This window comes from Dipteris shenzhenensis, chromosome 6, assembly GCF_047967505.1.
Source record: "Dipteris shenzhenensis isolate YYH24624 ecotype China chromosome 6, Dip_SZ_1.0, whole genome shotgun sequence".
Taxonomy (NCBI): Eukaryota; Viridiplantae; Streptophyta; class Polypodiopsida; order Gleicheniales; family Dipteridaceae; genus Dipteris; species Dipteris shenzhenensis.
In genome coordinates, this window is record NC_141601.1 from 47334882 (window position 1) to 47479060 (window position 144179).

Sequence of the window (144179 nt, forward strand, 5' to 3'; positions counted from 1 at the left end):
ATACATGAGGTCAGCCATTAAATGGGTGTGTCCCTTTCATATAGTAGCTGTGAAATCAAACTCTACAAGAATAAGCATTTACCAAGTGATGCACCCAGTCATGTAGGGTTTATTAACTAGATATAGGAGGGCTGGTGGTCTACAATGAATACAAAATTATTTGCCAACAAGTAGTGCCTGAACTTCATTACATCATATAGCTTAACAAGACCCTCCCTCTCCGTCATGGTAGAGTTCATTTTTGCATCATTCAGTTTTGGCGACTTGCAAAATATATTGGATATTCTGGATTATACTCACCTGGTTGTGCCAACACACACCCTATTGCAAACTTAGAGGCATCAACATGAACATGTAATAAATCCCAGTTTGTTGCTCGCAAGATCAGGGCCAAAGCCAGAACAAGTTTTGCAATCCTCCGTCCATTGGAAAACGATCAACATCTCATACAAAGGGTGAGAAATGTTAGCATAGTTGTAGATAAATCTATGAAAAATGAGTATATGACCAATAAATCTTTGTACACCCTTTGCATTAGTGGGGGGAGATAGCTCTAGGTCTCCATAAAAGGCATGAGGTGGGAGTGGTGGATCCACCTGGGGTGGGTGGAGGCAGGGGTGGAGGCAAGGGTGGTGGAGCGAGAAGGCACGGGGCCAGTACTAAGCAATATCTCATCGTGGTGGGGGGGGCAAGAATGTGCAAGCTCATCTATGTCTTCAGTCCCCCTACATCTGTTTGTGTGGTAGATGCATGTGCACACATGCACATGCACAACACACACCCACCCACCCACACACACACACACACACACACACAGATGGGACACAGGCACATGTACACATATATATGCAATAGCAATAGACCATATGGGCCCACATAAGAAGGATAAATTAATCTTATGAGACTACAAGCAACTATTTTTTAACAAGCATAAGAAAATAGAAAAAGCTAACCTTGGACAAAACAAGACACAAAAGCAACCAAAAAAAAAATCTTTTTTACCATGCATTTTCCCATTGCTGAAATCGCTCACCCCCTCTCTTCTCGTTCTTTTTTAGATTTGCAAGACATATTTCTACTAGCTAAAGCTATTATCTCTTAAAAAGTTTCATTTTATCTTGGTTTTCTAAGATCTTATTTTGTTCTTACATGAATCCCACTATTTATAAAATCCCGAGATGCACAGTACCCCTTGACGGGTGCCAGCGTCCCATCATCGGCTATGCACCAGCTAGGGCGACATATGGAGGATTCCGCTCCGCTCCAGTCCTTTTCTTTTCTTTTCATTGTTACATCCAGATGTATTTGATTATGCATGATCAGACTTAGGGTTCACATTGGTGATGATGGTCGTTTCAGTAGCTCCACCCTTACTGTGATTTGTATCAGGTTTTCTTTTGGTCTCATAGACCCATCGGTCTTCCAAAGACTCTGATAAAATTTCTTTCTTTCTTTCTTTCTCTCTCCCTCTGTGGGTGCAAAGTATCAAAAAATTGTTGGTATATGTGTCGGTAAATGAGCCTCGGTATTAGTGTTTGTATATACCAATACTAATAAGCATTGGTATATATCAACACTTTACAAAATCTTTTAAAAACATTATGGGGTAGAATAGGTCCTTTTTCAACCCCATTCACCCCCCACTATTATATGTATATTATGAAAAGATAAGAGTTACAACATGCCCTGCAAAATTGTCTAACTCTCAAATCATCATGTCTTATACAAAATGTCCATTTTGAAGAGTGTACTAGAAAATTTTAAGATAAGGTACAAAATGTTGGAGACATATGCTCATGCGATAATTCATATAATTAGAGATCTTTGAGGATAAGAAGGGGAAAAAGTTCATTGCTCATATGAGGTGCCTGATGTTAATATATTTTCCCAAGAATATGTTCAAAGATTGGTGCAATCGGAGTGAGACAACAAAGGATGCTATCATGCAAGAGCTCAAGAGGGACTTTCCAACCCTCTAGATCACGAGTTTAATTCTAAGCTCCTCCTCCTTTGTGTTTCCTTGGGTATCCACAGTGCCACCCTAAGAATGAAAGAGTGTAAAAAATAAGACTACAACTTAATTGTAAAATGAATGTACAATCAAACATGCTTGACAATAATGATAATTAGAGAGTAGACATGCATGCCAAGCAGCCATCGCAGCCGAATTAATCATATACCCCTGACACTTTAGCTCTTTGAAAAATTGCCTCGCCCCTACTTTCCATGTGTACTTGTACTCCTCATCTCTATGGGTAATTAAATAAATAGAACAATAAATAATAAGAGAAATAGACTTACCACCCATGCCTCGTTGCTTGCCCTTCCATCTTTCCCAGTGACACCTATCAGCAGGTAGGCAATGCTAATGATGTAACTAGGAAAACTTGATGGCAAAGGAGACGCTAGGTGAGGTGATTCGAGAATGAATAATACTCTAGTATCTCTCCAAGTCGATAGGACTCATGAAGGCTATGAAGTCCTCAAGAATTATGAGGCCATGTCCTCCCCTAGAGCTCCTAGACTGCTTTGAGGTGAAAGACGTGCATTGTGAATCCGTACTAAAAGAATAAAACACAAACCCAAACAAAAAAAGAAAGCTACGTAAATAAATTTGCAAAAGGAGAGAAAGATAATTAATGCAAAATAAGAAGAGAAAAATGGAGAAGAGAGGGGAGATGAGAAACGAGGAGAGAAAACGAAAAGAATGCAGAAAAGAGTAGTGGTGGAGAGGAGAAGAAAAAGAGAGAAAAGAATACGAGAATGCAAAAAAGAATGCGGAAAGACTATGAAAATACAAAAAGAATGCAAAAATGTGAAAATGCGATAAGAATGTGAAATTGTAGAAAAAAATGTGGAATACGGAAGAGAGTGCGAAAATGCGAAAATAATGTAGGAATATAGAAAAGAATTCAAAAATGCATAAAAGAATGCAGAAATGTAAAAACAGTGTGGAAATGCAGGAAAGAGTGCGGAAATGCAAAAAAGATTGCAATGTGGAAAGAAAACAAAAAAGCAGAAAAGAATGCATATGTGAAAAAGAAAGTGATAATGCAAAAAAGAGTGCAGGAAAGTGGAAATTCAAAAATGCATGCGGAAATGCGGAAAAGAATAGGAAAGAGAGGAAGAGAGAAAAGATTAGAAAGAGAGTAGGCAAGATTAGGAAGAGAGTAGGAAAGATTAGGAAGAGAGTAGGAAAGAGAGGAAGAGAGTAGGAAAGAGAGGGACAAAGAAAATAGAGAAAGAGAGAAAAGAGAGAAAGAGAGGAAAAAGAGAGACGAGTAGGAGAAAGAGAGAAAAGAGAGGAAAAGAGTAGGAGAAATACAAAAAAAAGAGAGGAAGAAAGGAAGAGAGAAAAGAGTAGGAAGAGAGGGAGAGATTGAGAAAAGAGTAGGAAAGAGAGGACAAGAGAAAAGAGAGGAAGAGAGGAGGAGAAAGAGAGGTAAAGAGAAGGAGAACAAGAGAAAAAGAGAGACGTATAGGAGAACGAGAGGAAAAGAGAGGAAGCCATGCAGGAGGAAGAGAGAGAAAAGAGAGGAAGAGAGTAGGAGAAAGAGAGGAAAAGAGTAGGAGAAGGAGAGGAAAAGAGAGGGAAAGTGTAGGAGAAAGAGAGAGAAAAATAGATGCTTAGAAGAAAGAAGAAAAGAGAGGAAAAGAGTAGGAAGAGAGGAAGAGACAAAAGAGTAGGAAAAGAGGAAGAGATAAAAGAGTAGGAAAGAGAGGAAGAGAGTAGGAGAAAGAGAGGAAAAGAGTAGGAGAATGAAAGGAAAAGAGAGACGAGTAGGAGAAAAGAGAGAAAAGAGAGAAAGAGAGGAAAAGAGTAGGACAAGGAGAGGAAAAGAGAGAGAAAGAGAGAAAAAAGAGAGGAAGAGAGGAATGGAGAAAAGAGTATAAAGAGAGGAAAAGAGAAGATAGGAAAAGAGTAGGAGAAAGAGAGGAAAAGAGAGAGAAAGACTAGGAGAAAGAGAGAAAAAAGAGAGGAAGAAAGAAAAAAGAGAGGAAGAGAGGAAAGAGAGAAGAGAGTAGGAAGAGAGGAAGAGAGTAAGAGAAAAAGAGGAAAAGAGTAGGAGAAAGAGAGAAAAAAGAGAGGAAGAGAGGAAGAGAGTATTGAATGGGAAGAGAGGAAGGAAGAAAATAGTAGTACAAGGAGAGGAAGAAAAAGAGAGACAAGTAGGAGAAGAGAGGAAAAGGGAGGTAAAGAGCAGGAGAAAGAGCTAGAACATCAACTATTTTTGGGAACATGCAGTTAATTGTAGTACACTGTCTCTTTCTTGGATAGTCAAGGATGTAGCTTGGGATCATAGTATCTGGCATAGCCTGCCTTCAACAAGCACATCAACTCTTGAGTATATTTTACTGGTTTTGATTTTTCCCACTACCAGATAGTGGTTTTCTTATATGCAGTTATTCCTCTCTAGAGGAGAACATTTTGTCAAAGTTTTGACACCATTGTACAAATCATATGATTAGAATATAATCAAATTTTCTTTGCCCAAAAAAAGAAAGAAAGGGGGTTTCTGCTATACCAATAGAAATAGGTCCGATGTTGGTATATACCAATGGAACAGGGAACTTTCCTAAAATTGAAGGATTCTTGGGTAATTTTTGACTTTTTTGGGTCTTGACTTGGTTTAGAGTTGTTTGGAGGTGTGTAGATGGTGAGGGTGAGTGGAAGATCTTCGGATGAAGGTCCAAGGCCAAGAGCATGGAGTTTCTTAGGGAGAGGTTGCCTTGTCCTTGCACATGTTGCAAGCAAGAGGTTCGACATCATTGCCATATTGTCATATGACACGTGCAAGTGTATGGGGAGTCAAAAGAAGTACCGCCACCACCAGTTGTGGTGGCACTAGTGGTTCATCGGGGTAAGTCAATGGTATTTGAGTCTGTGATCAATGGTATTTGAGTTTGGGATCACACTAATCATGTATTTACTATTTATGCAAAACCATTATACTAGATGAGGAGGGCAATGAGGGAGCACGTGCACCTACACAGTTGGAGCCTGAAGATAGTCTCAATGCAAAACTTTGTTCTTTTGGGAGCTTGAGGATAGTCTCCTTGATTGTTAATGGAATACAAAACTCTGTTCTTTTGGGGTTGAAAATAGAGAAATGAACTAACTATGCATTGCTGAAGGAAAGAACTAAGATCTACAAGATAGCTGAGATATTGTCACTACAAAATAGAATACACTTCTCTCTCATTGCTCAAAGGAAAAGAAGGAAATAGATACAACATTGCACTCAAAAAATTAGTAATGGAAACATAATGCACAGGATAGATAACAATCGCAATTGCATTCATCAGATAAGCTACTACAAGAACATCACATTCTGTATTCCACTCGTCAATCTGTCTCTTACATTCTTGCTATATCCGACTTCATGGTTGGTATTTCAATTACAACTTCTAACTGTTAAGACTCTTTACCATTCTGATACTAAAGTTGGGTTACTTATTTTACCCCTTAACACCTGGCACTTCTGGTGGATAGGAATTTGGACTAAATTCATGACTTGAACCAACCTCAAAATTTTAGATTTTACTTTCAGAAAGTAGTTAACTCTTGTATTTGACATAACATCCCATTAGACCAAGACTATGAGATTCCATGCTAGCATAGTTTTGCGTAGTACCAAGATACTAATAGATCATGTACACAGCTGTTTATTGCTTTCTTAATTTAAACCGAAATTTTTCAAACACAAAAAGGTGCCAATGGTTTACAAAATACTAAGACTCTGTATTTATTTTGGCATTTGTACTATAAACTATGGACCGACTGGAAAACTAACAAAATGAAATACTAACAATGAATTCAGAAATTTCTCAAAGAGTAGTAGTTGTTTTTGTAGTCTATGCTGCCTTTAAATCATCATCCTGGGTAATTTCATTTTCTTGTTCAATTTCATCACCTTTCAGATCAGAGTCTGCGTTGTCCACGAGTTTGAAAGCTGGTGTCAACAGATTTATGTCAGTAGGGTGTCCGTCATCCATAGTCCAATTGTCATTTGTAAGTGATGAAATTTTTTGAATTAAGATGCCAAGGTATTTATCCACTCCTGTGAGATTAAACTCTATGTTATCATCTTCAATATCATGAACATCCACATCCTTGTCTTTCATGGTCTCTATTTTTGTCATCAATAAAGTATTAGTTGTGCTTCACTATCTGTTAAACATTATGCTTTTGTCTTTTGTTTTATTGGAGCCACTGGTTCTTCAAAATCAATTGTTGTAAAGGCAAGAAAAGGCTTATCAGGGGATAGAAATTGTATTGATGAAGTCTGAGGTCCCTCTCTTACCAATTGTTCTGAAACTTCTTGAGCTAAGGAACCTATTGGTTGTGACTCCTCTGTCTTAGCCATCTTAATCTTCAATGCATAAACTTCCTTTTTTAACTCCTACACCTCTTTGTTCAGTAAGAATTTAGACAAATTTTGAATGTGATCATCCAAACGTTGAACTACTTGTGGTTGCAAGTGAAGCAATCTGTTTCCCATTTATGCCCATACTAATGATAGTGGAAGTGAGAGAGGGAGAGAGATAGGAGTGCACATGATATAGCTACCTGTACACTAAGTTGTATTGAACATGAACATGAAGATATACATGTGAACCCCTTGGTATTGGGGTTAGGAATAGGGTTAGGGTTAGGGTTAGGGTTAGGGCTTGCCCCTAATGCCCTAGAGGATGGTGCAATTTACACCATCCTCAACATCCCCTCTTAAATTGCACTGGATAAGTAGAGGGTGCATGTACAAGACCTTTTTGTGTATATTGTTCGGTGCATATGATAGCATCCAAAACTAAAAAGAAAACTAAAGAGAAATCAGAGTAGTATGTGCATATGTGAGCACAATGACTATGCAACTAAAGCATGTACAATGACATGTTCAACTTTGACATGCTCAGCATGCAGCCATACACATAGTCATTCATGCAGTCATCTTTCGATCAACCAGTCCAGGTGGACTTTACTTTTTGCACATTTCCTTTCTCTTCCCTTCGGCCTATCTTCTAGGTTTATTCCCAAAGGCGAAGGATGACCCACAACTTAAGAGTGAGAAATCTACGATGTATACAGGATCTAGTAAGTTGTACTCATTGTCCATGCTTCTGCTACATAGTCATTGTGCTCACGTACGCACATACTACTTTGATTTCTCTTTAATTTTCTTTTCAGTTTTGGATGAAATGAGAGAGAGAGAGAGAGAGAGAGAGAGAGAGAGGAGTGCACATGATATAGCTACTTGTACACTCCTCTCTTTCTCTCCCTCTCTCACTTCCGCTATCAATTAAACCATATATTGTGTCAACTTGTCTTGCCTTTCAAACAATGTTATAGGAGGCATAAAGGTACCTACAACTTCCAATCCTCTTCATCTTGCCTACTCTTCAATTGGTCTTCCACTAGGGCAACTCCTATGATTTTTTCTTTTAACAATAAGTTTTTAGAAAATTATTTATTGTATTCTTCTATTAAATTTCCCATTTCTCTAAGCAATCCCTATTGGATCTAAACTAACCATTATCTTACTACCTCTGCAATTTATCTTACTACCTCTGCAGTTTGTTGATTCTCAATCAATTTGGCTTTAAGCTGATCTACATCCTATTGTAGTTGCATTTTGTCTTTTTGATACTGTTCTACTAACAGTTTCTTCTCTTCAACATTATACTATAGATCCTTTTTTAAACATTGACTCTGTTCAAGCAAGATATCATTGTCTTCTTTAAATTGTTGCATTCCAAATAAAATTCTGCATTTGTTGGAGCTGAAATCTCTATAAAAGATTAATGGATTTGTCTGCATCAGTAAATGTAATTTGCTCTTCATCAATATCCTCAAGACTTTGCTCTCTATTCTCTAGATTCTCCTGTGCCATTGGTGACTGTGGTGGTGACTGCCTTTGCTGTGGTGAGTCCAGATGCCCTTCTTGTACTAGGGGTGTTCCCTCGTTACTCTCCCACCTCTAATTTTACATATTCTCCTAAGTGGCTTTTTCGGCATAGTGTCTTGGACATGCTGCTCTTCCTGTCTCTTAATTACCTGCTGCTTATCTTTGTTGCAGTGTCTCCTGTGGTTAGTCTTGCATCTAATTTTAAGCTTGGGCTTTTTAGCTCATTCTGGGTTGCTTGGTTGGTGAGTGATTTCCAATGGGGATTGAAGATCCTTCTGGACTCCCATTGCTACCTCAATTTCTGACTACTCATATCTAGCCTCCTTCAATAGTTTGACTATCTCCTACCTTTGAATTTCTTCCCCGATGTGCTGGTTATCTGGTTTGTTTTCCTCATTCAAAAATGGTAAACATCGGCGTGGCTTGGGACCCTCCAGAATCTGAATAAACAATCTGAATAAATAGGGCATACAATATCTATCAGAGCTTACTGTGAGCAGTACTCCTCTGATTATCCTTGCCACTGATCTCTCCCATGATTCTTTCATGCATGAAGGCAGCCCAATTTATTGGATTTCCCAGCTCAACAAAATGCATCAATGAGTAATTATCCTTTCAAATATATTCATATTTGGTTAGCCGTAATACTCTTTCCAGAAACCACTTGCACTGATCATGACGTTGACCCTTCAAATTGTTCTTAACATAAAAATAACCCTTTGAATGCACCTGCTCTCCTAACTCCTTTACCATGACTTCGATCGAACACTATCTTGGAGCTTTGGTTGGTGCATTTGGAATACTAATACTGCAATTCTAGTGGTGTTAGCATTCCTTTCATATCTATTAGATGGTCAAATTGGTTTTGGGCCTCCATATTCATTGCCCATTCCCACCATGGAAGATGATAGTATTCATGAAATCCCATTTTATGCAGCCGTGCAATGTTTTGGGGGCTACTTGTATCCAAATCATGTTTGAACAAGAGTGCTATGTGATGAGCTACTACTCCTCCCTAACCCTTGCTACCCCCTCTCCCTCAGCCCCTCCCTCGCCCTCTCTCCGTCTCCCTCTCAGCCTGCCCCCTCCCCTCTCAGCTTGCCCCCCTTCCCCGCCCTCTCAGCCGACCGCTCCCCCTCCCCTCCCCCTCCTCTCCCTCGCTCCCTACCCCCTGCATCAACCCTCTCCTCTACCCCGCTCCCTACCCCTCGCCTCAGCCCTCTACTCTCCTTCGCTCCCTACCACCCGCCTCAGCCCTCTCCTCTACACCCCTCTCCTTTCCCCTGCTCCCTACCCCCCGCCTCAGCCCTCTCCTCTACCCCCCTCCTCTACCCCTTCTTTCCGCTCCCTGCCCCTCCTCCCTCCCCCTCTACTCCTCCTCCTCATCCTCATCCTCCCCTTCCTCCCTTTCCTCCTCAGCCCCTCCTCCTCCTCCTACTCAGCTCACCTTCCTCCTCCTTCTCTCCCGGGCAGCTTAGTGTGAAGGAACCTTGTTCGTCTTCGAGTCGGCCTCACCCACCTTGATTGGCAATGGCTATGCCTTCAGCCAATCTCCATCCACTCCCATCGGTTGCGAAAATAATTGTTTTCTCAAAAGACGAGTTGCAGCAGCTCAAAAAAGGTATTGAGCAAGAGAGCTCGACATCGTCTTTGCTCGCATCCATGGGTCCCATCCTTCCAAGCCAGGGACTCTAGATGCTCGCCACTCTACCTGGAGACCTCATAGGGCACCTTACAGATGTTTTTTTGCTTGGGCGAGGTTTCTTCCAGATTGTTTTTGACTCCTCAGAGGTAGCTCATATAGTGCTATAGGCTAGCCTGTTAGCACTGAGCTCCAAGAGGATTTCTTTGACCCCTTTTTTTGTAGGGTTTGATCCTATCGAGGAAGAAAGCTGGACAACATCACTCCATCAAATTTTTGGGCCTTCCTCAGGTGTACCATTGACTGCTACATTCCATTGGAGCCACCTTTGGAGTGGTTACTGAGATCCCCCCTCTCCCTGAGATGCCTACTTCAGCAATAGAGGCAATCAGGTCTGATGGGGTACCATGTGTTAGGGTCATTGTCTTTGACCCTAACATCTCGAATGACCACATAATGCTTCAACATCCAGATGACTCCTTCTTCCAATAGAGAGTCGAGATTGCAGGGAGACAGGATCAGTGTAGGATTTGCAAGACCTTTGGTCACTTTGCTAGAGATTGCCTAAGGAAAAAGAAAAGACCAACAAGATCCACGGGTGCGCCTCATAACTTCACCCAACTTGAACCTTCTTTGCAACTAGTTCTTACTGCCTCACGCACTGCTAACCTTTGACTTCACATCTAGGACCATCAGCCTCTCGTTCTGGTACTTCTACAGTGCATACAAGACAGTCAGCACGTCCTACTCCAGTTGTCACCCATTGGGTGCCTGTCAGAGTTGGTGAGCGAGTACCTCAGGCTATCACTGACAGGGTCGTGGACACATCTCTTTAGGCAAGAGACATCGTTGTCCTAGTTCCATGTGCAAATGAGGCTGCTTCTGACCCTACTCAGTTGCAGGAGCGCTCATCTAAGGAGAACCTTTCTGTAGAGGCCCGTCCTTTACTTGAGGAGGATGACAGAGTTGTGGCTGAGGTCAGGCAGATGTTGCCATGTCTGCCTACACCTAATAGAGGTAAGGGGGTTATTGGTTCCACTCCTCCTTCCATAAGGCTTCTTTGCACTCCAGCGCCAGAGGTACTTCACAAGAATTCATTTTCAATTCTGGCAAACTTGGCTCAATTTGAGGTAGAGGAGTAGTTTGTACCCTCCACGCTTGGGGAGCATATCCTCCAAGACAGTTTCCCCCTCAGCAGGGGGGGTGTGCTTTCCCCAGTTGACTTCCCTCCTCTTGATGGAGGAATTTTTTGCACAAGAGGGCTTTCTCCGCTACCAGGTCGGGTAGGATCTTCCATCCGGCCTCCTCGCCCCGTAGATGAGGATTGTCAGTTGGAATGTTCAGGGCCTCGGGGGTGTACCTCACCACTGCCGCAGGCAACTGATTCATAACCAACTTCATCTGATGATTCAAGAACACAAATTGGATGCGAGGGATTGTTCCAAGTCATGTAAGCTTCTTTTAGGCCACACTTTTTGGTCACCGGCCTTGGGCACCAGGGGAGGTACTTGCATTTATGTTTCTTCTTCTATACTCCCATTGGTGATTGGACACGAGATCAGGACACGGGATCATAGTCCCTTCCAAAGCTTAGTGGATTATATTTTTGATTGATGGGCATAAGGTTGGTCTCTTATACCTTTATGCACCCAATTCTAGAGGGGACCGTTTTCTTTTTAGAAGGAACTGCTTTCTTGGTCACATATTGCAGATGCTTGGATTATAAGGGTGATTTCAACATGGTTGAAATGCCCTCAAACAAAAGGGGTGGTCGGGAAGGTGGCCTTCACTCCCTAGAGAGAGTAGCATGGGATGCCTTCCTTTTTCAGTACAGTGGTAAGGATGCTTGGCATGATGATGCCTTTTACTCAGCCACATTTTGTCATGTTTTCTTGGTTAAACAGGAGATTGCAGATGCCTATACATGCATGAATTGACATATTTTATGTGGATGATTGGGCTCTTGACTAAGGTGGTATTGTTTACATTGCAGCTGGGGTGTCCACTTCAAATCATTTTCCAATGGTTTTGATGGTCTCAGATCCCCATGTGAGGCGCCGCTCTCCCAGTATCAGGATTCCAAATTCTTTCTATGCAGAAAATGGCCCAACAGAGATAGTGTTGAGGACCTGGGTATCTCATTTGCGGGATGGATAGCTTTCTCCTTTAGACTTAGCTGCAGTCCTCTCTGATATCATTGACTTTTATCTTTCAATTGCTCATATCATAAGGGTGAGATCCTGAGGTGTGAGATAGGTATCTGCCAACAATTGGCTGCCCTCCAAAGGGAGGAGCAAAAGAGGCCTACAGATGCTTGGATTCAAGAGTGCCTTACTGCAGCAGCAAGGGCCCAGCAGTAGTCACTTTTAGATCAGAGAGCAGAGTATGCCTTTCACGCCAAAGAGTTATTTTGGAGACAAAAGAGAGGTAGGGTCAACAAGTAGTTCTTCTCTACTCTTGGCCCCAGACATAGTAGGGAGAGCATCTCACAGCTTGTTGACTCAAGCGGAGTTCTTCAAACACATCCAGAGGCCCCGTCTTGCAAGTTGCCACCAATTTCTATGCCTCCCTTCTTACAGCAGCAGATCTAAACACTCAAGCCACAAATGATGCTAGAGTGGTTATTTGTTGGCGACACTTACTTGGGTTGGTGACAGGGGATATGACTATTTCACTTAATGCACCCTTCACCAATGTAGAGTTCAAGACTGCTCTCTCTGCCCTTCACAAGTGCAAGTGTCCTGGTTTAGATGGACTTAACCCCTTATTTTTTATTACTTTTTGGGATCAAATTGGGGATCATATTACCTTAGCCCTGCAGGGTGTATGGGACTCAAGTGAGATGCTAGACTCACTTATAGAGGGCCTCATTCATTTGATTCCGAAAGGGGGTTGTAGGAATTTAGTGTCTCAGTGGATACCAATTACCTTGCTGGGTACCTTGTACAAAATCCTAGCTAAAGCTATCATCCTTCGTCTGCAGCCCTTTCTACCAGATCTTATCCATGATACACAAATGGGTTTTGTGCATGGCGGGAGCATCTTTGATAACATCTTCTCATTTTGGGAGGCTTCAAAGTGGGCCATGCATAATGGCCACAGGCTGGCCATGCTACTCTTGGACTTTGAGAAAGCTTATGACAGGGTAGACTTGGGCTTTCTGGAGGGCACACTTACTCGCTTTGGCTTCTCAAAGGCATGGATCAGAGGGATGTCAGCCCTCTATAGATCAGCCCACAGCCAGGTTCTTATTGGTGGAGTTAGGGGAGACAGATTTGAGATTACCAAATCAGTCCATCGGGGTTGCCCCCTAGCCCCCTTTTTATTCCTTTTTGTGGCTAAGGCTATGAGCTATTACATTAGAGCTCAAGCTGGAATTGTAGGGCTTAGGCTTCCTTTGAGGTAGGAGGATGAGCTCTTAGACAGTGAGTTGGCAAATGACATGGCTATATTTTTGGATGCCACTCCATAGACACTGAATTCATTCAGGATAGCATTGGATTTGTTTTGCATTACGGTAGGTGCACACATTAATTGGAACAAATCCAATGGCTTTTGGATCAGTGAGATGAGGACACTCTAGTCTAGGGGATTGACATAGGGTTCACTTGGATTCAAAGGGGAGTCTCTGTCAAATATCTGGGATGCCAAGTTAGGTTGGGCATCTCTACGGCATAGTAGTTCGCTCTCGTGTTGGAAAGTATCAGGAGGAAACTCATCTTTTGGAGTTCAGCCAGACTTGACCTTGCATCTAGAGTTGTGGTTGTGAACCAAGTATCGTTGGCCACAGCTTGGTTTGTTTGATCATGGTGCAGATCTAGAGATTGTATCATTTAGCTCATGAGACCTATCAGGAACTTCCTATGGAGTAGTTTAGATGGCACCTCAGATGTTGTATCCAAGGTGGCTTGGGAGACCCTCATTCTCCCCACAAGAGAGGGGGCCTCAATATTATTGACCCGAGCTTGCAATGTATGGCCTTGCTCTGCAAGTTTGTAATACATGGATTGATGCCTAGACAGGAGCCCTGGAAGGACTTTTTCTCATGCAGCATTCAGTCTTGCACCCCTTCTCATGGGGGAGATGCTGCTATTCTGAAAGCTTGGGGTTGCTTCAGAAACACACTTCATAGAGTTTCACCCACTTCTCGTGAAGAGATTCAAAGGCAGCCAGTCATGTGGAATGACTCGATTTAGTATCATGATGGCAGGCCAGTAGGAGTGTCACATTATATGCAGTCGTCTAGATGGGAGAGGGGATCTGCCTCTACTATAGGCACTTGGCAAGCCTTTATGAGACTTCTAGAGGATCAGAGACTTTTAGCAGCTGGCCACCTCAGAGGAGTGCACTCAAGATATAGCAAATACAGGCAGCCATTTCGCTAGAGTGGATTGACATAGATGACATGCCGCTTACAAAGTCCACTTGGTGGGGAGTGTTCTCAAGGATGGGCATTCCGTTATAGGTCATTGCATTGTAGGATGCACATGAGGATACCCTTGTCTTTGATGTTTCGTAGGGAGGCAGACTTATCAAATCTTCTGATGATATTCTTTTGGAGGTTGCATTTCAGCTTGTCAAGATTGCAAGATTCAAGAAGTGGGGTAGGGATTCACAATGGTATCTTGACCATGATCCTATTCTCGTTGCGCTGGGGTCTTGGAGACTCTGGTTGTATGGTGGTTTCCCTATTAGGTTCTTGCAATGGGACCCAGGGGAGTGGGAATGGACTGATGAAGGGCACCGAGAGAAGAGCTTTCCCTTCTTTCGATATACAATTAGAGATGCCCAAAGATTTCAGCTCAGTGGTAGAGGTTGGAGGCCCTCCAGAGTACCACACTGGGATAGTTTTTAGATTTTCACAGCTGTGCAAAAGAACTTTTGGTGTAGGCTCTAGAAATCCCTCAGGAATAGAAAGGTCACTCTTTTCTTTTGGCTTTCTATTCATGGAGGGATTGCAATGAACCTGTGGAGATCCACAGGTTCGGGGCTTGACCCTACTTGTCCTCATTGTTGTCACATGGTAGTTGAGTTAGTATAGCATTGCCTTTGGGAGTGCAGATAGGCGAGGATGATCTAGAAAGGTGTTGCTAGGATTTTCAATATCTTTCATACAGCACCTTTCTATATGACCTGGGGTTCAGTGGCTTAGTTATCTCCTACTAGCCCATAGGTGTTTTTTAAGAGACATGATCCAAATCTAGCTTTCATTGTACGACAATGCTTAGTGGAGTCTTGTTCCCTCCAAGATGTTCCCCACACTCCTTTTAGAGCTGCTCGTGCCTCAGTAGACACGTCTTGGGAGATTTTGGCTAGCATTGTAGCTTGGCATATTTAGAGAGCTAGGTGTACAGAGGCAATGGAGGGTATCCAGGTTCACCCTTCCCAAACTATGGCTAGTATTTGGAGTGACACAATACACACTCTGATGGCCATTTGGGTGAGCATGCAGGGATCCTCCAGAGCAGCCACTGCCAGGAGAGTTACTTTTTTTAGAGTTTGGAGGGGATCTCCTTTCTTCTCTGAGTTTCCTTCAGGGTTGAGATGGCATTTTCAGCCTTTGCCTTCGTTCTTTATTAGCTCACTTTGAGCTATTTTTTCCTCATGCATTGTAGGATGTACTCCCACATTTGACCTTGCTCTAGCAGTTTTTCTTAATTTCCCACTGCAGACTTGGCATGCCACACTCAAACTCGATTCTCTCTCTCTCAGCACATGAAGGAAATTTCATGGGCTTTTCCGACTAGCTAAGGCTCATGTGGCAATCGCAAGCTCAATCAGTGCAAACCTTGTGCATAGTCAAATCAAGCCAGCAAGTCATCCATTATCCAATCACATAGCTTCTACTCGCCCCATCCCGCACTACAATGAATTGCTTACTTGTCGGATTCCATGAGCCCATAATTTCACTAAGTTCTGACCAAGCTCTGGTAGCCATGTGCAAGTAAGTTCAATAGCATCAAATAGGTAGCCTAGCTAATAGAATGCTATCTTCCAACGAGCATTTGCCTGATCTATTTGCATCGGGGTGACTCCACTGCTTTGTTGTCCACATTAGCACTCACTTGACTGTGCAAGGACCATCGTGATGCTTGTGTCCCTTTTTGCTTGCGTTTAGACAAAATGTATGCCATTGCCATCACTTGTAAACTAGATGAACTGCTTGTAACTCCCTCTCCTTCTGTGTACTCTTTAGCAATGGGTTTGAGGTTGGTCCACATGTTGGGAAACCGATGGGAATAAGAAGGTTGATTTGCTGATAGTTGAAGCAGGTGTAGAATGATGGGAAATTTGGAGTGACTATTGTGAACAAAGTGAAATGCTAATCTTTGCATGTGTTGAATCGCCTATGTATGTCTTCATGTCCCTGTCGCCACTCCCTTGCATGATTTCTCTTTTGTAGGCCCAACGTACCCAATTGTTAGATCTCCAAAAGTCCAATGTTTGACCAATTGATTCAAAGTCAGACCGTACTTGCTCCTCAATCCGACAAAGGGCTTCAGTCAAAATCCATTGACTACTTTCATTGATATATTACCATGCATATCAGCCAGTCGGAATGTACCTTGGCCTAAATCCTTCACAATTTTGAACAGTCCATCATATCTCAATTTCAATTTTCCAAGGAACTTTTCCAATTTTGTATTAAAAATCAATACCCAATCTCCTTCCCTGAGCAGTGTAAATTTGATATTTCTATTAACCCATGCTTTTCTTCGCTCTTGGATGAATTGTGTAGAATGTCAAATTTCCAATTGATTCAATTGTTGTTGTCAAAATTCCATCAACTCCTCTGGACATAGTTTCTCCGCTAAAACCCATAAACTAGAAGTCACAAATTCCATGGGCACTACCACCTCAACTCCATAAACCAACTTGAAGGGTGTCATTCTCGTGCTCACCTTGAATGTTGTTCAAAATGCCCACAATGCTGAATGTTCAAAATGCCCACAATGCTGAATCTAGCTTTGTGTCACAATCCATTCTATTTTTCAAAACTATCAATTTTTGAATCTGTTTCATGCTTTTGTTGGAGCTTTCTGCCTATCCGACTACTTGTGGATTGTATGTTGATACAATTTTGTGAACAATCATGTGAACTTTTGTCAATTTTTTAATGATTTTGTTTAGGAAGTGACCTCCTTGGTCTGATACTAACTCTATCAGGGGACATCCAAACCATGTAATAATATTGTGGTACAGAAAATTTATATCACTATTTGATGAATTGTCATGCAGAGTTTGTGCTTCCACCCAGTTAGTGAAATAATAAGTGCTGGCTACCCAAATGTATTTGTTCCTAGTGTGTTTTGCAGCTGGTTTGTATGGTCCCACAAAATCTAGACCCCATTTTTGAAATGGCTCCAATAGTGAAGTTGGATTTAGTGGAAATCTGTTGGCATCTGATGGTTGCCCATCCCTTTGGCAGTACCAGCATTTCCTTGGGCACTACCACCTCAACTCCATAAACCAACTTGAAGGGTGTCATTCCCGTGCTCACCTTGAATGTTGTTCAAAATGCCCACAATGCTGAATCTAGCTTTGTGTCCCAGTCCAATCTATTTTTCAAAACTATCAATTTTTGAATCTGTTTCATGCTTTTGTTGGAGCTTTCTGCCTATCCGACTGCTTGTGGATGGTATGTTGATACAATTTTAAGAACAATCATGTGGACTTTTGTCAAATTTTTAATGATTTTGTTTAGGAAGTGACCTCCTTGGTCTGATACTAACTCTATCAGGGGACATCCAAACCATGTAATAATATTGTGGTACATAAAATTTATATCACTATTTGATGAATTGTCATGCAGAGTTTGTGCTTCCACCCACTTAGTGAAATAATAAGTGCTGGCTACCCAAATGAATTTGTTCCTAGTGTGTTTTGCAGCTGGTTTGAACGGTCCCACAAAATCTAGACCCCATTTTTGAAATGGCTCCAATAGTGAAGTTGGATATAATGGCAATCTGTTGGCATCTGATGGTTGCCCATCTCTTTGGCAGTACCAGCATTTCCTTGGGCACTACCACCTCAACTCCATAAACCAACTTGAAGGGTGTCATTCCTGTGCTCACCTTGAATGTTATTCAAAATGCCCACAATGTTGAATCTAGCTTTGTCTCCCAGTCCATTCTATTTTTCAAAACTATCAATTTTTGAATCTGTTTCATGCTTTTGTTGGAGCTTTCTGCCTATCCGACTGCTTGTGGATGGTATGTTGATACAATTTTGTGAACAATCATGTGAACTTTTGTCTATTTCTTAATGATTTTGTTTAGGAAGTGACCTCCTTGGTCTAATACTAACTCTATCAGGGGACATCCTGTTGAGAGTTGTGGTGCCATGAGCACTTGTAGAGCAAAGGTATGAGCAAAGGGTAAGCTGCCACATGGCATGGAGGAGATATCCCACATGTGAGCAAGCAAATGGATGTAAGTACCCTCACCTATAAAAGGGAGGTTCATTTGAAGTAATATCAATCAAGCACTTTGCACTATCTCAAGATTCTCTTTATGAGTCCAAGCTAATCTATCTTGGAACCTAATTGACACATGTCATGAGCACTCTCTTCATCATGTTTCCACATAGGTTCCATCCACCTTAGAGCGCTCCATAGATCCTGAGGCACACATGTTTTGTCATGGTATCAGAGCTTAGGTCCCAACTCTCCTGGATTAGATGTAGATTTTAGGTTGAGATATTTCCGTCCATAGTTCTTTAGTTGAGTGCTCCTTGAGAGTTTCTTTTTGTTCATTTGAGAGATTTCAAGAGAAAGATAGGGAGAGTTCCTTAGATTTCCGAAATCTGTCTTTGAGAGAGAGGTTTTTTTTGAGTCCTAGTTTGAGGAAACTCTTTTCTTAACTGAGTTTCCTCGACTTCCTCCATGGTTCTCATACAGAGATCTCCCATTACAACGACCAGTTGAAGAAGCTCCAACTGCCTGCAGCGCAAGTCCTCCAATAAGCTTCTAACCTCCTCCACTTCCCGCATTGTGGATCAAAAGCTTGCCAGTCTGACTGCCCGCTTGCAACCATGCACACCCATTGAAGGCACCGGCTCCTTCAACGACCCGCTCAGCCTCACGACCCTGTCCAATGACAGGTTCCATAACCCACATCAAGCTTACACCTACGCAGCGCCCACAACCACAAAGCCTCATAGCTCTACAATGGACAGCCCACGACTCCGCAGCTCTTCCATTTGGTAGTTGCCAGTCAAGAGTACCTTCTTGAGCAGCTCCACGGACAGCACGCGCACTCAACACAGCAACAATGAGCAGCCTACACTGTGGAACAGACAACCAACGACTTCAACTACGGCCAATGCGCAACGAACCATCCAAAGCCTACAGACCAGCGACCTCTCCAACGGTGAAGCATCCTTGAAGGCAAGAAAGCTCATCAGCCTCTGCACGGTATCAAACCTTCCTCTTCAACAACGCGACAACTCTCCAGCCTCCCGCAGCGCCATCGTCGTCACAGCGCAGAGAAGCTTCAAGCTTCCTCTTTCTTCTCCAAGGTCTCCCTACAAAAAGACACATGGCAGTAGATGGAGAAGACACGTGGCAAGATAAGATGTAGCTATGGTTAAATGTAACTTAGTTTGGTTTGGTTAAGTAAACCCAAGTCTGGTCCACTCAACCCACACTAAACCATGGTTAGATTTAGGTTATAGGGTTAGTTAAAGTGCCACATCAGCAAGTGCCACCTAAGCACTCAGCACCCTTGCTAAGCACAGGCTTGCAAGCTGCATGTGAATAGCCTCTGCCACATCATCAAGACCCCCTCTTCTTCACAAAAGCTTCAACAAGCCATAACTTCCAATCCAGGAAGAATTTGGACATGCTCCAAAAAGGAAAAGTGATCGTCTTTTCAAGCTCTACGCGCCTGTTATGTCAGAATCATTGTATGCAATTAGACACTGCCAATATTGAAAGAATTCAATTGGTAAGACCTTTGCAACAAATGGAAAAGCAAAGCATGAATGCACACATTATTGTCATAAGCATGCCAAAAGCACAAGTGCATGAGATGACCATAGCAGGAAGCATGGCATCCACACATAAAGCATCAAGGCACATGGAAGAACAAAGCATCATGCAGGTAGCTACACCAAGCAAAGAAGCAAACGAGTCATCATCAAGCCATGAGCCAAAAGGTGACATCAATGGAATGTAATGAAAAGCAAAAACCTTGCCAACCTTGCCTATATTTTGTAAATCAAACCTGACCACCTGAGAGTAGCTATGAAAGCACCCAGGGGAGGTATTGACATGTAAAAACCACACTTGACCACCTTAAGTAGCAATGCATGCACTAAGGGGAGGTGATGGAATGTAACTCACATCTGACCACCTTGCAGTAGCCAAAGTATCATGGCACCAAGGGGAGGTGTTGAGAGTTGTGGTGCCATGAGCACTTGTAGAGCAAAGGTATGAGCAAAGGGTAAGCTGCCACATGGCATGGAGGAGATATCCCACATGTGAGCAAGCAAATGGATGTAAGTACCCTCACCTATAAAAGGGAGGTTCATTTGAAGTAATATCAATCAAGCACTTTGCACTATCTCAAGATTCTCTTTATGAGTCCAAGCTAATCTATCTTGGAACCTAATTGACTTGAGATACATGTCATGAGCACTCTCTTCATCATGTTTCCACATAGGTTCCATCCACCTTAGAGCGCTCCATAGATCCTGAGGCACACATGTTTTGTCACATCCAAACCATGTAATAATATTGTGGTACAGAAAATTTATATCACTATTTGATGAATTATCATGCAAAGTTTGTGCTTCCACCCACTTAGTGAAATAATAAGTGTTGGCTACCCAAATGTATTTGTTCCTAGTGTGTTTTGCAGCTGGTTTGAATGGTCCCACAAAATCTAGACCCCATTTTTGAAATGGCTCTAATAGTGAAGTTGGATATAGTGGCAATCTGTTGGCATCTGATGGTTGCCCATCTCTTTGGCAGTACCACTACCACCTCAACTCCATAAACCAACTTGAAGGGTGTCATTCCCGTGCTCACCTTGAATGTTGTTCAAAATGCCCACAATGCTAAATCTAGCTTTGTGTCCCAATCCATTCTATTTTTCAAAATTATCAATTTTTGAATCTATTTCATGCTTTTGTTGGAGCTTTCTGCCTATCCGACTGCTTGTGGATGGTATGTTGATACAATTTTGTGAACAATCATGTGAACTTTTGTCAATTTTTTAATGATTTTGTTTAGGAAGTGACCTCCTTGGTTTGATACTAACTCTATCAAGGGACATCCAAACCATGTAATAATATTGTGGTATAGAAAATTTATATCACTATTTGATGAATTGTCATGCAGAGTTTGTGCTTCCACCCACTTAGTGAAATAATAAGTGCTGGCTACCCAAATGTATTTGTTCCTAGTGTGTTTTGTAGCTGGTTTGAACGGTCCAACAAAATCTAGACCCCATTTTTGAAATGGCTCCAATAGTGAAGTTGGATTTAGTGGCAATCTGTTGGCATCTAATGGTTGCCCATCTCTTAGGCAGTACCAGCATTTCCTTGCAAATTTGTGTGAATCCCTAATTACTATTGGCCACCACAATCCAGCTTGAAAAATCTTTTTCACTATCACATCACCCACAAAAAGACCACCTGATGTCCCTTGATGGGCTTTCTACAAAGCTGCATGCTGGTCGTGGTCCGGGATGCATCGTCAAAGTATCTACTCAATACTTCTTTATATAGTGCTCCTACAATAATCATAAATGGTCTACTTTTAAGAGTCATTCTGTGCTTCTAATTTCTTGTGAAACTTTCTAGAAACACTCCATCTCTTAGAAATTGCAACATTGTGTCATACCAATTTGTTCCACAAATAGCTTCCACTTGGAACAAACATGCATCTGGGAGGTCATCTGGAATTCCCTCTATTTGAATTCTTATAAGAGTAAGATCGACTTGATACCCCTCTAGATGGGTGTGGCTTGTTGACCAAAAACAGAAGTGCCTAGTGGTCGATGTGGAAGACCACTACATTAGCCAAAAGAGTGTGCCAAAATTTTTGCAAGGTATATATCATGCCCAATCCTTCCCTTTCAGTAACTAAATAGTTATGTTCAGTTGGTGACAAGATACGATTGGAATAGTAAACTGGCTAGAACCACCCTTTTTTCAAGGTTTGCATTAATACAACCCCTATGGCAATGTCCAATGCATCCACAAAAACATGAAATTCTCCAGTCCAATCTAGTGGAATAAGAATAGGTGCTACTACCAACATTTTCTTCAGTAGCTCAAATGCTTGTTGTTGCTCTTCTCTCCACACAAATTGTTCATTGGGCTTAACCAATCTTGATAATGATTGATAGACATAGGAAAAATTGCTAAGAAATATATTGTGCAATTTTACTTGCCCAATAAATCTCATGACTTCTTTGGCATTTCTAGATGCTTTAGACTCTTTGATTGCAGTGAACTTCTTTGGATCAATGGCCATTGCTTTGGCTGTAATGATGTGTCCAAGTAAAACACCCGAAATGTGATTTCATTAGATTTACACTCAATTAAGATTTCCACCATTTTTCAAAACAAAGTCAAAGATGTTTAATGTGTTCATCTTTTTTGCCAAACACACTAAAGTCATCTAAAAACACTCTCATGAAAGTAGTGAGATATGGTGCAAAAATTCTCTACATCCATCCTTGAAATGTGAGTGGAGCATTTTCTAATCTGAAATTCATGACATTGCTTACAAATACTCCTCATTCTGTGACAACTGTTGTTTTGTCCTTATCTTCTTCAACAATCCAGATCTGATTGTACCTGCAGAATTCATCTAGGAAACTATACACCTCATGGCCCACTACTGCATCCAGCATTGTGTCTAAAAAAGGTAGAGGAAAGGGGTTGATTACAATCACTGCATTCAATTTTTTGCAGTCCACACAGACTCGCAATCTGCCATTTTTCTTGGGGACTATGACTGTAGGAGAAAACCATGTCACTTTATCTACCAAGCATATGAAACCTACTCTGAGAAATTTATCAGTTTCTTCGTTGACCAACTTAGCATAGTTGAGATTCATTCGGTATCTCTGTTGCACTACCAAAACGGCATCCTTTTTCTAATTAATGTGGTGAACACACTCTATGCCCTTCACGTCACTATATTCCCAAGAAAAAATATCTTTAAGTTCCATTAGTAATTGCATCAGTTCTGTTTTGAAATTACCTTCCATGTTCACACTCAATTTTACTATCTGCGATAAAACTTACTTTGAATGACATGCCTTGAATTACAATTTGCTGATTTTGAACAATACCTAGTCGTCTTTGATCAACTATTTTGACCTAAAAAGGTGCTTCATCCATCTCTATTAAACCCATCTTCTCATACATATTGTGCAGGAGGATATTCACACCCGAGCCCCCATCTATCAATGTTCCTTGTATTTCTTGGCCAAATGGTAATCTGATTGCAATGAAAATTCTAGTTTCTTGTGCTCTTATTTTCCCTCTGTTACTTCAGACTTATTGCCAAACTATTGATTGGATTAGGTTTTGAATTTTCTAGATTGGTTTGGTCCGTTCCTACAGATCCATGCCAAACTCTTGTCTTTACATCTTTGGCTTGTGCCTTCTGGATTTCTTTCAATGCTACTATTCTGACTTCTTTCCGATCCTTCCATCTAAGAGTTTCTCTTTTACCTCTTTCTTTGCTTGTGGTGTCTTTTGGACTGGTCCTTTTGATCTGGTCAGTGTCAAAACTTCCAAGCTCGATGGTTTTTTTGGTGTTATTTCAATCAGGGTGCACCACGAAAAATCACACAACTCATGCGGGTCATGCTACCTACCCTGTTTGTATGTCACTTTGCCACGTCTTAGTGTGTTTGATAGTGCTTGTATCAGCACTGCATTGGCTTGCGAGGGCTATTGTGTTACTTGAGGTGGTGATGATTGTCATATCATATGATAGGAGTTCCACTTTCAACCTAGTGCTTCACCTATAGGGCACAATTGGGCCTTGAATGATGACCATCTGCTCCTAGGCAATAGCCACATTGTCCTGAATATTGTTGATTCCAATTAGTTTGTTGCTTCCATTTCATTTGCTTTCCCCAATTCTTTATTGTTGTTGTTGAGGTTGCTATTGCTGCTGCACCACAACCGTTGCATTTGCTCCAATGGATACCACATTGGCGCCCATTATACTGGAGTTCTTTGTGACTGTTGCTGTGAATTGTTGCACGCATTAGGATTATACCAGCATTCTGAGGTTGGATGACTCTTGTTGAAAATCTCACACTGCAATTGTGGTTGATTCTGATTCATCCCCAAAGTTTGCAACTTCTGATCCACTAATTTCTCCGAAACGGATTTTGAAGGAGTCTTTTTTAACTTTTGCTTCTCTTTCTTCGTCTTCTTTTCTTCCTTTTTGGCTTTCTTTGCCACCTTCTTCTTTTTCTTCTTTGAGTCAATTTCTGAATCACTTTCAAACTCATTATTGCTCGAGTCAGAGTCAGATTCATCTGATTTTGAAGAATCTTCTTTGAATTACACCTTGGATTTCTTCTTTTTCTTCTTAGTTGTGCCTATGCATCTTTCAGCTCTTTTGCCTACATCGATAAGGGTATTGAACCCATTTACACCTACTCGTAGTACAAGACCACTAATCAAACTACAAATTTCTAGTTTTAGTCCCTTGCAAAAATATTCCACCATCGTTTTAGTGGTCGGTCTTTTTGCTACATCCAAACATGCATTCAAGTTCAAAAATTGATGGGCATAGTCTTCTACAGACAGTTTCTTTTTCTTTAATTGCCTCAACTTTCTTCTAACATCACTGGGGGCTTTTTCTTTTCAAAACATCACCAGAAGCTATGTCTTTAATTCATTATGAGTGGCAAAATTTCCCACTCCATATAGGCTAAGCCATGGCATAGCTTTTCTAGCTCGTGTGCCCGTGAACTATTGCAATTTTTTTGGATCACCAAACAAAGTATCAAAACTACTAGCTTGCCACTGAGTTTCAAATTGAGCAACATGATTGTCTGGGTCTTCTTTATCCTTACCATGAAACTCTAAAAATTTTCACTTCAAACTTGCTACTTGTGGGTGTGCCATCAGGTAAATTGGTGTATTCGGCCTATGTGTTGGTGGGCTTACAAGTGATGACAGTGGCTCCTTAGACTATTTGGTAAAGTATGAAAAGCTTGATTCTCTTTGTCTTGGTCAGATTCTGCGTCCAGGTTTGATTTGCTTTCTTTCTAGGATCTTTGGTTCGAATTTGTTTCTCTATCTTTAGATCTCTTTGAAGGAACTGAAAAGAAGTCATGGTGAGATCAACAATGAAGGAGAAAGAGTAGTTTATTCATGAGAGCAAGTTCTAATATATAGGCCAATGATACATTGTATGTGAGCTCAAGAGAGTGCTCCTAGATCCACAAATCACTCCACTAATCTCTTCATGAATCTCTCAATCATCCACTAGATCCTTCCACACTCACACCTACTGACTAATACATCATCAATCACACCTACTACAGGCACACTCACCACACAAGTGGTCACACACATGGACACACAAGCACACACACACAACTATAGGTATACCTTCATCAATTTGTTCTAACACCCCCCTACAAATTGATGGCCTTGACCCCTACCAATAGTCTATGAGAAACTTCATGGCTTGCCCACCTCTGGTGGCAACACACATGATCCCGACCTAGACTCACTCTAAGTTGCATTGACAGTAGACTCATTTGGACACCCTAGCTCCATGATGTTCGCACTCCAATTTTGGTCCCTGGTTTACAATCTCTCTTGGAGGTTTCTTGACAAAATGACTAGCAACCCTTACAAAACCCAATACAATCTTTTTAGGGGGACATCCCAAGGTAGAGAACCCTTATGACCACACACACAAAAATTCTAAATTGAAGATGTGGGGGAATACCCCCCTTTGATGGCATGTCTTGTCCTTTTCCTTCTTCTCTTCCAAGCTACCATAGTGTGAGGTTTATTGTCATTGGAGAGGTTCTTGGTGTAGACAATCTTGTAACTCCTTTGCTCTTTTATCTTTCTTGCATCCCATATGCCTTCAAATAAATTGAATATGAAGAGGGTCTTACCACTTGTCATTGCAAGGGCAGTGTCTACTCTTGTAAAAAGGTAAGGCTCATATGACTCATAAGGCAATACATGAATGCAAGGCAAAATATGACCATCCAAGTGCAAATAGCCTTCAACTATCATGATAGAAACTACATTCATCACTGAGTCACCTTCAAGCATCAAATAGGCTACATCGTTGTTGTCAATGAAGCTCATCATCCAAACATAGACATAGTCAAACATAGTCAAACTGGACAGTAACCCAAAGATCAATCTTGAATCGATGCTAGAAGACATTATATGAGTAGATGACCAAAAGGAAAAGTGAAAAATGATGAACAAGGAAACTTTTGACCACCTTGCCTCTTTAGAATTTTGACCTTTAGCCATATATTTGACTATTTTCCCCAAACTGAACAGTTTGAAGTTGGAGGCCTCAATTGAAGACTTTTAGAGCAGCAAACAAAGGGATTTATGGTGGAATGGAAGCCCTTACTGTGGAGAGTGTCTAGCATAAAGAAGAGGCACATTTTCATGCGGCATTGTCTATGGGAGTGTTGCTAATTTCGACTGGTTTTTTTGCCTTTTCTCCTTCTGAATTGATGACATGGCAAAAAGTGGAGGCTAGGAGCTCAAGGAGGACGTGGCTTTGATACCAAATGAAGGAACTGAAAAGAAGTCATGATTAGATCAACAATGAAGGAGAAAGAGTAGTTTATTCATGAGAGGAAGTTCTAATATATAGGCCAGTGATACATTGTATGTGAGCTCAAAAGAGAGCATCCCAGATCCACAAATCACTCCACTAATCTCTCCATGAATCTCTCAATCATCCACTAGAACCTTCCACACTCACACCTACTGACTGACACATCATCAATCACACCTACTATAGGCACACTCACCACACAAGTGGTCACACACATGGACACACAAGCGCGCACACACAACCATAGGTATACCTTCATCAATTTGTTCTAACACCCTTCTCTGAAGAAGCTTCTTTTTCTTTGGATGTTTTGTCAAATCTGCTTGTTTTTCTTCAGATCTTTTGTCTAAATTTTATTGTCTTTCTCTAGAATCTTCGTTCAAGTATTCTTCTTTGTCTTTGGAATTTTCGTCCAATTCTTCTTCTTTATCGTTGTTGTTTGAAACTATGTCTTCTCCTGCTTGTTCAAAATCTATTGTACTGCTTCACCCCCAAGGTCTTCAAGGTCCAGAAGATCTGGTGGTAGTTCATTTATGTCCCCTTCGTTTTTTTGAAGTAGGTAAAATGGTAGTTGACGATTGATTCTTATTGAATTAGCTTGGTTTTCTCCAAGAATGCTGGAAATCACAGGATCTCCCCTTGATTCATCCTTCGGGCTTTTGAGCTCGGTGTCTTCCCATGTCGCCATTTGGATCACGCCTTCTTGACTTGTCAAATGTGTTGGGCATTAGCTTTTACTTTTGCATCTTGTTGCCTCTAAAGTTGGAGTTGTAAACACATACATTGAGATATGAGGTTTTCCTCTTGGCTATTTGCAGACATTCATTCTTTTGTATACGTATTGCCATGCCAAGAACATTAGTGTACCCAATTCAAATGAATATACATTATACCTGAGTCAGAACTTGTTCAAGATTGTCGGAGCCCACCATCTTCTGAAAACATCAAACTGAGGTGACCTCATCTCTTGGACTGAGTTTTCTACTCTACAATCCTGAATGTGGTATGCTGATGACCACAATGTCACCCTGATACATTGAAAATCTTCATGGCTTGTAAGCCTCCGATCTTTCTATTTGATTACCAGATAGGTTGATGGGTATTCAAACCCGCATGATCGCCAATGTTAACTGAATATAAAACTCCGCTTTGGGGGTTAAAAATAGAGAGTTGAACTAACTATGCATTACTAAAGGGAAAAACTAAGATCTACGAGATAGCTGAGATATTATCACTATAGAACATAATACACTTATTGCTCATTGCTCAAAGGGAAAAAAGGAAATAGATATAACATTGCACTCAGAAAAGCAGTAATGGAAACATAATGTGCAAGATAGATAACATTAAACATAATGTGCAAGATAGATAACATTCGGAATTGCATTCATCAGATAAGTTACTACAAGAATATCACATTGTGTATTCCATTCCTTAGTATGTCTATTACATTCTGTTGAGAGTTGTGGTGCCATGAGCACATGTAGAGCAAAGGTATGAGTAAAGGGCAAGCTACCACATGGCATGGAGGAGATATCCCACATGTGAGCAAGCATATGGATGTAAGTACCCTCACCTATAAAAGGAAGGTTCATTTGAAATATCACTCAAGCACTTTGCACTATCTCAAGATTCTCTTTATGAGTCCAAGCTAATCTATCTTGGAACCTAATTGACTTGAGGTACATGTCATGAGCACTCTCTTCATCATGTTTGCACTTAGGTTGCATCCTCCTTAGATTAGTGTTGTATTAGGATTTTGTCTCATGACTAGGAGAGCTTGATCCCCCGATTTGTCATGGTATCAGAGCAGGTTTAGCTATGTCTAGATTAGTTTTAGGTTCTTCAAAGTCTTGAGAGATTTTCGTTGAGAGATTTGTCTTCTCCTTAGAAAGAGGTTTAGGTCCATTTTGTTTGTGTGTTGATAGTATTTTAGAAAGAAAGCAAGAGCTTGTGGAGCAGCCCCAAAGCTTGCAAGCAGCCAAACAGCTGACTCCATCTCCTACGATCTCCAACGGTTGTCTTTGTATGGCGACATCAAAGAAGATCTCTATTTGCAGCAACTCAAGTATTTTCAAGTTCCTGGACAAGAACACAGCCTTTGTTTATTTGTTTGAAATAGTAGCTCGGTTGGCTCTTGTGAGTTATTTGTAGTGTTCTTCCTCCTAAGCCTCTAGCATCACTGGTTGCCCACAAGAGATCCAGCACCGAGAGACCACCCAGCCTCCTAGTCTCCATCAGCTCTCTGCACAAGTGGCTTCCTGAGAGAAGGCAGATCTCCAAGGACCTACTGGCTCTTCTTCTCTAAGAGACTCTAGTCTTCTCTATAGCTGGCCCTCTTGTAACCAAGCTCCTACAACAGCGCCTTCAAAACCTTTAGAACCAGCAGCGGCCCAGCTGCCACCACAAATGTGAAGCCAACGAAGGCCGGCCTCCCGCTCCTCCACGAGCTGTAGCTCCCAAGGCTCTCTAGTGAGCCCCCAGCCCTTCTGAGGCTCCAAGCCTCTCCTGGTAGCCTCTAACAACTAGCATCCATGAACAATCACTCAACTTCTTCAAGCTTCTGCACATCAACGACCGGGTGCCTCTAACAGGCTTCACGTGCGAGCAAAGAGCAACATAGCTCAGCAAACAATGGCCTCAGTCACTTCTCTGCCATATCCTAGAGCAAAATCCGACCACGACGAGCTTCCATGCAATGAACAGAGTGGCGTAGTGGAATCAGCTCTCGGCTCTTGACACATAGAAGATGCTTCATTTTGTTTATCCATCTCTCGCAAATTTTGGTCTCTAAGTTAGTGAAATAGGCCGCCATCAACAATTGAGAAAGCAGAACCGGGTAGTAGCGTCTACAAGAAGCACGACGTCCACGTTCGAGCAGCTCCATCAATCACTTCTACTCAGCCGACAAAGCACAGATGAATGATTGAGTACCACGCCTCTTCAGCAACTCCAGTCTCGACTTGCGACTGAGCACAGCACAACATCGCTCCTCCAATTGACCTCCATAGGCTACGACGTAGATGAGATCTCTGCTCAAAATTCTCTCTTCACAAAGTTTCATAAGGTCTCACCACAAAAGCCACGTGCCAGATAAGACTGGTTAACTTCACCCACCATGGTTAGAGTTAGGGTTAGTTATACCACATCAGCATGCACAGTCAGTAATGCCACCTAAGCACAGAGCCCCTACCAAGCACAATTTGGAATTCAGCATGTGAATCCCTATGCCACATCATCAAGCCCCCTCTTCTTGAGAAAACATTTGACAAGCCGTAACTTCCAATCTAGGAAGAATTTGCACATACTCCAAAAAGGAAAAATGATTATCTTTTCCAGCTCTACGTGCCTGTTAGATCAGAATCATTATTAGTAATTAGGCACTTCCATTGAAGCAAAAACGCTCATGGTAAGACCTTTGCAACAAATGACAAATCAAAACATGAATGCACACATCATTGTCATAAGCATGCCAAAAGCGCAAGTGTATGAGATGACCATAGCATGAAGCATGGCAACCACACATAAAGCATCAAGGCACATGGAAGAACAAAGCATCGTCATCAAGCCATGAGCAGAATGACAGAAACATGTATTGAGAAACAAAAAACCTTGCCAACCTTGCCTATATTTTGTAAATCAAACCTAACCACCTGAAAGTAGCCATGTAGGCACCCAGGGGAGGATTTGATCTTGTAACTCACATCTGACCACCTTGCAATAGCCAAAGAATCATGGCACCAAGGGGAGGTGTTGAGAGTTGTGGTGCCATGAGCACATGTAGAGCAAAGGTATGAGTAAAGGGCAAGCTGCCACATGGCATGGAGGAGATATCCCACATGTGAGCAAGCATATGGATAGAGTACCCTCACCTATAAAAGGAAGGTTCATTTGAAGTAATATCACTCAAGCACTTTGCACTATCTCAAGATTCTCTTTATGAGTCCAAGCTAATCTATCTTGGAACCTAATTGACTTGAGGTACATGTCATGAGCACTCTCTTCATCATGTTTGCACTTAGGTTGCATCCTCCTTAGATTAGTGTTGTATTAGGATTTTGTCTCATGACTAGGAGAGCTTGATCCCCCGATTTGTCACATTCTTGCTATATCTGACTTCGCAGTTGGTATTTCAATTACAACTTCTAATCGTTAAGACTCTTGACCATTCCGATACTAAAGTCAGGTTACTTGTTTTACCCCTTAACACTGATGTGCCAAATGATGACGAGGGTAAGGTGGACATGATGGATTCTATTTTTAGAGGCACGATGTCGCATGTACATGCGATGTCCAAGTCTAAGACAGTTGTGTAGGAGTTGCAATCAACACTCTTGTATGATGGTGCTCGGATGTCAAAACTATGGTCTTACCTCTCGATTTTGAATTTGCAAGAAAAGTATGGTTGGTCAGACACAAGTTTCTCGGCCTTAATGAAGTAGTGCATATCGATTGGGATGTTTGGATATTCATTGTTTTAATAGTTACTAGTATCTCATTCTTAAAGTTTCTTGCATATGTTAATTGTAATAGGTTGCTCTAGAAGATTTTGCATACTCCAAATACCATGCCCGCATCAAGAGACAAAGAAAAAAAGATGTTGTTAATGGTTGGGATGGTGGATTATCACACCATCCATGCTTGTCCTAATGATTGAATTCTCTTTTGTCATGATCATGGGGATTTTGTTAGTTGTCCAAAGTGTGGGGCACAATATTATAGATAGGACTTGCAGGGTGAGAATAATTTCCTAAGTAAAGGTCTTGAGAAACTTTCTCATCATCTTTCCAGAATATAGCACATATTCAAATGTAAGTCCATAGCGGAGTTGATGACATGGCATACCACACACTGGTCCATTGATGACAGTTTGAGGATTCCTGTAGATTGTGCTACTTGGAAGCACATAGATAACATGTGGCTAGACTTTGTGACGGATCCACACAACTTACATCTCAAGCTCCCAATGGACGACATGAATCCTTTTGGATTATGCTCAATGTCTTGATCAACATGGTCGATAGTCTTGGTGAATTAAAATATCCCACCATGGCTAATAATAAATAAGGGACACCTCATGCTTGCCCTACTTGTGCCAGGGAAGTATAAGGCAAAGAATATGGATGTGTACATGGCACCTTTGATAGAGGAGCTCTAGACCCTATGGAGAGACATTTGTGTCTTTGATGTTTCTAGACCTGCAAGGCATACCGCAAACATTTCCATCAGAGGAATTTTGATGTGGACCATGCATGACTTTCTAGGTTATGGGGAGTGCTTAGGTACATGCTTGTAGATATGGAAATTCCTACTTTAATTTTTATGCTTTGTGATGTGATCCTCGACATTTTTTCAGCCTGAAGACAAGATTAGAATTAGCAAAAAGACCAAACAAAGAAATGTTAGTGGAGAACTTTTGTAAGGGCCTAAAAACTCAACATCCTGAGTGTCATTGGGGTAATAGACCTACAAGAAAGTGTAAATGGATTTAATTCCTTGATAGAATCAACAGCCAAGAGAGCTAAAACAAGAATTTGCACAACTGAAAGAGAGAAAAAGAAAGCAGAGAAAGATTTCAACTATGGTTTTGAATCCAAATTTTGAAGGATACACACAATGAATCTGGCACAAAGTTCAATTCTAGCAATGAGGGTCCAAAAATGATTCAGGTGATGATGATAAAAAGAAGAAGAAAAAAACAACCAAGAAGTCCAAGAAAGAGGAGAAGAAAGAAAAGAAGGAGAAGACTTCATATATACTAGAGGAAGTTACATGGCTATCACCCATTGTGATCATTTTGAAAAAAATGGAAAGCTATGAATTTGCATGGATTACAAAGAAATTGAATGCAGCCACCATCACCAACCCATTTCCCTTGCCATTCTGTGACACCATGTTGGACATTATTGCAAGGCATGAGGTGTATAGCTTTTTGAATGGTTTCAATGGCTATAACTAGATTTGAATGGTCATAAAGAAAAGGATTAGATAACCTTTGTGACTAAATGGGGAGTTTTTGCAAGCAACGTAATGACATTAGGGCTGAAGAATGCACCCCTTGCATTTTAATTGTAAATTTACCATGTGTGCGCCATATTTGACCAAGTTCATAAGGGTATCCTTCGATGATTTTAGCATGTTCAGAAAAAAAATGGATCTTGTTCAACACCTTTAGCTGTGTTTGAGAAATGTAGATTGGCCAACAAATCTAGCAAAGTGCACCTCTGTAATTCGGAGTGGAATACTATTAGGAAATGTCATTTCCTAGGAAGGCATGGCGATTGATCCAAAAAAGGTAAAAGCACTTAGAGCACTAAGGCACTCTAAAATGTAGAGCAATTGATGAGGTTTATTGGTTAGATCAAGTCAGAGAACATGTTTTTAAGCTACATATCTTATGTTTGTCAGCCACTCACCAAATTAACAAAAAAGGATGCTCAATATGAGTGGGAGGAAAAGCAAAAACGAGCATTCAAGCTACTTAAAAGATGCTCATTATAGCACCCATCCAACTACTACTAGACTAGAACTTAGAATCCCATGTATTTGTGGATGCTTTTTGACATTGCAATGATGCAGACAAGAAAGAAGGTCTAGTTTTAGCGCAGCGTTTATGCCAATCAAACTCGGCAGAATGGATTTATTCAATCACATAATGAGAATGTCCAACCATGATATATTCCATTGAAATATTCTAGCACTATCTGTTGGGAAATAAAAGAGTGTTTCATGTGTATCATCAGGCTCTTGATTTATTTGGTGAACAAGCCATAGCCCGTGGGGAAGAATTCGGCATGTTGGATACTTTTACTTTAGGAATTTGAATACAGCTAATCCATACGCCTGGAAATCAACACTTGGTTATAGGCTACCTTAGTAGATTGAAATCTAGTGAGATTCCAATGGATGGTATCCTTGATGATATATTGAATGCAACATTATTTCAGGTTCAACCCATATGAGGAGCTAATGGTATGATTAGATGTTGTAGTTTCTAATAGAAAGAGTATTTCTAGCAAATATGACAACAAAACAAAGGAAAAGATTGGCACTAAAAAGCAAACCATTCATGGTAATAGTAAGAGTTCTGTATAGGCAAGGCAATAATCTGACTGTGCATGCTGGATCATGAACTACATGCAGTACTCCAAGAAGCACCCGTTGGAATTTTTGGAGGACATTTATACTATAGTTATGAAAAAATTTCAAGCAAGCCTATGGTGGCTGATGGTAATTAAAGATGCCCTCCAAGTAGTGTTGGTATTGTCAATGAGAAGAACACCTCGTAAATGCCGACCAAATGCCCCATGCCCTAGAATCTAATCCTTCCATTGGAACCATTCCAAAAGTGGGGACTTGATTTTGTTGGCCCATTCAAACTAGCAACACAGTACATCGAAAATAAATATATCCTAGTGGCTACAGACTATTGCACAAAATGGTTCAAAAGATAGGCACGAGCATGGATAACACAACAAACAACACTGCCAAATTCATTATCAGAACATAATGACACATTTTGGATACACGATTGAATTGGTCTTGGATCAAGGGACTCACTTTCTAAACCAAAAATTTGACAACAATTGGTATGATTTCTCATAAAATGTCAACTATCTACCATCCACAAGGAAATGGGCAAGTGGAAAGTAGTAACAAGGTCATGAAGTGCATCCTAAAGCTTACTGTATCTGAAAATAAGAAATATTGCGATATGAATCTAGATTTGGTGCTTTGGGAATTTTGAAAAGAATACAATATTAGTACAGGAATGACACCATCCAGATTGGTCGACGGCTTGGAAGTGGTGGTTCTCATGGGGTTCATACCATCTAGTCTTTGAATAACTACAGAGAGAATCAGTTGCCACAAGTGGAAGAGCAGGAATAGATAAATGAGGTAGGTCATCCAAACAAGAAGAAAGGCATGGGTAGATCAGGACATCAAGTTCAAAAGTTTTCAAGAAGGAGATTTTGGTTTTAATGTATACCTCAAAATTGTTTAGACTCCTTGGAAAGCTTAAACTCCAATTTGACGAACCAATCCGAATCATGAGAATCTTGGTCTCAATGCATTTTTTGAATCACATATCTACAAGGAAATGTGTCAGAGAAACCCATCAATGGTTAAACCCCTCATTAGGATCCTTACTCCAATTGGATAGTCGGCTTTGGCTGTCGGATTGTGGAAACTATAAAAATATGAGAGATTCGTTGGATTGTCCTAATTTACCTATTGCACATGTGGATCTTTCAAATCACTCACTTCAATTTGCATGTTCCTCAAAGTTCTCGACTTTCTTAGGCATTGCATTACCTTTTCTCTACCTTCATTGTGCAAGTTATCAATTTTGACATTTATTAGCCAAAGATACACGGTGCAATCATATTTTCATCCGCTAAGGAATGCATTGAAGAAGAAGCAACGGGCAGCATGTCTTCTAGTTTGCTGGAAATAGCAGCTTCCTCTATGAGCATGGTGAAGCGGAAGGTAATGTTTGCTTTTAGAAAGAGCCTTCATAGTCAAACAACTCAGGCTCTATAGGATGAAAAGAATGTAGTGAAGTCAACAAAACAATCTCTGAACACGTTAGCTACATGAATTTTTATTGTATTTTGGGAATTCAAATTTAAATTAGATGATGAGGTTCTAATGAATGTCACATGGCTAAATAAGATTGGTTTATACAGGTATCATAAGCTTGATTGGTGCCAGCATGCTATGTACCTTCATGTTGCACAATAGTTTACACAATTGAAGGCAAGCAAAGGGTTTTTAACACCACAGATGTTGATTATCCCAGAGTTGATTTCTCAAGTATGTAAGCTACCTTTCGATTATGTTGTGCTAATCAAAGTTAGTGAAATGCTTATATGAGTTATGGCAAAGGAGTTTTGGAATCTAGCCCATAAGAAATGCTATTATGTGATTAAGCACTAAAAAAATCAAGTTAGCCAAATTTAGTTGTGGTGGTATTTGGAAAGAAATATTACTCTTGACTAAGAATGATGACATGAGCAAGGATAAATTTTACTCTATTGCACTTATCTAAGTAGGGTCAACCCATTAATTGGGCATGGTTTTGCATAAGAGGACAATGGGGGAAGTTATAGGGACAGATAAAAGAAGAACCACCCACCACTTAAAACTCCATAGTATTTGAAAATTTTGTTTGATTTAATACAACCAATGGCCCATCCAGTCTATAGTTTATTGTTTTCAATTGAAAAATAGATTGAGGAGATCAGAGCCAATATTGAAAGATGTGTTATGCAGAAAATGCTAGTAGGCTTGAAGAAGTGTGGTTAATCAGACATAGATATTAGATTTGCTCTATCAGAAAACAAATTTAGGGAGTACAGGGATGTTGTCATTAGCAGTAGGAGATCCACCCAAAAACACTCCACCCAAGAATGACAATGAGAAAATCCCAGGGTCTCAAACCTTTTGGATCTAAACTACTCAATGAGTAGGAGGAATGAAGGGGATGGGTACGGGATGAACAATTTCCTAGGGTGGAAATCCCTATGCTGTTGGCCATAACAAAAGTTGATAGGTCGCAGGATATGTCAATGCAGGTTCCAGTCCTAGAAATTCGGGCATTATCAATTTATAGTAATGCCATTTGGTTTAACAAATGCTCCATGAACTTTTATGACACTTATGAATAGTGTCTTAGCAAAGGAAGTGAAGTACTTGGGACATATTATATCCCAAGAAGGGGTTCATATGGATCCTGACAAAGTAAGGGCCATATTAGAATCGACACATCCTACAAACTTACAAGAATTGTAGACATTCTTAGGTTTTTCTAGGTTTTATAGGAGATTCATCCAAGATTATGTTAAGATTGCTATTCCGATAACAGACCAACTTCAGGGGAAGGGAAGTACCTTCATATGGTGCTAAGTGATACCCCCCTTTTTTTTGCCTTAGCCATAAAATTTTTGAGCTATTTAAGGGCTATAATTGGCATCTGCTATTGAAACTTCAACCTCATCCTCCAAAGGATTAATTTTAACTGAGATATTGGATGACTCCTAGCTATTGTATCTTTCTATCTCTATTATATTGCAAAACTTTCGATGTGCCAAACTAATAGTTTTGAAAAAACCTTAACTATCACAAAACCAAATAAGTCTGCACAAGTTGATGAGTCGTGGATTATTAACCCTAGAGAGAGACTCTAGACACTTCACTTCACACAAGGAACAATTCTCTCTCTTAAAGAAAAGCTATAGTGACCATGTAAAACCAGGAGACTCAAGACTTCATCAAATCAATAGTACTAGTAATATAACAATACAAATATTGAATAAAGGTATATTATACATAAGGTAATGTATGTTTCGCACCTAAAAAGAATGTTCTATGGTTCCATTACTAATTTGAACAAGAAGGTTGAATTTGATGAAGGGGAATGTCTCATTTGAGACAAGGCTGATGATTGCAAAATCATAGCTATGAGAAGACGGCTTTTATAAGTTGACATCATCTATGCCTAAATTTAAGAGCTACATTCCTAATTAATCAATAAAGAAATTATATGTCATGAAAGGTTTGAACATTTGAACATTCAAAAGACTAGTCCTCATCAATGATAAAGGGTTTAATGAATGTCTTGCCTCATCTTTGTCAAGAGAAGATGATTTGCAAAGGATGTATCATAGGAAATCACATCCATGAAAAGTTTTTGAAGAAGGATTCAAGGAAAAATATATCCTTTAGCTGATACATTTTGACCTATGTGGTCTTAGGAATGTCAAATCAATACGAGGTAAGATTTAGATACTGACATTCATAGATGACTATTGAGGAAGACATGGGTGTGCATCTTGAAGGAGAAATATAAGACCCTTAAGTACAATTTGCCAAATTCCATAAAGAGAAGGATATTGAAAGTCAAAACTTTACTTCTCATACTCCCCAACAAGATGATGTTGCTAAGCGCATGAATTGTACTTAGAGTTGCTCGTAATATACGAGTCTACTTATGGGATGAAGCACTAAATATAGCTACATACCTTCATAATCATTGTGCTGTGAATGCCATACTAAACATAGCTTTTGAACATGACTTTATAGGTGTAAAGCCTGGAATAGTAGATCACCTAAGGATATTTTGGTTGCACCGCTTATGCTTGTAACCTTGACACCAACAAAAGAGAAATGGATAACAAATCAATCAAAAGTATATTTGTTGGATATAGTGATGATCACAAGGCCTTTAGGATTTGGAATCTTGAAACACAAGATATCATCAACAAATGGCTCTACTAGATTAAAATGAACAGTGATGGAGGTGTGGAGATGTATAAAGCGAGGCTAGATTTGCAAAGGGTTATGCCCACAAAGAAGGCACCTCATCCTTTACACCAAAAGCCAAACATAATACTATCAGATTGATAGCAGCCCTTGCCAATCATTATAGTTGGCCTCTTTATCAGATGGATGCTTTAATCTCTTTTCTAAATGGTGATCTAAAAGATGAGGTCTATATGGACCACATATGCTTTATAGCTTAGTATAATGTTTGCATATTAGTGTGGATTATAGATCCAAACAAGGACAGCTGCCCTTGGGGTCAAGTCATTCATAGTGTTGACTTTTTGCGATGTTGGAATGCAAAGTATTGGCGCAATGTACATTTCAGGGCTACTATCATGATATTTTGCCTCTATGCTTAGTTTCTTGATGGGAGCTACTTTTGAACGTTCCATGGGAAACACATGACCAGCATAAGAGAGCATTTTTTTGTTATTCCCTTGAGGCTTTCGATCAAGCAAAATGGGTAGATGATACACCATGGTTTTGCTAATGTGCAAAGTTTTATTGTAGACCATAATCTGAAGGCATAAGTAAATAAGTTGGTTCACTTTTGTTGTATTTTTTTGCATTGCTAGACTTGTGTGTCCTTTTCTTTATCAATCTTTTGTAGCTTAATTGTTGTACACAATCAAAACTCAAAAGTAGAGGAGGAGGTGATAGAAGAGGCTTCATTTGATGATGAGAGACAAGGTGCAAAACCACATGCCCTTAGTAAGGCCAAAAAGCATCCATCGGCTTGTGGAAGTGCGTTCATGTGATGTGATAAGCTCGTGTTTTGAAATCCACCGTGCACAACACCACATTTTTTCTACTTGTCACCCATGGAACAAAAAAACAAGGTGGGAAAACCACTCAGGCCCAAAGGAGGAAGAGTAGTTGAGCTGATTAACAACAAACCCAATAAGAGTAGTTGAGAGAAAAGCAACTGTTAATGTTTATTAGCAACAAACCCAAAACTAAACACTAAACTACTCTTTAAGACTGTCAACTTGACTGGAAACAAAGGATTTAGGACCATCGACTAGGATTATTAAAATTTTAACTCACATAGATTGAGCTCCTTTACTCATCGGCTGCTAGACTTGCAGGATGTCTCTCTAGTGCTCTGCACCACCCAAAACCTCCAGATGGGAGTCATCACTCCTCCATTACTGGTGGTGGTTGGTGGAAAATCGATCCATGCATAGGTGCGATGTTTGGCACCTCCAAAATGGATGGTGCCTTGAGCACTGATGGCGCATCTGTCTCTCCCTCTAATTCCTTCGATTTGCACAAATTTTGTGCGCAGGGAGCCGTGCTCATTTGGAGCCTGTACAAGCGCCCTAAGAGAACCCAAAACAAACGCTATGGCTTTGATTTGGCATGTTAAAAAGGTGTGTAATTTTAAGTTCAAATTTTTTTTTGACTTGTACTAAGGTTGAAAGTGCCAATAGCGTCCTCATCAACCAAGATAGAATCTTAAGCATGCCAAAAAGGTATGGAATTTTAAGTTCAATTTTTTTTTTGGAGTTGTACTAAGGTTGAAAGTGCCAATAGCGTCCTCATCAACCAAGATAGAATCGTAAGCATGCCAAAAAGGTAGAATCGTGAGCTGCCGGCCGCTGGGGCATGAACACAGGACCCACGTCCCCAAGCAAGATAGAATCATGAGGTGGTGCTGCCATGAACACAGGACCGGCAAATGCACACCCACAAGTTTTAGCCGCGTGGTCTAAAAGCCGTAGGGGCAAATTCTGAGTGCATCTCTCAACGTACCTCCCTTGTGTATCCAATGGATATGGCCTAGTCTGCACTCCACCACTACCGTTCAATCAACAGCTATGCCAGCTCTTGTATCTTCGCCTCGACTCATCACCTCTTCTGCCTTGCCTTCTCCTTGGTGTACGTCTTGCTTGATCGTTTTTCTGTCTAGCAATTCATCCAGTCTTGTTGTTTGAATCCTTTGATATCTTCATCTTTTGAATTTCTGGCAGTAAGGCAGCCTTGTCTCCACAACCAATCATCACTTCACTGCAGACAGAGTGAGACAAATCACCTTGCCATTACGAGTAACTGCAGAACCTGCTTGGCATTTTGCGCTCCTCCAACCCAACCTGCAACGCCATGTGTTCATGGGTCGTCCTTTCCTACAACCGCCCTACGACCTGGAGATGAGAGAAGGTCGCAACATATCGAAGCAAGGCGGGTGGATATTGATATCAGAAATGCAGAAGAGCAGGAAACTGTCCGCAATATAGACAGTAAGATGTCCCTACAGTTTGCTTGTGTGATGGACCGCAGAAACTTCCTCTCGGCTTTCACCTCATACTTAGCCTCTGTATTGTATCTCGGGCTGACAAGTGCGACGCCTGCGATAGCAATTCCTGAGAAAAGTACAGGTAAAAAGAGCCCATTTGATGAGCGACGATTGCTGGATCAGAACAAGCGGATGCAACAGCTTAACAGTGCTCCTGCTGATTTTCCGGCCTTCATACGAGAAGGTATTTATCAACTAAGCTGCCGTGAAGTCGATGCACCAACTTCGCAAATGATCCAGCTAATTTTCTAAATTCTTTAGTGAGGGTAAGGTCGTCAAATTGCAATCGTACAGATGAAGTTGATTTGGATGCAACAGCCATATAATATACATGCTGACAAAAATCGCCATCATGTCTCTCATAAAATATCATAGAAGGTTTGCTTGATGATTTGTAATGATGGGTGAAAACGTTGTATTGCGCTTATCGATAAAGCGAAGATTGGCTTCTGTGAAGGTGTAAGCATGGACTTTTTGTTAATGCCTTAACGTATGCTTTTAATTGCCTACCTACCGAGGATAAATAGGAGAAACCATGCTTGCAGATGGAAAATATGACTGGCATGGAGTCCACATCTTTCAAGATGTGGATGATTTAGTAGGGTCCATTCAGTTCATTACCTGTAACGAAGATTATAACATCACTGCCATCATAGTACATACCTTAGGAGCAAAGGTTGTGTTTTAGCAGGATTACTTGAGAGGCAATGTCCTTTTGGTAGAATTTGTAGATTGTTAAATCTCGGCTTAGTAGTACCTTTAAAAGGAGACATTGTCACCACAATGTAAATATCCTAAGTCAAAGTACAGTTGACCATTTATTTGATCATAATTAAAGAGTTTTATATGTGTTAATTATGGTCAAAGAGTTATTTTAATGGTCAAAGGATTGACTACGGTCAAAGATACTCGACTCTAGTCAAGTAAACCTGACTACGGTTAGAGAGTGTTGACTTCGGTCAACAAGACTTGGCATGCGCCAAGAGGGTTAACCCCGGTTAACCAAGATGTGCCAACTTCGGTTGGAGAGACTTGGCTATAATTAAGGCGCGTCGACCCTTGGTCTAAGCTCCTTAATTATAATCAAGAGTGTTGACTCCGGTCAACCAGAGAATAAATATATATATATATATTTATATATATTTGTTTAGATGTGCACATGTGTTCAATGGGGACGCCCACCGTGACTAGAATTAGTCCACAGTGTGTTATTTGCATGCAAAGCGCTAACAATTAATGGGTGCCATGGTGGTGCGCTTTAATTAATTGTTGCAGGTACTAGGAAGAATTATTTTTCCTAAGCGCTACGGGAGCCTGACAAGCATCTAGGAGGCGGTTCGTGTGACCGAGTGCTTTGAAGACTCCAGAATGGCCCTTAGTGGCATGTAATAGGACTTAATCTAGATTTTAGACAAGTGGCATGTTGCCAATTTGAAATGAGCTTGAAGCTCTTGTAATAAAGGGGATTTTCCACGTTTTGAAAGGGAGAGTACCAGACAGCTCTACGCTGAACTTTTGTAACAGATTCTCTTCAAGTAATAAAATACCTTGGGGGGGTCCAGCCCGACATGTTGTCCTGGGCCCTATTGTCTTTGTAGAGAGAGGGAGAGAGGGAGAGTGGAAAAGAAGTGTACTTGCTGGTTATTATGAAGGAAGTTACGTTCGCAATTATGGCTGTCTCTCAGAAGAGCGAGATGGGTTTCAAAGAGCGTGTGAGATTCCGTCTGGTTTTAGACATCAAATGAAAAAGTTAGATGGATTTCAGAAACAGTGCCAGTTTTCTATGAAAAATATTTATCAGCCGTGGAGGAAGAGGGATAGGCGTTGCTTTGCTTACAATTCTTTGGATTTTGACTTTTGTACTTTCTATCCCCCTCCAACCCCCATGCTTTCTTCCCCACCCCCCCCCCCCCCCGCCTCTCTCTCTCTCTCTCTCTCTCTGTGTGCACCCCTCTTCCCAGACATTCTAGATCTCTCGAGCCACGGCGGGGAAGTCCTTCTCGTTGGGGACTTCAACGCTAGGACAGGCACACGTTAGGCACCACTGCTAGATTTTCGAGACGACTCCATTCTGCTACCCGATATTGACTTGGATGAGGCAGGTATGACATGAGTATTAGCTGACAGACAGAGTCCAATCACATTGTACGGACACACACTTCTAGATATGGGGAGGATGCATGATCTTGTCATTTATAATGGTCTTCAGCTATGGTCCTCTTCAGGTGGGTTCTCTTGTTTCCCACACGAGGGGGGCTCTAGCGTAGTTGACTATATCATGGGATCCCCTGCCTTCACATCACACATCATTGACTTCTCTGTCTCACCACTCCCTCCGGGGTTGGACCACACTTATGTCTTCTTCAACATCTCTACCCCCCGTCTCACAGCACCATCTACCACTCCGATCACTCACAGTACTTACCACGACATACATTTTGATCACGACCTAGCTCTAGCTTACTTGCACGGCTTTACACACTACTCACATACATCGATCACATACCCCTCTTAGAGGACTGCGCTGCCTTGATTAGCCACTCACTCCACGAGGCGACCTTACACGCTTTTCCCTACACTACTTGCTCCACTAGACCTCCGCCTCACCTTGCAATAGTTAGTACGATGAGGAGTGTAAGGTGCTTTGCCGACAGCTCCGATTCAAAGCCAAAAATAGTCTTCTGAACGGTCCAGACACGATACGCGAGTACCGTCGTCTAGTACGCGAGAAGAAGCAGGCATTTATCCGTCGAAATGGGGAAGAGTTACTGAATACACTATTTAGTAACAACTCCATATGATGTTTCACACCAGCCTATTCCGGACCTCTCTCTCACTTACCCTGCCCCACTACCTGTAGTCTGTTCACTAGAGGTGGCATCAAGGACATGGCACTGAAACTTCACAATGGTCTAGCGAAAGATCACGAAGGGCTCTGCACCGAATTTGTTGCATATGGGATTGATATCCTAGCTATGATCCTAGCTTAGCTTTTCAATGATGCAGTTTGCCTTGGCTTCCCACGTGCCTGGACCCTTAACACTATCACTCCTATTCACAAGGCAGGGGATCATATGAACCGAGGAAACTACAAGACCAGTATGATTGGACATGTCATGTCCAAGATTTAGGCATCGGTACTTGACACAGAGGTTAGCAGGTTCGCAGAGATGCAGGGACTCAGAGCAGAGGGGCAGGCAGGATTCGGACGGGACCATGGGACCATGGATCATGTTCTTATACTCCGAAGCATCATAGAGGAGGCTAGAGCACGAAAGCAGAAGGTATATCACTACTTTTTGGACTTCCGCAAAGCCTTTGAGATGGTCCCACGGGCTCGTCTCATTAGGCGCATGCAGGAGCTGGGGTATGACCATGAGATCATATGGGCTGTTATGGCACTCTAGGAGAGAGCCTCAGGTTGAGTTCGACAGGTGCTAGATGGGGACATATGAGATTATGAGCACCATTGGGGTCAAACAAGGTTGCCCGTTGTCAAACAACCTTGTTTGGTCTTTACATAGACGAACTCGAGACGTCTATTAGGGGGGGGCTGGTTGCTCTCTCGCCGGTACCTTGGTTCAGATCCTCCTATACGCAGATGATGTGGTACTGATGTCCTCTCCTGAGGGCTCCAAGGACACTTCGATGCATTGCATGCCTTTTTTGAGTCGCACGATTTGAAGGTCAACGTTGACAAAACCAGGGTTATGATCTTCAACACATCTCGAGCAGCCATGCACAGGGAGCAGTTCACTTTTGATGGGGAGCCGGGCCTTTTGGCTGCCCTGCTTGTCCCGCCTGGCCACGTGGCAGTCTGCAAGTGGCCTAGGCTCTTTTGCCCTGTCCTAGGGCCCTTGTCAGGCCTATTTGCTGGCCAGATCTCCTTGCCATTTAGTTGCCAGTCTGCCCCATGCAACCTGCCTCGGATCTGGACCTGCTGCTTTCTTGCATCAGTACCAGCCTCCAACAGTTCTGTACAGCTGTCTACAGCAGCCCTTATACAGGTGTTGTGTGTTCTAGCATCTCTTGCATGGTCCTGGACTGATTGTGACCTGTTCCAAGGTGTCTTAGCCACACACATGTTCTCCGAACTGTTCCAGATGATTGCACCAATGTTCAGCTCCCTTCTGTCCAGCCGCCTTTCATGTTTGTTCTGGGTAAGTTTGCTGCCCACATGACAGCCAATGTGCTGCCCATGTGGAAACTCTTTCTAGAGTTACCCGAAAAGAGTGAGGAAGATAGGAGAAAGAAGTATTTAGCAGCCTTAAGCCCAAAAGTAAGATACGAGGTTGAAATGTTTAACCCGACTATGCTTACGGACCTCACTAGGCTGGCTGAAATAGCCGAGAGAAAATTGAATCCTCGTAAACCCTTCCATAAGGAGGGTGGGTCATCATCCAAGACCAACAATATACCCACTTTTAGGAAACCAAAATAATAAAGGGAAGGGTAAAGCTCTTGTAAGGAATGTGAACAGTCAATCACGTCCTAGATGGGTGCGATTTCCTTCTATGACGGATGAAGAGAAGAGGAAGTTGATTAAGGAAGGAAAATGTTTTGGGTGTAAGAAACATAAGCCAGGGCACTTATGGCATAAGTATCCCGTTCTCTTGGCTAAGATTGCCAATATGAATTCAGTAAAAGGGAAAGCCAAGGCATCCAAGCAGGAGGGTGAGGCTTCTACCTTGTCACCCTCGAAATCTACCGTGACTATTGAGCCAATAGTGAATGCTGTCCATTCAGCGACCTTTGGGCCTCATGATCTTTTTAAGGTGTATGGATTTTTGAATGGACAGAGAATAGTGGTTCTTCTAGACGATGGATGTAATTATGACTTGGTGAGTGATAGATTGGTAAAATTACTCCATCTTAAACTAGAACCTATAAAAAACATGTCGCTCTGAGGAGCTTTTAGGGAACACAATGAAGAAGACACATCCATAGTATGGAATATTCCTTTTTGTATACCAAAATATAGAGATCAAAGGGATTTTCTAGTAGCTCCTTTACAAGACGTTGACATGATTCTAGGTAAACCATGGCGGTATGATTTTAACCCTGCTATCCATTCTCATACTCATCATTGTTGCTTTGTACATAAGGATGAAAACATAAGGATCGTAGGGAATTGGGACGTGTATATAATTCCATTGATTACTCCTACCCAAGCGAAAAGATTGGTAAAAAGAGGGGTAGATTGTAGTCTTGTCACTTGTGTATATACGGGATTCATGAGATCTTCATATCTTAAAAGAAGATCGGAAGAGAAATGAGTGTTCCTTAGAGCTTATGAGGATCGATTTTCAAGAGATGACTCATTTAAATTGCCTATGGAGAGAGAAGATGATCATGCCATAGACTTAGAGCCAGGAGCTTCTCCTCCATGTAGAGCCCCATATAGGATGAACATGATAGAAATGGAGGAGGTAGAAAAACAAATTGAAGATCTATTGCAAAAAGGCATGATTCGACCAAGCAGTTCTCCATTTGGAGCACCTGCATTATTGGTCAAGAAGAAGGATGGATCATATCATATGTGTATAGATTACTGTGCTTTGAATAAACTACGATTAAGAACCGGTATCCGATTCCAAGAGTGGATGATTTATTGGATATGCTTAAAGGTGCTAAAGTTTTTAGCAAATTGGATTTGAAATTTGGTTATCATCAACTTCGTATGAAAGCTGGGGATGAACATAAGACTGCTTTTCGCACTCTCACTGGACATTATGAGTTTGTGGTCATGCCTTTTGGCCTAACTGATGCTCCAGCCACTTTTAGTAGGCTGATGAGAAGGGTTTTGCGACCCTACTTGGAAAAATTCATCATAGTCTTCTTTGACGACATTTTAGTTTTCAGCGAGAATGAGGAAAAGCATAAGGATCACCTTGCTAAGGTGATGGAGCTCCTAAGGAAGGATCGATTGTTCCTAAATACCAAGAAGAGTGAGTTCTTCAAGACAGAAATAGAGTATTTGGGACACATTGTGTTTGCTGAGGGAATTCGGGTTGACCCTAAAAAGGTCAAGGCCATAATTGAATGGCCAATACCCAAAAATATACATGAGCTGAGATCCTTTCGAGGGATGTGTGGTTATTATCGTAGATTCATTAAGAATTTTGTACGTCTTTCTTCTCCACTAACGGATTTGTTGAAGAAGCATTCCTTGTATGAGTGGGGAGAGGTTCACTAAGTAGCTTTTGAGGAGCTTAAGAGAACATTGGTCAGTGCACCTGTGTTAACACTTCCGGACATAGACAAAGAGTTCTTTGTTGTATGTACGGATGCGAGTCGTACCTTGATTGGGGTAGTGTTGATGTAAGGAGGGCATCCCATTGCTTATGAGAGTAGAAAACTTCAAGGGGCTGAATTGAAATATATAACGTATGAGGAGGAGTTACTAGCAATCATTCATGCTTTAAAGTTATGGAAGCATTGTTGGGATATCTCAAGGTGTATGCCTCAGGCACACCTTGGTTTCTATGTGTGAGTGCTAGAGGCACAGTTAGGTGCCCATAAGCATAGTTAGGTGGTGGTAAGCCACATAGGATGATTGAGAGAATCTAGGAGCAGATTGAGGAGATGATTGTGGAGCTCTGAAGTCATCAGTGATGTCAGTGAGCATGTAAGAGGTGCCTACATAAGGACCTCACTCTTCTTCATTCTATATGCAAGTATTCTGAGTTTGTGTTCACTCTGTTCTTTCCTTTCAGTTTGCCAACATGGTATCAGAGCCCTTTGATCCCCCTTGATCCCATTTCTGCCACATCATCCTCTTCTTCTCCATCTTCTTCTTCACCATCTCTTCCCCTTCTTCCCAAATCTTGCTTAAGCGTGTTCTCCTCCGTTTCTCTGCCATTCTCCAAGCCCTTCCTGCTGGAGATACATCTCGAAGGGGCGAACCCTTGGCTGCAAGGAATTAACGAATCTTTCGTCGCTGCAAGTCGTCATTTCGCGCAGATTGTCGACCGTGTCTTCCATGATTTCTCTAAGACTGCTCCATGCTTCTCTAATTCCTTTCAGAGGGAGCTTCTCCATACCTTGAGCTATCCTGTGCTGAAATCTGAGCAGCAATGGCTGCATATTCAAGGTGAAAACAGAGAAAAACCAGTCGAAAATGAAGAGGCAAGCTATGGCGCTCTAATGCGGATTTGCGCCCCTTCTCCTCAGTAGACCTTTTGTGGTATATGAGCTTTCTTTTGCCTCAGAAACCCCCTTTTTCTTTGCTTTGGAGAGTGAGATATAAGCCCTCCAAGTTCAGTCCTTTGTTTTTGACAGTTTTGACAAGGTTTTGAAAGTGATGCCACATAAGATGCTACTTTAGCATTTTTGAGTTTTTGAAGTTTTCAATAGCATCAGTACAACTGTGGCTTCAGCTGTGCTTTGAGTTGCTATACCTGGTTTTGATTGGAAAGCTTTCATTTAGCCACCTCTATGAACATGTAAGAAAAAGCATCATTGATTGAAATTTGGTCACAAGTCTTTGCTACATTAAATGCTTATATTTTGAAGCCTTTCAGTTGTTATTCTAGCCTTGTAAGAGAGAAGACACTGCCCAATACCTGGGTTAGACCCTCTCATGGCTACCATATTGAATATAGATAAGTTCAATGGTAAGGGCTTCCACACATGGCAGATGAAGGTGAAATTTGCATTGATGAGGGAAAACCTCTGGGGACTTGTCAAACCGACTTCAACTTCTTCTTCTACAGCCTCCAATGCTGGAGAATCCTCAGCTCCGCCGACACGCCCGGCAAGGGATCCCGCTAGAGAGGAGAAAGCATATGGTATCATTGCTCTTGCTTTAGGAGATGATTATATTCATCACATCTCTGACTTAGAGTCTGCTTCAGAAGCTTGGCAGAAGCTTGACATGATTTTTGGTGCTAGCTCTCACATCTCAAAATTATCACTTAAAATTTCTTTCTTTGAATTGAAGATGGTTAGTGGCACTCTTTTGGCTGCCCATGTCAATTACATGCAGAGTCTTATGACTCAACTTGCTTCTATCAACTCTCCTATCACTACAGATGATGCTATGGCAGTGTTGCTTAAGAGTATGCCTGAAGATTATGATCATATTGTTACCACTTTGAAAAATCTTCCTAATCCTAATCTTGAAGGTATTATCTCTGCTCTCCAAGAAGAAGAAAGGCACATGGAGCTCAGGAAAGGCAATGACACAGCTTATGCCATAAAAATCCAGAAGGGCAAGTTTTCATCTTGCAATCATTGTGGGAAGACTAATCACCTCTCAAAAGACTGCTTCAAAATCAATCCATGCAAACACTGTGGCAAAAACAATCATCATGAGAAGTTTTGCAGAGCCAAAAAGGAAGCAACTTCAAAGACAGAAAATGCCAATCTACTTTCAATTGATGTGCCTCCACAAGATGAGGCATCCTTTGAAGATTATGCTTTTAAATCATCTCTATGTATGCTCCAGATCCCTCTTTTTATGTTGAGTCAAGATACTCAGCTTGGATAGTCCTCCAAAATGAATGAAATAAACTATTGTGTTTTGTAAACACCTCTGGTCACCTTATGATGTAGGCCATGTGTATGTGTTTTTGCTCCATGGTACCTCCTGCAGACATTGTGTGCATGTACATGCAGGGGAGATAACCATTGGAAGGTCTTTTTGTATCCCTTTTGTTTACCTTACACCCATGGGAACCCTTGCTAGCTTGAGATCCTAGCCATTGATAGATCCATGACCACCATGAGATGGCATGAGACACCTTGTGCTAGCTGTATCCTTGACATAGCTTGAGGCATTCCCTTGAGGGGGGGTTTGTTGGGATATCTCAAGGTGTATGCCTCAGGCACACCTTGGTTTCTATGTGTGAGTGCTAGAGGCACAGTTAGGTGCCCATAAGCACAGTTAGGTGGTGGTAAGCCACATAGGATGATTGAGAGAATCTGGGAGCAGATTGAGGAGATGATTGTGGAGCTTTGAAGTCATCAGTGATGAGAGTGAGCATGTAAGAGGTGCCTACATAAGGACCTCACTCTTCTTCATTCTATATGCAAGTATTCTGAGTTTGTGTTCACTCTCTTCTTTTCTTTCAGTTTACCAACAAGCATTATTTAAATGGTTTTGCTTTCAAGATTAAGACTGACCATCAAAGTATCAAGCACTTGTTTTCTCAACCCATTGTTTCTTCAAGGCAAATCAAATGGGCTGAATATATTCAATCCTTTGGGCAACCAAATATTGAATATCAGCCAGGAAAGGAGAATTTAGTAGCTGATGCGTTGAGTAGGTGGCCCCAAGTTAATCACATCTCTGTGATTAAGGAGAAATCATTAGGAGCAATGGTTGAAGCTTATCCTTTAGATGAGGACTTCGCTGACATTTATGGGAAGATTCAACGAAATGAGGTTGGAGGTTTAGAGGCTTATTCCATCGTGGATGGATACTTATTTTTGGGACGTGCCATATGTGTATCCAAAACATTTTGGTATCTAGTCATGAGTGAGTTACATGCGAGTCCATATTTTGGACATAGAAGCATTAGAGGGATCATTGACAATATTGAGAGATACTTCCATTGGCCTAAACTTCGCAAAGAAGTTTCGATCTTTGTTTAACAATGTGACGTATGTCAGCGCATTAAATCTGACACAAGTAAGACTGCTGGGCTTTTGCAGCGTTTGCCTATTCCCTCAAAAAGGTGGGAACACATTACAATGGATTTTGTGTCAAGTTTCCCCAAGGTTGGTCAGTTTGAGCAGATTTTCATTGTTATAGATAGGCACCATAGGTTGATAGGATGAAAACATATAAGTTGTATTACTCAAAAGTGTTAGAAATGATCCTATACAGAGGGTATCCCGCAGCGGAAGACTTAAGAACCTCCTTGGAAATACACGCGAAAGTGTTTAACTACGGAATCCAAAAACTTCTTTACTAATGTGTACTTTACAACCATGTGTATGTGTGCAAGCTAGTAAATAGACTGTAGAGATATAGCACCAACAAAAGATATATTTCCATCCTCAAATGGGCACAATACAAAATTGAGGCTCAAAGTCCCATCGGACCGTTTCATCTGACCTTACCTAAAGTTGTACTACTATCATCCTGGCACCTCTAGATCCCTGAGCCCGTGTGCTTCTTGCTGAGCTTCTGTAGACTTAGTCTCTGTGCTGCAATCCCCACACCTTACTGCCCTAGATGTTAGCCTAGGTGTGCAGCCCCCCTAGCTCTATCTGCAGCTCTCTAACTCTCCTTTCTTCTCCTGGATGTGCTCTGGAGTAGCTACTCTTTGTGCTATGAGTTTGTCTCACAGGGCCCGTGAGGCCTCCTGAATCTCTCTCTCTCTCTCTCTCTCTCTCTCTCTCTCTTTCTCTCTCTCTCTCTCTTCGCACTTCCTCTTGCTTTTCTGCTAAAATTTCCCCCTTCTTCTAATTGGCCCCATCCCCTTCACTGCTCCAAACGTGATCTGAGAGATTCTACATCAAGGTAGTGTGTGATATCATGCCCACATGACACCATAGACATATGAGGCTATGTGCTCTATGCAACATGCATGAGGTGGAGACAATGGAACACATTCTCATAGGTGCTCATGTACTATGATGTTTGAGGTTGATACGATTGTCTATTTGACAAGGGGTTTTGGAACATGAGTTGGATCATGGCTTCATCTAGGCATGGAGATATTTGTAGGTCCATTTGTGACATGCGGTATCGATAGCGATGAGTTGGGTCATGGCTTCATTCGGGCATGGAGACATCTGGTATTGATAGCTATGAGGAAGCTCTTGATGTCATCTCTTCGATTCTAGATCGAGACAAGGTGTGAGATCAGCATAGATATGTTGTGGGTACTTCCTCTATCCATGTGAGTACTCTTGCCATTCACGGTGCCACACAATTTAAGTGGTTTGGCATTTCTAGCACCCATTAATGCATTTGGGGATACAAAATAACATTTTGATTGTGCATCCCAATAATGCTCCTCATTAACATGAGTGTTTTCCTTAGCATCATCCCATGCATGGAACATGCCCATTAGGCTCTTAAATTGGTCCCACATGATTGATTTCTTGGGTAAATCCGCATACAGTTCTATTCGAGCGTGGACTTAATCTTGCAAATCTCTTTGCCATTGCTCATAAGTTTGCACGCATTTGATATTTGATGACATTGATTAGTGCTACATTGTGGTTATATTACAAACAACTTTTTCTTTTAAGTAAAAATTATCTAACATGTTTCAGTCTTGAAGAAAAATTGTATGCATGTCACATGTTTAAAGAAGAATCACATTTGTTTTTGGAAAATGAAATGACAAACCTTGCTTGTATCGTACATGAGTTGAATGTACTCTCCATATTATAAGGCTGGATGAAATTGCTTTCTTGCGTTGAAAAAGTGAATCTTTTCTCAATGGAGTACCTTGATATGACAAGGTTGGTCCTTTTCTTTTTGCAGGATTTGAAGTAAAAGTTGTGACGAACAATAATTATGTGAAATGTGATTCTGGGCTTATTTATTTAGACATTCAAGAAGGACAAGGTGATTATCCAAAGGATGGCCAACAGGTTCATAATTTGACCTATCTCATCTTGTGTTTGAGATTCTTCCCTTATTGAAAGTTGTTTGAGGTGGCGTCAAAATGCTTACTATATGACCTATTATTTTGTTGCAGCTAACTTGTTGCTCATGTTTGCCATCTTATAAAGCACTTTTCTCTATTTAAAACAATGATTGCCATCTTATAAAGCACAAAAAAAGGTTGGTTGGAATCCTTCATCTTGCAAACTTGGAGGACACACAAGTTTTCTTGTCTTATGATTATAACTGTTTTGAGGGTTCTTTGAGATTATTCATGCACACCATATGATTGTGAATTATCTAATCATGCTTTGCATACCTTTGTGGAATACTAAGAGGCTTTCTTTGGAGAGGTGGAAATTTATTATTTAATCTGCAGCACAGAGGTGATGATAGAACCAATGTAAAGATTTCAATGATTTACATATGTTTTGTAGTCTATTTGTTGTAGGTGATGTGTTATGACTATCACATGTATAGGAGGATGCCTAACGGCTTATGAAAGTGCTACAATAGTATTGAACGTATTGGGATGATGATGAATGTAGGGAAGACTGTGATAATGTTTGCAAGTATTCAAAAAAAGGCTGTCCATTAGTCAGAAAGGACAAGAGTTGGCTAATTGAACTGATCCAAATATGTTGAGATTGATATGTCACAAGATGGATGAACTACTATGCATTTAGGAAGAGATACCCGCAATATGTACAATGCAATGGCATTTGAGAGCTCTTCTTTTTGATGCAAACGTGCTACATGCCTTGCTCTATGGGTTAGAGGTTTGGGTGGCAATATCTCCAAGCAGCTCGGGACTATAAATATAGAAAATGTTGTTGAGGCAACAAATATCAAAGGATAATAGAGATATATGCACTTGCCACTGAGTGGGTTTATGGGTACTTAGAAAGATAAATTGCAATATGTGATATCAAAGGATAATAGGTATATGTGCACTTGCCACTGAGTGGGTTTATGGGTACTCAGAAAGATAAATTGCAATATGCAACTTGGTAGGCATCTTGCATCAGGTAGAGACTCCGAACTTGAGAAAACTCATGTGTGCAACCTCTTTGTGAAAATAGGTTTCTCTAATTAAGCTTTGAAAAGGAGAGAGAACATAAAGGCATTGTGCGAACTAGCCCGTAGGTACCAAAAAACACATTTCAAGGATATAGTAACCCTTGAAACATTTCTTGATGAAACCATTTGCTGACATAACAAAATAGGGCAGCCATCATTAACAAGATTTTATTCTTACGGAAATTTTTAACACCAGTGTCTATCATACTTCAAGTTGTGGATGTTTTGGTATGGTGTGAGACTGGCTTGAAGGCAGAAAGAAACAGCATTGCACCAGCTTTAGAACAAGGGATAAGCGCAAAAGGAGATTTCAAGGGTTCTCATTGACTCGAAGAGTCGATATCATCAGGTACAGATTTCTCTACTAGATATTCACAAAACAAGATTTCATACTCCACAAGGGTCGTATGAATATCTCATAGTATTGATCAGATTGAGTAATGCTCCAGCCATATTGATGATCCTCGACATACTTTGCTGAAATCTGGGGGCATGCTTGGTGTTAAACGAGCACTATTTCTTTATGACCCAGTTTCCACCCATAATATTATTTCTATTGAGTACCAGCTTCAGAACAAGGGATGAGTGCAAAAGGAGATTGCAAGGGTTCTCATTGACTCGAAGAGTCGATATCATCAGGTACAGATTTCTCCAGTAGATATTCACAAAACAAGATTTCATACTCCACAATGGTTGTATGAATATCTCGTAGTACTGATCAGATTGAGTAATGCCCCATCCATATTGAACTGTATGATGGGAAGAATATTGCAGCCTCACCTCATTGAAAGTTTGTGGATACGTTGTTTTTCGATTATTATATTGTGTTTAGCAAAGCGGAAGAAGAGCACAAGAGCATTTGCAGGTGGTGTTGAAGCTTCGCATGGAGAGTGAGCTCTAATGCAAAGAAGCATGAAGTTTTCTTATGTGAAAGCAGATTTCTTGGTAAAGCTAGCTCCAATAGAGAAGTGAGAATGGGTCTAGACAAACAGAAGTTAATCTCTGAATAGCCAGATCTTAATGTTAGAAAGTCACTGCCCCACCTGTGAGCCCCTGATTTGAGGGGACAAGACGGGCAGAAGACTATAGGGGGGGTAGGGGAAGAAAAAGGCAGAGCACCTACCTGGCCTGGAACTCACGTAGCAGGAAGTTGATGGTGCGGCATCCTAGGCGCCTTCTAGAGCAGCGTACAGGTGGCATTGGGGACTGCAGCGTACACATGGCATTGGGGACTGCAGCAGCAGCCCATGTGCTGGGCACATGGGCCATTATATAGGCCTGCCCAAGCCGGCCAGATCAGCCAGGAATGGCCGATCCAGCCTGATCGGTTGGGGGCCCAGCAGGTTGGTGCCTAGATCAGCAAGCAACACAGGGACAAGTTCTCACAAGAGGCCTCATCACGGGCCAAGAAGCTGCTCGAGTTGGTTCATTCCGATGTTTGCGGCCCCCAATGTCGATAAATTCATTCGCAGGTTCGCGGTATTAGCTTTTATTTGTGGATGATTTCATTCGCATGATGTGGGTATTCAGCCTGGCCAAAAAGTCTCAAGCTTATGAGAAATTAAAAGACTGGAAGGCCCAGGTAGAGAAGGAGAGCGGGGAGGTAATCAAAGCCTTCCGCACCGATAGAGGGGGAGAGTTCACTTCTATGGAGTTCAATGGATTTTGCAAGAAGCACGGGATCAAGAGACGGCTCACTACAAGCTTCATATCTCACGAGAATGGAGTTGCTGAGAGGAAGCACAGGACCGTCATAGGGAGACGTTTGACCATGTTGCGAGGGAGGAATCACTCGAAAGCTTATTGGAGTGAAGCCGTGAACATTGCCGCCGTTCACATCCTCAACAGAACCAAGACCAAGGCTGTTGATGACAAGACTTCATATGAAGCTTACTATGGTAAGAAGCCCACAATATCTCATTTATGGGTTTTCGGTTCTAATGCATTTGTTCATGCGCATAAAGATGAATTTGTTCATGTGCATAAAGATGAGCGGACGAAGCTTGATTCCCATAGCCGAAGATGTATCTTTGTGGGATACAGTGAAGAATCCAAGGCCTATCGCCTTTTTGACCCGGAAAAGAAGAAGATCCTTATCAGCAGGGACGTGATCTTTGAGGAGCTAGAGCCACAGCTTGCAGAAGAGGTTCTTGAACTTCTATCATTACCCCCACCCAAGGTCACCATCCAAGAGATGGAGACGACTGAAGACCCCAAGGATGAAGAGGAGCATGCTGTTTCAGAACCGGCTCCCAAGGTGACTTCAGCAAAGGCACCTCCATCAGAGAAGAAGCTATCTCAGTGGCATTTGAAGACTTTAGCAGACTCACGGGTCACGGACATTCTCGAGAGCAATTGCGGAGTGCGGCGGTCTCAACGCAACATGAAGACTCCCTCCGTGAACTACGCTATGGCGGCTCAGCTTGAGGAGCCCCGTTCCTTCCAGGAAGCGAAGGATATTCCAAAATGGCAGGAAGCCATGCAGGGAGAGATGGATGCCATTTTGAAAAATGACACCTGGGATTTAGTGCCCAAACCAACCAAGCGGAAGGTCATTGGGACTAAATGGGTGTACAAGCTTAAGTTTAAGTCAGGTGGGAGCTTGGACAAGTACAAAGCTTGGTGGTGAAAGGCTATGCACAATCAGATGGGAGCTTGGACAAGTACAAAGTGAGATTGGTGGTGAAAGGCTATGCACAGTCAGAAGGACTTGACGTCGACGAGACCTTCGGCCCCGCAGCTAGGAAGGTGACCATTCGGACAGTTATTGCCTTGGCTGCTCATCATAGTTGACCTATTTTTCAGATGGACGTCAAGTTTGCATTTTTAAATGGAACCGTGGAGGAGGTATATGTTACATAGCCACCGAGATTTCAGATTCCAGGATCCCCATCAAAAGTGTGCAAACTGAAGAAGGCCTTATACGAGCTGAAATAGGCCCCCAGAGCTTGGTACCAGCGGATAGATGTTTTCTTTCAAAAGATCAGGCTTCAACGGAGTCCATCAGAGGCAAATCTTTATCTTGACCAGAGGGGGATTTGCGGCTGGTATTGATTCTATATGTGGATGACCTCATCATTATAGGGGATCATACGAAGAAGATTGCTCAAGTCAAGAGACTTCTCATGGAGGAGTTCAAGGTGACTGACTTAGGCATACTTCACTATTTTCTTGGGACTAGACTAGATTGGACAAATAGGGAGAGATTAGGGCTGCCATGTTGGTTGTGGACTGACTGCCATTGGGTCACACCTAAATCTAGATACCTAGGTACATCAGCAGGTACAACAAGTACTAGAGCAAGTACAACATGTACTAGAGTAGGTGCAACAGGTATTGGAGGGCCTAGAGATAACTGCAGGAACTGCGCAAGTGTTTCGTAGGCTGGCAGAAGGTAGAACAGCCAGCACAACAGCCTGGATTAGGTGATCCATAGGCAGACAAGAGCCAACAAAGAGGCAGGGACTATTTATAGACGGGTTGTCGGTAGAGAGACATATTGTAGTCAGCAGTTTGTCAGGTCGGGACAGAGTAGAGGGCCTAGTCGGCCTTGGTCTCTGAGGATTACAGATTGGCTAGACCGGTAATCCTGGGGCATACAACCCCTATAAAGGAGGGCCCTTGGGCTTGGAGAGATCTATGCTGCAGTAGGAGTGCCATAATGTGATGCACAAGAAGGTGAGTAGGAGCTCAAGTCCATGACGATTGCAACAAACCTAGGTATGGACATATACCTGTAGGAGAGCATATGAACTGTCTGAAAGGGAGCTTTTGTTTGCAGTACATATTAGAGTATACTCTTGGAGGATTGCTCAACCTAGAGCAGCTGCTGAAGTCCATGGGGAGACGTGGTGATCTAGGAGGGATCTACAGTAGAAGGATGAGCAAACATGACTTTTTTTTGGTGGCTTACCTCTGTCACAGTTTTTGGCTATATTTTGTAATTGGACATTACCTCTATTTATGAGATTTGTTTGGCTGAATATTTGTGTATGTTCTCTCCATATCTAAAGTGTTTTCTCTATAATCACATGGAGTGAGTTGTGTTTCACTTTAGTAGCTCATGATCTCGGGATGAATATTCTACTGGCGGAGTAGTGTTGGCTTCAAGTAAGCAACCCACCTCCACTTTTCTAATAGTATGATGAACTTCTTCACAAACAAGGCAAAGAGTGACAAAGCATGGGCGTCTTTGGTATCTCGTCTTCTTTGATTTTGAATATCTGCAACAGGTGCAATTGGTGCAGCCGGCCCTGTTGCCTATCACGGGGATTACGTCCTTGTTGAGGTGTACGAGGAGCAATGATTTCATCTCTTAGGCGGGCACTTCACCTGTAACAAAACCCCATAGACGCTTTGCAACCAATAGATTCTTTACCATAAAGTTTTACAGGGAATAAAAGAGTTTGCAAAACTCTCTGCGGAACACTCTCAAAAACGGGTAAAGTCTGTGGCAAATTCTTCCAGCAACAGCACAGATAGGCACAATTGTATGGATTGTCCCAGATTTCTGCACAAACCTCGAAAACTGCAGAAAAGCTGCTGCAGAAGGCCTGGAACACTAAAAAGGGCCAAAACAACTTCTAGATGCAGCACCATATGGGCCCAACTATACAAACTGCTCCAGACATAAATGGTTCAAAACTATAGCAAAAGATAGAGAGCAGATGTTGCGAAGTTTTCACGCCAAAAACACTAAAAAGGGTCAAATCAACGGACTGCCCCAGATATCCGAACAAACCCGGAAACCTGCAAAGAATTTGATGTAGCAGACCTGAAACCCTAAAAACAGGTCCAAAACATCAAACTATGAAATAGTTTGAAACTATAGAAGAGAATGGAGAGCAGCTGTTGCAAAGTTTTCATGCCAGAATGTCTGCCTCAAAACTGCAGAAAACCCTCCGAAACAATAACAACACCTCAAACAGTTGGAATTCTATAAAAACCCTGCAGAAAATCTTCCGAAATCTGTAGAAATAGAGGAAGCCTGTTCGAAAAGGTTGCAGCAGGTGCAAAACAGAAAAAAATGCCTCAAAACCAGTCGAGCACCTCTAAAAACACCCAATAAAGAGGGTAAAGCTGCTCCTGCGAGCCCTCCTCCCTCCCTCCCTCCGTAGCCTCTACCTCCCTACCCTCCTCCGCCTCCCTCCCTCGCCCTCGCCCCCCCTCTCCCTCGCCTTACCCCCCTCGCCCTCGCCGCAGACCCTCACCCCTCGCCTCGCCCGTCACCACGCCCTCGCCCCCCCCGCCCCTCGCCCCTCGCCTCACCTCGCCCCTCGCCTCGCCCCTCGCCTCGCCCCTCCGCCTGCCCCTCGCCTCCGCCTCGCCTCGCCCCTCCGCCTCGCCTCGCCCCTCACCTCGCCCCTCGCCATGCCCTCGCCCCCCTCGCCTCGCCCCTCGCCCCTCCGCCCTTCACCCTCCCGTCCCTCCGCCTCGCCCCTCGCCCCTCCCCCCCCGCCCTCCGCCCTCGTCCTTCCCCCCCCTCCGCCCCTCCGCCCTCGCCCCTCGCCCTCGTCCCTCCCCCCTCCGCCCTCCACTCTCGCCTCCGCCGCCGGCCCTCTCCCTCGCTTCCGACCTCCGCCCTCCGCTCTCGCCTCCGACCTCCGCCCTCCACCCCTTCCGCATTCCGCCCTCCGCCCCCGCCATCGCCTTCGCTTCCTCCGCCCGCCTCGCCTTATCCTCTTCCTTCACACCCAGGCTCCATCCTTCGTCTATCTCCCTCCCCCTTTTTTGGTGGCAGCCTCTTCTTCATCGGAGATCTTGCAGTTTGTCTTGGCGGTATGGCGGCTCCCTGCCCGGAACCGGAGGCCCAGCCGGACCCTCCCTCTCCAGATGCCTACCGCGTGATCTTGACAGAGCAACAGTCGTCTCGGGTATAACAGGTTGCCAATGACTTTGCCCTCACTTCCGTCTATGGCAGAGTCATTGGACACTCTCCCTCCAGATCAGCCATCAGGGACTGGCTCCAGTCCACTCTTATGCTAGAGAACAGCCACATCGAGGAGGTGGCCCTTATGGGAAGGGGCATCTTCTGGCTTAAACTCTCCACTGCGAAAGCTGCGAGCAACCTGGTTGCTGGTTCCCCCACATCTGTGGATGGAAAGATCATCATGATAGTCCCTTGGTACCGAGGATTCAGCGCAGCGGACTTTGATGCTCGTTTTCGCATCCCTCGCCACCCAGTGACGCTAGTTTTTCCAGGCCTTGCTGCTGAGTTGCGGCCGATAGTCAGGGACCTGGGTTCCCACTTTGGCTGGGTGATGCATGACACTTTCGTCGACGCGGTTACTGCGGCAGGAGCTCCCAGAGTCCGTGTGGCTGTGGCAGACCCTGCGTCCCTCCCTGCAGTGATTGAGATCGTGACAGACGCTGGCAGCATTACTCAGAGCATGGTAGTCACAGGACAGCCAGGCCAGTGCCTGAGGTATCACGGCTTTGGGCACCTGGTTGCTGCTTGTCCACGATTCTCCAGCTCCTCTCGGCCCCCCCCGCCACCCCCCCCTCCGCCCCCTCCCCCCCCCTCCCGGTAGCCACGTCAGGAGGAGCAGAGGCAGCCGGAGTCCGGTCCAGAGGTGGCTGGCGGCTGGACCGAGGTCAGAAGGAAAAGAGGAAAGAATAAGAAGATTTCTGACTAAGGCAAGGAGGCAGAGGTTACCCAACCTGCAGCAGCGTCTCAGAGACCTGACAGGCAGCCGCCCCAGGGTCCTGGGAGAGCTTCTTCTTCGTCTGTAGCCCGCCCTCCGCAGCCTCATGTCCCCCTCTCTTTCGATCCCCAACTCCCTTCCACTCAGCCCCAGCCCCTTCCCCAGCCGCAGCCCCCTCTTCCCGACCCGCAGCATCAGCCCCCGTCTCTTCCTCTTCAGCCCCCTCCTCTTCCTCTTCAGCCCCAGTCCCAGCTCCAGCCCCATCCCCCCTCCCCCGCTCCTCTCAGCTCTTCTGCAGTGTCAGCTGCTCCGGTGGTTCCTCAGCCGCAGGCAGCCCCCACTCCTCCTCCTCCGCCCCCTCCGCTAGTCGCTTCCGTGGAGTCTGAGTTACCTACCCCTCAGCCTCCTTCCCCTTCCTCACCCCAGGCAGGGCATCCCGAGTCTGCACCACCCCTGGAGCAGTCTTCCCTGTCTGCTAGCCCGACCCCCTCAGTTGCAGACTCTGGCGGGCCCTAGCTTCAGGAGAGAGAGCTTCCTCGCGACTTCTACAGATCTGGTCCCTGGGATTACTTGGATGTGGCCGACCTCGGGACCTTCCCTACTTGCCTCGACATCAGTATCTTCCTGCTCCGTAAAGGGGCGGATGGGAAGATCGCAGCCTTGGCCTCGAGGGATGGCCCTAGCTTTGCTTTCACCTTTCTCAGCGATGGCACCGAGACTTGGACAGACGACTCGGTCTGGGAGGCTCTCAGAGAGCAGACGCATGCTCAGATTTGCTCCTGGATAGGCCCGTCGAGTGGACAGCTTCTCGAGACTCAGTGGTTCGAGGGTGACGTGCGCTTGTGGTGGCGTTGCGCCGCCAAGCGTTTCAGATTGATTGTGATCCTCAGGCCCCCTCTGTCGTGGCCCCTTCCCCAGGATGTCAGAGCCTGGACTTCTCAGAAACTCCGAGCCTTCTACGGGATGACTACCTCAGAGATCTCAAGTTGGCTCGAGAAAGCGTTTGTCCATGGCACCAAAGGCCTCACGCCTTTGCTAAAAGTTTTGAAGAATGGGCAGGATGACCCCGCCTCCCCCTCCAAGCCCTCACAGAAGCGTCAGCGCCTTCATTCCGAACTTCAGCCTCTTCCTCGACCTCGGCCGCGAGCAGACAGTTGTTCGCAGCCTACCAGTCCTCATCATGAGCTTACACCTTGTCTCCTGGAACGTGAACGGGTTTCATTCTTCTGGCACCCGTGGTCCTAGGAAGCTCATCTTGAGACAGGAACTTCAACCAGCAGTGATTGGTCGCTTGGATATACTCCTGCTCCAGGAGCATAAGCTTTCAGTGGCTCATACCCGTAGCTGCGGGAAGATCCTCCCTGGACGCTCGTACACTTATTGGGAGCCCTCGATCGGTGCACAGGGGAGGAGTGGCGGTGTCTGTACTTCCGTTTGCGAGTCGTTTGCCCAGGGAGTTTTTGGTCATGGTATGTTGATCCCAGGCCATGCACTTTGGGTTGGCCTAGAGTTAGAGGGCTCCAAAATAGGAATCCTCAACATCTATGCACCTACAGACCTCCGATGCAGAGCCACTTTCTAGAGGACACTCACAGAGATTCTCCCAGACATGGATTCGTGGATTGTTGGAGGTGACTTCAACAATCTGGAGACTTTGGAGGACCAGCAGGGCAGAGGACCAGAGTTTACAGGTATAGCTCAGGCAGAGCAGTCCGCTTGGGACTCTTTTATCTTCGCGACAGGAGGTAGGGACAGCTGGAGAGACCCGTCCTTCCGCCGATGGAACGGGAGCTTGGACTTCTCGTGGGGCTTCCGCAGGGAAGGAGGCAGACTCCTGGAGAGACTGGATAGATTTTATGTCAGTGATTGGGCCATCAGTAGAGGTGGTCAGGTGGGTATAGTGCCAGGGACGACACTCTCCGACCACGCGCCTGTGCTCTTATCACTAGACTCGGCAGCTCAGTCCCTTCCTCCCCGTTCGTGCAGGATTCCTGATTCCATCTTCTCTAGGGAGGAGGTGCGCAGTAGTATCGGTAGCCTTTGGGACAGAGATTGGGACGAGTGCGTGGATCTGGTAGAGTCGGTGGCGCAGGCTTTGCAGGAGTCCAGCCAGATTTGCCAGCTCGCAGCCCTTCAGGTTCGCCAGGAGTGGTGGGGCAGAGAGAGAGCTCTTCGTAGGGACCTCGCCTCCATTCAGCGACTCCAGCAGGGAGCTCCAGGTTCGGAGGAGCTTCGGATATAGGCCCTTCGAGCCAGAGCCCTTCTTGAGGAGACTCTCCAGCAACGCTCAGAGTTTTCTTATCACGCCTCCCTCTCCTACTGGGCTCGGAAGGGCGACCGGATGAGCAAAGGGTTCTTCAGGACGCATGGCCAAAGGGCAGCAGGTGATCAGCTCCGGAGTCTTAGGACAGCGGAGGGGCACATCGTTACTGATCCGGAAGAGGTCTTGGGGTTGGCTATCGACTTCTACAGGACTCTTTTCCAGCAGGAGCAGCTTGCTCCCCGTACTAGACGTTTTTTGGCTCACTCGCTTTTTGTCGCTCGCCTTTTGGTAATCCTCTGATAGAGGTAAACCATGCCATGCAACTAACTCCATGGGTATCTTCCGATTGCGTACTTGCATTGTTTCTTGGTTCAGGATTCTTGTTGGTTTGCCTCCTGCATTATCCTGTATCTCTTGAAACAAAACAACACCCTCGATTAGTTAGTCACCTGCGTGCAAAAATTTCTTTAAACGAGAAACATGAAACAATGGGTGCACCTAACAATCCTATGGTAAATCTAATTTATAGGCCACCTTGCCTATTCTTTTTAGAATCAACCATGGCTCACAATATCGAGGTGATAACGTAGCACAGTCTCCTACAGTCAAAGACTTAGAGTGCGAAGGAACTCTGAGAAAAACTTTCTTTGCTTCTCTAAATTCGATAACGGATCTCTTTTCATCCGCATATACCTTAGCTCTATATCCATAGCTTGGCGGATGTTAGCTCTTGCAAGTGCTAGCATCTCCCGCATCTGAATCACAAAGTTCGCGGCACTAGGCACTTTCTGAGGTATTTTAATTGTAGTTGGATTTTTTGGTCTATAATCATAGTTCAGCTTGAACAAACTGATCCCTGTAGAGGAATGCTTTCTATCATTGTATGCAAATTCTAACAGTGGTAACCACTTGTTCCACGTATGTTGCTTCAATGAAACATATGCTCTAAGCATATCCTCTAAAGTTTGGTTGACTATTTTCGTCTGACCATCCGTTTCTGGATGATCCCCACTACTCATTCCCAACTCAGTCCTTAGTGTCTCAAACACTACAGTCCAAAAATGACTGGTAAATTTAACATCCCTGTCTGACACTATGGATTTGGGTAATCCATGCAGACGAAATATATGTTTAATAAACAAATTTGCCACTTGCGGGGCACTAATGGACTCTCTAGTCAGAATGAAGTGAGTCATCTTGGTAAGACGATCAACCACCATAATGATAGAATCATTTCCACCTTGTGTCGTAGGCAGACCTACAATAAAGTCCATGGAAATGCTCTCCCACCTACCTAGTGGTATTTCCAAAGGCTGTAAAAGTCCAGGTGGCTTCACCCGCTCTGCCTTACTTGACACTACTTGACATGAAAAACAACGTGTCACATATTCATGAATACGTTTTTTCATTTTTGGCCAAAAGAAATCTTGCTTCACGAGATCATACATTTTCTCGACTTCGAGATGTCCCGCACATGGGCTATCATGGCATTGTTGAATGACTCTCTGCCTAAGATCTTTGTGATTAGGTACCACTACCTTGCCATTTCTTTTCAGCATACCATCTCTTATGGTATATCTTGCATAAGTTTGGCCTTTTTTGGATGCCAGGTTATCCTTTATTCTGGGTTTAAATACATGAGCCTTAGGTCAAAGGCTCTGGACGAGAACTCATCCACCATTTGAGTTTCGCTAATCTCGGTCATTAGAGCACTCTCTAATACCGTGAAACTCATATTATGCATAATGCGTGACAACGCATGAGCAACTTTATTATCCTTCCCTCTTCGGTACCGAATCGTCAAATTAAACTCCTGCATGAGTTCTACCCTACCTAGCTTGGCGGCCTCTCAAGTCAGGTTGTTTACAAAAATGTTTGAGAGTATCATGATCAACATCAACATAAAACTCTGATCCATATAAATAATGTCTCCATGTTTTCAAAGCATGGACAACATCATACAACTCTAATTCATGAGTTGGCCAATTTCGTTGAGAGGGAGAAAGCTTCTTGCTTTCAAAGGCTACTGGCCTTCCCTCTTGGAGGAGAACTGCGACTACCGCAATGCTACTTGCATCGGTTTCAATGAAAACGGTTTCTGTGGATTAACTATTTTTAACACCGGTCTCAAGACCACAGCTTGTTTTATGGTGTTAAAACTTTCCTGTTGATTCTGTCCCCATATAAAAGGTACTTTATCTAAGGTTAGATTAGTTAATGGAGATACTATTTCGGAATACCCTTAATATGCCTTCGATAAAATTGGACAAATCCCAAAAATGATCGCAAAGTGGTCAAACTCTGAGGAATAGGCCAAGTCAGTATCGCAGCCACTTTCTTTGGATCCATTTCCACCTCCTCAGGAGTAATAATGAATCCTAAATATTCAAGTCTTACCGTACATAGTACAGTTTTCTTTTTATTTACATAAAGACTGGCTTTCCTCAAAGTATTTAATACTATTCTTAAGTGTTCGTGATGTTCAACAATACTTTTGCTAAAAACAAGAATGTCGTCAATAAAATGTACTACAAACTTTCTGATATACGGGTGTAGTAAATCGTTCATAAGCATGAGGAATGTAGCAGGAGCATTAGTAAGTCCAAACGGCATTACCAAAAGCTCATAATGTCCAAACTTGCTTCTAAAAGCGGTGTATGCACGTCCTCGGCTCTAATTCAGATCTGATGGTAGCCACACTTAAGATCTATCTTGCTGAAGATTATGGCCCCATGCAATGCATTTAGCAAATGATCGATCTGAGCCATTGGATACCTGTGCTTAACAATGATATTATTCAATGCTCTGTAATCTGTACAGAGGCAAAAAGTATTGTCTTTCTTTTTCTTCAATATCACTAGAAAAGCAAAAGGTAAGAAACTGGGTGAGGTATTCTTCCAGTTGTCTTCGCGCCTCCGCTTCTTCGGTAAAACTTAACCTATAGGGAGGTCTATTTACAGGTTTTGCCCCCGGGATTAGTTCAATCTTATGCTGAACATTCCGCTTTGGAGGTAATCCATAAGGTAACTCATCCCTTAAACAATCAGAGAACTCCTCTGCTATTTGATCAGCCAACTTGGCCATCTCCTCATCTTGGGTAACATCAGTGCTAACTGAAAGACTATCAATCGGTTCTACCGATGCTGTACAAAGAAACAAAACTCTTCTTGAGTTTTTCGATCTTCCATTATGAAAACCAATGGTCCTTGAGGTATATCTTTTTCACCTCGTAATACATACATCACATCATTCATCTTGAATTGATAAATGTGTTTTTTCCAATCTATGGCTGGATTCTTCCTAGAATGCCAAGCCTTACCCAGGGCTATATCTACGTGAGCAAGCTTTGTCATTTCAAAATCAAGCTTCTCTGCATAGTCCTAAATTCGAAGTTCTAACGAGGTAACCCTTTGGTCCCATACTTCAGTTGAACTTCCGTCTGCCATTCTGACTGTTGTTGGAATGGTCACCTCCCCATCTATAAGCCCCCATATGAGGAGAGCATGGGGGAGGTAGACCAGGGGATATTGGGGCTGCCACATGGGCAGCACTCAGAAAGGGCAGAGGCTGCCACATGGGTAGCACACAGTCTGCCATGTGGGCAGCTGTCAAAACAGGAATCCATGGGCCTGCAAAAGAGGCACACAGGTGGCGGCATAGGCAGGCTGGAAGCACCTGCGTGGCGGGCTGTCTAGCAGAAGAGATGGCGCAGAAGGGCGGGGCAGACCAGCAGATTAGGTTGGCCACATGGAGGCCAGGTGGAGCACCAAATGGGGCTGCTAGTGGGTAGTGGCATGCGTTATATAGGGCTGGGACCCTGCCTTGATTGGAGGGCTAAAGGCCCTAGAAGTGTGGGCCCAAAAGGCCCCGGGCTGTGAGCCCTTACAGGGCTGGACCAGCCACAGACTGGTCGGCCAGTTTGCTGCAGGCTGGTCGGTTTTTGGTCAGCCTCCTTGGGGCCTATAAAAGGAGAGCCTCCAGCCCTCATTTGATCATCACTTGGAGCAGCAGTTCAGGGAGCAGAAGGAGCAGCAGATCAGCCACTTGTGGGCCTCTATCTAGAAGGAGACAAGTGAGCTGTAGAGCTGCAGACCTAGCTCAGAGTGCTGCCCACCTAGGCTGGTGCAAAGACAGCAAGGTGGAAGGGATCTGGACGGAAAGTCTACTTACGCTCAAGGTGGAGCACGCGGGCTTGAGTCTAGAGATAGCCAGCAGATAGGAGAAGTACCTTGTGGTAAGATCAGAGGACCACACCATTGGTGGGACTCTGGATCTCTCTCTTTTGTATTGTGTCCATAGTTTTGGACGGAAAGATATTATTTTTGGTGGTTTCTCTATCTGGCTGGTTCATTGTCTATTGATGGGTGTGCACATCTATTTTATGCACATAAGTTAAGAAGTTTGTGATTCCATATCCCACACCACACTGTGTGAGCTCCTGGGCATTACTATCAGTCTTCCGCTGTGCGTACCCTCTATTGGGTTAATTTCTAACAACTGTATATGCATAGTCAGATGGGATTGTCTTTAATTTCAGCCTCTTTACAAGCTTGGAGTTCATTACATTGTGCTTTGACGTTGAGTCAAACAACACAATGGCGTCATGATTGGCTACTTGCCCCTCATCTTAATTAGCTCCGTATCATTAAAGGCTGTATACCCCGTTGCTGTGGGCTTTGATAGGATATTATCATGTGTATTGTTTACTAACTTAGCAAGAGACACACATAACAAAATAGGTACTGACCTCTAAGAAGGCTTGTCCACTAGGCTGTGAGGCACTTCCTTTGCTAATCCACTTCTTCTTAAACCCAGTTCTCTTCGGGTACATACCGAGTCCCAACCTGCACAAACCCACTTGGTTTATTTCCTTTGGCATTCTCATAGTTCAAGGCTATGGCAATTGCTTCATCTAGCGTGTTCGCATACTTAGCCTGAACGTCCACCTTGATCCGATCATTCAGATAAAATCTTTTACCTGTACCGACTGAGGTAGCTTGGTCTGTTTTCTTTGGCATCCTCATAGTTCAAGGCTATGGCAATTGCTTCATCTAGCGTGTTCACATACTTAGCCCGAACTTCCATCTTGATCCGGCCGTTCAGTCCAAAGATAAAATCTTTTATCTATACCGACTGAGGTACAAGTTTATAAATTTTCATTACACTTTCTTTGAACTTATCAGTGTATTCAGCCACTTATAAATTTATCTGACGAAGGTTTCTATACTGATCCCAAGCTTGGGATGCTTCGTCAAGAGGTAAGAAGTGTTTTCTAAATTCTTTTTTAAACCCCTCCAAGTAGTGGATGCCACTTCATCTTTCTGCTATTTTATCCACCATCTATCTGCTGCCTCATTAAACATGTGAGTGGCCTCGCGGATTTTCTTCATATCATTCGTGATTTCACAAATGGCGAAGGCCTCATCCCATTTGTGCAACTAGGTCTCTATGATATCGAAACTACGGTCAAACATCCGATTAGAATACTTTTCTGGCCTATAATTGGTAATATTAAGCACCTTAGCCCTCCTAGGCTCGACTGTATGAACACTGGTTTCAGGCTCCATTGGAGCTTTACCTTTCTCTTCATGAGATGGTCTAGTAGACATACTATGAACCATTTTTCTGAGCTCGGATTGCCCTACATTTGCTTGCAATTGCTGAGCTAAGATCTGTTGCAAGGCATCCTTTAATAATGCAATTCTACTAGACAATGTATGGCCTGCTGGACGCGACACTTGTCGGGTCAGCCGGACTCCTGATCCTACGGGGTCCACCCTAGAAGTTTCACTAAAGCCCTTCTTCTAGTGAAAGTGACTGTTACCACTCTTTTCTATCTTAGTCTCTAGTTCCGATCACGGGAGTAGCACCTCTCTTGTCCACCCAGCCAAACTGCCAAAGCTTCAAGCATGAGAGAGAGAACCATACAAAATTCACGTCAATCCAAATTCTTCATTCTCACTCAAGCCTTGACAGACCCCAATTCCCTAGATAGATCTAGATGCCACATGTCATCCATATAGGGCCTTTCTAATGCAACATTTCACCCCTCTCTTGGGATGCATTTAATTCCTTGCCCCTAGGCACATTCTTTGCACTAGGCCCCTGGTCTCAGATCTATCTAGTCCGGTGCTATCAGCCCTCACCTAGGACCTTGACATTAATCCCTCCCGATCATTTACATAAAGCGCAAACACATATATTACAAAAAATAGATCCTATAAGGGAAATGTCGACTGATTCTTCCGAGGTCATGCTACCTCGGCTAGAGCGTAACATTCCTTCCCTCTTCAGACATCAGCGTCCTCGATGATAAAGTTTGGGAACACTCTCCGCAACTGATATACGGATTCCCAGGTAGCTTCGGATAGAGGCTGACCATGCCATGCAACCAACACCGTGGGTATCTTCCGATTTCGTATTTGCATTGTTCCTCGGTCCAGGATTCTTGTTGGTTTGCGCCTTGCAATATCCTCTATCTCCTGAAACAAAACCACACCTTCGATTAGTGAGTCACCAGTATGTAAAAATTTCTTTAAACGTGAAACATGAAAAACCGGGTGCACCTTACACCCTTGTGGCAATTCTAATTTATAGGCTACACTGCCTATTCTTTTCAGAATTAACCACGGCCCACAGTATCGAGGTGATAACTTAGCACACTCTCCTGAAGTCAACGACTTCGAGTGCGAAGGAATTCTGAGAAAAACTTTTTCTCCTTCTTCAAATACTCTTATAGACCGATTTTCATCCGCATACACCTTGGCTCTATCCATAGCCTGGCGGATATTAGCTCTCGCAAGTGCTAGCATCTCTCGCATCTGAACTACAAAGTTCGCGGCACTAGGCACTTTCTGAGGTACTCCAACTATAGTTGGATTGGCTGGTCTATAACCATAGTTCAGCTCAAACGGACTGAACCCAGTAGATGAATGTTTCCTGTCATTGTAGGCAAACTCCAACAATGGCAACCACTTGTCCCATGTATGTTGCCTCAATGACACATATGCTCTCAGCATATCCTCTAAAGTCTGGTTGACTCTCTCCGTCTGACCATCCGTCTCAGGATGATCCCCACTACTCATTCCCAACTCAGTCCTTAGTGTCTCAAATACCGCTGTCCAAAAGTGACCGGTAAACCTGACATCTCTGTCTGACACTATGGATCTAGGCAATCCATGCAGACGAAATATATGTCTAATAAACAAATCCGCTACTTGCGGGGCACTAACAGACTCTCTAGTCGGAATGAAGTGAGCCATCTTGGTTAGACGATCAACCACCACAAGGATAGAGTTATACCCTCCTTGCGTTGCAGGTAACCCTACAATGAAATCCATGGAAATGCTCTCCCACTTACTTAGTGGTATTTCCAAGGGCTGCAAAAGTCCGGGTGGCTTCACCCGCTCGGCCTTACTTACCTGACACGAGAAACACCGTGTCACATATTCATGAATATGTTTTTTCATCTTTGGCCAAAAGAAATCTCGCTTCACGAGATCATATGTCTTCTCGACACCTGGATGTCCCGCACACGGGCTATCATGGCATTGTCGAATGACTCTCTGCCTGAGATCATTCTGACCAGGTACTACAACCTTGCCATTTCTAACTAGCATACCATCCCTTATGGTATATCTTGCATAAGTTTGGCCTTTTCTGGATGCCAGGTCATCCTTTTCATTTTCCCCGGGTTTTAACACATGAGCCTTAGGCCATAAGCTCTGGACAAACTCGTCCACCTTTTGAGTTTCTCTGATCTCGGTCATTAGAGCACTCTCTAATACCGTGAAACTCAGGTTGTGCATAATGCGAGACAACGCATCAGCTACCTTATTGTCTTTTCCTCTTCGGTACCGAATCGTAAGATTAAACTCCTGCATGAGCTCTGCCCACCTAGCTTGGCGGCCCCTCAAGTCAGGCTGTTTACAGAAATGTTTCAGAGTATCATGATCCACATCCACATAAAACTCTGAACCATACAGATAATGCCTCCATGTTTTCAAAGCATGGATAACAGCATACAACTCCAATTCATGAGTTGGCCAATTCCTTTGAGAGGGAGAAAGCTTCTTGCTTTCGAAGGCTACTGGCCTTCCCTCTTGAAGGAGAACTGCTCCTACCGCAATGCCACTTGCATCGGTTTCTAGGAACAACGGTTTCTGGGGATCAACTATTTTTAACACCGGTCCTGAGACTACAGCTTGTTTTATGGTGTTAAAACTTTCTTGTTGATTCTGTCCCCAAATAAAAGGTACTTTATCTGAGGTCAGATCAGTCAATGGCGATACTATTTCGGAATATCCTTTGATATGCCTTCTATAAAACTGGACAAATCCCAAGAATGATCGCAACGCGGTCAGACTCTGAGGGATTGGCCAAGTTAGTATCGCAGCCACTTTCTTCGGATCCATTTCTACCCCCTGTGGAGTAATTATGAATCCTAAGTACTCAAGCCTAACCATACACAGTATAGTTTTCTTTTTATTCACATAAAGACTGGCTTTCCTCAAAGTACTGAACACTATCCTTAAGTGTTCACGATGTTCAGTAAGACTTTTACTGAATATCAAAATGTCGTCAATAAAATGTACTACGAACTTTCCGATATACGGACGTAGTAAATCGTTCATAAGCATGACGAAGGTCGCCGGAGCATTGGTAAGTCCGAAGGGCATTACCAAAAACTCATAATGACCAAACCTGCTCCTAAAAGCGGTTTTATGCACATCCTCGGCTCTAATCCGGATCTGATGATAGCCGCACTTAAGATCTATCTTGCTGAAAATCACGGCTCCATGTAATGCATCTAGCAAATCATCAATCCGAGCCATCGGATACCTGTGCTTAACAGTGATATTATTCAATGCTCTGTAATCTATACAGAGGCGAAACGTATCATCCTTTTTCCTTTTTAATATCACTGGCGAAGCAAAAGGTGAGAAACTTGGTTGAATCTGCCCCAGCTTGAGGTATTCTTCCAGTTGTCTACGCACCTCCGCTTCTTCCGTAAAACTCATTCTATAGGGAGGTCTATTTACAGGCTCTGCCCCCGGGATCAGTTCAATCTTATGCTGAACTTTCCGCTCTGGAGGTAACCCATAAGGTAGTTCATCCCTAAAGCATTCAGAGAACTCCTCTGTTATACGATTAGCCAGCTTGGCCATCTCACCACTTTGCGTAACATCAGTGCTAGCCGAAGACTCATCCACCGGCTCTACCGATGCGGTGCAAAGGTACAAAAACTCTACTTGAGCCTTTCTGATTTCCATCACGGAAACCAACGGTCCCTGAGGTATATCTTTTCCACCTCGCAAGACATAAAGCACATCATTCATCTTGAATTGATATACGTGCTTTTTCCAATCAATGGCTGGATTCTTCCTAGAATGCCACGCCATTCCCAGGGCTATATCCGCATGAGCAAGCTTGGTTATTTCAAAATCAAGCTTCTTAGCATAGTCCTGAATCCGAAGCTCCAACTGGGTAACCCTTTGGTCCCATACTTCAGTTGAACTTCCATCGGCCATCCTGACTGTATACGCATAGTCAGATGGACTTGTCTTTAATTTCAGCCTCTTCACGAGCTTGGAGTTAATCACATTGTGAGTTGACGCTGAGTCAAACAACACAATGACATCATGACTGGCCACTTGCCCTTTCATTTTGATTAGCTCCGTATCATTGAAGGCTCTATACCCCGTTGCTGCGGGCTTAGATAGGATGTTATCAGGTGCACTCGTCACTAACTTAGTAACAGACACACAGAACAAACAAGGTACTAACCTCTGAGAAGATCCCGCTAGCTGAATCTGCATCTCTTCTGCTCTGGGACTTCCCTGCATCTCCACGTCGCACTCTGAGATCACCATCTCAGCCATCCGACGATCTTTATTACGTGGACAATCTCTCCACTGATGAGGTTGAAGGCAACCAAAGCATAAGCCTTCTCTCCTCGCTTTTTCCCTTTGTTCCGGGTTCAAGGGAGACTTAGACCAAGCCCGGGCTGCCATTGGAGTTACTTTTCTCTTCACTCCAATGGTGGTACTTGGTTTAGGAGTTTCAGCCGGTCTCTCCTGCTTGGCTTGACCACTCGGCTGCGAACCACTCCCTTTACTAGTCCACTTCTTCTTAAACCCAGATTTCTTTGGATACCCATACTGGGTTCCGACCTGTGCAAACCCACTTGGCTTGCTGCCCTTGGCATCCTCGTAGTTCAAGGCTATAGCTATTGCATCATCTAGCGTGTTCGCGTACTTAGCCCGAACTTCCATTTTTATTCGGTCATTCAATCCAAATATGAAATCTTTCACTTGGATTGATTGAGGCAGGGGTTCGTCAACCTTCATTACACTCTCTCGAAACTTATCAGTGTATTCTGCCACTGATAAATTTCTCTGACGCAGGTTCCTATATTGATCCCAAGCTCTGGATGCCTCGTCAGGAGGTAAGAAGTGTTTCCTGAACTCTCTTTTAAACCCCTCCCAGGTAGTGGATGCTATACCATCTTTTTGTTGCTTAATCCACCACCGATCCGCTGCCTCACTAAACATATGGGTGGCCTCGCGGATCTTTTTGATGTCATTTCTGATCTCACAAATGGCGAACGCCTCATCCCATTTGTGTAGCCAGGTCTCAATGACATCAGAACTACGGTCGTTCATCCGACCAGAATACTTTTCCGGTCTGTAATTGGCAATAATTGGCACTTTAGCCTTCCTAGGCTCGACCGTATGAACACTAGACTCCGGTTCCATTGGAGCCTTTCCCTTCTCCTCTCGAGAAGGTCTGGCAGACATACTCTGTAATGCTCTCCTAAGTTCGGACTGCCCTGCATTGGCTTGTAATTGCTGCGCTAACAACTGTTGTAAGGCATCCTCCAACAATGCAATTCTGCCAGATAAAGTATGAGCTACTGGGCGCGATCCCTGCTGGGTCGGCCGGACTCCTGATTCACCAGGGTCCCTCCTGGAAGCCCCTTCTTCTGCTTCCATTTAGTTCAGTAGGCGTTTTGTTTTGGGGTTTTTTTTTTTTTTTTTTTAAAAACTCCCCTAGAACACTGTAATCACAAGAACACTGTAATCACAAGCTGACACAATTCAGGGTACTGACACTCTGAACACCATTCCCTATACTAGGGAATTCCTGCAATCCCTTATGCACACTGATTACGTATTTGACACAGGCATATATATTCAATCCCGCCTTTCCCTATACTAGGGAAACTACTGCATTTCACTCTGACTGAAGCCCACAGGCATATTCTCAAGCATAGTCTGTCCTTACTACAGCATTAAATTCTATGCATACTTGTCGCTTTTCACGCAAACGGAGTATCAGCAACCAACCAGGGAAAAAAACACAGAATCGACAGAAATGACAAAGAACCTTCCTGGTCTATGAATTTCGATCCAAACCCAAAAGGGAAAATAGGTAGAAGGCCCCCCTGGAATTCGAATTCTGCAGCTTGCAGCCTGCACGACTGTCTGTTATCACCTACGGGCCTGGTCTACCCTTGGTTACCCTTTGTAGTCGGTAGTTCTCCGATTGGCGCCGTGCCTTCAGCGATCACTCGAAGTCATTCGTGACACCACGCTTCCGCTGCGCTACTCTGATGTTACCACTTCTCCGTTGAATTCCCAAAAGGCGTCGTGACACGGTCTACGCTCCACGCCAGGCGATCGTTCGAGTGCCTAGGCACCTTTTTTTTTTGGACGCGTACGTAAAAGAATGGCGAATCTGCTATCCTTCGTCGCTCGTCAGCAACTTCTTCGTTCGCTTCCTCTCCAAAGAAGCTCCGTCCAGCTTACGCAATCGTAATACCAACTGACGCGATCGTCAGACGGACCCTTGCCCTCATGGTAATCCAGCACCCCGCCAATACGCAGGTCCGCACGCGAGCGTCACCCTGTCACAACCCTCGACGGATCGCTCCAACAGCCCGTTCGTCCATTCTACCCTTCCTTCCAACCTTCCGCTCTGATACCAAAATGTTACCACTCTTTTCTATCTTAGTCTCTAGTTCCGATCACGGGAGTAGCACCTCTCTTGTCCACCCAGCCAAACTGCCAAAGCTTCCAGCATGAGAGAGAGAACCATACAAAATTCACGTCAATCCAAATTCTTCATTCTCACTCAAGCCTTGACAGACCCCAATTCCCTAGATAGATCTAGATGCCACATGTCATCCATATAGGGCCTTTCTAATGCAACATTTCACCCCTCTCTTGGGATGCATTTAATTCCTTGCCCCTAGGCACATTCTTTGCACTAGGCCCCTGGTCTCAGATCTATCTAGTCCGGTGCTATCAGCCCTCACCTAGGACCTTGACATTAATCCCTCCCGATCATTTACATAAAGCGCAAACACATATATTACAAAAAATAGATCCTATAAGGGAAATGTCGACTGATTCTTCCGAGGTCATGCTACCTCGGCTAGAGCGTAACAGTGACGTCTCTGCTTCAGAACCTCACTGTTGTAGCATCCAAATTCCTGTGAACTACTTCTCAAGAAGTGTCGCTACAGTTTCTTAACGCATGTTAGAAACGTCTTTCTTTTATTAAAGCGTGGCAAATGTAATCTCCTCGTTGTTTCCTGCTAGAAAAGAGCCGATGCAAGGAAGATTCTATCACCGTTTACGTACCACTTCTGCCATGGCTTTCTCCATTATCACACTCAGGCCAGTTTGAGACACAACTAAACTGCGCTGCGTATTCTCACGTGATACGTATCTTTGCTTGGTGCTCTTAGATTCCTCCTGTGAAATTCGAATATGTCTCTAAAGCTATGAAAGTAGGAGGTGACGCGAGTCTTTCACTAGACACGTTAGCGCTTGCACCATGCAGTCTAGGAGAGTTTGTAACGTAGGCTTCTTATTCATCGAAGAAGACACACACTCCCCAAATCGTCACCCGACTGCAAATTCCCCAACTTCGCTCCTTTTCTGATGCAGCTTTGATACCAAATAGAACATGCAAAACCACGATTTCTGAAAATTGAAACCTTGACAGTGATATCACGGGTGCAAGCACAGAGATTATCCACCCAGCCAACCTTTGCGTAAGCATGAGCAAGAGATTCGCTCTGTTCAGCTTCTACATGCCCACAACAGAGCCCACAAATCCCTAGATGGATCTAGTCTGCCACATGTCATTCTAGGGTACCTCTTAAATGCACCATAAACCCCTCTCTTGGGATATCCATTGTTCACTTGCCCCTAGGCACATTTACACATTTAATGCATTTAAGACCCATAGCCTTAGACCCATTTAGTCAGACCCATAGCCTTAGACCCATTTAGTCAGTGCCTTGTCACCCTCATCAAGGACCTTGACATTAATCACTTTGACCATTTGCATGACGCCCAATAAATATAGTACAAACATTGATCTTTTAAAAGAAATTGTCCACTGACCCTCCGAGGTCATGTTACCTCAACTTGAGCGTAACAGGAGTCTTCTATAGCTGTCAAGACCTTCTATCTCCCTTCTAACCACTCTCAAGAATGTCATTGATTCTTGCATCGTCAAGCGTCTTCATGTACTGTTCGGACTGTCTCTGAATTTTGAATCAACTAAAGGAGGAGCTTGAATGGATGGTGTAGTTGGGGCTTTCCGGCTATGAGATGGGGATGATGAGGATGTAGAGGCTAGAAGTAGTGTCGATGAAGAAGCTACTTCATTGTCTGGTAGGTAGCTAGTCTCTTGAAAGACCACATCCTGATTGACTGATAGTTTCTTTGTTTCTTTGTTCTATAGGCAATAAGCGTCTCACTCTTCGTTATACCCGATGACGACACACTTCTTGTTGTGCAGGATCTAGCTTCGTTTTAATATCCTTGTGCATATGAACTAGTGTATCGGAACCAAAAACTCTCAAATGAGCAACAATGGGTTTATGCAGAGCAGTCTTCAATTCAACTACTTTGATTGAGATCCAATACATGATGTGGATGGACCACTTCTGCCCAAGATGATCGTGCCCAAAATGACCATGGAAGATCTTTTGCTCTCAATATTCTCAAGCCCATGTTGACAATGGATCTCTTCTTTCTTTTGGCACCCTGTTTTGTTGGGTTTCCGTGCTGTGGAGAGTTGCCTCTTTATCCCATGTTTGTTGTAGAATGCAAGGAACTCATCAGATGTAAACTCTTCCCCTTGTCTTTGCGAAATGTCTTCAATTTTTTGTTAGTCTCCTCTATCTTCACAAGCCATTCGTTGACTTGTCGAAGGCTTGAGACTTCTTCGAAATGCAGAAGACCCAAATCACCCTGTTGAAATCATCAGTGAATGTGAGGAAATAGGAAGACCTTGATAATGAATTTGTAGGCATGGGCCCACAAATGTATGAATGAACCAACTCTAATGCTTCAATGGCCCTATGCATGGGCATGGCCTCCGCCAAGAATAGGTTCTGGTGATGTTTGCCTTCCATGCAAGCGCTGTAGATCCCCTGACTGATAGAGAGTTGTGGAAGTGCATCCATCATTTTGCCTTCTCATTGTATTGAGGGTATTGGTGTTGATATGTCCGAACTGCTTATGCCAAAGTCTTGATGTGTAAGTTACAACAAAAGTACCTCATGTAACAGATGCTCCGCACCACTTCTGGTCAAGAAGGCAACACTTCCAATCCCTTTGAATGGGCATGTTCTATTGTCTCCAATTGTCACAACTGATTTCGAGTGGAGTTCTTGAAACACTCCTTTGTTTTTTCCATGTGCTTAGAAGCACCACTGTCCGCATACCAAGCGTCACCTCCATCATTCATGGATAATGTGAACATTCTTCTGATGACGAACAACGAGATTGGCACTGTCTGTCTTTGTTTTTGATTTTGAATCCTCCTTGAGTTGGTGGAATCTTTTGATCAGCCTTCTCTTGGGACAACGTTTGGCAAAATGCCAAGCTTTTCCTAGTAGAGAAACTTTTCTTCTTCTTGGATTCTCTCGTCTTGTTGTCCTAGGAGTCTTCTTGAGGCTTACCTTTGTCAGGCCTGCCCTTGCCTTTCCCTTTTAGAAGGAACGCCTTGTCACTGGCTGTCTAAAACTTCTTCTCTCTCACCTCTTCTTTGCAGAAGCAAGGGCACCAGCTCTTGAAAAGTGACTGGTGCTCCAAGCTGTTCTACAATCAGCTTTTGTAGCTGTGATAAAGCATAACAAGAAGGAGATGAGCAATTTGTGAAGACTCCATTTTCTGGCCAACTGCCACTAGTTGACCACAGAATATCTCCATCTTTGCAACGTGCTCTTGGACCGAATCTCCCTCTTCCATCTTGATGTTGTATAACTCTATTTCGAGATTGAGGATCCGAGCCGCATTGTTGACCTCGTACGTGTTTTTCAACACGCTTCAAGCTCTAAATGCAGTATCTGCAAGTTGTATGTGTGGAAGAACTGAATCGGCAGTGGTGCCAATGATGATGGCAAGGGCTTCTGCATCTCTTAGAACCCAATTTCTTACTGAGATCTACTGCCAATTGTCTTCCTCATATGGGGGCTCACATGTGGGTTAGTGATCCTTAACATTTTAACATAAAGGTGCAATGTCTAAATGAAAACTGATTCAAGTGACTTGCAGTTAATCCAGCTCGCTAAAATAATACACTGACCAACTGTTACTAATTAGAACAAATGTATCCATATAATGAACGCCTTTTTTAATGGGGTGCTTTGTTCCCCAATTTCGGATTAGTTAAAGATGTAGGGCACCTAATGTATAATACCCTCTTGCATGCTATCTTTGATTCACATATATCATGTCACACTACATGACTTTTCGATGATCTATAGATGCTTCAAGAGACTCTGGTAAGAAGTTTATAGATAAATGACTTCATGGGCCTAGCAAATTCTTTTCGGATTTTTTATAAGTTTACAAACTGCTAAGGGGAGGCCTTTGGTAAAGCTTTCTTGGCAGAGGATGATTGTTTACGATTTGCAGAGTATTTTAGCAATTGGGAAGGTTGAATTCTCAAGCTGTTTCTGCTTTATGAATAAAATATTTACTATATTTGTTTTGATGGGATTTCAAAGCTTAGGAAGCACTGGGTTTACCCAAGAGATTCTGGAATCTTTTGAGACCCAGATGCCACCTTAAGCTCAGGTACTAATGAGAACAATGCATAGCTTTTCTTTAGTCATTTTTATTTTATTTATCTTATTTACTCGTAACATGTCGGAGGTCACTTACAAACTACCTTTCCTTTTCTCTTTCGCTTCTTCTATAAAAAATTGAATTTGTAAGATTGGAGATATTCTGGTCTTATGAAGGCATGTACTATATTTGTTTTTGATGTGTCTTTATTTTTGATCCATACATGCTTGGCTTTGTTTGTTTTTGCTTCAATTCCCTTTTTGAGGCTGCCAGCTTCAATGTGTAAATTTGGAAGGGTTTGATATCTCCTCAAACTAATCTGAATAGTTGAAGCACTGTTGCAGATTACATTTCACTATATAGGATACAATGAGTCTGGCCGTCGAGTGGATAGCACCTATCAGCAAGGTCAGCCTGCCAGAACCCGAGTTGGCATCAATGCAATGATTCCAGGTTCTTTCACTAACATTCTTTAATGTAAAATGAAGTTGTAGATAACTGCACTTTCTCCTCTATCTTAATACCTTTTGGAACATGAATGCCCATATAGTTGCATATAAGACATACTTTGAGCAGACATGTAGTGCGTGTAGCTTGGTGATGCATTTGCATGCGTATTGCAATAACATCACAATGATGGAAATACTTGGATAGGCGAGCGGAAAAGAATGAAAGAATTGAGGACGGATGTGTTGGAGGGCGAGATTTGCTGGGAATATGCAAAGTCAAGTGCATAGCAGAAAATAATGCAATTTAATTATTGATTGGGGATGCTGGGGTGCAATCAGATAGCATGGCATTTGGGATGCCCATTTACGAAACTCTAGTTAGTACAAGAAAGGAATGTCATAACCCTGCTTACTCTTTCTTAGCTGCTGCATTTTGGAGGTAAATAAGGGGTTTTTGAAGGATAGGCCCCTTGAAGATCCGAAACAAAGTATAAGCTTCATTGCATGTGTGTATGTGCACTCGTGCACATACACACATACACTTTTGTTTGTGTCAAAAGAACTCAAATGCAAAAGAACTCAAACGCGCGTGCACAGACACACGTACGTACGTATGTATGTATATATGTGTGTGTGTGTGTGTGTGTGTGTGTCTTCGATAGCGCCTGCAAGCAAGATTTCCATCTGTTCCGTTTGGGAAGTTCTTCTGGCTATTTGGGTTTCATCCATCTAGACCGGAGTTTTATATTTTCTTCGTTTGGGTTCGCTACTGGGCACTATTGGCTTTATGGACATATAGGAATTGTAAAGTCTTTGGTGATCCTACTTTCTCTCTGTTTGGCATTTTTAGGCATTCTCTGCAGCAATCTTTCTTTGATTGCTTGAAGACCCGCTGCATAGATCATGAGGTCTTTTCGGCATATACTGAAATTTTCAGTTGATGTAATCGTAGCACCTTATTTTGAGGTTGCTACTCATATAATATAATCAATCAAAGATTTCACAAAAAAAAAAGTGTGTGTGTGTGTGAGAAGGAATATATTTATGTATGTGTGTGTGTGTGTGAGAGAGAGAGAGAGAGAGCGGATGAGAGGAGAGCTCTTGCTCAGCCCCATCCTAGTCTGTCGTACAGTCCCCATGTACTTTCCGTACAGTTTTCGTTAGGTGCCGTACAGCTCCCGTGGGGTTTCGTACTGTCTTCGTTCAGGACCCGTATGGTTGTCGTGTGCTTTTCGTATAGCCTATGTTCTGTACGTCCGTTCGTACAAGCCAGCACCCTTCTGCCCGTCTCTTGCCTGCCGTTCAAACCCTTCACAATCCAGCCTCGATCCCCTTCTTGCCCGTACAGTTTTTGTACAGTCAGTACGGAACCGTACGGTTATACGGACTGTTGTTGCTCACACTGGTGGGACCTGCACGTTGTGGGAGGCACTTCTTCTAGTTCGAATTCACATTCTGCTTGTATCTACCTGATTACCTTTGTCTTTCCATCGCCAGAACTTCTCTTTTTTCTCCGTTTTTCTAGTTCATCTTGGATCTTTTTCTGGTTTTTTCTCTCTAAATCCCTAAATATCTCTTTCCTCTTCTTCTCCTTGCAAATACACTATTTCCTTCTGCCTTGTGGGCTGTCTTTTTTTTCTCTTTTATCACTTTATAGGTACCCCCTTTTTGGGTTCCATCTTCTTCAGAAGATATGGCTGAATACTCTTATGAAAAAACTTTTCAAAAGGATCGATCGGCTCAATGCAAAAAGCAAAAGCAGGCTGAGGGTCAGCATGACCCCGTGCATGATTTTGTTGAAGCACAACTGGTGTATGATGTCATGCACAAAGGATCTGCAGACACAAGGAAAGAGTGGAAAGACTCAGTTCCATCGGTTGGTCTCATGGTTGAAGTGGATGAAATTGTGGATCCAGTTAGAGAATATGCAAAAAATGCAGTTATTTTATTTTTCCCAAGTCGGATGCCACCCGTTGCAGAGGTAGGCAACTGGTTGACCCAAACACTGGCTGGCTCGTTTGTTCGTAAGATATACTATGCAGCCAGAGGCTTCTTTGAGGTCATAATGGTAGATGAGATTCACAGGCAAATGCTTTTGGAACATTCACCACCTTTTTTAGGCAGCAAATGGTGCACGTTTTGCCATGGTCCCCCACAAGGGATTATCAGGCTCTGATTCAACATTGATGTCTGGTTTGGGTTGAAGTTGTAGACTTCCCGCAATGCGTGGCTTCACTCTTGCCTAAAATTGCAGCAACTTTAGGCAAAGTGGTTTGCCCACCGCGGCCTAACGGCAACTCTAATCGATTTTGCATCCTTTGGGATACTGATAATCCCACACCGGAGTCTTATTCAGTCACGGTGAACAATGTTGACATGGGAAGTTCATTTTATAAATTGAAATGGGGATTGTTTGCAGGGGCTTGTTTTGAATCTAAAAAATTTGGGCACATGGCTTCACAGTGTCCAATGAGTCAGCATAAAATGCCTCCTGCTACTTTGGTGGCTCAGATGCCCAATAAGGATGCTCCTGCCTCTATTGGGAATAAAAATAAAGATAATAGACAGCTTTTTGTGAATCAGGATAAAGGCAAAGCCCTAGTTGTTTCAAATGGGAATGCTTCTTTCCCTTCACTTCTTGCAATTCAACTTTTAGCAAAAGGACCAAAAACTCCAATTGATGGATGGCAAAGTCCAAGAAAAGTTATTTCTGTTAGAAGACCTCCACTCCCTCGCACTTGGAATGGTGCATCTTCTAGTGGAAATTCTCCAGAGGTCAACTCAGGAATTGAAATCACGTGGGCAGTGACAGCTAGCAGAACCCTCTTCCCTGAAGAAGAGGTTGTTGCATTGCTGTCCAATCCTCAGGCGGATGTTTCTTCTCATGGAAGAGGTCCTGACCCTGAGGTAGAAATGCAGGGTTGACATCCTGAAGGTTGCTACTATACATAACTGTTTTTTTTTTCCTATAAATATTTGTAAGTTTTCTTGCTCATATCAAATGCCTTACCTTAAATGTTCAGGGGATGTGCGACAGTAGGAAATGGAAATCTGTGTGGCTGTATATCAATCGATTTCAGCCTGATATAGTGGCATTACAAGAATACAATCAGCATGTTTATGCAGGAAAGACAGGTCATTACTGCGGCTATGATATCTTTTATGCTAGGGAGCACTCTTTCTCAGGTGTAGTCCTTCTGATTAAGCATGAGCTTCAGCCAGTTATTGCTTAAATGACAATCAAGGCACATGGATTATTCTTCAATGCATCATTCAAGGCGAGGTGTTTGAATTTGCTTCTGTATATGCACCTCAATCTTCTCGGGATAGAAGTGCAATTTGGAATGCCATGCACCGATATCCATGGAGATATCATGCCTTTATATGTGGGGACTTCAATAATGCTCTGCAACAGGGTGACAATAGTAAATACATCAGGAAATACTCATATGTTAACCTCTGAAAGGCATGCATGGTCTCAATTACTGATTCATCTTGATTTGGTTGACCTTTGGAAGGAATTGCAGCCTTTGTCACCTGGATACACTTTTCAACATAATGCCCTTTCTTCTTACCAAGCACGTTTGGATCACTGGTATAGCGTACCCTCGCAATAGAATGATGTTTTCACATGCAAAATGTGGGTTCACTATGCCTTTGTGCATTCAGATCATGCTCTGTTATGGTTGAGGCTATCCTTTCATGATATGCTAGATGATAGACTGCCTCAAAGGTGACATCTGATTGTGAACAATAGCTATTTGCAGCATGTTACTTTCAAGGCAATGGTTACTGATGCCTATCAATCTCTGTCTTCTTAGAGCGACTTTGATATTAATAATGTATGGGATTCTTTTGCTTCCAAAATGCAAGATGTAATTAGAGGTTATGGCAAGTCTTACATGAAGACTATGAGAGAAACTGTTGCTTAAGCTAAATTGACTTACCAAGACCTCACTGAACTCAGTCAATTTCGTCCTTTGTTCTTGCATGAGCAAACAATACTATGCCAAGCTAAACATTGTCTCCAAATCAATGATTATAGGAAACTTGCCAATTGGGAGACCAGAGCAAGACAAAGAGCTTTCATAGATAAAGGCCGTTCTTCCAAGCAAAGTTTTAAAAGCCTGCATCAGAAGAAATTAAACACAAACATTTGCAGGGTGCTTATGCCTGATGGTTCATGGACTACATCACAATTACAGCTTGCTTCCGTTTGTGTACATTTCTCTCAGCAGTTTGGTTATGCAGATCCTCCTTCGCAGCAGGTTTTGTCCGCAAGAAATTTGCTTTTACAGCATGTTTCTCCTATTATCTCCACTACTCAGGCTTTGGAATTGGAGGAACCTTTTACTGAAAGGGAATTGTCAGATGTAATTAAATCCTGTGATAGATGGAAATCTCCTGGATGGGATGGTCTTACAGTTGAGTTTTTTAAAGAATATTGGCCTCTTTTGAAGCATACTTTGTTGCATATCGTGAATTCTGCTTGGCAAAATCAGAAAATGCCAGACATGTGGAAGAGAGGTCTTGTTAAACTTCTTCCAAAAAAGCAAATCTGTGAATCTTTGGCTGATTGGAGACCTATCACGCTTATGCCAGTTATTTACAAATTTACTACCAAAATGATTGTTAATCGGATAAAAGGCTATTTGCATGATGAGTTGCATCCTGCGTAGTATGGTAACCTATGGTTTTGTTCCTCGTAGGCATATCACAGACAACATTGCTAATGCCTATGTTGGAATAGAATATGCCAAATATATGCAGCAGGATGTTTTGCTATTGCAAGTTGATATTGCCAAAGCTTTTGACACTGTTCAGTGGGACTTTATTTCACAAACAATGCAGGCTTGGGATTTGGCAAAAAAATGCAGCAAGTTATCAATTGGCTATATCAAGATAGTAAAGCAGGCTTGATAGTAAAGCTGCCTGCATACTTTCAGGGGATATTTCTTCAACCTGGACTCTTGGTTGTTCTGTTCGGCAAGGCTGTCCCCTTAGTGCTTTACTATTTGCTATAGCCACTCATCCAATGCTTCAATATATGGACCACCTTTTGGACAGTGGCATGTTGCATGGATTGGAAATTCTTGGCAGCCGCAGCATGATCGCTCAAGCATATGTTGATGATTCTTTCTTTACCCCGAAAAATACTTAGAGCGATCTCTCCTTGATTATGCAGGCTCTTTCCACATATGGCTTGGCTGTTGGTTTTCATGTGAATTTTCAAAAATCCAAGCTCTTGCCGTTGCATGCTAAAGACTGGCATAGTTTTTTGTGGTCTGGGGAAATGGTTCCTCCTTCTCAATTGATTCAACATCTTGGCTATCCTCTAGGTTGGGGGCTCACTCGCTGCAGTTTATGCAAGGGGATCAACCTTGGGCTTTCATGATCCGCTCTCTTTTGTTGCATATTGATACTTCTGCTTTTGGGCATTGGCAGCCTACACAGTGTGATTCTTTATTTGGCTCTATTCAAGGCAAGATTAGAGGCTGCCCTTTTGTCTCTCGTTTGCTTCTTGATTGGAAGCGTATTTTATCCCACTTGGAATGGAATGGCAGGGATTCTTTGTTGGGAAATTCCTTGAGGGCTGAGAATATTTATTGGTCCAAAGTATTCCACCCTCCTTTGGCTATACAAGAACCCAGGCGTTCTTATTTTATATCTTTCAAAGGTATTGCTTCTGTGGCAGATGTACTTTAGGATGATGGCACTCTTGTATCTTTTTCTGCGGCTGCTAGCAAGTATGGTTTGGTAGCTCATTATCGTCCTTTATGGCACAAAATTTCAGAAATGCTTCGCGGTACCTCGTTTGGAACTTCAAGATAGGCTTGAGGATTGGACTCTCCATTCTTCCTCTTCTTCAGCCCGTCCTTTGAAGCTGTCACATATCACAGTGCCTTCTTTGTATAAAGTGTTGTTACGTCTGTCTTGGGTTTTCGGCAAAGCCAGTTTTCTGTTTGGCATATGGATCACCCATCAAAGTGGTGGAGAAAGCGACTGCGTCTCCTTTGGCATTATAAAGTCCCTCTTCGGCAACAGGGTTTCCTCTGGCGAGTCCTACTTGGCATTTTTCCATCTGGGCAGTTACTCGCGCATAGGCATATTGCCCCGGCTATTTGCCACCGATGTCTACATTCTGCTGAATCTTCTGTGCCTCACATTTTCCGGCACTGTCCACATACATGTGATTTCCTGGCTCTCGTTCGTCAGGGACTTCGAGCGAGATTTCCTACTGTTACTTTTGGTAGGTTATCCTGGTTATTTGGTTTTCATCCAGCTAGACAGGGTTTTGATTTATTTTTTGTTTGGGTGCGCTACTGGGCACTTTGGACTCTATGGATGGACAGAAATCATAGAGTCTTTGGTGATCCTACTTTTCCATCTTTTGTTTTTTTCAAATGATCTCTGCAGCAATCGTTTTATGATTGCTTTCAGACTCATGTTAGACCATCCCAACTAGGAGATTTCCATCTACCACATGATTTTATTGCATCAGACAATTCTCTTTCAGTGAAAAGAACTTCCAACTCCAAATCCTGCACAGGAGAAATAATTGGATTGACATGATGCAATAAAAGTCTCTTGCTGAAAGAACCTCATGAGTAGAAAAATCTGCATGCCCAAAATGTCAAGAAAAATGATCAACACAAACTTTAGCAAGCTGGACTCCACACACACACACACACACACACACTCTTTTTGTTGTTGGTAAGAAACAATATTCATTAGAAAAAATATACCTTATGAGTGACTATCATGAGATTGAAACAACACTATGTTGTGTTTTTAGAGGATGAGTTTGGGAATGCTCCTGGATTCATCTAGGTATATACATTCATAGCTGTCTCAAAACGAGACAACTACTACTCAGAAGTAAAAACAGTAGTAAAAGGCTTCTAATTGGGTCAAGGGAAGATCTCAAAGAGAATGGGCATCTTGGAGACCTTTCTCCTACACACACTTTTTTTGTTGTTGAAGATTTTGTTGCATTATATTACATAGTAGCTTCCTCCAAAAGGGGAGCTCAAAAGTACATCAACTGAAAATCTTAGTATATGACAATTATACAGCATAGTCTTATGCAATGAGTTTGCAGACAATCAAAAAGAGATTGCTGCAGTGAGCGTCTAAAAAAAGAGAAAGTGGAAAAAGTAGAATAACTAAGGACTCTATAATTTTGATCTTTCCATAGAGTCCATAGTGCTCAATAACGAACCCTAGAGAAAAATATTTCAAACTCGTGTCTACGTGGGTGAATCCCAAAAAGCTAGAAATGCTTGCCAAAGGTAGCCGTAGAAAATCTAGTTTTTCAAACATTGCTGAAGAAGACCCAAAAAGTCTTTGGTGTGTGGACAACGCCAAAGGAGATGAGGCACAGATTCCTGTGGAGCCAAATATTGGTGACAAACAAAAGGAGCAATGTGTCTGCGTGCTAAAAGCTGTTCTGACGAAAAGACCCCTAGCATCTTGCCACAAAAAAAGCTGTTGTCGAAGAGGAACTTTGGATCTCTAAAGTTGCTGCAATCTCTTCCTCCACTTCACTGGGCGGTTCATGCGCCAGAGTTGATTTGCCTTATCAGAAACCCAAGGTGGGGGCAAAAGAACCTTTTACAAAGAAGATATCGTAATATGAGATAATCTGAAAGGGCAGACTGATGAACCCTGAAAATAAAGAGTCCAATCTTTAAGCCCGAAGCCCGTCCTGAAGCTCAAGTGGAGGTATCGACAGAAAGGGCTGAAGCATGTGAGCAATGGTTTGCCATAGAGGGCGATAATGCATCCCTAAACCATATTTTGTGGTGGCTAAAGGAAAAGGTACGATGGTACCATTATCATGAATCACATTATGTAAAGATTTGCAACCATGCCATTCCAAGTGTGAAAGGATACGCTTCCAATCAAATAACATTTTGGAGACCAAAGGACGGCCTTTGATCTTGCCATCAATACTGCCAAGTCAAAAATCTCACTGATTGGGCTGCCAATAACCAAAAGTAGAGTTGGTAATGTGCGAAAGTAAAGAGCGCATCGTGGCAGCCCAAGGTTGATCACCTTGCAGAAATTGCAGCATTATTTTGCCCTTATGAGCAAGGATATGCATATGAATGTTGAGAATATTTAAACCTGCATGCATCTTTGGTGAGGAGAGACGTTGCATTGAAAGCAATCTCAAACTTTTCCGGCCATGTTTGGAACATAAAAAAGTTTCCATAATGGCTGACATAAAGCATGTAAGGTTTGCCTTTCCAAACACGATCAAAGGTAGGTAAAACTGAATGTATGCCACCAAAATGGATTGGACTATTCAAAGGCAAACATGTAACGGCCGGTATTCCAAAATTTTCTTCAATTTTGCAAGCACCCAATCAGTTTGTTGACGACGAGTGTTCGTCTAGCCCAAAGGATAACCAAGATGACAAACGAATTGAGTAGGCGGAACAATTTCCCCCGGCCATAAAAGACTATAGCAGTCTATAGAATGCAATGGCAAGAGCTTAGATTTCTGAAAATTCACATGGAGGCTAGCAGCCAGGCCGTTTAATGATAGAGCATGCATAAGGGAAGAAAGATTCCTCTCAGTATTCTTTGGAGTAATGTTGGGGAACTCCTCTCATGGGGGGGTGATTAGGCACCTTAGAGATTTTGATGATTAGCTAGTGGACGTGGCAGCCAGTATTTGATTGGTCCATGCATGAAGAGGATGGTCGATTGGTGCACATGGTGATATACTTGACTCGTAGAGACTTGAGACAACGTGCAACGTGGTGAATCTTGACCGATTGGCAGATTGAAGTGTTGCATGGTGGTTCGGCAAAAGCATGGGGGTTCAGAGACTTCCAGGACTGTTGGTGGCAACAAGCTTTTCCCTATAAATCTCTGTGGTGCAAAGAACTCCGTCCTTTTGTCCTGCTGTGAGTCATGTAGGTGGCATGAGAGTCGTCCTCTATTGCTCCTCTCGGGTATGTGTTGTCATCTAGGCATAAATCAGTTCATAGTCTTTGTAATACATAGGATCTTTTGGTATTTTACTACATCGAAATCTCTCATGGAATATTGAATTCTAGAGGAAGGGTGTGATCGGTGAACAATATTGCAGCGTGTGGTTTCTCCGTTGCAATGTGTCTTCTCATGTATCATTTTATGTGAGATTCATTCTATGATTGACAATGTAAGTACAATTACTAGACGACTGCATGCTTCTGAATTCCAACCATTGATATCAGACCATTCGATGTGTCATTGCCATTGTGTCACATAGGCATTGGGAGGTTCACCAACTTGACATTAAGATAGCCTTCGTCATTGTGATCTCTTTGAAGAAGTCTGTGTTGGGCAACCTCCAGTCTTTTAGGGTGAAGGTTTCGAAAGTCAGTTTCGCCGGCTGAAAAGTCCCTTTATTGATTGAAGCAGGCACCCGCGGGCATGGTATGCCAAAATACATTCACATTTGTTATGCCTTGGATTTTAGAACAGCCCCATAGAGGCCACTCTTTCTGTCCGAAAGAGTGAATCAGATTTGTTGATTTTAATTCTATATGTGGATGACATGCTTATCATTGGGCTAGATACACAACAAGTTGCAGCTTTCAAAGCTGATTTGCAGAAATCATTTGCCATGACAGATATGGGCAGGTTGCATTACTATCTTGGAATCCAGTTTGCTAGTGTAAGGGGGGCATAATGATGCGCAATCCAAATACAATGGACAGCTCTTACAGCGCTTCCGATTCGAGGATTGTAATCCGGTTTCTATACCATTGGAGCCTGGCTTCTGTTTTTCCTCTAAGGATGGGAGTGACCTAGTTAATGCTACCCTTTAGCAGCATGTTGTGGGCTGCCTTACCTAAATACATCACACTAGGCCGGATTTGCAATATGCCATGTCTGAGTTAAGCAAATTGGGTACAAGCCCAATACACAAGATTCGTGGACCGTGATTTAATACTTGAAAGGCACACAATGTTTGGGACCATTATATGATGACATGTCTTCACTGGTTATGCATGCTTTCATGGACATCGATTGGGTTGGTTGTCACGACACCCGCATGTCTCACAGAGGCAATTGTTTCATGCTTGGTTTCTCATGGATTTCTTGGTTCAGCAAGGAGCAGCCTGCAGTTGCTACTTCTAGTTGTCAAGCTGAGTATAGGGCAGCCTTCACAGCTATAGTAGAGTATGTTTGGCTGTGTAATGGTCTACACTGATAGTGAGAGTGCTTTGGCTTTGCGGGTAATCCAGTGCGCATGAAGCACATTGAGGTGCACATCACTATGTTCGAGAGTGATTGTCAGATGGAGACATACAGTTATCCTATGTTCCTACTGAGAATAACTTAGCAGATCTTTTCACGAAGGCTCTTACCGTGACCCAAGCTAGAAGTGTTACACGTGGTATCTTTCGTCATGTGATGTTGATCTTCTTGTACTATCATAGGTTGATATATTGATCACGGATGACAATGTACAATCATGGTTTAGCTTGCAAGTATACTTGAGATGTATCCAAGATATTTCAGCCATACCATGGAGCGGGTTTGTTGCCATTTAGCCCTAGTATGGCCTTGTATAGGACACTTAGTCCTAATGGGACATCTAGTCCTAGTTCTCTTCGGAAACTTTGTCCTAAGTTGACTTTGGGCCCTATATAGGCCACCATTTGTATTCTCTCATTATCTATTTACAAGTGCACTTAAGTTCCTTCAACTTTGTTGTCTCCTTCTTCCATTCCAGGCTCCTTTCATTGCTGCCCTCATCCAAGTAATCAGAATGCATAAAACACATGCAATACTTGCATTTGAGTGGTTGGCCTAGGGTGAGTGAGATGGTAGTGCATGCTTATGTGACACGTTGCAAGGCCATAAGAGGTATAGACTAGTGGAATGCCACCATGTAGCAACCATCCCCTTCGTCCAAGTTCCAACATGGTTGTATGTGGGGTCTTGCCACATCATGTGGACCTGTAAAAATCTCTAAGCCCTATCCATCATAACATCATTGATATCCTAAACCTTGGACCTAAGGTCATCCTAATACTCTTTTTTACCTTTAATTAATCCTAACTCAAAATTATCCTAAGGGTAATTTATTAAACTAACTCCATAGTTCATCACTTTTTCCAATGTTTGTATCAAGCCGTCCATTAGCTTAGACCATCCATACACTTGGCCAATGAACTCTAGTAGAGATATCCTTTGTGACTTCTTCATGTTGATCCCCTCTAATGGTTTCCTCCAAAAATCTCATCTAATTGTGTTTGGACCAACACTCTTGATGAGCTTCTCTCAAACCCCGAGTCTTCCAAGGTACCCTCCATACTCTCCGTTGCTTGTGACTCCCCAGTCTTCTAACACTTAGTCCTTGTCTAGGCCTACCTCACATATCTCCAGATTACATCTTAGATATCTGTGGTGATACAACCACTCCATCACTTGGAGGTTCATTGTATTTTTTTGACCTTCATAGATAGAGATGACTTTTAAAAAAAAAAGGGTATACTTCCTAAAGAAGAAATCTGAGGTGTATGACAAATTCAAAGAAAGGGTAGCATTGGTGGAAAAGGATAGTGAAAAGTGAGAGAGAGAAGAGTGAGAGAGCAAGAGAGTTGAACGTAACGTTGCAATAGATAAAGTGACTAATACAAGAAGAGGGGAAAGGTTTTGTCTAAGTGACAAAACCTTATCCTTCACTAACCATAGTTAGTGAACTAACTGTGGTTAGGGAAAAAAACCTCAAATGAGGGAAAAGTGCCCCTAACCTACTTATTACATTACATTGGTCACTGCTAGAATATAATAATAATTCTAACACCCCACTACAGTGCCAATGTCATGTACAAGGAAATGATCAATCCCCAAAAGGAGATAAGTTCAGGGCACTGCGAAATGCCTCAAACTTTTCACGTGGAAGTGCTTTGGTGAAGATGTCTGCAACATTGTCATGTGTTGACACATAGATCATACTAATCTCTCCTGCATGCAACTTCTCTCTGACATAGTGATAGTGAACCTCAATGTGCTTCATGCAAGCATGAAACACAGGATTCTTTGCCACTGCTATAGCACTTTGACTATCAGTGAGAACCGGAGAAGGACCCTCCAATGAAAGATGAAGATCAGTAAACAAACGACGCAGCCAAACACATTCAACTGTCGCTGTGAAAGCTGCCCTGTACTCAGCTTCACATGAGGAGGTAGCCACTGTAGATTGTTTCTTGCTTAACCAAGAGATGCAAGCATGTCCTAGAAAGAAGCAATTCCCACTGGTGGACTGCCTAGTATCATAGTCTCCAGCCCAATCTCAGTCACTGTACGCATGCATCTGCAAGTCACCCCCCCTGGGAAACATCAAGCCAAAAGACTTTGTACCTTGCAAGTAACGGAAGATGCGTTTTACAGCCTGCCAATGCATAATCTTTGGGCTGTGCATATGAAACGAACTTCTTTTGTTTCTCTCTTGACGTTTCGTCAACCACAGGCAAGCAAATTCTCAGGCGATGGCATCACGATTTTCCACCCAGCCAATTTCGTGGATCACATGTTACTTAAGATACGTAATTTATCTCTCATGCCTATCCACAAACCCACATCTCCCTAGATGGTTCCCTCTGCCACATGTCCTCATTTTAGACCTTTTTACTTGGCACACCAATTACCCTCTCTTGGGGCACAATTTAGAACATTTGCCCCTTGGCATTATTACACATTTAGGTGCACCTAGGCCTTAGCACTCAGAACCACCTAGTCAATGCCATTACACCCTCACCTAGGACCTTGGCAGTTACTTCTCTTGACCATTTTATTTACGCACATTAAATATTACAGAAGTCGGTCATCTAAGAGAAAATGCCCACCGATCTTTCCGAGGTCATGCTATCTCGGCTAGAGCATAACATTCCTTCCCTCTTCAAGCATCAGCGTCCTCGATAATGAAATCTGGGAACACTCTCCGTAATTGGTATACGGTTTCCCAGGTAGCTTCCGATAGAGGTAGACCATGCCATGCAACCAACACCGTGGGGATCTTCCGATTGCGCACTTGCATTGTTCCTCGGTCCAGGATTCTTGTTGGTTTGCGTCTTGCATTATCCTCTATCTCCTGAAACAAAACAACACCTTCGATTAGTGAGTCACCAGTATGCAAAAATTTCTTTAAACGAGAAACATGAAACACTAGGTGCACCTTACACCCCGGTGGTAATTCTAATTTATAGGCTACCTTGCCTATTCTTTTTAGAATTAATCACGGCCCACAGTATCGAGGTGATAACTTAACACACTCTCCTGAAGTCAACGACTTCAAGTGCGAAGGAACTCTGAGAAAAATCTTTTCTCCTTCCTTAAATATTCTTATAGACCGGTTTTCATCCGCATACACCTTAGCTCTATCCATAGCCTGGCGGATATTAGCTCTCGCAAGTGCTAGCATCTCCCGCATCTGAACCACAAAGTTCGTGGCACTAGGCACTCTCTGAGATACTCCAACTATAGTTGGATTTGTTGGTCTATAACCATAGTTCAGCTCAAACGGACTGAACCCTGTAGAGGAATGTTTTCTATCATTGTAGGCAAACTCCAACAATGGCAACCACTTGTCCCATGTATGTTGCCTCAATGACACATATGCCCTCAGCATATCCTCTAAAGTCTGGTTGACTCTTTCTGTCTGACCATCCGTCTCAGGATGATCCCCACTACTCATTCCCAACTCAGTCCTTAGTGTCTCAAATACCGCTGTCCAAAAATGACCGGTAAATCTGACATCTCTGTCTGACACTATGGATCTAGGCAGTCCATGCAGACGAAATATGTCTAATAAACAAATCCGCTACTTGCGGGGCACTAACAGACTCTCTAGTCGAAATGAAGTAAGCCATCTTGGTTAGACGATCAACCACCACAAGGATAGAATCATACCCTCCTTGTGTTGTAGGCAGCCCTACAATAAAGTCCATGGAAATGCTCTCCCACTTACTTAGTGGTATATCCAAGGACTGTAAAAGTCCGGGTGGCTTTACCCGCTCGGCCTTACTTACCTGACATGAAAAACAATGTGTCACATATTCATGAATATGCTTTTTCATCTTTGGCCAAAAGAAATCTCGCTTCACGAGATCATATGTCTTCTCGACTCCTGGGTGTCCCGCACATGGGTTATCATGGCACTGTCGAATGACTCTTTGCCTGAGATCATTCTGACTAGGTACTACAACCTTGCCATTTCTTTTCAGCATATCATCCCTTATGGTATATCTTGCATAAGTTTGGCCTTTTCTGGATGCCAGGTCATCCTTTTCATTTTCCCTGGGTTTAAACACATGAGCTTTAGGCCATAAGCTCTGGACAAACTCGTCCACCTTTTGAGTTTCTCTGATCTCGGTCATTAGAGCACTCTCTAATACCGTGAAACTCATATTGTGCATAATGCGAGACAACGCATCAGTGACCTTATTATCTTTTCCTCTTCGGTACCGAATCGTCAAATTAAACTCCTGCATGAGCTCTGCCCACCTAGCTTGGCGGCCCCTCAACTCAGGCTGTTTACAAAAATGTTTCAGAGTATCATGATCCACATCCACATAAAATTCTGAACCATACAAATAATGCCTCCATGTTTTCAAAGCATGGATAACAGCATACAACTCTAATTCATGAGTTGGCCAATTCCTTTGAGAGGGAGAAAGCTTCTTGCTTTCAAAGGCTACTGGCCTTCCCTCTTAAAGGAGGACTGCTCCTACCGCAATGCCACTTGCATTGGTTTCCAGGAACAACGGTTTCTGGGGATCAACTATTTTTAACACCGGTCCTGTGACCACAGCTTGTTTTATGGTGTTAAAACTTTCTTGTTGATTCTGTCCCCATATAAAAGGTACTTTATCTGAGGTCAGATCAGTCAATGGCGATACTATTTCGGAATATCCTTTGATATGCCTTCTATAAAATTGGACAAATCCCAAGAATGATCGCAATGCGGTCAGACTCTGAGGGATTGGCCAAGTTAGTATCGCAGCCACTTTCTTCGGATCCATTTCTACCCCCTGTGGAGTAATTATGAATCCTAAATATTCAAGCCTAACCATACACAGTATAGTTTTCTTTTTATTTACATAAAGACTGGCTTTCCTCAAAGTATTGAACACAAGTGTTCACGATGCTCAGTAATACTTTTACTGAACACTAGAATATCGTCAATAAAATGTACTACAAACTTTCCGATATACGGACGTAGTAAATCGTTCATAAGCATGACGAATGTCGCTGGAGCATTGGTAAGTCCGAAGGGCATTGCTTAAACTCATTATGACCAAACCTGCTTCTGAAAGCGGTTTTATGTACATCCTCGGCTCTAATCCGGATCTGATGGTAGCCACACTTAAGATCTATCTTGCTGAAAATCACGGCTCCATGTAATGCATCTAGCAAATCATCAATCTGAGCCATCGGATACCTGTGCTTAACAGTGATATTATTTAATGCTTTGTAATCTATACAGAGGCGAAACATATCATCCTTTTTCTTCTTTAATATCACTGGCGAAGCAAAAGGTGAGAAACTTAGTTGAATCTGCCCCAATTTGAGGTATTCTTCCAGTTGTCTACGCACCTCCGCCTCTTCAGTAAAGCTCATTCTATAGGGAGGTCTATTTACAGGTTTTGTCCCCGGGATCAATTCAATCTTATGCTGAACTTTCCGCTCTGGAGGTAACCCATAAGGTAGCTCATCCCTAAAACAGTCAGAGAACTCCTCTGATATCTCTTTAGCCAACTCGGCCATTTTTCCATCTTGGGTAGCCTCAGTGCTAGTCGATGCATCATCAATCGACTCTATCAATGCTATACACATACACATAAACTCTTTCGGAGTCTTCCAAATTTCCATGGCTGAAATCAATGGTCCTCGAGGTAAATCCTTTTCACCTCGCAAAACATATTCTACCCCGTTCATCTTGAACTGGTAAATATGCTTTTTCCAATCAATGGCTGGATTTTTCCAAAAATGCGAAGCCATGCCTAGGTTTATATCTGCGTGAGCAAGTCTGGTCAGTTCAAAGTCCAGCTTCTCAACATAGTCCTGAATTCGAAGTTCCAACTGGGTTACCCTTTGGTCCCATACTTCAGTGGAACTTCCGTCCGCCATCCTGACCGTATAAGCATAGTCAGATGGACTAGTTTTCAACTTGAGCCTGTTAATAAGCTTCGAGTTGATTACATTGTGTGTTGACGCTGAGTCAAACAACACAATCACATCATGACTGGCTACTTGCCCTTTCATTTTAATCAACTCGGGCTCATTGAAAATCGCATACCCCGTTGCTGCGGGCTTTGAAAGGATGTTATCAGGTGCACCGCTTACTAACTTAGTAATAGACACACTTAACAACACAGGTACTAACCTTTAAGAAGGTCTCGCCAATTGCATCTGCATATGTTTCGCATTGGGACTCTCCTGCATTTTCGCGTCGCATTCAGATATTATCATATTGGCCGTGCGACGGTCTTTATTCAGTGGACAATCTTTCCACTGATGTCGCTGAAGGCAGCCGAAGCACAATCCTTCTTTTCTAGCTTTCTCTTTTTGTTCAGGGGTCAACGAGGACTTTGACCAAGTCCAGGCTGCCATTGGAGTTATTTTCCTTTTCACCCCAACGGTGGTACTTGTTTTTGTTGGTCCCTCAACCGGCTTCACCTGCTTGGTTTGGCCACTTGGTTGGGAGACGCTTGTCTTTGAAGTCCATTTCCTCTGAAATCCCCCTTTTCTCGGGTACTCATACTGAGTCCCTGCCTGCACAAATCCACATTTGGTATCAGAGCACATGGTAGAGATCAAGGGATGGACGAAAGACCAGAACTTCAGGCTGGACAAACGGGATGAGAAGAGAGCGTGATCTGAAGCGGTTGGGTACAAGGAGTGCGTGATAATTCGGCTGCTCACTTGCGACGAATTTGGAGGGGTTGTTGCCCGTGACAACGAACAGCAAGGCCTAGGGACAGCGTGGTGGCTGAGTTTATTTTGCGGGAGATTTTCAATGAGCGGAGCAGGCTGGCGATGTGCTGCAATGGCATGGCGCACCTTTGAGTATTTGACGGACAAGCTTTGCATGGTAGTGGTTGATGCCAGAAGCTAAGCTCCTACTGGTATTCTGCAAGTGAACGAGTCGCAAGGCCTGGACCTCCCTGGTGGTCCGACGACGTACGGGTTTGCTGAGCAGCGACGTGCGCCCGTGTGGAGTGAAGTGATATGTGGAGCGGGGTGATAAATCTGTGTAACAGCAGATGGAAAAAAATAGATATTCCCGTTGTACGCAGGCCGGAGGACCTCGAAGCATCGTGACTTGTACCTGTGGTCCAAAACCAGCGTAACAAGGTTCAACAGGAGGAGTGATGAGTGATTTCTGGGTCTCAGCGCCGTCTTCGACGATTTACTCCAGGGAGCAAATTTTCTTTTCTTCCATATCAAATTTTAGTTTCCAGTTGCAGGCCATTTTATCCTGTACAGCAGAGGTTGCAGTTTATTATTCCTATATAACAAAAGGGGAATCTGAAGAAAAAAAAATCCCTTTTGAAACAATGGAGGCAGAGGGTCAAGATTCCAGGGTGAATCCTAGTGAATCTAGAGCACGGTCTACACAACAAATGTCCCATCACACAACACCTACTCTGGTGGGTAGGATTTCGATATTAGAAGATGCTTTATAGCAAATCATGAACCAGTAGCTTCAAGTGAACGCTGGTCAGAATGAGATTAGGGAGATGGTGCAAGCCTTGTCGGCTAGGCCATCTAAAATTGATAAGGGCAAACTCCAGCAGAGCCAGAGCCCAGTATACACTCATCAGAGCATGCGAGGGTCAAGGTGCCTAATATTGCCAACTATAGACCGGAGAAGTATGCCGGTCGGATGACCGAGCGCAGTTCTGATGTGATCGAGGTTTCTCTCTTGAAGTTTCGTCAACCACAGGCAAGCAAATTCTCAGGCGATGGCATCACGATTTTCCACCCAGCCAATTTCGTGGATCACATGTTACTTAAGATACGTAATTTATCTCTCATGCCTATCCACAAACCCACATCTCCCTAGATGGTTCCCTCTGCCACATGTCCTCATTTTAGACCTTTTTACTTGGCACATCAATTACCCCTCTCTTGGGGCACAATTTAGAACATTTGCCCCTTGGCATTATTACACATTTAGGTGCACCTAGGCCTTAGCACTCAGAACCACCTAGTCAATGCCATTACACCCTCACCTAGGACCTTGGCAGTTACTTCTCTTGACCATTTTATTTACGCACATTAAATATTACAGAAGTCGGTCATCTAAGAGAAAATGCCCACCGATCTTTCCGAGGTCATGCTATCTCGGCTAGAGCATAACAGCATATACCTGCTCACCTGAGAAACTGAAAATTGAATATCAGGTCTTGTATTGCAGAGATAAATGAGGCATCCAACAGCCTAGCTATAGAGTGTCACATCAATTGATTCACCCGCATCATGCATTGTAAGCTTCAGCCCCGGCTCCATGGGAGTGGACATAGGCTTGCAATCATGCATGTTGAATCTGTCCAAGAGCTTTTGAACATACTTGGACTGAGACATAACAATTCCATGTTTCTCTTGAATAAACTGGATCCCCAAAACGAAATGTAACAAGCCCAAGTTTGACATATCAAATGTAGCTTTTAATTGGACTTTGAAATCTGCATGCATTCTGGGATCTTTTTTCATATACATCAAGCTGAAAAAGACCCTGATACAAAGTGCTAGACAACATCAAAGCATAGTGATCTTCTTTGTCTTTGACTGCACACTTGTCATCATAAAAAACAACCTGAAATCCTCCTCTATTGAGTGAGGACATTGAAAGCAAATTCTTCTTTATCCTTGGCACATAGAGTACATCTGAAATTCTGAAATATGTGCCATCAGTGGATGTGAGAATAATGTCTTCCACTCCACACACTAAATAAGAAGAATTATTCACTTAAGTTACCTTCTTCTTGGTGGGTGAAGAATGCGGAGTTACAAATAGACTCTTCTTGGAAGTGATGTGCTTTGAAGAACCATTGTCAAAATACCAAGTATGAAGTGTCTCATCAACACTAAAGGAGCATCTGCCAACCAAGATATTGCGAACCATGAAACTCCACGAGGAGTAGTTGGTGCAGTCCAACTTATCCTCCTATGTTAGAACCCCGAACACCTCATTGGAGTTGTTCTGAGCCATTTATACCAGAAAATATTAGAAAATACAATAGACTGACCAAGTGAAATCCCTTCCTGGGATATAAAATGCACAAGTAAAATCTGCAAAGAAAAAGCTGCCCACAGTGACAAATACTGTCACAGCCTGCAAAGGCTTAGAATGCACTTCAATTGTCCTGCAAATGCTCTCAAAAACTTTCAAAAAATACCGCAGAATGTGCCAATGTTTGCAATGTCACTCAAAATGAGTCCAAAATTGCTTGCAACATTCCCAAAATGCTTTTACACTGCCAAATTGCATCCGAATGCCAAAAGCCCCCAATTTCTTCAGGGAAATTGCATCCAAAAGAGGGCAAATTGCCCGAAAGCCCCAAAAATGCAAGAAATTGCAGTGCAAAACCAAAAGCCCCAAATTTTGGGGTGAAATTGAATTGAAATTGAGGCAGATCCACAAATCCACGAAAAGCCCCAAATTTTGCAAAATGCACAGAATGTGCTCAAATCTGTCCAAAAATCTGCCTAGCCAAACAATGGCTCCCTGCAAAATGCACCCGTGTGCATACACAAACAAAAGAGTCCCAAAATTGCACTTTGTGTCTGTCACCTGCAAGAGTAACGTGCAGGTGATTTGTACGAATACCTATGTACGGACGTATGATGTACAACTGTACGTACGACTGACAGTCCATACAATTGTACGGCAGATGACTGTACGGGCTGCTGCTGTACGGATGTACGGTTGCTACTGTTGTATGGAGGTGCAGGTTGCTGGTGTACAGACGTACGGCTGCTGCTGATTGACAAGTACGAAAAGCAGTACGGCACTACTGTCAGTTGTACGGTGGTCGTACAGCGAAGGTACGGTGATGTACCTAGCAACGTTGTTCAGAAGACAACGCATGTACGGCGTTGTACTGAGGTGTACGGACCGCTCACGGGAGCAGTGTACGGATGAGCACTTGTACGGACTGCTCACGGGAGCACTTGTACGGCTGCAAGCAGAAGGTACGGATGGCAGATTGGTGCTGATGTACGACAGGTTGTATGGTTGGAGCTTCGTCGCTAGTACAGGTGTACGGACAGCAGCGTGGGCTGCTATATGGCTGTACGGAATCAGTCCGTACAGATTGTACAGACGGGAGCTGCGAGCAGGGTGCTTGGAGCAGGAAGAGTTTGCGGGCAAGGAGCAGGGAGCTGGGCAAGCAGCTAGGAGCAGGGTCTTGCTGCTCTAATACCAAATGTGAGAGAGAGAAGAGTGAGAGAGCAAGAGAGCTGACGTAACATTGCAATAGATGAAGTGACTAATACAAGAAGAGGGGAAAGGTTTTGTCTAAGTGACAAAAACTTATCCTTCACTAACCGTAGTTAGTGAACTAACTGTGGTTAGGGGGGGAAACCTTAAATGAGGGAAAAGTGCCCCTAACCTACTTATTACATTACATTGGTCATTGCTAGAATATAATAATAATTCTAACAAAAAGAAACTGAAGACAATGAGTGGAGAACTGTAGTCAGGAAAGATGACATGTTTTAAGAGCATGACAATCAAAAGAAAGTTAAATCCCCGAAAAAGTAGCTGCTATTACAGCTGCATTTCTTATAGAGGAAGAACCGGCGAAGGAGGTTGAGGCTTCAAGAGTTCTGGACCCACAATTGGACACCTCCATTTTTAGGTGGTACGTGTAGACCCTAGAGGTATCAGATCCTTCAATTGTGGATCCTAAATCAAGTATAGATGCTCTGCGGAGATATTGGAGGCTAAGGATCTTGGGAACTAGTCACAGATGTTATTGATTCTCAGAAGCTTTTTGGCATTGGACCAAGGCAATACTCCAAACTATGGACATTGAGAGGGGATGCTGGAGATGAATGCTCCACCCTATGTCATCCTTCACCATGGCTTAGCTGCTCACCTATAAGGCTCCCGTATGATGAGAAGCCAAGAGCATGATAGCATAGGTGAATGTCCATGGGGAGATGATGACATACACAGCCTCAAGTGCTTCAACCAAGATCATGATGTGGCAGATGGGTCACATGGTGACCTGTTTATGTGGAAAAACAGCCCCCTATGAAGGTGGCAGATGAATTGGCCTGCAGCCATATGTAAAGGCGTAGCCGTGTAGCACATCAGCCAAGTGGCAATGTCGGCATATAATCAGGCACGTGGTAGTCGACATCAGGGTCAGCTGGTCGGCCACCTAGTCGACCTAAATGATGGCCTGGTCGGCCCTAGTATGGGCTATATAATACTGGATGATGATGGCAAGGGATGAGAGATACATCACTTTGCCAAGGCTTGGCATGGGCACAACCTCAGGAACGGCAACTCTTCTGATGGCTTTGTCATGCCAGCCTCCTCAATTACTGCTTGGGCATATTCAGGCGTTGACTGAAGGACCCAGAATTCACTGAGAGAAACCAAATTGTATGAGCTCACCTATCTGACATGAAGCTCCTCATAAGAAATCTTTTGCTCCGGACAATTAGCACAATAGCACAATTCAACAGCAGGAATTATACATTCAAAGACACCAGTGAAAGGTAGAAAGCATCATACCCCTCTGTCAGCGTGTCACGCCCTGGTTTGCTGCTGTCACGAGCAGCCCAGGACACAACCTTTGACCCAGTTATAGTGTATGTGGTGCCAGAAAATAAGGTGACACCATGAGCAAGTTTTTATTATTCCGTTTTAAAAGGGTCCTTTGTATGTTGCCTCTGGAGTCAATATAAGTGGCAAGGAATGTTGCTCATAAGTGACATATCACTCATAATGTGTTGGAGGCAAAAAGAATTTTGTGTCTTGCTGCAAGGTTCCTACGGTTGTTTTGGTGCGCATAGATTCAATTAAGCTGTGTGGGGCACAGATATAACGAAAGGTGCAGCTTGTAAGATGAAATTCTTAGTGCAATGCTAAAATTCAACTCATGCATTGGCTGTGTAGCATTTGCAAGATTTCACATCATTATGGATTCTTCTAATTGATTTACGCGCAGTCCATTGGACAAATAAAGGCTAATTTAAATGACTGGTTACTGTGTAAAATGTCTGCTTCATTGTTGTCCAGGGTTCGAGGAGGGTATTCGCACAATGAAACCTGGTGGAAAGCGTCGAATTGTTGTTCCACCAGAGCTTGGTCCTCCGGTAAGAGAGTTTTCCTACCTTCGCCTGTTACTTCAAAATCCATACGTCTGATTTTATGTGCAAAGTTCAACAAAACAGTTGGGAAGGAGTTCAAGTTCTTTTTTGTTCATATCTGAATTATAAAGCGTTTTGATCGTTTGAGAATGCGGAATAGTCGTTTTCACTTGGACATTATAGTGCCAGGTTCTAGGCAATAGTCTATACCATCTCTTCCTTTGTGAGGAAACCAGTGTCGCAAGAAATGTTTCTAGATTTTGGCAGCCGTTTCACCTAGAAACCCGTAAAAATACTGTATTTTATGTATATTATATATACTTTATAAATAATACTGCAGCTAGGCTTTAGCAAGGGAGGTAGAGTAGAGGGCCTAGCAAGGGAGTAGAGTAGAGGGCTTAGGCTGGGTAGAGTAGAGTGTTTTGCAGGCAGCAAGGCAAGCAAGGGAGAGGCGAATTGAATCGGTGCAGAAAACAGCCATGCACACCATTTTGTACTCAGGGCGTTTCGCCCTAAATGCCACGTTTCGCGTGTTTCTAAGAAATGTTTGAGATGCCCAAAATGCATTTCCTGGTGACATTGGAGGAAACTCCTTGTCGAAGAATTTTTTGTGGAATTCACATTGAAGCTTCTACTACGAAGAACATAGGCTTGATTATCATTTCCCTTTCTGCAAAGGGATGCTTCTGTTTTTTTCCTTTTTTTGTGGGGGGGTGTTAAGATATACAAAAAGAGATGGATGTTCCAGTGTTCTTTGAGCTGCTTATCCCATAGTCATCTCTTCCACTACCTTTAACTGGTTAGCCAATCAAGACATTATCAGACAAGCTCTTCCAAGGCCATTGGCTTATAGATACTCTATTTGGATAACTATTTCTTGGCATTTTAAGAATGCTTGCTCTTGAGCTATTGTCTCCTACTTTCCTTGTATTCATGTCTCTTGCCATGTATAATCCTAAGGAGATTGCCAATCCATAGCTAGCTCACTAGGCCATTCCTTTGTAGCTCTAGAAGAGACCAATAAGCTTGCAACCTTGATCTTGTTAAGATTAGTTCAGATCAAATCCTGAGGCAAATCTGCATGCACCTCTTATATATGGGTACACCAAAACAAATGCTGTACAGTTTTGACAGAGGCACAAAAGATGGGTTGTGCTGAGTTGCTATCTCCCTAATGTCTTTTCCATCTGAACCAGCTTCCAGCTATCTTTCATGCTTCCACCAGTGCTTGAGAAAGCAAAGCCTTTAACCTTCAGTGTTACGCTTCACAAAAGTCTCCACTACCAGGGCATGTGCCTTCCATTTTCCGGCCAACATGTAAGAGGCTTGACAAAAACAAAAGCTGATAAAACCATGGTCATGGCTTTTATCATTGTTGATGACCCACTTGCAAACCATATATGACGTTTACAAGTTCTTATTCTTCCATCTGTATCCATTGTCATCACCTCCTGGTTTGTGTAGTGAAAATTTGCTCTCCATTGGGTTTTCCCAATAGAAAGTCTTATAGTTTCTTGGTCCACTAGACAACATTTGTAATTCTTGAATATATGTGTGTGTGTGTGTGTCACAATTGTTTGGCTCCATAGGAATCTGTGCCTCATCTCCTTTGGTACTATCCACACATCTGTGGTTTCTTGGGTCTTCTGCGGCAGCGTTTGAGAACTAGATTTCCCATTGCCATCTTTGGGAAGCATTTCTGGCTTTTTCACGCAAACAAGGGTTTGAGTTGTTTTTCATTTGGTTCCTTATTGGGCACTTTGGAGTCTATGAAAGGATAGAAACCATAGATTCTTTGGTGACCCTACTTTTTCCACTTTCCCTTTCTTCTGACGCTCTCTGCAGCAATCTTTCTTTGATTGTTTGTGGACTCATTTCATAGACTATAATGTATACTTGTCATATAGTGAGATCTTCTCTTGATGTACGTTTGAGCTCCCCATTCCGGGGAAGTTGTTGTGTAATATAAATCGAGAGGGACACCTCAGCTTTGACATCCCCCTTTGAGTAGAGCTGATATAGGCTGGACTTCCATCCCTCTGCACCATGCATGGTCTCTGTGTCTCTGCTGACCCCACAACTCTGCGGCGTCTCTTCCTGTTTATCCACTCTTCCCTCATATCAGCAAACTCATTCTTCACTCCACTATATCTCGGGGCTGACTCATCTCGTGCGAAGGGGCATCCAATCTGTACTTTGAAAGGGGGGAGTCGGTCCATCTGAATATCTTGAATCTGGATATATGTGTATACTAGGCTGTGCTAACCCCTTTATCTGCTAGTCGTCTGGATGACTCTAGTGCCAAACTCTTGTAGTCTCCAACTGGGCAAGGCCCAAACCCTGTGAAGGAATGTCACATAGTCACATGGATGCTCCGAGCCTTGAAATCAAGTTTGATTCTATAGAGAGAAGGAGAAAACTGAAATACAATAGAAGGAGACTTTCTGTTGAATCAAAATCGTTTACAATCAATCTTGGAGTCACAATACTCCATGTACAGAGCTCGAACCGCCCGACCACCCTCGAGCTATTCTCACTCTCACTCTCACTCGCATCAGATTTCTCACTCTCACTCACACTCACACCAAGGTGTTTCAATGAATCTCACTCTCACTCAAGATGATACAATCATAGATGAAGGAAGAATCTCACTCTCACTCACACTCTCACTCTCAATCTGGGAGCTTCTGAAATATGCTGCCTTGCTGCCTCTGCGTATTCTGAGTTTTCGACTTAATAGATCATAGAATTAGATCTTGACCTCTTCTGTAAAGTTGTAGATCGCAATCTCAGCTTTCCAACAAAAAGAAGAGCTCCTCAATCCGAGTTGGGAATCAAAAGTTATGGTCAAAATAGTGACTGCTGTTTTTATCCAAGAAAGGTGCGACCAGCTTTTCTCCACTTTTAGCTGGCTTTTCCACTTTATCTTGCTTTTCTTGTCCTTCACGACCAATTTGCTCCATCCCTGGACCATTCTAGCAATACCTTTAGTTCTTTTTAAATCAATCACTCCTTTCCAAGTTCTCCTTTAGATTCCGCAAAGCTGGACCCTCCTTTTAACGTGCAAACTTTCGATACAACTCTTGTGCATATATATATATATTTGGATTTGTTAAATCTCAAATCACTTATTAGTATTTTCAAAACTCAAAATTGACATGAAAATAAATTTCACAAATAATTACTACTAATAAAACTAAAAAGAAATTTATACACAAAATATGGAGCGTCGCACAAAAATGTGGAGTGTCACAATCGCCCCCTCTTTGAAAAACTCTGTCCTTAGAGTTTAAAAGAAGGAAACTCAGCAATAAGTGAATCTAAATCTACCCAAGTAGCATCCTCTATAGGATATACATCCCATTTTACCAAAGCTTCTACTATTGTTTTGTTTCTAAGTTGCTTGGTTTGTCTATCCAAAATAAGTTGGAGTTCAACCTTCAACGTCCCATCTTCTTGAATTCTAGATGTGTCCTGCAAAACGTGAGAAACCGTTTTCGTCCTATCGAAACCTCGAAATCTTAAATCAGAGGAAATTTCAAAACATGACGAAACACTCTCAATGAAACTTTTGTCTCATTTTGTCCCATTTTTCTAGAATCCCTATGCTTTTATGTTTTGACTCCATAAATATTAAATGGTCTACAGTTGAAACTTTAGAAAGGCGAGTGAAAGCTTGAATTTAAGTATTTGAAGAATGTATTTGTGTTTGAATTTCCTTTTTAGGTTTATTGACTTGTATTTCTCTTTGTTCTCTCTAAACTTTAATATAATATATCTTATTTTCTCCTATCCTTGTATATATTTAGTATCGTTTCGAAGCCTATCTGAACTTGAGAAAGGAGATTGAAAGCTTGAATTTAAATAAATTTGAAGAATGTGGCTTTGAATTTGTTGTTTAGGTGTCTTGCAGCTTGCCTTAGATTGTCTTTGTTCACTCTAAACTTGAATATAACATCTCTCCTATTTGCCCCTATCCTTGTATATATTAAGTATCATTTTGAAACCTATCCGTTTCGGCCAAAAAGACGAAGCAAAACGTGTCGAAATGATGAAACGACGAAACATACGTAATGTTTCTTGTGACCATGAATTGCCACCATCTGAAAGATAGCATCAGTCTCGAGTGGTTTCATGGCGACCTTTGCCTGTACTATTTGATGAGGGATTGAGGGCTTACTCAAATCATTCGAGAACTCATAATCACCTAGATCTCCTCCAATCAGTCCTTGAATTGTGCCTGGAAGCATTATCGCTCTAGTCGGATGAGAGCTCCCTGACCTTGTGTAAGCCGTGCCTTGGCTGCACAAATCATAGTAAAAAGAAAAGGCTATAATTAGCTTTTTTCACTACTACACACGGATCCTATTACGACGCTTAAGTACCGACGTTTAGCGTGCGTGGGGCGCTAATCGTCGGTATTGAAAGCGGGCTTCGTTAAGGGTCGCTATATAGCGACTTTAGGCAAACGTCGCTATATTGCGATGCTTGCCTAAAGTCGCTATATAGCGATGCTTATCAGATTGGTAATGGTCGTTATATAGCAACACTGAGACAGTTTCCTAGAGGGACGTTTTACAGAGAGTTTTGTTTTCCATATCGACCTTAAAAGATAGTTTTTTCCAATGACATTTTTTTTCATTTTCATACATGTTTGATCCTTTGAGAGAATAAAAGTACAAGAGCATGTACATCAAGTCTTTGAAGCTCATATATTCATGTCCAAGTTTGAGATGAATAAAATCAATGAAGAGCATTTACATCAACGGCTTCATCTTGTTGAGCCAAGTCTAACGTGCCAAACAAGTCTATCTCTAACTCTATACCGAGTTGATCTCCTATATCATCATTGTACTCTAGCATCGTACGTTCACCTAAGAGTACTTGATCATCTTCTTCAATAAAGTGTGGTGATTCTTGATGACCGTCATCTTCTTCCTCAATATCGTGATCTCTATCTTCCTCCCGTACAATGTCATTATGCGCATCTTCCTCTTGGCTCATATTGTGATCTTCATCTTCTTCGCTAGATCCATCTGGATCAATTGGATCCGGCATTGGTAGTGGCATCTCCATATCCAGATTCGCCCCAAGTATGATCTCCACTGGCTCGCTCGGGAAGTATTGCCTGTGAGGTGTTGAATATTGTAACCGTGGTCTAACTGCCAAGTCTCTTTGTTTGCAAAATACCTCTAGGTGTCTCTATAGTCTTGTTGTTGATGAGGATATGAGGACAATTCCCAAGTTGTCATTGTCTTGCTCTCTCCCGCTACTATATCATTTGCATATGACAGTGGATGTATCATCAAATCAGCAAGTCGTGACCCCTCATCTCCTAGGTGGTCAATGAAGGTCATGATCTCATCAATGTAGAACCCAAAGAGTGTTGGTGAGGGGAGGCATCCTTGCTTCACTTTGATGATGCTCTCAATCTAGTCCGGAAGACCTTTGAGGGCATATTTTCTCCCTCTAACTAAAACATATAGACTCATCACCCCCCAAATCATGACTTCTGGGATCTAGATCTCTTGAAGTCTCCTAATAATACGAGATTGTGGGACTTGTCAAAGGCCTTTTAAAAAACCTATAGAGTGAGCGTAAGACTTTCTAGAATCTCGAAGATGGCTTATAATGTGAAGATGTGGTCAAGGGTAGACTGGTGCCTTTGGACTTGTCCCAAAGCCCCTTGTCCTAGTGCCTCTATATAGGAGTTGAGATCTCTCTCTAGTACATAATCCGTTAATCTTGGCCAATGTGTGATTAGTCATGAGAGGGCGGTAGTTCAGAGTGTCCATTGGTCCCCTGCTTTGTGTATCGGCTCAATGGTGGTGGTACTCCAAGCAGGGGGGAAGCTGTGGCATATAGCATGATTAAACATATGCAATAAGATTGGGGCCATATGCAAAATGCTCACTCCACAACCCATAGTGGTCTTGGGCTCTTTGGTTGTGGAGCCAATGCAATGCAGCACACACATTCTGTGTGGTAAATAAGATTGATGTAGTAGATCTAGGCAGGGAGGACATATGATGTGGCGTATAGATCAGGACGCCATACATCGATGACACATGTGTGTGCTAGATCCATAGGCCGGTAAGGGGGATAGGTGGCTTCCGCTTTTTTCCTTCTAGGAAAGAGCGGATCACATCAGCAGTCTATGTGAGAGGAAAGCGTGCCTCTTATGGCGTGTAAGAAGGCATGATATCTGCTGTACCTTAGAAGTCGCCAAGTGTCCTAGAGCTTGCTGGCGTATGAAGTAGATCTCATCTCTCGGCACTCAATGTCAAATTGGGGCATCTTCCTAGCTGAGGGACATGCTGCGGAATGATTTGGTGGCAGCATTCTGAACCACTGATACAAGGGATCCGAGGCATGGGCGAGGGCTAAATCATCTCCAAGGGAGGTTGGTAGTTTTTGAGACAAGTGGCTCACATAATTGCATAAAGGCATGATCAAAGTGTAACTGGAAATGGGTGGGGGTAGAGGATTACATCCTGTGTTTGGCGTGGTAGTTGATCCTGAATACTAGGTAGGAGTGGTTAGTGCTTTGTGGGGGGGGAGGGATTGTAAAATCATGGACTTGCGGCACAAAGGCTGGGAACCAATCAAGTAGTCCATTGTTCTTGACACTTGTCCCCCTCCATGTGTGAAACAAGTGAGCCTCTGGATAATGGTCATCTTTGAAAACCGTTATATATATGATCAGGTCGTGTACTGCTCCCATCTCCAGTAAATGTCACCCATAACCTCTCACATGTGGTGCATCCTCTGAGTGCCTCACTATCCCAAAATCTACTGGCTCGATCCAATATCTCGTAGAGCCCATCTATCTGTTCCCTGTATGCACATTGAAGCACCGAGAAGGGGGATCTCTCCTTGCGTGGAGAACTCCGTGATATCATCATCGTAATTTGTCTCAAATGGAATGTGAATTGAACTCCTATTCACATGTGTCGGTGTACTCCTCCTGTACCACATATATGAGCCGTCTCAGGTGTGACATCTCGATTCTCACCTCAGATCCCTCCTGTGAGCCAACTCTTAGATGTATCCTGTCACTATGGTAGTCCTCTCATTGGACTCTCATGTGTCTTAGTGCAGAAACATCATCTCTGCTAGTGTAAGTGTTAGAGAATACCCCCAAAGTGAGACCAAAGTGTACTATTGCAGTTCCACAGCCATGCTCAGTATGTTATGTGCCCCTGTCCCATAGGCCTGACACTTTCATGTGCTGTCTGTATCCCTTTCTCACATTTCTCCTTTCTTTCAGATAATTACTTCACCATCTCTGTAGGCAGCTTACTTCCCTTCCTATCTGGCTGCCATCACTCGAACCATCCTCTCCCTCCGATGCTCTTGCTGCAGGAGCGTGAGGTTATCATCCAAATATGTCCTGTACCCTTCGTTGTCCTCATACTCATGAAGGTGAATCTGTCATTTGTTGTCCGGAATCTCACAACCATTGGCCTTGTTGGTGAATCGTCCTTCCCCACTCTCCATGTTGCCTCAAAAGTGAGGGTGACACCTCCCTGGGTGATCAAAGCTTCAGCATCAGCCATCGGTGTATCCCCGACAGAGTGCTAGTCCTCTAACAAGGACATTTAGGGACTCGCTGTTCCGTCTCTTATCCTCCTCCAGGGCATCGGAAATGAACTCCTTTGGGGCTGATGCACCCTTCTTGAGTACCTCTTTCCACTCCAACTTCTCTGCTTTTCCCTTAGTGATTTGCTGTGAGAATTCAGCATGTTTCCGTTGCATGGTGGCCTGAATAGCTGCCATTTCTTTTCGAGTTTTTCATTTTCAGATTTCAGCTCTTCCATTGCTGTGCATGTCAACTCCGATGCCCCTTTCACGTCTCTGAGATGCTGTAGTTCTGTTCCCATAGCTTGCATCCTGTCTTTTATACTCCTACTTTGTAAATTCATTGCTACCAAACTACAAACGATTTCAATCCGGATCAATTGCAATGGATTGCTAATTTTGCGCAGAAAATTAGGAGCACCACTCTGCTCGCTCCGTGTGCCTCTCCTGCTCTCTCTGTCTCCCTCGCCCTGCCATTCTCCCTCCCTCAATCGCAATCAGCTTAAGCAATTAACCTAAGCTATATTGAAGCAAAATGGCAAATTTAAGGATTTGCAGTCTGCCGTGTCTCTCTCGCTAACGTCCTGCCTCCCTCTGCTCTTCTCCTCCTTCCTCCACCCACCTCTCTCCCTCCTCCCTCTCACTTCTCTGCACAAACAGTTGATAAGTCTGAGGGGTGAGGCAGAGGCTGGACCTCTCTTTATACTTGCTTAAGAGAGTCCTTTGGAACGTTCGAGAGTCTCTAGAAAGTTCGTGCGTTGTCTGCCATCCATTTTACTTACCATAATCTTCCGTCGCCGCATTCATTGTCCAAAAGCTTAGGTTAATTTATTTAAATCCCGTCGCCGCTCTTGCTACTAATACTAATCCCCAAATAAATCTCATCGTGTGGACCTACTGGTCCTTCCTCCACTCTTCTTGTATCCGCCCCTGTTATTTCTTCACTTCAGCCAGTATTTTCTCTACGTGAGTTTTCTCATTCAACAGTGCCACATTGGCGGCTTCCAAAAGAAGTCAATTTTTTCATACAAAACTAAGCAAATTTTGTTGAGATGAGCAATGACATCAGAAGTAACCTTATGTGGCATCCCTGCCATGTGAACAGTCATAGCATTTTCCAGGGCCCGTTTCCCCACATGGCTTCCACACAACCTTGTCGGCATAGTGGGCTCAATCCTGCACTTCAATGTTTTGGTTGTTGCAGCAAATAACATTCCACAGGTTACTACTGTTTAGTCAGCTATCAGCTCCTCTCTCATAGTTGCATCAGCCTCCTAAGGAGCCAGCAGGGCAGATCCAATGAACAGTTGGAGTTAGGTACAGATCCCAACAGCTTCAGACAGTCCTTCAGCAGATTCTGGAGCCATAAACAATCCCCTGCGACTGAGGCTGATGATTGTTCCGGCATTAGGGCTAGCAAGCTTGCTGATCCGCTATATCCTTATTGCTGTATCTATGTTGTGCCTAGATGACAAACATGTATACCCAGTGCATTACCAAATCTCTCATTTACCATGATTTCTGCAAACAGTTACAAAGACCAGAAGGATTGTTGTGAAATATCGTGGCTATGAAAATGATTGCTTGTATTGGAAAGTTGACTGGGATGCCCTTTCAAAATGTAAGATCCTCTTAGGAGCTGTCTTTAACAGTTCTGGATTTGCCTATCTGCTCTGCAGGTTGGACCTTCAACCTTTTTTAGTGCAAAGCAGTTTGAGGTATTTGATGTGGAGCTTCTTGGTGCAAAAGATTGTACTCGGAGAACAATTGGTTTCTATTCAGATGTTGTTTGTGATTGAATATTATATTTGCACATAGAAGGTAGAGATGACAGTGCTTGCTTTGTGGGAGTGCCCAAGGAAGCAGCCCATTGAACATTTGGCTTTTCCTGGTTCTCTGCAATTTTGCCGGTATTATGAAAGAGCCTTAATTGATTGGAACATAATCTGAAGTATTGAATAGCCAGATCCAAATTACCCATGGGATGTGTTACGTGTTGTGAGTATGGCAATAGGAACTCTACCTAGATTTCCTGTCTTAAGCGTCCAAATTGACACCATAAAACAAAGAAGAGAGAAATAGGCCACGTGTGTGTGGTAAAGAAGACATCAATACATAAGATTGGATAAAATCTAGCCATTTTTCATGCACTTGGAGACACTGTTTGACATTCTGGAATGAACTAAGTTAAAAAGCTACCTTATAAGCTAGTCCCTGCTCTATCACCGTTTAGGCAAGGCAAACATAGTTTTCTTCTAAAAGCAAGGAAAGAAATTGCCGGTGATCATTCTTTGATTTATTTGTCGAGTTGAGACATCTTTGGTTGTCTAAAGTAAGAAAAGTATTTGCACACATGTATTATAAGCTAGTCCCTGCTCTATCACCATTTAGGCAAGGCAAACATAGTTTTCTTCTAAAAGCAAGGAAAGAAATTGCCGGTGATCATTCTTTGATTTATTTGTCGAGTTGAGACATCTTTGGTTGTCTAAAGTAAGAAAAGTATTTGCACACATGTATACTATTTAATTAGGAGATTTCAATCTTGAGTACCCTGTATGCTTTGCCAACAAGCAATGGAATGATAATGAAAAGAACTATGTCACCACAGAGCGAGAGGGCGAATCAATGGTTTTATAGGACTCCAATTGTTTTGTTCAAGCTTAGTTCATATATAAGAGAAATTAGAGTCATCTTGATAAGAATTTTTCATTGCCTTGAATGATTGTATTTCAATCACTGAAATGTTGTTGATTTGTGGTCTTCGACTTAATGCATCTGCAACCGTATTTTCTTTACCAGGCTGATATTGAATCATTGGGGTTGAAAACTTTGAATAAAAGAAGCCCATTTGATATGTCTATCTGAAACCAATGGTTGCGTCAAAATATGCTTAATACTTTGTTGATCAGTCTTGATCAAGAATTCTATGCCCATTAAATAATGCTTCCAAATTCTTAGGGCATGTACCACTACTATCAATTCTTTGTCATAGCTACTATAATTAAACTCTACTGGCTTAAGATTTCTACTTTCAAATGCTATAGGATGATTATTTTGCTTAAGCACGTCTCCAATCCCATAGAGTAAGAGAGCTTATCAATGGTTTATACCACCATAGAGTGAGAGAGCCTATCAATGGTTTATACCACCATAGAGTGAGAGATCCTATCAATGATATATGTGGTTTATACCACCGTAAGTGAGAGAGCCTATCAACGATTTATGTAATAAATAAGTATAGGTAGTATATTTGGCAAACCCATTCATCCTCTATGTTATTCATCAGGCTTCCTCTATCTAGTCAACAAGCCATGCAATATAAGGAATCTTAAGGTTGTGGTTCATTGTAATGGAGTTTGATTCCATAGCCTAGTGCAAAAAGGTAAGCTATGGAGTTTGATTTCATAGTTGTTGTGCAAAAAGGAAAGCGTGTACTACATGAGTGATCCCTTCTCTTGCCTAGGCATAGGTGAAGAACCTATAACCATGCATCTCTTTTTGAGACAAACAGTTCACTGATGTGGTGTGAGGATGTGTCTAGCTTCTTGATCATGAGGGAGCTACTAGCAAGGGCTAGAGGCTCACAACAAGGGTGCAACTAGCGAGGTTTGTAGCAATGTGTCCAGCTACCATGCTATAATGGGCCTCTTGCAACATGGGTTTGATCCCATCTTCTCTTACGCATCTTCTCTTATAGCATCTTTTCCCTTTATGTAAATGGCTCTAGTTATGATTTGAAAAAGGGTTGCCATCTTTATCAATCTTTTGTCTCTAGCTTGGTGAGTTGCAAGTAGGACATGGTAGCCTAACAAATACGCGAAGCAGTGTGACATTTTCCAAGACAATTCCTCATTTAAGCGAAGACTATATGACCCTCAACCTAGACTATGTTGCATCCATTCATCCAATAGCTAGAGGTGCCCACACTAGATATGACATAGTAACAACAAACTACATGATGAAATGGGCAATGGCCAAGGTAGCCGAGAATGTTGATGCTCAGTCCACCACTATGCCAAGGTAGTGAAGAATTTTTGTGCTCAATACACCACCAAATCTGTCTATGAAAGCACTATTGTAAGGTTTGGTTGTACTCGAGAGACAATGAGTGACAAAGGCATACACTTTGTAAATGAAGCATTCGTCACAGAGTTCATGATAACCCACAAGAATTCCACTTCTTACAACCATAACAGAAATAGTGAAGTTGAAGCCACCAACACAAAAGGCTTTCCAAGATCAAGGGGAAGCTAGCAGAACAAATTGGGAACACAAACTTCAAGCTACACTATGGGCATACCAAATCACGCTCAAATTGAGTATAACTCATACTTCGTAAGCAATTGTGCTTGTAGAATTCATTCTTTCAAAGTTCAAAACTAGACTTACAATGAACGCTTGTAGGAAACACCATGTCAAAACATTTGATACAACTAGAGACATCAGATGAAACTCAGCTATTAGCACATCATTTTATGATCATGAGAAAATAAGAATGTATAAAGGAACAGACTTCCAAGAACATCATTTAGCTTTTTACTGTACACAATGCTAGAAATAATAGAAGAAAATGCAAATATAGTGACTTGGACCCTTTCCAAATCAAACAAATCTCACTAGGGAGAGGCTAAATTGAAAACATTGGATGGGGTTGAATTCAATTAGTTCATCATGATAGTCACCTTGAAGTCATATTAGCTACTTGCTTGTACATATGACAACCAAGTTGTCCTTAATATGCATGGGCTCGCAGATCTACATGGGTCCCCAAATCTAAAGAGATCTTCCCCAATGGTGGGAATGGAAACTATAGAAAGATCTAGGTTGACAAATTGAAGGATTTGTGCTTCATATCCACTTGACAATGCCAAACATAATCCAAAAATTATATGTTGGTAGTACACCCTCATAGATCCTACCCCTAAGTTATTTGATACAAAAAGAGCAAATATTGGATTTGGAGGATCATGGAAAGGTTTGCTAGACTCAATTCAGCTATTAACATGTTGCCAAATCCCCTTTGGAATTGATGGGATGTCTAGAACTAGACCTTATGTATATGGTACTTAGATGGTAGATTTAAGCAGTGTATCACATGTGGCATTGTAACAAATTACCTAACAAAGATAAGAGGATTCTAATCAAAATTGCCTTTACGGTTGTTGAAACCTTTTGGATTCCTATTAGAAATCTAAGGTCATGTCAAGTCCTTTATGCCAAGGAGGACAAAGCAATGCATATGGCATATGAGGAAGAGACACAGCTGGTCACGGGTTTGGAAGACAAGCTTTGAGCCATGAAGGCAAAGTTGGACACTATTGAAAAAGAAAGGTAGAAGCAAACCAAGAAAAGCTAGACCTAGATCTACAACCTGCTGCATCTAGAGCAAAGTCAAATAGACGAAATAAGATTGCTAGTGACATTGATCCTCCTATGTTTGCATAGACTCTAGCATCCAATGCTCAATGTCAAACGAAACAACTAAAGTAGGCAAGGAGTCCTTAAAACGGACCTACAAAAAGCGCCCGAAGACTCTTGCCAAGGCAGATGAAAACAATACGGAGCTATTCTAAGCAGGTAGAGGCATTGTCGTTGGAATACTGAATTCTAAATCATCTTTAATCCCTTGGTTGAATTTAGCTTTCTATCTAGAATCTGCCACAGTCTAATTGATATCATACTATTGTCGGACTCCAATCTTACTGTCAGTGTCTTTCCAAGAACAGAAAATGAAAACATATCCATAAGTTCATACATAGAAGAAACTTGCTATCAAGTTGGATTTTGAAAAATAAAGCAGAAATAGGATAATAGATAGTCGGATTGTCTTCTGACTGCAGCCAGACTATTGGACTATTTGTCCACATTATGCCAACTGTATGATCACTTGTTGGCTTGCTTGCTTATCTCCGACGTCATAAGCCTACACAAAGTTATATTGATAGTGGTATAGTTTTTGAGCTCTTGTAGCATAGAAGTATACGTAAAGATACTGAGATTTTTCCTCATCAAGCTCACAGACTTCCATTTTGAGCTTATGTAAGAATCTGATACATTGGCTAGCTCCTCGAGGGAGAGAAGAGCTTCTGGACCTCTGTAGGCACATGCTTCTGCTACGTTTAGGAGATCGCCACGGCTTTCTGCATGAAGCTACTTAGATCTATTTAGTGTATCTTTAACCATAACTACTACCCATTTTTCACAAGATGGAGAAATATTGATAGCTTATGGCCGGTTTACTAAAAGGTTTCCTTATGCGATTCTAGGATAGAGATATAGTCGTTGGGGTTTTGCATGAGGTGCCATTGCAAGCATTCTTTTAAAATATGCTTCACAAGTTCTTACATCCTTATATACTTCAAGGCATTTGTTTTGAAAGTTGCGATGGGATTTGGCTCTCGAGACCGACTTCATGGAGCTACCAGGACAGTGGGATGCTCCCTAAATAAAACTAGTGTAAAACCTGTGGGGCAAACCATGCAAAACAAAATTCTCTCCCGACAGAGCTGTCCGATTGTATGGCCCAATAGTCTAAATGGATTCCTTCAGAAGGCTATCAATGGATCGCCTGCTCTTGCTCTCTTGAAAATTCGATCATGTCTATGGCTTGATCGATTTCTTCCTCCTCTGATATTTAGACCTACGAAAATGATGTACGTCATCCATATTCTTTGCATTAGAATCATAGTCCCGCTAGTCTTTTCTCACTAACATGTTGGCAGATCCTCAAGTATTCACACAAAACATGACTGAGGTCGGGAATCCTGTCGATGAAGGTGGATGGAAGAAGAGAAATATGACTACTTTCTATACAACATTCTTTCATCCACTCTTTCCTAAACCAATGCAATCCTAGACACGATTGAACCTCCACAAAGATACATTCCATTATGGTGACTCATTAACTACCAAAGACAATGATGGTATGAACAAAAACTCACAAAACATAATTAGTGTGATCAAAGCAAGCTTTTCATCAGCAATCATGTGATTCGAACTTCCAATCAAAGCACGCTTTTCATTAGGAACAATCAATGTTGAAGATGAGAAGAAGCAGTTGATGGGGAATGGGCACGAATGGAATGGTGAAATGTAATTGTTTTTGCATGTAATCTTCCACATTTTGAAGAAAATCAAATGTAAATTTTTTTTCATCAAACTTCCACGATTGAAGACATTTACCAAATCTAATCCAATGGTCGATATTTACCAAATCTAATCCAATGGTTGATATTTTCCCAATCATCCTCCCCCAAAGCTCTCCTTAAAAGAGAAAAAGATTTACGTGGTATCGGAGAGTTCAGGGCCTTAGCTCTTGCTCTATTGCACACCTTCCTCTAGGAAGTAGTGATGCAGGAATGTTTGAGGAAGCGACATGCTTGGAGAAACAGTTCTATAGTAATGCATAATCTTATCTTGTGAGCATTGAGAAAGAGCTATGCGCGTTGTGGACAGAGCTGTAAAATAAGGCAGCTAATGTTGTTTGAGCCTTGGATGAAGAACCCATTGTTTTCACATCTTGATATACAGGATTAAAACTACACTCTTGTACTTATAGCTCAACATATTCACGGGTTACATAGGCTCGTGATCGATTATTCAATCATACATGAAAGACTTCTAAACGTTTTTTCTTTATTTAATTGGGTGGTCCCTATATTCTTATAGAATTCCTCTAGCAGCTCATATGCATTTCTTTAGAGTTGAAATGCCATCTACAAATTGACACTTTCATGCCCAATACTATTCTTGTTAGAGACTTTACTCATCATCACCTTTGCATTATAGATTATGGTCTTCCTCACTCTAGAGATGAGAATATCCTATGCGTTGCAACTTGGATCTTTTTGTTTAATATGCAAGTTTGCAATATTTATTAAGGAAGTCAATATTTTAACTTTGACCCTTTAATCCTTGAAATATTGTGAAGACAAGATGGAAATGAAGGAAGTATTTTATCTCTATACATTGTTCAGTCCTACCTAATGAGGGAATATGGAGTATATGGACCTAGACTCTTCAAAAGAAATAGTGAGATTTTTTATTACTATGGAAGAATGAAAAATGCCAAGGTTTATTAATGATGATCTAGATAGCCTTAGTTAAACCATTTACACTCAAGATCTCTTAGCATAATCTCCAACTCTTAATGGGGTTAAGCATGTATTCCTTATCAATACTTTCCATAGTGGCCTTTAACTATATAGCCTTTGGGAAATTTCCTGTAATAATTTTTATATAATTGCTTTCCATGGTGGCCTAGTTGTGTATAGTTCCATGGAGTTTTGTATAGTTCCATGGAATATAGCATGATTTTAAGTGTGAAATGATGATAGCATGATTTTAAGTGTGAAATGATGAAAAGTCCATATAGCATGGAGTTTTCCTTCAATTTTGACCTTCTCAAGGACCTTATTGCACTTTGATGTGTGCATAAATTTAATTGTGATACTGGTAATTGGAAATGCCAATAGGAAATCAAGGACAGGTATAAGTATACTGAGGTTGTATTTGGATTTTTTGACCTTGGGAATTCCCTTGGACTTGGTTGGAACACCCAAATTTTTTGTTTACTTGAGATTTTCACTTATTACTTGGATAGAATTTTATAAGTATTTCTTCATATCTTTAATTACCAACCTCAGATTATTGTTGAATAGTAGAATGCCAAGATTTAATTATGCTAATCTAAATCGAGTGACACAGATAACAAACTGTGTGTCAGCATTGAAGCCTGGCTTCCACAACTTAAATGAATTGTTCTAACTTTCATTTGGTTGTGATGATGCATTAGAAAAAAAGGGAGCTCATTTTGGGGCCTTTTAGGGTGTAGAAAAATAGGCTCTTGACCAATTAGAAGAGGGCCATCATAACATTGGAAAAATACCAAAAACCATGTAAAAATATGAAATAAGTCATATTCAAAATCTTTTTATATTATTATGTCTGACATACGCGATCTTTAAAAGATGATTTTTTGCATAAAATTTGGTGATTTTGACATCATTGGCAAGTCCAGAGCGGGCCAAAACCCCCAAATCAACCCTGGAGACACCGAAAACCAATGCTGAAGGCCCGAAAAAGGGTAAAAATTCTCAGGATGGGGATTTACACAAACACGCGATTTGGACAAAAAAAGGTAAATGGTGAATTTCTTAGAGGGCCCCAAAATGAGTTCCCTTCTTTCCTAATGCCGGGTGAGCCGGCATACCTCTCCAACTGGGTTTGCATTGAAAAATCTAAGGCATGAAAATACGTTGTTCGTAACTTCAAGGAGTACTCTACGGTGGATTATCTCCAACTACTGATAAATAAGATTGGACTCTCTATTGGAGACTATTCAAGAGTATTGTTGTACTTTTTGTAATTTATTGACATGAATGTGAGTATGTAAGTTAACTCCCACTTTGACACTTCATTAGAAGGGACGATATGGTAATGGATTATTCTCACTTATGCGATGTTAAGGGCAATGGTTTATGGTTGTATTTGGTTTACTAGTTCATTGAGATTGGTGCAATAGAGTAGTTGATAGGACACACACACACACACACATGCATTTAAATTATTTTTATTAATTTAAATTGTTAATAAGCTAAGAAGAAGTTAGGCATCAATCTCTATACCATGTTACATTAAATTTTACAATTTTTATTTTTTGTGCTTCCAAAAACTTACAAAATTATCTTACTTTCTTGTTTTAATTTATTTCTTTAAGAGTGATTTTTCTAAAAAATTGCATCTTAAAGTACTCCAAAATACGTATACAAATGATTTTGGAGAGTACACTTTAAAAGTACTTACAAAAATGATTTTGGACATTGCACAGTCCAAAATTAATGAAATGTGTATTCTTTGTTCGTTGATCCCCTTGATGCCTCATCAAATGACAAGACAACATCATAGTACAACAGTGCCATGTAATTATTGTGTAATGATTAACAACTATACATATGAGCATTTCTAGTTCAACCACATGAATGCAACCAACTGAAACTGCACATAACACAAAGCAAAAAGAAAATAGATGAGAAAAAGCATGCGCAATCGAAAAGTTATTCAAGATCTAGTATTTCTATGCCCTTGGTTCAACGCCAAGTGGAGAATAATAAGGCTTAATCTTATCAATGTTCATTCAAGTACAAAAGAGATTCCCTTCAAGTTTTAGTAATTGCACAATATTATTTTTTTTCACATCAATGATCTTGATTGGTGGTTGTATAAGTACTAGAACTTGCACTAGAACAACTCATAGAGGTAGTCAAAGAACACTACTAATCATTATCTTTGAGCTCAAAGGTTTTAGCCTTCTTATCATGGTATTTTTTTGTTTCTTCCAAGACAATGCATTCAAATATGCATGCTTCCAATATTTGTCAAGGGAGGAGCTTAGGAGGAGTCTTTTCAAAATTCTCTCCCTCTTAGATTATGTTCCAAATCTATTCTTAATGCTAAAACCTCTATTTTAAGGGTTGGAATGACCTCCAGACCATACATAAGAAAATATGAGGTGTATTGTATACGATGTGTATCCTATATACAAGAAAATGCGAGCTATGTCCTACAAATTTTTTTGTGCCTTATGTTGTAGACCCAATAGCTTCTAATATTTTTTGGTCCTAGTCTCTTTTTATAAGATGGTCCCTAAGAATTTATTAGTAGTTTCTACTTGGCTAATCACCTTGGGATTATAAGGGGTTGTCGCTCGATGCATGATAAATAGTCATTTCATGATTGATTCAATCAACTCATTCATGAAATGAGTGCCTCAACTTGTTACTATCTTAGATGTACTATCTTTTTGGGTGCTAGATACTATTAAAAAACTTGATCAAAAATAAAAATTTATATAGTAGCAATCTCATTCTTTGCCATTGCTACTATTTTTTACTACATGGTAAAGTAGTTAGTTGCAATGAGGATGTACTATTTTCCCAAGAAAGAGCCAGGGGCAATAGGTCCAGTGTAATAAATACCCCACTTCTTGAAAGATAAAAGTGTCAAGATAGGGATCAAGGGTCAAGTTTGATTGTCAAAACTACTTGCTTGTTGACATGCATCACATCTTAACATGCTCCAAGCTAAGCATTCGCCAATAGTCAAGCACTGATTTCAATTCAGATGTCATGGTTCTTAACTTATTGTAAATGTTATTTCAATAGAGTGCTGGGTTGTTATTTCAACATGATGAATTGGCACATTCAGCATGTGCTGAATCAGTAATTCAACTAGCATTAAATTAACCTTAATTCAACATTTTGCGAAGATGACTATTTTTAAGGTTTTTAATAGCTAGGGGCATTATCGAATATTTTTGAGGCATTCCTTGACGTTTTATTAACTTTAACTTAGCTTGATTTCACATTTGGAGGTACAGTATACTATGAGGTCGTTCTGAAGCTCAGCAAGAACCTCTGACATAGGTCAAATGATGGAACAAAACTATCGAGTCATCTTCGATGGAGATGAATGCATTATCAGAGATAAATCCAGAAGATTTCAGCTGGTAGGAAAAGGTGTCAAGGAAGGACGCTTGTACAGAATGCTAGCTACAATACCAGATTTGCATGCCATGTTAGCTCAACCACAACAGATGCCACTATCTACAAAATGGCACAAGAGATATGGTCATGTTAATTTCAAGAGCTTACTAGATCTCAAGAATCAGAATATGGCAATTGGGATTCCTAAGCTACAGTTTCTTGGAAACATTTATGAAGCATGCTGCTTCAGCAAACAAAAGCGAACCAACTTCGGCAGAAGCACCTCTCAAGCATGAGGTATTCTTGATTTGATACGTGACTTTCATCGACTACTACACCAGATATTATCAGGTCTACTTTTTGAAAGAGAAATCTGAAGTGTTTTCTAGATTTCAAGAATTCAAAGCCATGGTAGAAAACCAGACATGAAAAAAGATCAGTCATGAGATAAGATAGAGGGGTGAATACATGTCTTCAGCATTCATAAACTTTTGCAGAAGTCACAGCATTCGAAGACAATTCACTTGTGTAGATACTCCTCAGCAGAATGCAAGCGCTGAAAGGAAGAATGGTACTTTATAGGCAATGCTAGAGCAATGCTTAGTGAGAAACATCTTCCGAATCAATATTGGGCAAAAGCAATAGCCATTGTAAACTACTTGCTTAATCGGCTTCCTACCGAACCGATACAGGGTATGACACCTTATGAAGCATTCACTGGACACAAGCCACACATTGGGCATCTACGCATATTTTGTTGCATAGCATATGCCCACATACATGATGATCATTGCAAGAAATTGGATGCAAAGTCACGCAAATGCATCATGGTTGGCTATAGTGAAGAAAGCAAAGCATACAAGTTATATGATCCCATCAACTGCAAGGTCATTATCTCTAGAGATGTAATCTTTGATGAGGAATCAAAATGGAAAACCTCAAATACATAGGAGATAGACGCACCGATTTCTCAGTCATCTACAAAAAAGGTTGATGAAGAAGAGCTAGAATTACTAGAAACACCCCAATCAAAGCCACAACAGCTCAGACGGTCTACTACGGAAAGCAGACCTCCAGCTAGATTGACATATGCTCGAAAAGGCAAAGCAATTCAAGTTGAAACCACCAACTATGCTCTTATGACTACCATCACGGCTACAGAAGAGCCAATGTACTTTGAAGATGCAGTAGACAAGCAAGAATGGAAAACTGCTATGAATGAAGAAATGGATGCTTTGTATAAGAATAATACTTGGGAATTATGCGACCTTCCACCAAGAAAGAAGGCCATAGCAAACAAATGGGTATACAAAGTGAAGTACAATCCAGATGGAAGTGTTCAAAGATACAAAGCCAGACTAGTTGCAAAAGGATTTGCACAACAATATGGTCAAGATTATGATGAGACTTATGCTCCAGTAGCAAAGATGGATTCCATATGGTTCTTGATATCACTAGCGACACTCACCAGATGGAATGTGTACCAGCTCGATGTCAAGAATGTATTTCTCAATGCTTACCTAGACGAGGAAGTCTACATGCAACACAAGTTATGTTGAACCAGGAAAGGAGAATAAGGTTTGCCATCTTAGGAAAAGTCTCTATGGCATAAAGCAAGCACCTAGAAGTTGGTACAGTAGAATCGATAAGTATTTTGCTGATCTGGGATACACGAAGTCCAATGCAGATCATACTCTCTACTACAAAGTTCAAGGGAAAGACATTACTATTGCACTTTTGTACGTAGATGATCTGATTGTGACAGGAAGCAATGATAGCTTCATCAAAAAGCTAAAACAAGACTTATCTGCAGAGTTCGACATGAAAGATCTTGGACTTATGCACTATTGTCTTGGAATAGAGTTCCTTAGAGATTTAGACATCACCTTTATGAGTCAGCTCAAATATGTTGACAGTCTCCTGAAGAAGTTTCATATGGTAGATTGCAAAATTGCAGCCACTCCCATGGAACAGAGTTTGAAACTTACTAAAGATTTAGAAAAGCCTACAGTCAATGACAGGTACTATAGCTAGCTCATCAAATCTCTTATATATCTGACTATCACATGACCAAATATCTGTTATGCAGTAAGTTCATTTGCACAGTTTATGGCAAATCCAAAATAGTCTCACTGGAATGCAGCCAAAAGAGTCTTGAGACACATCAGAGGTACAAGACAATTTGGGATATAATACATAGGAAGTCATCCACAGTTGCATGGATACTGTGATAGGGACTATGCCGAAGATCATGAGACTAGGAGATCCACACAGGGATATGCATTTTTCCTTGGTCAAGGTGCTATATCATGGTTGTCAACAAACAAACAACCAACTGTTTCTTTGTCTTCGACTGAAGCAGAATATAGGGCACTCACTACATGTGCATGTGAGGCTATATGGCTCAAAAGACTATTGTTGGAAACAGATTACTTTGATGATTCAAAGCCAACAACAATATACTATGATAACCAATCGGTTCAAGCATTGGCCAAGAATCCAGTATATCACTCCAGTAGTACAAAGCATGTTGATGTCAGAGAGCACTTCATCAAAGAAAGAGTGTTACTTGGTGACATCACACTGTAGCATTGTGATAGCAAAGAGAATGTTGCAGACATCTTTATTAAGCCACTTGATAAAGAGCTTTTTGAGAAACATTGGCAAGCTCTTGGTTTGATGCAGAGGAAGGACATTCCCATTAAAGGGGTGTGATGGAATGTAATGTTTGGTCCTTTTTTGATCCCCCCAAAATCATCATCTTGAGGGAAGGCCTACTTCATGATGTTGATCTTGAGGGAAGTTGTTAAGAGTTAACACTCAACATCATGTGATCATATGTGAATAGCACCATCATGTGATCATATGTGTAGAGCACTAACCTTATAGAGTGCCATAAAGGAAAGGGTTAGATGCCCTAACCCTAACCCTAACCCTAAATGGGTTTGTATATATTCTACATTTTCAACTAAATCTAGTGTACAGTTAGTCATTTGTGTTGTGCTCTCTAACTGTGCCCTCTCTCCTCATCTCCACTCTTCTCCTCTCCCCTCTTCATATTTTCTTAGAGGGAGTCTAAGTGGAAGGACCAACTGTGGATGCTCTCCTCTGCATGAAGTTATGCAGATTGGCATGTTTAGCTGAGATAAAATAGTGGTGTTTATGTCTTGAAATATTTGCATTCAATGTTGAGTGTTCAAGATTGTAGGCACTAATTAAGAAGTCAAGACATCTTTTCTCCTATCCCACCATGAAGCAAACAAAGCATCAGTACATAAATCATTATGATTAAACGAAAAATTATTTTAGAGATCCATATGAACCAAAGAGCATGAGCTCTTTTTTGGAACCAAGGCTCATGCCTTACTTTGCATGCATCATCTAGTAGAATAGCTTTCCAATTCATAGGTTCTCCACACTCAATCTAAATGAACTTCCAAACTCTTTTGGCATGAGGTCAAGTAGCAAATAAGTGAAAAACATCCTCCATAGAGTCCATGCATCTCAAACACTTGCCCAGTAATCATCTAGATGTGGTAGAGCTTTGATAATTCAAGTAGCATACTTTTTTTGGAAGTAGCAGCAGTTGAAATGTCTATCACACCTAGCCCCCCCCTCTTCCTTGGGCTTGATATAGTAGCTCCACCTTACCTTAGATATCTTGTTGTTGCCTCCCCACAAGAATGATCTGCATAATCTGATAAATCTGTCAAGACCTGTTTTGGAAGGAGACCAATAGGAAAGAGAAAAATATATATGGGGTAAAGACAATGGTTAAGAACCAATTTTATTACAGCTAGGTTTGCTTGGAAGCTTCTCCACTTTTCAAGCTTTTTCTAAAATCTATCCAACACCCAATCCCACCTTTGCTTCATTGTGACCTCAAAACCCATTGGAATGCCCAAAAGTCTAAAGATTGTGCCCTTTTGTATTTTGAGACATCCCCATTGCTGAAGAATCCCTTGTTCCTTGCCACTGAGAGTATCATACCCTATTTTAGAGTGGTTGATTGAGGATCCTAAGGCTTTACAGAAAACCTCAAGGCAATCCATCACACAACTGACATCTTGATTAGTATTTCTAGGGGTCAATGTAGTATTATTAAGAAACTGCTGATAGCAGACCAGCTATTTATCATTCATAAGTTCAATATCTTGGAGACTTCCCTCTTGGATTTGACTTTTGAGGAGCCACCCAAGGGCATCTGCTGCTATAGCAAACAAAAGAGGAGCCAAGGGGCACCCTTGTCTGATTGATCTTTTCAGAAAAAAGGGATCACTCATCCTCCTATTGACATTAACCTTAGCTGTGGCATTAGTGAGAAGAAGCTTGGCATTTGACACAAAGTAAGGGCCCAGACCCATGTCCTATAAATATTGGATTATGAAATCCCATTCCAATCTATCGTAAGCCTTGTCAAAGTCTATTTTAAGAAAGCATATCTCATGTCTAGTTTCTTTAGCACGTCCTTTAATAAACCCCTTTTCCTCAGAGAGAATCCACCCTTTCATCTTGCCTTATACCCTAAGAGCTAGAGCTTTTGCAAAAATCTTATAGCTACAGTTTAGCATTGTTAAGATTCTCCAGTTCTTAAGCTCATCCTTAGGGCCCTCTTTTGGGATCAGTTTGATAATGCCCCCATTGATATGTAGGGGGAGAGCACCTTTCACCAAACTTTCTTGCCATAGCAACAATAAAAGATAAGGGCCAATTAGCTCCCAGAATGACTTATAGAACTCAATAGGTAGCCCATCCTCAACCAGGTGTCTTACCATTTGCCATAATTGACACTGCTTCCTTCAATTCTTCTAATGTAAAGGGTCTCTCCAAATAGGGCAGATCAAACTGTTTAATAGCTTTCTCCCTTATAACTTGACATAGCTGTATAGCTCTCTAGATGTCCTCATTTGGGGTGATTGTACTAGACAGTAAATTTTGAAAATGTTGCTAAATGAAATTTAGCTCTCTGGATGTCCTTATTTGGGGTGATTATACTAGAAAGTAAATTTTGAAAATGTTGTTGAATGAAATCAATATCCACTTCTATAGTTACAGAGTAAGAGCCATTTGCTTTTTTAAGAAGGGGGATCTCCTCATGCATTCTCTTTCTTCTAATTATTCTAAAAGTTTCCTTAGTGGGTCTATCTATCTTCCTTGCCCACCAATCCCTAAAGTATATTTTAAAATCATTTAATCTTATCTATTCTTGCTTCCCAAGGTCCTTTTTAGCACTTACTAGTTCTTTTTGGGTGTCTATATCTCCAGTTTTGGCGATCTGTTCTAAAACTCTCATATTACTCTGAATTCTATCCATTCTCTAAGCCCTAATCTTAGCTCTTTTCTTTTTAGCTATTTTTAAAATGATTTGAGTATCATGCAGCAGCCAAAGCCCAAGCTTCTGAAGCAGAAGTGTGCTTAGAAAAAGCATTATGCCAAGCCTTACCAATTAGAGTTTGAGCACTCTTCAACAAGAAGAGCTTAGGGTCAACTTTAAACTAAGAAGAGGTCCTCTCCCTAGACCCAAAAGCACATCTAAGTGAGACAGGTTTATGATCTGATAAACTTGAAGATAAGAAAGTTTCTACTTTAAAAGATAAGTAATTGTTCAGTAAACCCTGAGAGACATGAACCTGTCCAATCCCTTTTATTGTCCCCAACTTGGCTGTTGCACTAAGTGAAATCACCAGCTAATCCCACATCCACCCACTACCAGTGCTTCTTGCACTCTTCCCAAGATAGTAATTCAGTGCCTCTGATGCATGTCCCCTTTTCAAGCCATCTATCTACCTTACATCCCACCATATTGAAATCCCCCATTGTAATACAGTTACCATCTGCACATTGTAAAGATTCCCATAATCCTTTTCTTTCCATAACTAAATTAGGGGCATAGAGAGAAATGACTAAGAAATTAATTTCCTTCATGCAACACTTTTGCATTACCCATCTGTTGTGGTCATCTAAAATGACTTGTGATATACCATCCTTGTAGTGAGATAAAATTCCAATGGCTGTACCCCTTTACCCTCCTCATGTGAAGTGTAATACCAAGTTTTTCTTTTACTATAGCTTTTAGTCTATTTTCTAGAGTACCGCTACAAGCCTTGATGTGTTATAATGCTAGAAAGAGAGGAGATAAAGAGTTATAGCTCCCGACCAAAAAGCTAGCTCCTCACTCCTACCAGGGTCCATCAGCCCTCTAACATTTAGAGTCAAGAAGGTAAATACTTTATCTAACATTCTTTTTCTGTCCCTTTTTAGCCCTAGGGTACGGCTATTCACTAGGATTGTAGCAGCTTTGGATTGCCTCCTTTTGTGTTGAACCACAATGAAGGCCTTACCTTGACTAATGTCCTCTTGATTTACTGAGATGACCGGAGTTCCCTTCCCTTGATCTTCCTATGATTCCTCATCGCTCTCTTCTATTCTATCTCTTCCATAGCATCCTCTCTGTTAATATCCTCTTCAAACTCTTTAGACCACCTAGCTTCAATCACCATATTGTCCTCTTGACTGATTCTATTGCTATTCTCTAAGATCTCCTCTTTATCTCTAAGAGGTCCAAAAGAGTTTTTATTTGCTGCTTCTAGCAGATTGTGATTGTTGTCCTTACCACTATTTCTTGTGACATTTTGATCACTATGGCGATTTCTCATTGGAGGGTTTTGAGCTTTGGGAATCCACCTCTCAACAGGAGCAGCTTGTTTGACAGTAAAGGGTTCAGCTTCCTTGACTTTGCCCCTCTTCAAGGGACAATTTTTGACCACATGAGTGGAAAGTTCACACAAAAAGCAAGAATGGGGGAGGTTTTTAAAAGTCAGAGGTCGCTCCCTATAAACACTACCATTTCTATTGAGAATAGTAAGAGTCTTGGGCATCTCCTCAGCTATATCCATCTTAATGCAGATTTGAGAATTGCCTCTGGGGTTAATGAAATTTCCATTCATCGAAGATCACAATCCAATAAGGGACGTTAATGCATCCATCTCAAGTTTTAACCATCTCAAAGGGATCTCAATTAACACTAGTATAGAAGGCCAAAGTACACCAAAAGTGAAGTGATCCATGTGTCCAATGGATTAAGACAACACTTGATATTACAATCCAATAAGGGACCTTCTCATAGGGATCCCAAGTGACAAGGTGGTTAGGAATGGCACTAGTGCCATTCTCCCCATTCCTACTAAGGAGAATGACACTAGTGCCATTCTCGCACGACCTGTATGAGAACAAGGGTTTGCCATTTTGAGAGGATCCTTTCAAGAACACCAGTTCCTATTATGACCTAAACCAGGGGTGTGGATCCTAGTATAATGTACCATGTTCAAAAGGTGATAGAGAAGACCACATCATTCAAAGTACTAATAATTTTTATTCCCAACTAGCAAATCCCATAGGAGGTCAACTAGAAATCTAGATGCAGGAACCAATCCAAAGAATATATTTGGTGTGGCTTGGAAATCCAAAAGTAGAAGCCAAACTAAAGATGCTATTAGGGGTTTGGATATATTGGAAAGTCTAGAAAAGGATTCTCTAGTATTTTGGTTGGTTTACAATCTTGAGAGCCAAAGAATTGCTACAATCTCTAGAATTTTTGTCACTTCTACAATCTAGGAGCCAAACTAAAGATGCTATTTGGGGTTTGGATATACTGGAAATTCTAGCATAGGAATCTCTAGTACTTTGTCTAGTCTCTATAATTTTGAGAGCCAAAGAATTGCTACAATCTCTCAAATCTTGGTCAGCAGTCCTACAATCTAAGAACCAAACTAAGGATGCTATTGAGTACCAAATTGTCATCCATGTTAAGCCTCATGGGAGGTTGTGGGTAATGGACCTAGTACCATTCTAATTGGAGAAGGGCACTAGGGCCTTTCCCTAGAACCTCATAGGAGGTTGTGTCCACCATTCTCCCCATTACAACTAAGGAGAATGGCACTAGTGCCATTCTTTACAACCGCTATGAGAATAAGGGTTGAACATGGAAGTCAAGATTTTGGTAACATCTAATGAAATGCAATAGGTACTCCTCTTTTTTATAATTTGAGAACTTCATCTTTTATGTACAAGATGCACACACATGCTTGGAGCATGATAATAAAGACACTAGGGTAGAGGTTGTGTGGAATGGCACTGGTGCCATCCTCCCCATCGAAACTGAGGGGAATGGAACTCGTGCCATTCTCCCCATTGCAACTAATGGGAATGGCACTATTTTTATATAAAATAGCCTAGCGAAGGATTCCCCCTTTCTCTTTTTATCTTATGTTAAGGTATTGTGGTTTGTTGAGCATCATTCATGTTTTAGGAGTTAGAGCATTCATAGTTCTATCACCCCTCTATATCTTCCTAGCTCAACATGGGCATCTACCTCTTGGTAGCATCTAGTTAAATGCAGCACCTCCCCTTCTTTGTAATTTGATCACCTCATCTTTTATGTAGAAGATGCACAAACATGCTTGGAGCATCACAATAAAGGTCAAAATTTTCACCCATGTTTACCACTAAGAAATCCTTCATCCAATAGAGTTGAGGTCATTATAAAGGGGAATATCTATCTCATCTTTACCATCTTACCTTGTAGCTTTGAACACAATAGTCTAGGAGGCCTCCTTGATTATATGTGTTTTAAAAAATTCTTGGAAGGAAATTATGGGCCAAGCTCCAAGAATTTGGATGCAAGGATAGATGCATGGATCCAAATCAATGGATCTTGAGGTTGAAGCATGCCAAGAGCTAATAAAGCGATATTGAACACCAGACCATTCAAACTCCTATTATAATGTACCATGGGTCTAGATCCTGATATAATATACCATGTTCAAAATGTGATTTAGAGGACCACATCATTCAAAGTCCCAAAAATAACATCATTCAAAGTCCCAAATATTTTTGTTCCCATAGGAGGTCGTGGGGAATGGCACTAGTGCCATTCTACCAGTTGCAATGACGGGGATGGCACTAGTGCCATTCTCCTAAAACCTCTACAAAAACAAGGGTTTGGAATTCTTCATAAGAAAATTGATGTCATTTTAAATTCCACTAAAAATCATTCAAATTTGAATTTGAATGTGAAATTTGAAACTATTTTATATCTAAATGTAGAATTTCAAAATTTTTTAAATTTGAATTATTTTGCATTTTGAAATTCCCACTTTACATTTGAATTTGAAAGGAGAGAAAAGATGCGGTGCCATGATTGGGAGGACGAGAAAAAATCAGGAGTTGTGGAGGTGGATTTGAAAGTTGAAGACTCAGGTTCTTGTTTTATGCTAAAGAGACTTCATTGCGGTCGGAGCTACATGCCATGCATGACTACAATCCTCTTGCAACTTGCTACTAGATTGTAAGGCTTCTACCAACTAGTGTTTCTTCACTCGCATCCTCGAGGCTTGCAATGCCCCTCTATGTTGAGATATCAAGCTCTACCCCCGATATATCTCCTGGATGACTATCATTTATGTCACTGCCTATGTTAGTTGTACTCGTGGTGTAGTTAGACTACCACGTATGTTTTTGGTTTGGGTTCACATATGAACCACGTATTCTAGGGTTTGACATATAGGGTATTTCCCTCTTCTATTGTATGGTTGTTGTGTGCAAAAGTGAAGAAAGACTTCACCCTCCAACCTTGTGTCCTCTCTCTTTTGTGTGTTGTGAAGAAAGCTGAACTTGAGTCTCCTATCTCTCTCCCTTATTCTTTACATGGTATCAGAGCCTTGTTCGTGGTAAGGAGCTCAAGAAAGCAAGCCAAGTTTGTGGTGTCCTGGTAAGAGGACCAGTGTTGCTTTCCTATTTCGAGTTTGGGAGCAAATCTCTGCAGGTAGCACAGCCAGAAGTGCAGGAGTGCACTGTTTCAGATTGAGAGGCCCTTCGCGGTGTGGCGAGAGCGCAGTATATGCTGCGGGATAGGGCAAAGCCCTAGGTGACTTTATTTTTTTGATTTGAGGCCGTTTCGGGGCCCGTTTTGAAGGCAGAAGTTCTTCGCAGGCACTCAGAAAAAGGCCCTGTTTTTCGCTGTGCGACTACTGCGCGGCTAGTCGGTGGAAAGGTGCCACAGAAATTGCATCGTATGCCTGTGTGCAGAGATATTGGGAGTTGCAGATTCATGCCTGTTGCCTGTTGATGCAAAATCGTCACTAGGAAGTGACTGTGTGGTGAAATACCACTTTCGTCAGTGTTGCAGATCTGCCCCTGTGAGGCTTTTTGCAGAAGTTTTGCTATTTGCCCTTGTGAGGCATTTGCTGTGTTTACAGGTTGCTGTTGCAATTCGTGATTTGTAAAATGTCTGAGAATCTGTCTACCATTGTCAGTGAGAAGCTTGACAAGAACAACTTCCAAGCATGGAAGTTCAGGATGACAAACTTCCTTATGGGAAAGGGAGTTTGGGAGTACATCAGTGGTGAAACTGCAGAACCAGTTTTGGGTGCTGCTCCCACTCCTGCTGAATTGAAGGCCTTTAAATAATGGCATGAAAAAGCCAGAAAATGCCTGTATTGGCTGTCTGTTAGCATTTCAGATTCTATGATTGTGCATATACAGGATCTAGAGACGCCTAAGGAGGCATGGGATACATTGGTGAAGTTGTATATAGCACAAATACCAAAGCACGAAAGATGCAGCTAAAGCAGGAGTTGCACAATGTGCAAAGGAAAAATCTGAATATAAATGAGTATTCCTTGAAGGTGAAAGGCCTTGCAGATTCTCTTGCCTCCATTGGAGCACCTGTTGATGATGAGGACTTAGTGTCTGTGACCTTGAATGGTCTTGGGAAAGATTATGCACAGTTTCGGACATCCATTGGAGTCCGTGAAACATTTCCTGATTTTCAGGAACTTATTGCTCTCTTGCTGAGTGAAGAGCAAAGGAATGGTGGTTCAGCCACCTCAACTTCTCAAGAGACTACTTTCTACTCGAATACAGGTAGAGGCAGAGGTAGAGGAAGAGGCCGTTTTGGTGGCCGTGCAGGAAATCAGAACCAATAGCAACAACAGGAAAACCAGTCCTATGGAGGAGGACGTGGTAGTTCTAGAGGCAGGGGGAGCCAAAGAGGCCGTGGTTCATGGCAAAGGAACCAGCAAGTAAATAGCAGCACAGAATGCTATTATTGTGGAAAGCCTGGACACAAGGAGAATACATGCTATAAAAAGCGCTATAAAAAGCAGAATGACATCAAAAGTGGGAAGTTGCAGCAAAGCAACTATGCATCATCAAGTGGGCATGGTGACGACAGAAATGAGCACCTTTTTGTGATGCAGCATATGGTTAACTCCATGTTTGGAGATGCTGCAGCTTGCAATGATGTTTGGTATGTTGATTCAGGTGCCTCTAACCACATGACCAGTCATGGTGAGTGGTTTCATGATGTTAGAAATTTGGATAAGCCAGGTTATGTTGAAACAGGTGATGATACTGCGCACCCAATTACGCAGGTTGGTAAAGTGCCATTGGCTATGCAGGATGGCAAAACGAAGTACTTGGCAGATGTACTTCATGTTCCAAAAATCACTAAGAACCTGGTTTCAATTGGCCAGATGGTTGAGCAAGGTCTGCAGGTTAGATTTAATCCTGATGGATGCTTTGTTGAGGACTTGAAAAATAAGTGCCGCTTGGTTGCGAAAGGCAACAAAAATGGCAGAATGTTCACCTTGGATGTTGATATGCCTGAGGTGAAAGCTGCTATGTTCGCGCATGGGAGAGGTGTCATTGCAGATATTGAGATATGGCACAAGCGCATTGGGCACGTGAATATACAAAGGCTGAAATCTATGCAAACGAAAAACATTGTTGCAGGTTTGCCTAAATTCAGAGTTGAGGGAATGCAAAAGGTATGTGAAGCATGCCAAATGGGTAAGCAGGCCAGACATGCATTTCCCAAAAATGCTAAGGTGAGCAGAAGACCTTTGGAAGTGATCCATTCAGATGTTTGGACAACCAAAGCTGCTTCTATTGGTGGATGCCATTATTATGTGACGTTTATTGATGACTACACTAGGAAGGTGTGGATTTATTTTATGAAGCACAAAAGTGAAGTGTTCAGCCATTTCAAGTCTTTTAAGGCCATGGTTGAAAAAGAGAAAGGTGTGCATATTAAAGTGCTAAGATCTGATGGAGGGGGAGAGTACTTTTCAGAAGAATTTTGTGAATATCTAAAAGAACAGGGAATTCAAAGGAAGTACTCATGCAGGTCTACCCCTCAGCAGAATGGGGTTGCAGAAAGGAAGAACAGGCATATTGCAGAAGTAGGACGGGCGATCCTAAATGAGAAAAACATGCCTGATTATTTTTGGGCTGAAGCAGTAGCAACTGCTGTTTATATTATGAATAGAACCCCCACTGCAGCTGTCCATGGCATGACGCCTGAAGAAATGTATACAGGCCAAAAACCAGATATTTCTCACTTGAAGGTATTTGGTTGCATAGCTTATGTTCATGTTCCTGATGAGAAGAGAACAAAGCTAGATCCAAAGGCAGAAAAATGCATCTTTATTGGATATGCTCTGCACCAGAAAGGGTATCGTTGTTATAACCCTTCCACCCGCAAAATGCAAGTGAGCAGAGATGTTGTTTTTGATGAAATGAGCAGCTGGTATGCACCAACTGTTATGGTAGGAGATGCAGATGCAGGAAATGGGAATGCTGCAATAAATGCAGAGCAGCAATCTCAAGCCTTGAGTGGACCTAGAGAGTCCTCTACTAGTGGATCTAATGCATGGACAGGGAGATTGAGATCTAGTGAATCGTCACATGGCAGCCCTGATAGTGTTGTGCAGGTATCACATAAGGGAAAAGAAAAAGTAGACCATGCTCCAGTGTTTGATGTGTCTGCTGGTAGCTCTCATGTTGATGGAGAGTCAAGCAGCTCTGAAATGAGCCTTGATGAGGAACTTGGGATTCCTTCTGTTGTTACACCTGGTGCAAGGAAAAGCAAGCATGATTTAAAGACTCCTGCAACTGATCCAGTTGTACGGAGGTCCACTCGTATTAAGTATCCAGTTGACAGGCTGAGATATGATGGGTATACAGCACATCACTATGCTTATATGGTCAAGGTTCTAGAGGAGCCAGAGCCCACATGTTTTGAGGATGCAGCAGGGCATAAAAATTGGGAAGCAGCTATGGATGAAGAGATGGCTGCCTTGGATGCAAACCATACTTGGGATTTGATGCCTTTGCCTCATAATAAGAAGGCTATTGGCTGCAAGTGGGTTTACAAAGTAAAGCACAATGCTGATGGGTCTGTTAGCAGGTACAAGGCAAGATTGGTTGCCAAAGGTTTTGCGCAAACATATGGAATTGACTATGAGGAAACTTTCAGCCCAGTTGCAAGGATGGCAACCGTGAGAGCAGTAATTGCTATGGCTGCTGCAAAGGGATGGTCTTTGCATCAGATGGATGTGAAAAATGCCTTCTTGCATGGTGATTTGCAGGAAGAGGTTTATATGATGCAGCCAGAAGGTTATGAGGATAATTCACACCCCGATTTTGTATGCAGGTTGCGCAAAGCCTTGTATGGCTTAAAACAGGCGCCGAGGGCATGGTCAGACAAGATAGGGCAATATCTTGTCACTATTGGATTTCAGATTTCCAATTCAGATTTTTCACTTTATGTGAAAAGAACAAACAGAGGGATTGTGCTTGTGGTCATCTATGTTGATGACTTGATTATTACAGGTGATAGTGATGCAGACATTAATGAAGTGAAGCTGCTGTTGAAGCAGAAATTTGAGATGAAGGATTTGGGAGAGCTGCGTTACTTCTTGGGCATTGAGGTTATTAGATCCCTGAGTGGGATATGGCTGTTGCAAAGGCAATACGGTTTGGACATGCTGTCCAAATATGGGATGACAGGCTGTAAGCCTATCTCTGTTCCATTGGAGCAGAATGTGAAGCTCAATGCAGAGACAGGTGAGCTTCTTGAAGATATTACTATGTACAGGCGCATAGTAGGTAGCTTGATTTACATGACTATAACCAGACCAGATTTGAGCTATGCTGTGGGGCTGGTGAGTCAGTTTATGCAGGCACCGAGGAAGCCACATTTGGATGCGGCTAGGCGCATACTGCGGTATGTGAAGTCCACATTGCATTATGGACTGTTTTATGAAGCTGGGTGTGCATTACAGGTACATGGATACACAGATGCTGACTGGGCTGGTAGTGTCTCAGACAGGAGATCTACTAGTGGTTTTATGTTTTCTCTTGGGAGTGGTGCCATCAGTTGGAGCAGCAAGAAGCAGCCAACACTTGCCTTGTCGAGCACAGAGGCTGAGTACAGGGGTGCAGCAATGGCTGCATGTGAAGTAGTGCATGTGAAGTAGCTTGGTTACGGAAGCTACTTGCAGATATGGGACAGTCAATTCATGCAGCAGTTGTCATTCATTGTGACAATATTAGCAGCATCATGCTTGCTAATAACCCAGTTTATCATGCTAGAACGAAGCACATTGAGGTGCATTATCACTTTGTGAGAGAGAAGGTTCTAGCTGGTGAGATTGATCTTGTCTATGTCAACACTGAGGAGCAGGTGGCTGATATTTTTACGAAGGCATTGGGTACCGAGAAGCTTCGCAGGTTTAGGAGCTTGCTTGGTGTACGTGAGATGGATTTGAGCTTGAGGGGGAGTGTTGAGATATCAAGCTCTACCCTTGATATATCTCCTGGATGACTATCATTTATGTCACCGCCTATGTTAGTTGTACTCGTGGTGTAGTTAGACTACCACGTATGTTTTTGGTTTGGGTTCACATATGAACCACGTATTCTAGGGTTTGACATATAGGGTATTTCCCTCTTCTATTGTATGGTTGTTGTGTGCAAAAGTGAAGAAAGGCTTCACCCTCCAACCTTGTGTCCTCTCTCTTTTGTGTGTTGTGAAGAAAGCTGAACTTGAGTCTCCTATCTCTCTCCCTTATTCTTTACACTCTAGAGAAAATTTGGTATGTGTTTGTGGTGGAGAAGAGGACATCGATGCAAGCATAGATTCTGAAGAGAAGGCCACCATGTTCTACAAAGAAATGATCAAAGATGAGGGACTCCACTACCATGAGTGAGGAAGGCACACTTGATCTTGGGTGAAGGACATGCAAGTGGATTGCCGACATACCTTAGCCAATGGAATTTGGTCTTAACCTTTCTTACCCCCATTCCTTCCTGAGGTGCCCTTAATATATTAATCATGTTCAAGGGGACTATAGCCCCTAGAAGCTAAGAGTCATATGCAACTATTTTGTTCCTTTTTTCTCAAGAGAGTCTATGGTTGCATGGATGTGCATCTAGATATGGGAGAGCTCAGGTTTTGGTAGTGGAGCATGCCAATGTTCATCTCGATCCTCCCCTGTAACCTTTTGGTGATGGGCCTAGAACATGTTTATGGAGGTAGTCCATTGAGTGGGGTCATACTTGGCTGAAAAGAGGTTATCAGACATGGGATGGGCCTTCCAAGTTTGAAGGTTGACCCTCAGATCTGCTTGTCCTTGTGAAGATATATTTCGTTTGAGGACTAGTCATGGACCAATCCTGCCATGTGCATGAAGGGTCTTTACAATATAACATCGTAAACTTCTGATTGGTCATTGAAATCCATAACCACGAACCATATATGATAGGTGAGCCTAAAATTCTTGATCTTAATATCTCTCAATACTTCTACGGATATGGCCATCGCTCCATCAACCATCTTGACCACAAGATAGGTATTTTCCATCTTGGGCCATCACTATTTGTTGACTATTATCAACATTGCACCTCCATCATGGAGTGCCGTGGCATCCTTATTTTTGTAGGTGGTTGGAACTAGAGCATCGATACCGTCACTTTCAAAGTATTGGCCTAGCTTATTGACTGGTATCTAAGAAGATATGGCTCATTAGCAAGAGGGTTCTACTACCTTAGTGGGCACCTTCTCAAGGGTGACCATCTATCCATCGATTTCTTCAAAGGATGGGGTTACCTCTTAACAAGGTAGCAATGGCCCTTTTAACCTCCTTGGACAAGAATGCGGCTAAGGTGCCACATATTGAGGTTAGGTAATTGGTTCTCGACCTACCAATTCTGGCTCTTTGAAGCCATAAAGGGACTTTTCCTCTTCTTCTATGGCCTAAGGTCATGTGGGGACCTCCTCAAACATCTTATGCCTTAAGAGAGAAATGTGCCACTAAGGAGCCACCTGATCCCTTCTCTTCCACCTTTTCTAGTATGGGCGAGGCCTTAGGGGCTCTATTGAGGGCTTGATAGTTTTGATGGGGATAATGTTACATGACCTTGCTGGTCTTGAGCTGCTGCTCAAATCTTTTAGCAAGTTTGGCCCTAATGCAATGAGTCACTGCATTAGTTTTAAAGCAACAACTTGGAAGTCACTCCATTATTCTCAAATGTTCTCGCTATGTTGTGTTATAAAGAAGTGACTTAATAAAGACTTGGACATAGCAACTACTATTAATGCTACAGGACAATTATAGCAATGGGTCATGTAACGCAGTGGGTAAGATATAACAAGGACTTGATTAATGCAATAGGTTGGGTTTCGCAGCGTTGCCCCTAATGCTATGAGTTGACTTTTGATTTGCCAATTGTCAGTTCATTTAATGACACATGGCAGACATTAGGTGAACTGTTAGTGGTAGGTGGTGTTAGAAATTAATACAGCGGGTCTCTATGTTATTAACACATGCAACTTGATGACTCGTTACATTAAACTTAACATAGTGACACATAAGCACACAGTTTCATTGACTGGTTTTTGGGGATTCTCTTGATTTTGTAGTTTTTTAAAAGGGTTTGTGGGGTGTGGGGGATGGTATACTATCTAATCTACCTAGTCAATACATAAAACAACAACAAACAATAAATTTTAAGTTGCAAATGAGATATTTTTTACAATGTGACTGTCTACTCCTTTCAAAGCTCTTCAAAATTGACTTCTAGATCATTTCTTGGAGGTTTTTTATTATATTTGACCTCACAAGATGCTTAGTAATCACCTCAGTTACACACTCCTATGATTTAACATAAAAAAACCACACTAAAGAAGCTCCATTCACTTAAAAATACTTTTCAAACCGAAAAAATAGCTCTCTTCTTTTCTTTCCTAAACCACCTCGTATACACTAATCTTTAGCACAATTACTTTCCCAAACCACTTCCTATACACCAATCTTAAACACACCTAGTTAAGCTAGAAATGTTAAGAAATGGGTAGTTTAATAAAAGAAAATCAAAGCACAATGCAAAAGCATACCTGGCTCATCCCTAGCAATGGCACAAAAAATGTGTAGTCTTGAGAGGCACCAAATTGAAATAAGTACAATAGTAGGTAGACAAAGTGTTGAAGAGTCCCTGTTCAAGTTAGGCAAGAGGCTAGGATGTATTAGTGTAATAAGAAAAAGAAATAGCATGCAACAAAAAATCAGGTGAGGAGAAAAATGACAGCATCATTATCGATGATGCCACAATTAGGAAAATTTGACAGAAGGATGGTGGGTTGAAGAACACACCAAAGGGTGGATCAAGCATAGAAAAGTTTTGCTTTGTAGTAACTCCAACTCCTTTGACACCCGCCCTTCTCTAAGATGCATGATGGAGCAATGCAAGTTGAATCTAATAACATGGTATCAAATATTTGATGCTGTCTCACACAAGGCAAGTTGCCAAGGTCAGTCGAGTACTTCCTAAAAAGATCAGCTCTAATGACGATTTTAAATTCCATTAGTGGGCATATTCAATACATCAATGTCAGCAAAATGGTGAAAGTTCTAGGGGTTCACAGCAATATGAGCACTCTACAATATCATGATTGCCAAATGAAAATCATCGGGTTTTGTTGTTACACACTTGCTCCACAAACCAAAACGTGGAAGCACTATCACCCATGAGATTCAAGACCTCATCATAGTCCTGAGTCCCTCCAAACAAAAAAGATGTGAATTCGCAAAGAATAGGCACATGTGCATATGGGGAGCATTCTATTTATCTCCTTGATGAGCTTCACATATGTTAATTTTTATTGGCATCTTGTTGATCTTGTTGGTAAATATAGCTTTATAGTGGCTATGGTGTGCGTCGCTTTGTATCTTGGGTGTTTTTTGTGCCACTTTGCTCTAAGATTTGGTGGCTAAATCAGACACTTTGAAAGTGCACCTTCATTGTGTCTTCAAACTGGTTCTCAAGCATCAAAAATCTTTGAAGCATTCTATAATGCTTTCATGCACTACTATGTGGCTTTGAAGTGATATTATTATCTTTATGTAGGGTGCATGAAACATATAGATTTGTTCTTGACAAATTCAGTGAGACCCATAGCCTTAAAGCGATCACCGATAGGTTTAAAGCAGTTTTGTCGATAGCTTTGAAGTGATGCTCGATAACTTTGAAGCAGTGCTTGATAGCTTTTACAAAGTTCCCAGTAGCCTTGACGCATTCCCGATAGCTTTAAAGTGGGGACCAAAGCTATAAAGCAAGTTCAAATGTAGGCTACTAATCTCTATACTTGAATCTATAGCTTTTAAAGTAATGTGTGCACATTGAGATACTATAAGAGGTGAGAGCAGGGTCCAATTTGTATAAAGTGGGATCTAACAACCTTCTAGTGTGGTTGATAGTGTTAATTAATGTTCAATTATTTTTAGTGCTCTTGTTTTGCATGTTGTTTGATGCTTTCAACACCATTGATACAATTAATTTGCAATGACTCACTCCATTCGTGTGCGAGGTGCTATTGTACTGTAGATTTAAAGAGCTAAATCTAGATATATGGATTGCTCTAAGAAGATTTGAAGGCCCTAAGCCATACTTCATACAGAGGATGAAGGACTATTACACATGTTGTTGCATTGCACACGTGCAAATGATTTTATTGAAGGATTCAATGAGCCGCTTTGTGGCATCCATAATTTTGGCTTCATGGCCATACATGTTCATGCAAGTGTTTAGTATTTGTCACCAAGGATGGGGCAAGCACTTGCATATCGTCATAGCATGTACACAAGAGTGTGACAAACATATGGAGTCACTAATTTGTACAAAGGTGGATGGATGTATATTCCATGAGTTTGCATGCTTGTTTGGAATCTTTTTAGAATGTGGCGTGCAAAAATTGGTGCATTGTCCAATAGAGGAGGTGGATAACAACTTGTTAGTGGCATTGAGGTGTTTGGGGACATAGAAATGTGACTAGTGCTGAGGGAGGAAAGTAGAAGAGGAGAAAAGTTTCAAACATCATCTTGAATTCTTTGTCAGACACAACTTCATTTATAGGTGGTAGGCTCAATGGTCTAGATTGTGTTTCTCTTGCTTTCCTAATGATGCTATTGTTTCATTTGTTAATTTGGTTGAGAATATAGTTAATTCACTAGTGTTCCAACTAGGTCACTATTTTTTTGCATATCAGCTACTATGTCTCTCCTTCAAGCAAAGTCAAGAAGAGTACTCACTACTACATATTGGATGATAGGATCTATGATAAATTATTTTTCCAATGTTCCTTTCTTTTGCACAATGCATGGTTGAGAGGTGGGGGCATAAATATAGTCATCATTGGGTCTCGTTTCACGGGGTCGACTAACAATTTAAGGATAATTGAACACTTCATTTTGTGGCCAGATTTTATCATGTGACAGCCATAAACATGCAATGGAATTTTGATTTAGGCCATGACAAAGGAGAGCATGACGGAAGTTGTTAAGGGATCTCCCAGACAATAGTAGGTGAAGGTGGATGAACATATGCTAAAGTGTGCTGCTGAATTGGATGCCTTTCTAAAATGTGAGATTTTCTATTCTACCAAATCCAGATTCTTTTAGGAATTCAAGGTAGCAGATGTGCAATGAATAGTGAAATAGGATTGTAAACCTATTCCTAACACATGCTCCATGTATTCTATGGATAGATATTGAACAATTGATTCTTGCTCTTTGAGATATAGAAGTTTATCTTGATTTTATGGTTTGCATGCAGGATAAATGGAGAAGATGTAGCAACCAGCTGCATGTAGAGAGTTCACAATATCAAACGATAACTCCACTCTTGGAATCAATGATGAGGATGACTCCGAGGATGATGAAGTTGAGGAACACGGAGATTGTGGATGCTTTGATGTACCATCATGCTATGGAGGAGATAATTTTTATGTAATTAGTGGGGACAATAATTCAAAAGGATTGGACTATTAAATTCTCCAATGTGTAGGCACCAAGGAGCTAAAGTCAAAGGCACCATAGGATGCATGGGGGAGCTCGGCTCTTATGTAGTGAGGGGTTATTGGTATAAATTATTGCAATGGGATGTTTATTAGTTACTTTAAGAACAACGCATTGCTCTATTCTATTCACATCTAGTACGGGCCATCAAGTTTTTAATGGAACCACTCGTAGATGCTTAGAAACAAATTCAGGCTCTCATAGAAAGTGCATGAACTCATTTTCAATAGTATGCCATTTTAAAAAAAGTTTGTGCTATAAAAGGTTTGGGTTGGCTTTGTCTTGGCCATGTCAAAGTGCTCCTGCTTTCATGCCAATAAGACCCTACTGTGACAATGTAGTGCACTGCCTAGCACCACAATGGCTGACACCATTGGATCAGTTTGACATCTCTCAATTATGCTTTTGCTTTCCTCTTGAACACTAGATTTAACTCCTAAGCAGGGTTAAGTTTGACAATCAAGAGAAAAGTAAAAGTGAAATCATGACAAGCAATAGGTAAATCATGAAATGCTTCTGATTTGGCCTAAAATTCTTTGGATTTGGCCTTGTAGGCCTGCCATGACTTTTTGGTCCAGTTTCACTTCACTATTACTTCTACTTGACTGAGTATTTAAGGTATAATACATAAAGTTAAGAATGTGCAGGTTTTCTCCTCATCTTGACTTCTAGTCATCGTTCATATTTTTAAAATATTTATTTTTTGGAGCACTCTTATCAATGGTATGCCTTAACTTAAATTGTTTTTATTTTTGTTTTGGTTTTTTAAAGTAAAATGGAAAGTTATCTTAACAAAAAAGAAAAGAAATTTGCATATTTATGTTGCGTGTTAGTATAAAGACTTGGAGCATAGGCTAGTCCATAAGAATTTCTCCAAAGAGCTTTGAGCCCTAAAGAGGGACCAAACATGCTCTGCCTAGAACAAATAGAGTTGATCAAGCCATAGGGTGTATAGGGAATACCATGAGCAATTGCTTGCAGAATATGAAAGATTTGTTCAAAAATTGACTAGTCATATCTCGGAGTATAGATATTCTACCCAATAGGAACTACAACTAGAATGATATTTCACCTATTACTGGCTTTTTTTTTTGCCTACTACCTATGATGTCCTCTCATTTTTTGAGATCTACTACTAGAACACCTTCAGTTGTATTATTCCCCAAGTGGGAAAATTTTGTAATTGAAAGTGTTGATGTAAAATATTTTTTATGTTAATATATGATAGCACAACGATTTACTTCCCACAAAAAAAAATCGTTTTATTCCCCAAGTCATTAGGGGAGAAATGGGTTCTCAAAAGGGCCTTGTAAGGAATGGATTAAGTTAATGTAAAGCGAACCAACTATGGTAACCCATGGGCTAAGGGCCTTATAGCATTGACTAAACTGACATGGGTACCTTTAATTTGAAATTAGGCAACCTTGACCTTTGGATGGAGGTGGATCGTGGATGAATCAAAGTCCTTGGATGCCTTTGGTGGATGGTGGATGGGTTAAAGGCCTAGGATGCCTTTGGTGGATAGTGGATACACTGTTGTGGGCTCCAAATGTTGAGTTTTGACTTTGGGGAGGACTCATTAAGAGGGAAGGGCTCCTTTCAATGTGGACCCTAGATCTAGATCAAGATCAATTGGTTGAGATGGAGGCGCATAAGGGAGGGCTAGGATTGCGAGTAGGATTGTGAGCCGCATAATGGAGGGTGGATAGCAACCTCCTTAGATGGAGGGCTAGGATGAAGGCGCATAGTGGACGGCTCGAATTGAAGCGCCTAACTCTACAATCTTCTCCCTTGGATCCTCCATCACATTAATGGCCCAGATTGAAGTGCCTTTCAACACTCATCTCCTCCCTTGGATCTACAATAAAATCCATGGCCTATATTGAAGAGCATTTTCCTCTCACCTCCTCCATTAGATTTTTGTTCTGATCAAGGGTGGATATTTGATCCCTCCATCCTTTGATGGTATCCCTTAGATCTTCCCCTTGATCTAGTGGCTAGGAGTGCTCTACCTCAAATTTGAATGCATCCCTTGGATTGGAGATCAAATTAAGGGTTAGGAGTGAAAACCATGGGTCCAAACTCTGGGATAGAGGTCTCTTTCCCTTAAATGCTTTTGTCAACTTCAACATGGCATTACCCCACACCGCAGAGCACTCTCATTGGTACACCTCAAATCGCTCTCTAATCCCTTGAAATTAGGAAACACTAATTGGAGGCCCTTTTGAGACCCCATTTCTCCCCTAATGAGGAGAGATTTGTAAATGTAACAGATGATGGAAAATCAATTTGATGCCAACCAATGATACCACAACATTTTACTGCTTAGAAAAAAATGTAGTTTTATTTTTCAAGTGGGGGAGTTTTGTAAATGGAACTATTGATGCAAAATCTTTTCATATTAATAATATGATACCAGAATATTTTACTACCCTTTAAAATTTTGAGATCTCAATAATTTGGGTTAAACTATAGAAGCAAAGAAAAAGTGTACCACCTAATCTTACTTTGAGCTACAAGAAGCCAAGAGAGAGTTGTTGCCTTGCTTTGCTATAATGATTGCTACTACCTAGTCAAATAGCTGCTCTACTGCAATTGCTTTGTAGGCGACTTGCTTTGTGTTAAGATTTGCTATTGATTGCTGTTATTTGTTTGTTATTGCTTGTAATGGTGTTGCTGTTGCTTACTCAATTGATGCTTATTGCTTGCGAAGCTACATAGTAGCTACAATATTGCTACATAGTAAGTGCTGGAGAGGCAAGTAACAAAGGAGGCTATCTTAGAGTTTTCACTAAAAACTAATTGATAGATAGGAAGGTGAAAATAATTGCTTAATAGCAAGGGAAAATGCAAGTAGCAAGAACTAGTCAAAGAGTTGCTTTGCAGCAGCAAAACCACTTTGTAGCTACTTGCTTTGTGTTGTGATTTGCTATTGATTGTCATTATTTGTTTGCTATTACTATTTGTAATGGTGTTGCTATTGCTTGCTTAATTGATGCTTGTTTCTTGCAAAGATAAATAGTAGCTACAAATCTGCCACGTAATAAGTGCCAGAGAAGAAACTAACAAAGAAGACATCTTAGAGTTTCCACTAACCGAGAAAATAATTGGTGGATAGGAAGGTACAACTAATCAACTAATAGCAGGTGGGAAATGCAAAGTGGTAGAAATTATGGAAGAGAATGACAAATTGAGCAGCTAAAAGAAACATTGGTGTGACAAGATAACAAATGGAGGCTGAAGGAGCGGAGAGATACAAATGGTAAGGAAGGAGGCAAGAGAAGAAAAACCAGCTCTAATAAGGTAGGACTTGGTTTTGGACATAGAGTAGAATCAAACTTGCACCTTGCCTACTTACAACCATGGAGTTCTTGATGAGGAATTAGTAGATGAGTCAACAAAGAACACATTTTGACATCAAAGAATACTATGTGCATGTTTAAGACTCGGGTGAGAGATAGTGTATTTTGAATGTGTGAAGGGGAAGTAACCTTTGAGGATGGATAGGGTCAAGGTTGTGGGTGATGCAGGTGATGTGTGCCAAGAGAGATCTAAGCACTGACATGGATGGAGGTGTCCTTGTGGCTATAGGATGATGTACTTGTTTTATTAAAGACAAGTCAATCAATTGTGGTCATCTCTTGCCATCAATTGAAGTCATCTTCATCTACACTGCATATTACTCTTTAGCATCTCCTGTATTATAGATGTTGAACTAATATATTACTAATTTTTTCATAAAAGCTATACAAATTTAAAAATAATCACAAAAGTTAAAGATGTAGAATGTGACAATACCACATCAACTTTTTTTTCTGCAGAAATACCACATCAAATTTTATCAGTTAAAGTACACAAAATTGATTAAAGTATAATGTATACTCTCTATGGATTGTTGCAACATTGAGAACTGATATATAGTGAAAGGTATTTAGGGATGATAAGAATTTTGACCCCTCTTTCAAAAATCATAAAAAATGTCTAGGATCTCATTGTCCATCTTTGTGTTCACAAGATTTTTTCATGCATACAAAACCAATCCTTTGCTACTATGAACCATAGCTATAACAAAAGTATAGTGGTGAGGTGCTCCCTCACATAATGAGGCTTTTCATCTTAAAGCTTTGATACTAGGATGCATCAATGCCTCAGGTTATTGAAACACTTATAATATGTATAAACAATGACAATAAGAGTGTTTTCATTATAGAGCTTGTATTGCTTTCAGACGTCTAGCATTTTGAACAGTGAGCTAGATTTTTTGAGCCAAGAACCTTCTCATCGGCCCTCATCTTCACATGGGATTGATGGAATATCCCTTGTACTATAATAGCATGTATCCAAAATTTGATACAACCTATTTGACTTGCAACAACTCCATTAAAAGGACAATGAATGCTACAAAAGGATCTCACTTCTTGAAAATTTGACCACATAAGGATGATCATGTTGTGCTAGTGCCAACCACCTCCAATACAGATGCACGATTGT

The 144179-nt window shown here is 42.0% G+C and overlaps 1 protein-coding gene across 1 annotated transcript; it reads left to right on the forward strand.

The window, feature by feature from the left end:
• The first annotated feature begins 39403 nt into the window (after positions 1 to 39403).
• On the forward strand, positions 39404 to 110165 carry LOC147901256 (FKBP-like peptidyl-prolyl cis-trans isomerase family protein). The gene is made up of 6 exons (XM_087375937.1): positions 39404 to 39568; positions 39661 to 40167; positions 51430 to 51539; positions 77981 to 78089; positions 100359 to 100435; positions 109690 to 110165. The coding sequence occupies exons 1-6, from the start codon at positions 39508 to 39510 to the stop codon at positions 109807 to 109809; spliced, it is 984 nt and encodes a 327-aa protein (XP_087232063.1). The 5' UTR covers positions 39404 to 39507; the 3' UTR covers positions 109810 to 110165.
• Positions 110166 to 144179: the final 34014 nt, after the last annotated feature.

Bases quoted from the DNA above. Each gene is read 5' to 3' on its own strand.
- LOC147901256 (XM_087375937.1), top strand. From the start codon at position 39,508: ATGCCAGCTCTTGTATCTTCGCCTCGACTCATCACCTCTTCTGCCTTG. The intron at 39,569-39,660 runs GTACGTCTTGCT...AATTTCTGGCAG, and splicing joins TGCCTTGCCTTCTCCTTGGT to TAAGGCAGCCTTGTCTCCAC. The intron at 51,540-77,980 runs GTTCATAATTTG...GCACTGTTGCAG, and splicing joins ATCCAAAGGATGGCCAACAG to ATTACATTTCACTATATAGG.